This window comes from Etheostoma spectabile, unplaced genomic scaffold (genome assembly GCF_008692095.1).
Source record: "Etheostoma spectabile isolate EspeVRDwgs_2016 unplaced genomic scaffold, UIUC_Espe_1.0 scaffold00001427, whole genome shotgun sequence".
NCBI lineage: Eukaryota > Metazoa > Chordata > Actinopteri > Perciformes > Percidae > Etheostoma > Etheostoma spectabile.
Window position 1 is genome coordinate 12,229 of NW_022602751.1, and position 114,841 is coordinate 127,069.

The 114,841-nt window shown below is 40.8% G+C and overlaps 5 protein-coding genes, 17 non-coding genes and 1 pseudogene across 22 annotated transcripts; 12 read left to right on the plus strand and 11 right to left on the minus strand.

Annotated features, from left to right (window-relative positions):
• Nucleotides 1-12,682: 12,682 nt before the first annotated feature.
• Nucleotides 12,683-14,459, minus strand: LOC116675036 (uncharacterized). The gene is made up of 4 exons (XM_032507151.1): nucleotides 14,264-14,459; nucleotides 13,865-14,065; nucleotides 13,594-13,783; nucleotides 12,683-13,333 (listed from the first exon to the last, which is right to left on the minus strand). The coding sequence occupies exons 1-4, from the start codon at nucleotides 14,453-14,455 to the stop codon at nucleotides 13,026-13,028; spliced, it is 891 nt and encodes a 296-aa protein (XP_032363042.1). The 5' UTR covers nucleotides 14,456-14,459; the 3' UTR covers nucleotides 12,683-13,025.
• Nucleotides 14,458-17,293, minus strand: LOC116675029 (uncharacterized). Its single transcript, XM_032507145.1, has 7 exons — nucleotides 16,757-17,293; nucleotides 16,502-16,562; nucleotides 16,173-16,268; nucleotides 15,353-15,491; nucleotides 15,034-15,126; nucleotides 14,578-14,870; nucleotides 14,458-14,462 (listed from the first exon to the last, which is right to left on the minus strand). Exons 1-7 carry the CDS (start codon nucleotides 16,781-16,783, stop codon nucleotides 14,458-14,460), a joined length of 714 nt encoding a protein of 237 aa, XP_032363036.1. The 5' UTR covers nucleotides 16,784-17,293.
• Nucleotides 17,294-32,983: 15,690 nt separating this feature from the next.
• LOC116675041 (U5 spliceosomal RNA) lies at nucleotides 32,984-33,100 on the plus strand. Its single transcript, XR_004328280.1, has one exon. It is a non-coding gene; the product is annotated as a U5 spliceosomal RNA (small nuclear RNA).
• A 635-nt stretch (nucleotides 33,101-33,735) lies between these two features.
• trnak-uuu (transfer RNA lysine (anticodon UUU)) lies at nucleotides 33,736-33,808 on the plus strand. Its single transcript has one exon. It is a non-coding gene; the product is annotated as a tRNA-Lys (tRNA).
• Nucleotides 33,809-35,814: 2,006 nt separating this feature from the next.
• LOC116675040 (U5 spliceosomal RNA) lies at nucleotides 35,815-35,927 on the minus strand. The gene has a single exon (XR_004328279.1). It is a non-coding gene; the product is annotated as a U5 spliceosomal RNA (small nuclear RNA).
• A 345-nt stretch (nucleotides 35,928-36,272) lies between these two features.
• Nucleotides 36,273-36,344, plus strand: trnam-cau (transfer RNA methionine (anticodon CAU)). The gene has a single exon. It is a non-coding gene; the product is annotated as a tRNA-Met (tRNA).
• A 3,774-nt stretch (nucleotides 36,345-40,118) lies between these two features.
• trnag-ucc (transfer RNA glycine (anticodon UCC)) lies at nucleotides 40,119-40,190 on the minus strand. Its single transcript has one exon. It is a non-coding gene; the product is annotated as a tRNA-Gly (tRNA).
• Nucleotides 40,191-40,884: 694 nt separating this feature from the next.
• On the plus strand, nucleotides 40,885-40,956 carry trnan-guu (transfer RNA asparagine (anticodon GUU)). The gene has a single exon. It is a non-coding gene; the product is annotated as a tRNA-Asn (tRNA).
• Nucleotides 40,957-42,941: 1,985 nt separating this feature from the next.
• Nucleotides 42,942-43,013, minus strand: trnae-uuc (transfer RNA glutamic acid (anticodon UUC)). The gene has a single exon. It is a non-coding gene; the product is annotated as a tRNA-Glu (tRNA).
• Nucleotides 43,014-46,824: 3,811 nt separating this feature from the next.
• On the minus strand, nucleotides 46,825-47,029 carry LOC116675039 (uncharacterized; annotated as a pseudogene).
• Nucleotides 47,030-49,936: 2,907 nt separating this feature from the next.
• On the plus strand, nucleotides 49,937-50,008 carry trnac-gca (transfer RNA cysteine (anticodon GCA)). Its single transcript has one exon. It is a non-coding gene; the product is annotated as a tRNA-Cys (tRNA).
• A 3,273-nt stretch (nucleotides 50,009-53,281) lies between these two features.
• On the plus strand, nucleotides 53,282-53,364 carry trnal-cag (transfer RNA leucine (anticodon CAG)). Its single transcript has one exon. It is a non-coding gene; the product is annotated as a tRNA-Leu (tRNA).
• Nucleotides 53,365-54,300: 936 nt separating this feature from the next.
• Nucleotides 54,301-54,372, plus strand: trnae-uuc (transfer RNA glutamic acid (anticodon UUC)). The gene has a single exon. It is a non-coding gene; the product is annotated as a tRNA-Glu (tRNA).
• Nucleotides 54,373-55,768: 1,396 nt separating this feature from the next.
• On the plus strand, nucleotides 55,769-55,840 carry trnae-uuc (transfer RNA glutamic acid (anticodon UUC)). Its single transcript has one exon. It is a non-coding gene; the product is annotated as a tRNA-Glu (tRNA).
• A 3,055-nt stretch (nucleotides 55,841-58,895) lies between these two features.
• LOC116675038 (U5 spliceosomal RNA) lies at nucleotides 58,896-59,007 on the plus strand. Its single transcript, XR_004328278.1, has one exon. It is a non-coding gene; the product is annotated as a U5 spliceosomal RNA (small nuclear RNA).
• A 7,593-nt stretch (nucleotides 59,008-66,600) lies between these two features.
• On the minus strand, nucleotides 66,601-66,672 carry trnae-uuc (transfer RNA glutamic acid (anticodon UUC)). Its single transcript has one exon. It is a non-coding gene; the product is annotated as a tRNA-Glu (tRNA).
• A 1,944-nt stretch (nucleotides 66,673-68,616) lies between these two features.
• Nucleotides 68,617-68,688, plus strand: trnaq-uug (transfer RNA glutamine (anticodon UUG)). The gene has a single exon. It is a non-coding gene; the product is annotated as a tRNA-Gln (tRNA).
• A 3,133-nt stretch (nucleotides 68,689-71,821) lies between these two features.
• trnat-cgu (transfer RNA threonine (anticodon CGU)) lies at nucleotides 71,822-71,893 on the minus strand. The gene has a single exon. It is a non-coding gene; the product is annotated as a tRNA-Thr (tRNA).
• Nucleotides 71,894-73,916: 2,023 nt separating this feature from the next.
• Nucleotides 73,917-79,688, plus strand: LOC116675035 (uncharacterized). The gene is given in 11 exon segments (XM_032507150.1): nucleotides 73,917-73,959; nucleotides 76,430-76,528; nucleotides 76,885-77,019; nucleotides 77,095-77,237; nucleotides 77,324-77,460; nucleotides 77,546-77,639; nucleotides 77,763-78,101; nucleotides 78,188-78,371; nucleotides 78,607-78,731; nucleotides 78,958-78,991; nucleotides 78,994-79,688. Coding segments are annotated over 10 exon segments (1,590 nt in total). The 5' UTR covers nucleotides 73,917-73,959; nucleotides 76,430-76,434; the 3' UTR covers nucleotides 79,299-79,688.
• An 11-nt stretch (nucleotides 79,689-79,699) lies between these two features.
• LOC116675031 (uncharacterized) lies at nucleotides 79,700-82,035 on the plus strand. Its single transcript, XM_032507146.1, has 3 exons — nucleotides 79,700-79,792; nucleotides 79,844-81,639; nucleotides 81,982-82,035. The coding sequence occupies exons 2-3, from the start codon at nucleotides 80,053-80,055 to the stop codon at nucleotides 82,033-82,035; spliced, it is 1,641 nt and encodes a 546-aa protein (XP_032363037.1). The 5' UTR covers nucleotides 79,700-79,792; nucleotides 79,844-80,052.
• A 4,418-nt stretch (nucleotides 82,036-86,453) lies between these two features.
• Nucleotides 86,454-86,535, minus strand: trnas-aga (transfer RNA serine (anticodon AGA)). The gene has a single exon. It is a non-coding gene; the product is annotated as a tRNA-Ser (tRNA).
• A 1,227-nt stretch (nucleotides 86,536-87,762) lies between these two features.
• On the minus strand, nucleotides 87,763-87,834 carry trnae-cuc (transfer RNA glutamic acid (anticodon CUC)). The gene has a single exon. It is a non-coding gene; the product is annotated as a tRNA-Glu (tRNA).
• Nucleotides 87,835-103,802: 15,968 nt separating this feature from the next.
• On the minus strand, nucleotides 103,803-106,769 carry LOC116675032 (uncharacterized). The gene is given in 3 exon segments (XM_032507147.1): nucleotides 103,803-104,483; nucleotides 104,669-106,390; nucleotides 106,392-106,769. Coding segments are annotated over 3 exon segments (2,781 nt in total).
• Nucleotides 106,770-114,841: the final 8,072 nt, after the last annotated feature.

Genomic DNA, 114,841 nt, shown 5'->3' on the forward strand with positions numbered 1-114,841 from the left:
AAGAATCTCAATTTCCGTTTAAGCCCCTCATGTTAAATATCTATGCACACTAGCATGTAACTGTACTTTATTGATTATCTAGGAGAATACACATGAATCAACAACAGTCCATTGTTCTTTATTGTAACTGTAAGTTAGTTAAATGAGCTTATTTCTGCTAACATTAGCTCTTAACAGCATGTCAAGGTTAAATACACCAACTATAGACTGACGGGGCAAACAGTTGCACGACATTATTGGTGCATTATGGTTATTACAGTTAGCTAAACGTTATAAGAAACTTGGTTATACATGTGCTAATAGTTAGCGTTAAATAGTGATAAGCATTACCAATCACCGTTTCGCATTTCGCTGACACTACGTCAGTACATAGCTAGCTAAGTGGCAAGCTAACGTTACAGACAATTTAAATGGTAACTTCAGACACATTTACTTTACAATGTGACTCTTCTTATTTGTACTAACTATGGGATAAAGATATACTTAAAACCTAGCAAAGCTACATCTTACCTTTAATTATGTAGGCTAGCTTTCAGCAGCAGTTGCATCCACATTGGCAGTGAAAGTGGTTAGCTAAGGTAACGGTAGAGCAGCGTTGCTAACTCTCAGCTAACGTCAGTCAGATCCCGCCCATAGACTCTATATCCCGCCCACCGGTCTGTGGCTCTTCTCTTACTCCGCCCTCTCGTCTAAAATCATCACATCCACAACCAGGATGGCTGCACCCCTAAACGCAAACTCGACTCATATCAGATCTCCACGAACCAATGGGTGACGTCACACATGCTCTGTCCATTAATATTAACGGTCTATGGTTAGTCATGACGGTTACGGAAACATTCAAAATTAGACATTCACGTAAAAATAAATATCAGTGTGATACTGCAGCGTGTCTGACTCTCTGTCAAACAGAGAGGAAACATGAAACAACACGTCAGGATCCTCTTATTGGGGCAGCGTAAGTCATTGGCCCTGAAAGCTGGAACGTATATCACGAGTTAAAAGACTAGCAACCAGCTGCTGGAGCTCGGTTACTCCTGCTGGTTTGTAGTTAGTTCACTGTCTCAGGGAAATAAGAGAAAGGGATGCATTTTTTGCACTAATTGTATGTTTTTTTAACGTTAACGTAATTAATTACTACAGAGAAGTTACGTTAGTAAACCTGTTATTGTTGTTTTGTCGTCTAATCTGCTGCCATCTACTGAAAGCAGCTTTACACGATATACAACGGTAAAGTTACTTATGTATTCTGTGATTTAAAACGTTTAGCTGAGTTAAAGCGCATAGACGTGCTAGCTGACTGTTAACCGGATAGTAGCTAGCTGTCATGAAGTAGCTAACGTTAGTAGGCTACTATAGGTTAAGGAGCGTTGCCAACACGTGCACACAAAATACATGAAAACGTGTACAATCTGCAAAAAACTGTGCAAAATTCCTCATAGACTTTAATGGGAAATCTTCGGGAAATCACTCAACATCGCTCAAAACAACACCTCCATGCTGCATCGCCATACTTTAACGAAGAAATATAATTACAAGTTTATTTAAACCAAAGAAAAGACTTTGGTGTTTATTGGGCTGAATGGGTGTTCAGATATCAAGCACGGTTTCTCTCAAATCACTTTTCAACCATCACTACTCTAGTGTTGGTAGAAATCAACACACGCTTTACCGATTTCCACGTGAACATATGTTGGCTTCGTACAAGTTAAAAGTTCTGTTTTTTAAATGGAGTCTGGTTGGTTTAATGCTAGGTACATCATAGCTGTTTCTGGGAAACAGAAAGGTCTTAAATAGGTTATAAATAGGTCTTTCTCTGAAGGGATAAGACACTTAAAACTTCACCATTAAAACTAAAATTAAAATTTTTGCAAAACTGGGTTTTATTTATATACAGTCTGTTGAGGCTCACATCGCTAAACCCACCAGACTCCATGTAAATAAACACTAATTTTAGCATTGTATTACACACTTCATTCAAACTGGAAAGAAACCAAATAAAACTATGAAAAACTGTTTTTGGTCTTCTCTACACTTTTTCTAACCATCACAACTTTAGTGTTGGTAGAAATCAACACATACGTTACTCATTTACATGTTAACATATGTTGGATGTATGTCAGACATTTAAAGATGAAATGCCGACGATACACATGCTTGCTCTGCAGATTGTTTATGAATCAACATGTATGCATTTGGCTTTCCGTCTGCCTACAGCAGAGCTCTTCTGCAGCCCGTCATGGCGTTCATAATTTGTGCGATTAGAGTGTGACGTCACTTCCAAAGGGTCTATACACATAGTGCAGTTTGATATATTTTAGCTGTTTATTTTTAAATGAGTGAGATATACCAAAAAAAAAAAAAAGGTTACCAAAAATAATCTGTTATATCAAATTGATTTTATCTACACTGGAAGGGAAACATATTATTACATATTTTGAATGTAAAGATAGATTTATATGCAATATTGTGAATCTTTTTACTTCATTAGGTAAGTTTCATATACATAAATCTAAATTTTCCAATTCAAGACCTTGCTTTAAATTATTTCAAATTTAATTTGACATATATTTTGAGTCTCTTAAATTAGTAACAAATAAAAAAGCTATAACCATATCTGATACATACTCCAATCATTTTAGTTAAAAACACCTGTTGCCACAATATATTACAAATCTGACACATTAATTTCCTTTATATTTCTTTTTATTACTACACTGTCTACCTCATGGTTTTGTTTACATTGTTTTTTTTTACCGTTGATACCTGATCTTATGTTATATAATGTTGCAATTTCCCTTACTAGAACTTCATGTTTTGAATTTCAATGTCTGAATGGTTGTAATTGTATTTGTTAATAAATATAAAAATAAAAAAAAAGGCTGAGTGTTAGTATTTTCTCTAAGAAAAAGGTTTTTAGTTAATTTGAAACACAGTATGATGCTAGGTTTGGGAAACCTCAACTTCAATTAAAACTACCATGTGAAACTCATTATCAATAAAACCTTTATTTAAAAAAAAAAGTGAAAAAAGAAAAGTGTAAAAGAAATGACAGAAAAAAAACAAGTAGTTGTCCACCAACATCACTCCTCACCCTCCTCTCCTTCCTCTGCCTCCATTGCTGCATCTGCAAAAAAAATCAATATAAAAGTATGCTTTGTGTATCAAAATAATCTTCTAATAACCCTATTAACAAAACCTATTTCACACACTAAATGTGCTAAATTGTCGGTGAGTTTCCGATCCTGTATAGTGGTGTTTATAATGTCCGTTCCTGGACGGTAAATGTCTGTATTGCTGCTAGAAACATTTGTTAAGTTGATTTTGAGAAACATATCATAATAGCCTATCCTTTTAAAAGATTAACAACCATGTAACATGAGCTATCACTTGAGAAAATGCAGGAAAATGCATGTTTATTTATGAATTACAGACCACAATGCACATGTACTGTACGCTGACTCTTACTACAGTATAGTATGTCACTAGTGATTCATGTTTATTCTGTTATTACTTTATAACTTTTAAATTTCCATTAACTTCCTTGTTATAATACCAAATTAATCTCTACTTTATTTGTAATCTGTAATATTGGATTTTATTGTATGTGAAACAATATGTTGTCTTGTACGCTCATATTTTACTTGGCCAGGTTGCCATTGCAGATGAGAATCAGTTCTCAGTGGTCTACCTGATTAAATAAAAAAGTATTATAATACTTTACATATTATTATTTTGATGTGTGTGATTTTGTTTTGAGCAACTGTAACAAGGGATGTTTTCCCAGTGTGGTATTAATGGTCTATTTTATCTTATTTTTTTGTTATTGGTCTGGCCACCCACTTACATTACTCTAGTTTTTTTTTTTAACAGATAGTACTGTAAACCCATACTATCACAGTCGTAGCTGTGACAATATGCAGCGCAACTAAAAACTTACCATCTCTATTGAACGCTGCGGTGAGGTGCAACAACTCAAGCTCCTGCTGGAGTTGTTGCACCTTTGTTTCCGCTTTGATCTTGTCCCTTTGGAGGCTCTCCAGCCTCCTACGCAGCCATTTCTACTGGCTTTCTGCTGCCTTCCTTTGCCGGTGTTCCCAGCACACCACTGTCATGACCCCAGTTGGGGCCTCCATCAACTGGGGGAACAGGGAGAACCGGGGAACAGGGTGTGCCGGGGAACAGCCGGGTCGTTGCATGCGTACTGCAATTCCAAAAAAAAAGATTGTCATACAACTGCATGGTCTAGCACTTTATACATTTAAGATTGACACATGGAACAATTTATTGAATTAATTATATTTTTCATTGTTGGATGTGTTTATATTTTGTTTGTTTTATGGTTTAATCAGATTTATTATCTTTATATTTCATTATCAAAGTACTGATGTTAAAAAAATAAGGGGATACATCCTTCCTCTTATTCTTTAAGCTTAAAATATTTTTGCTATATTGAGGCTTACTTGTAATTATGTTATGTCCTATTTTTTTAATTGTAAATTAACTTTTAGAGACCTGGTGAGATAACTCTATACATAGCCATATTCTACTGCTCTTCATACTATTTAGCCTGCACATACTTACTAGTCTTATTTATGTTATATATATATATTATTCTTATTATTACCAGTATATATCACTGCTACTACATTGCACATAACTTACTATATGCCCCTTGTTTAGACATGCAAAAATGCATTTATATAAGTGATTATATTTGTATTGTTATTTAAAATGTTATAATAATTGAGTTATGATAATTAAGATGTGTGGTTTACGTCAGGCTGCTGTGTACCTGTGTTATTACATTATCTGTGTTACATGACAGCAATATAAGTTAAAGATGGGATTCAATTAAACTTTTATATTTCGTGAAAAAGTACTAAATAAATTGACTGAAAGAGACTATTACGTCAATTGCAATTATTTGTGAAACTTTTCACTGTACTGCAAATTTTGGAATTGTTGCTATTTCTAGAATGCATGTGTCACGCAGGACGTGTACAAGCTCTTCACATGGGAGCCGAAATAAAACGGTCACGCAGCTGACATGCTCATGACATGCAGACATTATTAAGAATCAAAGCACACTAAAACCATTCAACCTACCGCGCACAGCTGCAGGGCCTGCCGCGCCGTCTCAATATCAGGGTCCTGGACGGACGGAAGCTTCATTGGAGAAGCCATCTGAACAAATGGAGCAAAAAAGAAAAATCATACATTTCAGCATGCAACATTTACACTAATATTTAGCCAAATCAAGGCACATCACACTTAGAACCAGAACGGCATCCAAGCTAGTCACTAAATTGCCTACTTTCAAAGCAATTATGCTAACCTGCCATGTGCTTTTTGGATTAGCTAGCTAAGTAACTAACCTTGATGTATAAAAATATCTATATAGGCCTATAGGCTATCTATAATGGTCTGTCTGAAAGTCTGCAATTATACTAGCAAATGCTAAGCCATATGTTTAACACCACAAAGAAAAAAAAATACCATTTGTTAAAAATGTAATACCTAGACAACCTTACTTACTGCTGTTCGGTCCACCAGTCCAAATGAAAGAATGGAGTAATTCAATCTTTCTCCACAAAAGGGATTTTGGGGGCGCTGTCTCCCAATCACAGTAAAGAATTAACTTCTCTTTTTCTCTTCTTTTAAGGTGCCAGGTGATGACAGCATCAGCAGAAAAATGCACAGAATAATAATAAATAAATAAATAATTAAAATTTAAAGAAGATACAATATTATATTATTGGCCATTAATAAAAAATGAATTCATAATTAAGTAATCTTCTGTGTTTTCCTGTCAGGCGAAATAATGCTCGCACCCCCTCCGTGATTGGTTGAATTGAATATTCAAGGCGTGTAGCATGAATGCCCGTGGATGTGGTTAAACCGTGCTTTATGCTTAAACTGTGAGTGCTTTCCCATGCTCAGGGAGAGAATAAGGTTCCAGAGAGAGAGAGAGAGACTTCTTGCCCGCACTAACAGTACATTTGTTTGCCAGCTGATTGACGTTGTTAGCATGCTAACGTATTTTCTTTGCAACACAACATGAATGTATGTAGCTAACGTATATTTATAATTTGCTCAGCAAATAACAAAGTCAACTGAGCTTTGACTGACACGGAGTGCGTTACCTCTTGTTGTTATGTAGTTAACGTCAAGTTAGTTAGCTAAGGCTACTACTGTTTCTTGGCTAGCTAACATTACCCAGAGTTTAGCAGCGGGGCTAATAGAGCTGACGTGGCTAACTTAAGTAGGTAGCTATCTAATCTAAGTCTGTTGTAACCAAAGATGGGAAGTAACGAAGTACAAATACTTCGTTACTGTACTCAAGTAGATTTTTCTGATATTTTTACTTTACTATTTATTTTTAACTTTTTACTTCTACTCCTTACATTTTTGTGGCAACTTTTTACTTCTACTCCTTACATTTTAACACATATCTGCTCTTTCTACTCCTTACATTTTAACACATATCTGCTCTTTCTACTACTTACATTTTACAAAATTGGCTCGTTACTTTAGTTTTTTACAAGAGGTTTTCATGTTGGAGAATAGTGCGGACACGCGCCTCACACCACGAGTGGGTGCACGGAGAAAAAAGTGGGAAAAAAGAAAAAGAGCTGTTTGGAGGATAATCAGCTGAGATTGTGTGTGTGCCTCTTTGAGAACTGTAAGTCGTATAACTCATGTTGTCAGTTCACTTAAGCCTGTTAGTCTACAGTTCTTGCACATTTAAAGTAAGTTAGCTAGTGGTTTTGGTGTTTTCTTCACCTGTTTGCTAGGTTGCACGTTGATCTTAATGAAGCATCAACACTTTCACAGCTTTATTTACATGAGTTTTTTTTTTTTTTTACCGAACTTCACATACTGTAATTCAATTGACAAGTGGATGGAAACTTGGGTAGAGAGAAGTTGTCTCCGTCTGTTTTAACAGACACACCTGGGGCCAAGTTGGGAACCAGAATCAGCTTTAATCCAGTCCTAATCTAGTCCTCAACTTCCACATCATTTCACTGGAGTAGGGCTGGGTATCAATCAAAAATTTTCGATACCGGTACCAATACCGATACCTTTACTTCGATATCGGTTCCTGAACGATACCTTTTTCAATACTAGTTTTATAATATCAATTCTGAGAAAAAGAAAATCACACACATCAGAGTCAGAGGCCACTGTGAGGAGAATATAAAAATAACAGTGAAGATAAGGTTAGCTGTTTAACCAGCTGACCCAATGGATAAGCATTTTTTACAAACATGGACAAAGTATTGTCTGTAAATGTTAGCTTTTGATTTAGCTAGCTACGCAGCAATAAAATAAGGCTACAAGCTAACTCAGCACGATGCACGTGTTAAGTTGCAGTAACGCTAATAAACATAAACTTGCCTGTTGAAATCCCAGACACAGTGCCGTCCTCGGTACTCTTTGATGAGGCGGAGTCCGGTGGTGGATATTTTGAATCACTCGGAGTCGGCTCTGGTTTTGCATTGCCCACGGGCGGCTGAGAGGAGGAGGGCTGCGCTGGCTGCGGTCCGCTCTTCTTGCAGTCAAACAATGTGTAACTTTCCGCTCTTAAATTGATCCCGTGCACATCAGGTGCTTCATCAAATTAGTCGTGTTGCCAGCCTTAGCAACAATGTCTTTTTTGCATATATTGCATTTCGCACTGTTGGCATCAATCTTAATAAAGTGAAGCCACACTTTTGATCTAGATGGCATTTTTAAGCGGTACAACGATGCTCGCAACCACTTCACAACAGATACACGTGAACCCCGTCTGTCGGCGTAACCACGTATGTATTTTTCCTGGGTGACGCAATCACGTTTAACGTTACAGCCAATCACCGAAACTTGGTACCGAAAGACGAGGCATAATTTGATACTGTGTAAAACCGAAACATTTCGGTCGGTACCATAAAAAAACCGAAGTTCGGTACCCAGCCCTACACTGGAGTTATCGTTATTATTGTTTACGTCATCAATACCATATTCAATCTAAATGAATGGGAATATATTTACTGTACGTTCCATTTGCCGCACGACTAAGACAACTCAACAGATTTGGCATTCTGCATTAATTCACAGCACAATATTGCGGCTTGATGGCGTTAATGTTAGCACATAATGAATAATTATGTCTGTTTAGTATTTCATATTTTAATCTTTTATTTTCTTTCAAGAAGCCATATTTGAGCACACACACTGCACAGGTTTTCCAAATTGTCTAACAGATAATATGCAAAATTATTTCTCATCTCAAGAGGACACATACACACCTTTAAAGAGGAGACACACACCTGATTCTGCTACCAGTGTGCAGGCAATCTTCCTCCTCATATTGGTGATTGCAGCCTGATCCGTGGCAAAATTCAGCACCTCACCTCTCAGGAGAAGCTGTGCAAACTACATATGGCAAAGTGCAATCAGTAGAAGCCATCCATTAGCTGTATCAGATGAAGTCAGATTCACTCATACCTTGCAGACAAATGCCCCACATGATGTAGCATCTGGCTGCCGGGGATGGTCAACAGTGCTACAGGACCATCTGGAAAAAGTGACATTGTCTTTGCCTCATGAAAGATCTTTGGAATAGAAATTCATTGTTGCAATTTGGAGTCGAAAAGGGTCTATGGCATCACTATTAACCTCCATCTCACCTTGTGACATCCTGGCATTTTTTAATGCCATCAGGGGTATCACCCAATAGATCCAGGATACAGGGCCCGTGTTTCCTTGGGATATATGACCTTCACAGTAATGAAAAGGGACTGATCAACAAATCATTCTTAAATAAGTTCCAAACTCTTACACATACCTCTCTTAGAGCAATGCCAGTGTATAGGTACTGCTAACCATAAGTGTCCAGTGGTGTCGGTCACATACAGAGCCAGTGAGGACATCATAGGTCCTGATGTCAAGCTGAAAAGACGAGCATACACACATGAGAACCCGTGCATTGCATTAACCTTTTTAACCCATTTAATGTAACAATTGTTGACAATAATTACCTTGTTTAGTCTATGGGGCGCCGTTTGTAAAGCGGCTCACGCTGAAAATAACAGCAACATTTTGTCACATTTAGCTTTAAAAAATGTTTAAAAAACTGGTATGAAATTTTGAGGGTCACTTTCTTGCACATTTACAACAATATTTGTCAACTTGGAAATATTTTAAATAGTTAAATCTAAATATTAAATGTTACACCTAAATGTTAAATGTTAAATCTAAATGCTAAATCTAAATCTAAATGTTAAATCTAAATCTAAATGTTAAATCTAAATCTAAATGTTAAATCTAAATCTAAATCTTAAATCTAAATCTAAATCTAAATGTTAAATCTAAATATTAAATGTAAATCTAAATGTTAAATCTAAATCTAAATCTAAATGTTAAATCTAAATATTAAATCTAAATCTAAATCTAAATGTTAAATCTAAATCTAAATCTAAATGTTAAATCTAAATATTAAATCTAAATCTAAATGTTAAATCTAAATATTAAATCTAAATCTAAATGTTAAATCTAAATCTAAATCTAAATGTTAAATCTAAATATTAAATCTAAATCTAAATGTTAAATCTAAATCTAAATGTTAAATCTAAATATTAAATCTAAATCTAAATGTTAAATCTAAATATTAAATCTAAATCTAAATGTTAAATCTAAATCTAAATCTAAATGTTAAATCTAAATGTTTCGGGTGAAACTAAATATTTAGCTAATATGCAAATGAAATGCCGGTAACCGGAAGTAACAAAATAAAAGCTCGAGGAGGTCAGTGTATGTTTATAGTGTCAAATAACGAATAAAAATCATCTCATCCGGAGATATGGACTGTTGAACTTGGACAAACGTGATAATAACTACCTAAAATAATAAACACAGTTGGAGAAACTGTGTTCGAAGAGTACTTTGAGTTTTTAGTGTCACTTTTATGGATGGTGCCGGACTTATGACTATAACCAGCCACGAGGGGGAGCTCACTTTGACTGGTCTGTCACGTTCGCTTGCAGTAAGGTCAGCTAGAGCCTATCCCCGCCGCCCCCGACAAGGCACGGTACTGTCGGCCATGGTCACACTCCGAAATGTCAAATGACTCAGTGTTAGCCGAGAACATCGGCAGAGCCGTCCTGGTGGCTATACAAACTTATTCAACAGCGACAGCAGCAGCCTCGGGGCCACCGCAGGCCACCTCGGTAAGCATGTTTTCCAAAACACGTAGCTAGCATTGTATTGTTGTCAAGGCTAACTGAACTTAACTAGCTAACGGTAGCTAGCCAGTAGAGATTTGCTGCTAGCACCAATGCACCTTTGCACATTTGTTTCTATAAACTGTAAAACTCACGCCGGTAAGTGACGCATTGGGATGACTTCATGAGCTGAAAAACAAGGTGTGTAAATGTGTGTTTAATTATGTGAAGCTGTTCACAGCAGTAAAGCATAAATTATATAATTTAGCGTTACAGCTAACGGACGCTACTTGTCACCTCTCTGGCCTTTACTCACAAGATAAAAACCGTTCTCTGCTTGGCTAGAGAGAGAGTAATGCTGAGGGAGGACAGAGGCAGTCACAATGATAAAGACATTTAATTTTATTTAATGTAATGTACCAGAGTGCATAGTGTAAAAAAGCATTACATTTAATGTCTCTTCAGGCTCCCACCACCTACAATAACACTCCGGGGCCAGCCACACCCACCACCTCCACTGGGACGTCGTACCGCTCGGTATACTATCATACTCATTTATCTTAGCTGGCTGTTTGTTTTTTATTGTGTGGTGTAATGTTTTGGCATTAGTTCCAATCATGGTGGCATATTTTACACAACACTAACATGTGACAATATTTGGTATTTTGTTTATATTTTAAACTCCAGCACCAGCGCTACCATACCTGTACCAGCAACAGACTTCGATCCAGTGACCTGTCAGTAAGTATTTATTAATATTCATGTTCATATTTGTTTGATTTACCTCTCAGTAACCTCATCTTTTGATTTTCCATTTTATTTCAACATTCCTTAAATAAATGTACAGTACAATCTATAATTCACTTCAGTCAGAAAGATAAGTGGATGTGAATGCTCATCTGTTACGTCTATAAATCTATCTTGAATAACCCTTGTTTGTTATAGAAACATGCCAAATGTCATATTCTTTGCTGTGTTCTAGAATGACTACCAAGGAAGACATCAGATTTCCAAAGAGGAGCTTGAACATGTTCTTTCACTGAAAACCACTTTTACAGAAGCGGCATCTATTCTTTCAATCTCAAGGCCAACTTTCTATAAGTTACTGCAAGACTATAATATCCCAACATCAAAATTTAAGAGCATCAGTGATCAACAGTTGGATCTTGAAGTGTCTCAAATAAAAACTGAACACCCAAATGTTGGAGAAGTGATGCTTATGGGGCATCTCCGCTCCAAAAACATTGTGGTTCAAAGACAACGTGTAAGAGATTCACTGCGAAGGATGGACCCAATTGGTGTCCTAGCCAGGAGAAGAACAGCTGTAGCTCGCCGAGTGTATTCTGTCCCACATCCAAATTTCATATGGCATATAGACGGAAATCATAAGTTGATTAGGTGGAAATTGGTTGTACATGGTGCCATAGACGGCTACAGTAGGATGTTGATGTTTCTTCAATGCTCCAACAATAATCGTGCTGAAACTGTAAGAGACCTTTTTACTGCAGCTGTTGGACAGTATGGCAGACCACTGCACATCAGGACAGATCACGGAGGAGAGAACGTTCAGATTTGGGAGGACATGCATTCGAGCAGGGGGGAAGGCTCTGTCTTAACAGGAAGTTCTGTACACAACCAGAGGATTGAGCGTTTTAACCGAGACTTGAACAAAAACTGCAGCCAAGTTTATGCACCCATTTTCTATGAACTGGAATCCCTGGGTATCCTAGACATAGACAATGCAACAGACTTATTTTGTCTCCATTATGTCTTTCTACCAAGAATCAACCGCACTTTGGAGGAATTCAAAGCTGGATTTAACAATCACTCAGTGTCATCTGAAGGAAATAGAACACCTGTTCAGCTTTTTACTCTGGACAATGATTTGCCTCATCTTCACAACCCAGAACTCTCAACAGCAGGGGTAGTTTTTCGTTCCTCACCTAACTCTCAAAGAGGATTTTCCCCATTGAATGACTGGGATTTGCAAGAACTGAATGAGACCATTAACCCTCTTCAAAATGACAACAACAATGGCAAAACATTGTTTCAGAGAACACAACAGTTTATTTTTGATAAACTTGTAAATGTGTGATCTTAGCATAACAGACAATTGGGTAACATTATCCTTATTGTAGTTTCAGAAACCACATGGAAACCAGAGCCAATAGCTCTATTAATCCTTTTATACCAGTATGTATAGCCAAACCGTTGTCCTTAAACTACATTAAACTCAAAAGGGCTACAGTTGCATACTATTGTTTAAGTACAGCTAGTGAAATTTTTTATTTTTCATTAGGCTATACTGATTGCATATGGCTGGCTGTTATAGAAATCAGGAAGTGATGTGTTCACATAGTGTGTAAATCAAAATGTTGCATATTTATTGCTCTTAACAGAAGATTTGACAAAATTAAAAAATGGCAAATAACGGTGGGTTTTTCAATGTTTTTTTTCAGCCTACTTATGTACTGCAAATGAAATCACTGCTTTATAATATGGACAAACTATGTCCTCTATGAAACACACTTAGACATGGACACAATCAACCACCGGGCTGTAGTGTGTAGTTTTAGGGTTGTTACCATGAAGGGGGCTGAGGGTACACAGAACACCACAGCAGCCTGGTTTGACAAACATGGGGAGCCCTACACTAAACAGTGGTGTATTTCACTGCAGGGGTTCTTTTACAAATGAACTCATTTAAGCAAATTAGTAGATTTACAGTAAAAATCAAAATTAGGACATTACACTTATGCTCCAGTTGTGCTTGCAAAAAATAACCCTTGTACTTTAAATGGTAGCTGTTAAATGTCTCGTTTAAATGAAGCTGAATAAAGATCCATTCATTAGTGCTACTAGGAAGCTGTAGTTAAATTCATCATCATCAGCCATTGTTTTTGCATTCACAAAAAGGTGAAGCTCATTAGCACAAGTGTGCGCAATGGGAAGATGTTTGTTTTCATCATGAATAAATATTAACTTAGGAGTTGGATGAAAACCAATGGCTGGGACTTTGCTGCTCCCTGTAGCAAATGCCAGGATGTGACCAGGGCTCAAAGTCTTCAGGAATGCCTCCTCATCGTTTGTTAGAGTCCTGTCCCCATATGTGTCTCTCAGCTCTTTACCTAAAAGTAAAGGGAAACCACTGTTGACTTGGAGACTGGAAAATACTCAACAAATAATGACTAAGTGAGTGACTAATGGATTACTGTATAGGTATTTTGGTGAATAAGCAATTTTATTATGACAAGCAAACGGATAACTGTATTCTTGTTTGTGGTACATAACCCTTAGGCACAGCTTTATGAGTAAAGAATAAAATTAATCTGTAAATTTCCTGGATTGTCTTATTGAATAATATACTGAATAACAAATACATACTTACTTTCAACACATTGTAGAAACTCCCTAAATTTGACCACCATCAACTCCTCTTTAGCTCTTCTGTTGCTCCCCAGTACAGAGTAGCTTGGTTTGAGAATACCAGCTACAAAATCAGCTTCTTGACCTTTGTCCTCTCCTGGTATGTCAAGCAGCACACGCAAGCTGGGGTTCTCTCTCAAGAGTGATAAAACCTGTAGGGAAATTCAACTCCATAAATGAAAGATAAATGAAAGATAACTAAAGATGATACAGAACTGTAAGGTAAATCTTACTCCATAGTGGGACAAGCCATCAATTAGTTGATCAAGACAGCTCTGCCGTTGCACAACAGTATGATAGAGAACTGCATTTTTCACAAACACATCTCTGTTGGCCATGGTGACTACGAGTGGAAGACCCTCAACTTGATATCGCCATGAGTCACAGCAGCTGACTGCTTTCTCCAAATCATCCTGCAAGGTTGCATGTTGAACCTAAATATTACAGATCAAATGTTATTTTCTCAAATTACTGCATTTAATCAACAGAATTTTTAGTTGTTTATTTGGTAATATGAAACCAAAATTATTTTGATAATGCATTCCACCAAAATAAAAGTACTGTACTGCTGTGGAATAGTCAAAAGCAAAGGCTTACTACAATAGTTTTCAGATCCGAACATTGAGCATTACCTTATTGAGGTTCTCCCTTAAATCAGGGTCACCTATATCATCAGGTGTCACGTGAGCTTGAAGGATGTCCCCAGACACAATGTAGTCCACCACACTCGGGGACAGGAATGCAGGTGGTTCACCCCCTTGCACTATTATTGTAGACATCATCCTGCCAATGGTTCGATACACTCCATTTTGCAAGTGGAGCATGTTCAGTCTTAAATAAATTAAATTAAAACAGCACATTCTATATATTTCACTCACACACACACACACACACACACACACACACACACACACACACACACACACACACACACACACACACACACCTTCAAAAGCGCCACTGTCCTGGAAGATAGCCTTCACCAGTAAGCGGAAAAACTCTCGTCTGGGACCCCCAACGTCAGCAGCATCTTCCCCAGCATCATGCTCATCGCTTGCAAATGTAACATAGAGCCTGTCACAGCTTTCTGCAAAACCAGGTCTCTTAAACACACGTAAGGCTGTGGTCCAAACATTGGCTCGACTGATATAGATCTGTCTTGTTCCCAATGTAATAACTCTCTCACTGTGAGCTTGTAGAAGGCCTGCAATTTCTTCTTTGCTCAGCATTTCAGATGACCTATGTTAAAAAAGACAAAGATAAACAGACCTTTGGCTATCTGTGCATTTACTCCACTAGCACCTTCAGTGCACAATGATATAACTGTTTGATGCTGTTTGTGATGTTTACACTGATGTAAACAATATATTTACAGTAATAAAAAAATACTTGTAACTCTTACTTTAAAGTATTAACAGCAGGTCTATCACACTCTTCTAGTAGACTACGCTGTATTGCCTCTTCAAGAGCCTCATCTTCCTCCAGATAAACAGGGCTGGCAAACAGAGATAAACAGGGACAGCAGAAAGCCGAGAGAGAGAAAGAGACAAAGACAGAGAGAAAGAGAGAAGGAGAGAGCGACATAGAGAGAGAGAGAGAGAGAGAGAGAGAGAGAGAGAGAGAGAGAGAGAGAGAGAGAGAAACCTATATCAGAGGTTCAAATTGTAAACAGACCAACATCTACACTGCTGCATTTCCATGAAGCCCAAACAATATCTTACACAAATTCTGCCACATTATAAGGAAACACTTGTCTCAGTTCCCCTGCCTGGCCCTGACTTTCACTCTCTTGATTGCTGCTCTCTGTCTCCTGACATCTGGCCTCACTTTCCCTCGGTGATGAAGGCACTGTACTCCGCACTGCATAAAGAACAGGAGGTCAAAAAGAAATAATTTTAATTGCAACTTAACCCTAATTCCATCTTTAAGTGTCTTTCCTTTAAAAAAGGCAGCCTTTAAGGATTTAGGGTGAAGGAAAACTGAATGAGATGAGCTAGGTTTAAGAGTTGCCTCTCCCTTTCAGTACAAATGAAATGAATTGTGCTACTAAGCTCAGTCTACACCTCTTATAGTGACTTGTAGACAGATGAATCAAGACATCCAATCCCAATACAGTTTGGTCCACACTACCTTTGAGTTTGTTTATTGCTATTGTCAAGTGGAAAATCAGGGCTACAATCCTAAAGTATGAACTTAACTTTGCATAAAATAAAGCAGTTGTCAAGGACAAGGGTATACTTTATTAATTACAAATACAATTTAAAGTAAAACTTGTCCTCTGCATTTAATCCATCCCAGGGGCAGGTACAACCATAACACAGTGCCTATAAACCAACTCCAGATTCTGAGCCAATGCCTTGGTCAAGGGCACTGACTGGATAATTAACCTAAATGTGCCCATTTTTGATGGTGCAGGAAACTCACACAAACACTGGAGAACATGCAAACTTCACACAGAAAGGACCGAGACTGGACCAGGGTTTAAACTAATATACCATACAGCCCATAGCAAACACAATATAAACAAGTGCTTTAACCTACTTCTTCTTTGACGCGATGGACTTTCTTGCAGTCTGTCATTTTCACTCCCTTGACTGATGAGCTCACTTTCACTTGTGGAAGGTGACACTGTATGACCTAAATGACATGTTATGGACAAAAGGTAATGAATAAATATATATATGTATAAGTAATTGGAAACACAGTACTTAACATTTTTAATTGAATTACCCATATCTGAATTTTGGGATGAGCAGAATTAGAACAGATAACCTTTTTTTATAAATAAATTATAAACCCATTGCTATGAGAAAAAAACTGCTGACTGTACCTACAACCTGTTGAGAAACATATCAAATTCTCAGACCCACCTCTCCTTCTCCAGCCCACAGGACTTTCAAAGTCACTATCAGAGAGTTCCTCAGGTTCCTCCTGGAGAAAAAAAGTATTATGTGTGATATATAATGCATCAAGCCAGTGGCAATGCAGAAGTATTTTATACTAAGTTAACCTAAAAAAGGCTATGTTATTTAGGTAAAGAAGCAGAATAAGCAACATACATATTTTTACTTCTAATATTTTGTTGCCCATAACTTGAAATTTGTACTGACATATAAACTGTTTACCTGTACAGGTTTGCGTATTAATGCCATTATATAGAGACAAGTGGCTGAACTAATCGAGGCAACTTATTTTCCACCCCACAGAAAATTGCTCGAGACGTTTGGTTTCATTAGTCTTTTGCATCCCTTGACTGTACTCAAATACTCAAATGGGAATGACTGGCCCATAGACAATGAAAACGTTCTTCTGAAAATGGCAGTCATTTCTTCTTTAAGTTGGGCTTCAGACCAGTCAGATGTAAAGGAGATCTTCCCAATAAGGCCATCTTGTGCTAAATTTGCTCTTGTGTCTCCCCTTGGAATGCGGATTGTTGATGCTGAAGAAAAAGGCAAGCACACAACATCTCTTGTATAGTGTTTGCAGGCTTTGTTTTTACTGACAAAACGTGAGTGTGTAGCAGGCCTTTGAAGAACTGATGGAAAGGGAACCTGAAATCAATGACAACACAGACACATGTGCATTACAAGAGAGAAATACGTTTTTAGTTCATTGTGAATGCAAACTGTAGATACAAACCAACTGATAGTATCATCAACCCATCATGGAGTCTCTATACAATTAATCAATTGCCAGGTGGTTTCATTAACCTTTTTTTGTCAGTCAGCATTTTACTACATAAAAATACTGTTTTTTGTGTAAAATATGCCACCAAGATTGGAACTAATGCCAAAACATTACACCACACAATAAAAAACAAACAGCCAGCTAAGATAAATGAGTATGATAGTATACCGAGCGGTACGACGTCCCAGTGGAGGTGGTGGGTGTGGCTGGCCCCGGAGTGTTATTGTAGGTGGTGGGAGCCTGAAGAGACATTAAATGTAATGCTTTTTTACACTATGCACTCTGGTACATTACATTAAATAAAATTAAATGTCTTTATCATTGTGACTGCCTCTGTCCTCCCTCAGCATTACTCTCTCTCTAGCCAAGCAGAGAACGGTTTTTATCTTGTGAGTAAAGGCCAGAGAGGTGACAAGTAGCGTCCGTTAGCTGTAACGCTAAATTATATAATTTATGCTTTACTGCTGTGAACAGCTTCACATAATTAAACACACATTTACACACCTTGTTTTTCAGCTCATGAAGTCATCCCAATGCGTCACTTACCGGCGTGAGTTTTACAGTTTATAGAAACAAATGTGCAAAGGTGCATTGGTGCTAGCAGCAAATCTCTACTGGCTAGCTACCGTTAGCTAGTTAAGTTCAGTTAGCCTTGACAACAATACAATGCTAGCTACGTGTTTTGGAAAACATGCTTACCGAGGTGGCCTGCGGTGGCCCCGAGGCTGCTGCTGTCGCTGTTGAATAAGTTTGTATAGCCACCAGGACGGCTCTGCCGATGTTCTCGGCTAACACTGAGTCATTTGACATTTCGGAGTGTGACCATGGCCGACAGTACCGTGCCTTGTCGGGGGCGGCGGGGATAGGCTCTAGCTGACCTTACTGCAAGCGAACGTGACAGACCAGTCAAAGTGAGCTCCCCCTCGTGGCTGGTTATAGTCATAAGTCCGGCACCATCCATAAAAGTGACACTAAAAACTCAAAGTACTCTTCGAACACAGTTTCTCCAACTGTGTTTATTATTTTAGGTAGTTATTATCACGTTTGTCCAAGTTCAACAGTCCATATCTCCGGATGAGATGATTTTTATTCGTTATTTGACACTATAAACATACACTGACCTCCTCGAGCTTTTATTTTGTTACTTCCGGTTACCGGCATTTCATTTGCATATTAGCTAAATATTTAGTTTCACCCGAAACATTTAGATTTAACATTTAGATTTAGATTTAGATTTAACATTTAGATTTAGATTTAATATTTAGATTTAACATTTAGATTTAGATTTAATATTTAGATTTAACATTTAGATTTAGATTTAATATTTAGATTTAACATTTAGATTTAGATTTAGATTTAACATTTAGATTTAGATTTAGATTTAGATTTAGATTTAATATTTAGATTTAACATTTAGATTTAGATTTAGATTTAACATTTAGATTTAGATTTAATATTTAGATTTAACATTTAGATTTAGATTTAATATTTAGATTTAACATTTAGATTTAGATTTAACATTTAGATTTAGATTTAGATTTAATATTTAGATTTAACATTTAGATTTAGATTTAGATTTAACATTTAGATTTACATTTAATATTTAGATATAACATTTAGATTTAGATTTAGATTTAAGATTTAGATTTAGATTTAACATTTAGATTTAGATTTAACATTTAGATTTAGAATTTAGATTTAACATTTAACATTTAGGTGTAACATTTAATATTTAGATTTAACTATTTAAAATATTTCCAAGTTGACAAATATTGTTGTAAATGTGCAAGAAAGTGACCCTCAAAATTTCATACCAGTTTTTTAAACATTTTTTAAAGCTAAATGTGACAAAATGTTGCTGTTATTTTCAGCGTGAGCCGCTTTACAAACGGCGCCCCATATTAGTCCCCTGTATGAGCCTTGCCATATTGAGGTCATCCGGAATGAGTCCACATAAAACAGCTGCTTCTCTAGTTGCCCTCTCACTTTTTCCAAAGTGCAACGGATAAAAGCATTTATCACCTTGAAGACCACAGGTGTAGAATTTTTGCAGAGGCAATACGCATCCATTAAACCATTTTACACATGCATTCAAGACGATTTGACACTTTCATTTACCTCAATTTCAACCTCTTTTTCTGGGGCCAGATTTTCCAGATCTCTGGAAAATAACTTATAAGGCCCCACCTTGCTCCACAGTACACCTTGCCGTTTTCCTGACCAAATCTCATCTATCACTGAAATAAAAGAAGGGGTTATGCATTTGGCATAGAGAAATAACACAAATTAGAGTACAACTAATACTTACATTCCTCTGGGGAGACCCTGAGGGCTGAGGGGAACTGAGGAACAGCAGATGGGGAGTTCATGGTGATGGAGTCAGGCTGAGGACTGGCAGATTAGAGGGACTGAGGCCTGGTGGATGGGGGGGATGGGGTCAGGCTGAAGACTGACAGACGGGAGGGAATGGGGACTCGAGACCCACTGTCAGGGGATCCGTGGCTGGGGCTCAATTAACTTCTTCAGTTGGTCCAGATTAATTTTTTTTATTGTCTTCTCGTTGGCGGCCAGCAGGTCAACACTTTTGCCCTCTATTTTTATGATAGTGTACGGCCCCAGGAGCTCCCTCTCCATCTTCCCTCCCTTACGCTGCTCTCTCCTGATGTTCTTACGGAGGACTTTGTCCCCAACCTCAAAATGGTCATTCATGCCCAGAGACCATTTCCTCTTCCTCACCTTCTCTTGGGCAGCCTTAATGTTTTCTCTCACCTTGGGATACACCTCCCTTTGCACAGCTGCAATATGAGGGCATGGCTTTTCTTCAGTGGCTAATGCCTCCACTTTGTCTTGGCTTATCTGCAAAAGTTGGAGAAAGAAACTTGTTACTGCAGTTGCCAAATCTATTCCAAGTGCTAGAAGGAAAAAAAGAAGAAAAAAAAAACATAAAGACAGCGGGCCTCCCTCCTATAAAGCAAATAAAAAGGGGTGTATTTAGTTGTGGATTGCTTTTTCGTGCGTAGACCAAAAACAGTTGGCTTGATGTACAAGTCCCAATTGGTTGGATGGTCCTGCACCATTTTCCTCAAGACCCTGAAATACAAAACAATCATCTATAAAATTCACACATTATATGACATGATATCAAATTAAATAAGTCTATAGTCACCCTTGAATGGTTCCATTCACCTTCTCCACCAAGCCATTTGTTTGTTTGTTATACTTCAACCCATTTTGACATAAAGTCAATCATCACACACATGTAGGTATGTTCCCGAGGTGTTACTGCCAGCTTCCCCAAAAGGTCCATACCCACGAGCTCAAAAGCTTCAGAAACCTGAAATGTAAAGCCCAACAGATCGTTAAATTTCATGTAATAGAAAATTGCTTATGCCTATTAAAGGGGATGCAAGCATTCACCTCTATGGGGTCGTACTGGGTTTTGTCGTTAATAGTACAGGCCATCTTCAGCTGACATTTCTCACACTGGGAAACCTAACAAAGAAATGTAGTCAGTCACATAGTCTTCTTTTTTAGTTCTACACATTTGTGGAGAGTTAGCCAGAGTGGCTAAGATTGTGGTAGGTGGGCAGACTCAAACATTGCACATTTTCAAAGGTGATTAGTTTATTTCCATGGTCTGCAGTACACGGATAATTAACCCATCAAACTTAAAGACAGTGGCACATTAAACTAATAGCAGCAATAACAGGCACATGTTCCTGGCAGCACAGTACAATAACCAAAAACAACCAAAATAAACATTCCTATACAAAAGGAAACCCTCTACTTGGTTTGGCCCGGTGATGTCATCAATGACCACCCTATTCCTATAAAACAGGAAATACTTAGGCCTGCCCCTCCCCAACCAATTGTCTTGCATGGTGGAACTGAACAAAGGAACAAACACTTGTAAGTATCAATACAGGGAAAACCATGTTTCAACTTGCAACCTAATAAAATGGAACTGAAACTAACGTGACTGTGTGTCTACTTTACTAATGGCCTGTTTGGGACAAGTGGTGAGCAAACCCACTTCGTCACACACCCTCCCTCTTAAATAGAAAGTCAGCAATGACATTCTTCTTTCCTGGTCTGTACCGGACCTGAAAACGATACGGCTTGTAATGGGAAAATTACATTTAACCAATGATGTTCATATTATTTATTCATAATAAGATCTCTAATGCCTCTCAGAATATATGACTTCTGTATCTGTCATATATGTGTTTCTCCTTGATGGGAGACAACTGGGTTTGTTATGACTCCACACCATTTCCACCAAGAATAGATGACGTGGAGCCTGACAGAAACTGTTGTCTAAAGCTATATTTATCATAGCAGGTCCCAGGTCGAGACCAGAGCCTATCCAAGAGACAAGATGTCCTTTTTCAGCTAAGATAGAATGACCGGTCAAGAAACTTGGACACACGAGGGACAGATTCAGAAATACATAAGAGCTCCAACTGTCTGCCTGAGGTCCACTGATTGTTATGTCTGAGATTAAACTTTTTTCCTAACAAGGGTTGGTTTTCCTCTGGGGGCACTGGATATAAAGAATTGTATGACGGCTTGTATTCACCAGAACTTTTGTCACTCTGTAACTTTGTGCATTGTGAAAGCTGTTCTTGTCATTTTGATTGTTCTCTGCAGAAAACAATTAAACCCTTCCACCAAATACCTAGACCTTTAATATCAATTAGCTCCAATCGACTGCATATATTTCCTAATTCATTTGTTTTTGTCTTTGGGGGGCCATCTATCCATACTTTCATCTATTACTGTATTAATAAAGTATTGACATTTTTCAATAAAGTATTGTCTTTTTCCTTGCAAAAGTTTTGTTCGAATAACATTTACCATGGACACGAGACAACACCTCTGATTCATAGTTGAATCATTTAATAACCATAAAAGATAGAAAATTACCGATTATTGCGGCTGAAAGCTAACAAGTTAACGGTTGCGGAGGTCTCTTCGGGGTCTTTCTAGCCTCTACAGGTGATTTTCTATCCAGCCTGGAACTTGTGCCCTTTTTCAGGGACGTTGAGCATTAAATCCACTCTGTTACATCCAAGATTTATCCACTTTATGTCCATAATTCATTTCTGCTGTTAGCTCCGGGCTCCATGTCCCCCCTGTGTGTGTCGGAAGTGTAGGCAAGCAGCATGCCCATATATGGGAGACAACATAACCAAAGAGTTCAGTGGGAAAGATAGTGATCCGGGATTCCCCCCAGTAAAACTAGTCTAGCTTGTGAGCAAAGATACGTAGTGGACAACATAGATAGCATGCGAGAGGTAGCGGGATCAATGCCCGCATTCTCCAGAGGACTTTAGATTCTTCTTGTTTTACAACAACAACTATAAATTTGGACTTTTTACGACATACTATACTACGACTTTTTAGGAATATTTCGACATACTATACTATGACTTTTTATGACATTTTATGAATATTTTGTCATACTATACTATTACTTTTATGAATTTTTTTGACATATTATACTATGAATTTCTTTGAATATTTTGTCATACTATACCTTTTATGAATCTTTTGACATAATATGCTATGAATTTTTATTTTTTTTACATACTATATTATGACTTTTATGAATATTTTAACATACTAAACTATGACTTTTATGACTTTTTATGAATTTTTTGACATACTATGACTTTTTATGACTTTTTGTGAATTTGTGACGTACTATACTATGACATTTTTTGAAAAGGGGAATTAGCTCAAATGGTAGAGTGCTTGCTTAGCATGCGAGAGGTAGCGGGATCAATGTCCGCATTCTCCAGAGGACTTTAGATTCTTCTTGTTTTACAACAAGAACTATAAATCTGGACCTTTTACGACATACTATACTATGACTTTTTATGACATTTTATGAATATTTTGTCACACTACACTACGACTTTTTAGGAATATTTCGGGATACTATACTGTGACTTTTTATGAAATTTTTGACAACTATACTATGAATTTTTATAAATATTTCGACATACTACAGTGTGACATTTTTTTTTTTTTGACATACTAAACAATGACTTATGAATATTTCGACGTACTATGACTTTTTACAACTATTTTTAATAATTCTTTGACATGCTATACTATGACTTTTTATGACATTTTATGAATATTTTGTCAAACTATACTATAACTTTTACAAATTTTTGACATATTATACTAAGACTTTTCAGAATTTTTTGACACACTAAACTATGACTTTTTATGATTTTTTGTCATGCTAAACTGACTTTTTCTGAAATTTCGACATGTTATACTATGACTCTTTTTGAAAAGGGGAATTAGCTCAGATGGTAGAGCGCTTGCTTAGCATGTGAGAGGTAGTGGGATCGATACCCTTATTCTCCAGGGAACTTCAGGTTCTTCTTGTTTTACAACAAGAACTATTCATCTGGACTTGTTACGACATACTATACTAGGACTTTTTATGAATTTTTTGACATCTATACTATGAATTTCTATACATATTTCGACATACTACAGTATGACTTTTTATGTTTTTTTCGACATACTAAACAATGACTTTTATGAATATTTCAACATACTATGACTACGACTTTTTAAGAATTTTTTGACATAGTATGACTTTTTATGACTTTTTATGAATTTCTGACATAGTATACTATGACTTATGAATTTTTCTACATACTACGCTATGATTCTTTACGAAGAGGGGAATTAGCTCAAATGGTAGAGTGCTTGCTTAGCATGCTAGAGGTAGCGGGATCAATGCCCGCATTCTCCAGAGGACTTTAGATTCGTCTGGTTTTACAACAAGAACTATAAATTTGGACTTGTTACGACATACTATACTACGACTTTTTAGAAATATTTCGACATACTATACTATTACTTTTTATGTAGTTCATGTTTATTGTCCCCATAGGGAAATTAGGTTGCAGATCACATCACATGGTATTCAACATTAACACAGATAAGGCAAGGAGGAAAAACAAAACATATGTACACCACCACTCGTACCATAAACCAGAATAATATGAAGGGGGGGGGGGTAGAGTTCCAGACCAGCTGGGAGAAAGAAGAGAATAAAATAGATACACAAAATATATATATCATTGGACGGGACCTTCATTATTAAGGAGTTTAATGGCCTATGGAACAAAGGAGAGCTTGGATCTGTTTTTTTTAAACAAAGGAGCACAGTATCGTCGTCCTGAGGGCAGCAGTTCAAATGAGGAGGAAAGGGGGTGCTTCTGGTTGCCCACAATGCTATTTGCCTTTCTCCGTATCCTATTTTTGTATAAACTTTCCATACTTGGAAATGGAATACCCGAAAGTTTGCTGGAAGTTATTATTATTTTCCTAATGTACTTTTTTGTGCTTCAGTGGCGTTGCCAAACCAACAGATGATACCAAATGAAAGAACACTTTCAATGAAAGCACAGTAGAACATCTGAAGTACGTTGCTGCTGACATTAAAAGACAACAGTTTCCTTAAGAAGAACATTCTTTGTTGGGACTTAGTATTTAATCTGTCAGACCAACTGTCCCATTTAAGTTTGTGGTCAAGCACCATGCCAAGGTATTTATACTCTGTGACTGTTTCTAAAGGAATTCCATTTATACAGGTGGGTTTAAGGGACTGTGCTTTCCTAAAATCAATTAGCATCTCCTTTGTTTTAGAGGTATTCAAGATAAGGTTTGACTTCTCACACCAATCAGTAAAAAAGTAAAAAAGTTAAGAACTGGCCCATGCTCCTCTTCCTGGTCGTATAGGAGACTAACCAGGGCGGTATCATCCGCATACTTGATAAAATGCCTGTTAGGGAAAGCGCTGGTGCAGGAGTTTGTATACAGGATGAACAACAGGGAAGATAAAACACATCCCTGGGGGGAGCCTGTGCAGGTGGTCATATTGTCAGAGAATGACGTACCAACTCTGACTCGCTGTACTCTACAGCTAAGAAAATCAACAATCCATGAGACCACATCATCTTCAATAAAAAATTCATCTGTTAAAATATTTGCTAAAATACTCGACTTAATAGTGTTGAAAGCAGAAGAAAAATCAGCAAAAATGATTTTGGCATGGGCCTTTGGCTTCTCTAAATGAACGTGCATAAGATGCAATAGAGTTGCAACAGCATCTTCAACTCCTCTGGATGCTTGATACGCAAATTGCATAGGATCTAGAAGGTGCTGCGTTTTGGAGATGATGTAGCTCTTAACTAGGCGCTCAAAGCACTTCATTACCAGTGAAGTTAGTGCTATGGGCCTGAAGTCGTTAGACTCTTTAGGCCTGGGGATTTTTGGCACTGGTACAATTGTGGAAGTTTTCCATAGAGTGGGGACTTTTTTCAGGTTGAGAGAGGACTTAAAAATCCCTGTAAATACAGGTGTGAGCTGCTCCGCACAGTATTTAAGAACATCTCCTCCAATATGGTCAGGGCCAGGGCTTTTTCTAATATTACAGCCTTTAAATAATTGGAGTACTTCTGTCTCTTCTATGCTTATGCTGGAGGGAAGTGCAGTCATGGTAAAGGCCTCAGCACTTGTGCTGCTCTCAAAACGGCAGAAGAATGAATTCAATTGGTTTGCCATTTCCTTTCCATCAGAACCACCATTCAGGGTACAGGAGGGCTTACCCCTGCCCTTGTGTGGGATGGATGTCATGTTTTTAATTCCTTTCCAAGCCTCTCTGGAATTGCCAGAGACCAGAGAGGCTTCTAACTTCTGTTTATAGCTGAACTTATCCAGCTGTATTTGCCTTTTTATTTCTCTCTGTATGTCCCTCCTTGCAGACTCATCCTGATTTTGATAAGATTTTTTTTTCTTTTTAATGAGTTTTTTTAAGTTGCCAGATACCCAGGGCTTATCATTTGAATATACTTTGTATGTCTTTGTGGGTATTACAGAGTCTACGCAGAAGCAGATATAATCAGACACAGCCACAACCTGATCATTGATGTCTTGAGCATCAAATACCTCCCATTGTGTGCACTCAAAACATCCTTGCAAGGCCAAAATGCTATCACTACTCCACAACTTAACAGTCCTTACTTGAGGTTTTTCCCTCTCAAAAAGTCTCTTATAAACTGGACGGAGATATACCACATTGTGGTCAGATGCTCCCAGTGGAGGAAGCAGGGAGGCAGTATATGCATCCTTAACAGTTCCATAGCACATATCTAGAGTCGGATTCTTCCTTGTGTGACAGTCAACATACTGGTAAAAGGTGCGTAGGGACTTTTTCATAGAGCACCTGTTAAAATCTCCAAGAATACATTTTGGAGCATCTGGAGATAGAGACTCAAGTTTCTGTGATATATTAAATATAATTTCAGTAGCTTTTTTAAAATCAGCTTTGGGATGTATATAGACCACGGTGAAAAAGATTTGAGGAAACTCCCTCAGGAGATGGTAGGGTCGGAGAGAAAGACACAACATCTCTATGTCAGGGGTGCACAGCTGCTCCCTCACCGTCACTGCCCCACACCACTCGTCTCTGATCAGAAGGCAGACTCCGCCCCCCCGACTCTTCGCTGTGATGTCCGGGTCTCGGTCGGTTCTAAACCACGAGAAACCCGTGGGCTCCATTGCACTTGACTCAATATTCTTGTCCAGCCAGGTCTCAGTGATCGCTAAGACACAGGTGCTCCTGTACTCGTGCAGGTATCGGGTGACAGCTCGTCTGTCTTTGCTCTCAGGGACTGGGCGTTGATTAGCAGGACCGAAGGCAGAGGAAGTTTATTCTTCAGCTTCTTCAGCCGGTGACGAACGCCGCCTTTGGATCCACGTTTCCGCTTTTTCCGTACAGAATTCCTGCTAGAGTTCTTCTTAAGATAGTCAGGTATTAACTCATCAACATTTGAGAAATCCGTTGGTAGGTGATTCCGCAGTAGCAGCAGAGTTTCTCTGCTATAGTTAAACTCACGAGCAACGCCGCCAGCAGCGTTGTGGTTGAGTCCATAGCTCCAATAGCTGTTTAAGATCAAGATTTTATGACTTTTTATGAATTTTTTGGAAAACTATACTATGAATTTTTATAAATATTTTGACATACTATGACTTTTTATGAATTTTTTGACATACTATGACTTTTTATGACTTTTTGTGAATTTTTGGCGTACTATACTATGAAATCATTTGAAAAGGGGAATTAGCTCAAATGGTAGAGTGCTTGCTTAGCATGCGAGAGGTAGTGGGATCAATACCCGTATTCTCCAGAGGACTTTAGATTCTTCTTGTTTTACAACAGCAACTATAAATTTGGACTTTTTACGACATACTATTCTACGATTTTTTAGGAATATTTAGACATACTATACTATGACTTTTTATGACATTTTATGAATATTTTGTCACACTATACTATGACTTTTATGAATTTTTTGACACATTATACTATGAATTTCTTTGAATATTTTGTCATACTATACCTTTTATGAATTTTTTGACATAATATGCTATGAATTTTTATTTTTTTTACATACTATACTAAGACTTTTATGAATATTTCAACATACTAAACTATGACTTTTTATGACTTTTTATGATTTTTTGACATACTATGACTTTTTATGAATTTTTTGACATACTATGACTTTTTATGACTTTTTGTGAATTTGTGACGTACTAGACTATGACATTTTTTGAAAAGGGGAATTAGCTCAAATGGTAGAGTGCTTGCTTAGCATGCGAGAGGTAGCGGGATCAATGCCCGCATTCTCCAGAGGACTTTAGATTCTTCTTGTTTTACAACAAGAACTATAAATCTGGACCTTTTACGACATACTATACTACAACTTTTTAGGAATATTTTGACATACTATACTATTACTTTTTATGACTTTTTATGAATTTTTTGGAAAACTATACTATGAATTTTTATAAATATTTCGACATACTACAGTCTGACTTTTTATGTTTTTTTCGACATACTATACTATGACTTTTTAATGACATTTAATGAATCTTTATCATACTAAACTATGACTTTTATGAATTTTTTCAACATACTATGATTCTTTTTGAGAAGGGGAATTAGCTCAAATGGTAGAGCGCTTGCTTAGCATGTGAGAGGTAGCGGGTTCAGTGCCCACATTCTCCAGAGGACTTTAGATTCTTCTTGTTTTACAACAGGAACTATAAATTTGGACTTTTTACGACATACTACACTATGACTTTTTAGGAATATTTAGACATAAATATAGACATTTTATGAATATTTTGTCATACTATACTATGACTTTTATGAATTTTTATGAACATTTTGACATATACTATGATTTTATGAATTTTTTGTCTTACTAAACTATGACTTTTTATGAATTTTTTGTCATACTATACTATGACTTTTTATGACTTTCATGAATTTTGGACAAATTATACTATGACTTTTTATGACATTTTATGATTTTTGTCATACTATACTATGACTTTTATGAATTTTTTGACATATTCTAAAATGAATTTTTACGACATTTTATGAATTTTTGTCATACTATACTATGACTTTATAGGAATTTTTCGACATATTATACTATGACTTTTTATGTTTTTGTCGACATACTATCCTATGACTTTTATCACTTTTTTGAGATACTATACTATGACTTTCATGATTTTTTTGTCATACTAAACTACGACTTTTTATAAATATTTTGACATACTCTACTATGCCTTTTCTATGAATTTTTTGTTATACTAAACCCTGACTTTTAATGACATTTTATGAATTTTTGTCATACTAAACTATGACGTTTATGAATTTTCGACACGTTATACTATGACTTTTTATGACTTTTTGACATACTATACTATGTGTTTTTAGGAATATTTCGAGATACCATATGATGACTTTTTATGAATATTTTGACGTACTATACTATGAGTTACTACAAGGTTTTGAAGACTAAAATTAATTTGTGGATGAAAATATATTTCAAATTTTTTGACACACACACACACAAGCACACGCACACACACAAGCACACGCACACGCAAACACACACACTTTATGAATAAATCTCAGACAGTTCAACCTGTTTTATTAGGAAGTTGTTTTATACTCTTTCAAAATAAAACATTCATGCAACAAAACTTAAATAAGGTGCTCGGGTTTTAAAACGGACGCAAACAGAAAAATAAAAACAAAACTGAGTTCTTCTGTTCTCCAACAAGAAATAAGGACGAATAAATGGATCTGTCTCTGTCTTTGTGATATCGGGTTGGTCTGATCTGTTCCCGTCTTCTCCTGACGGATCTGTCCCCATCATGTCCTGGAAGCCTCTGTGTGTTGGTCCTTTGATCTGTCCCCGTCTTCTCCCTCTGATCTGTCCCCGTCTTCTCCCTCTGATCTGTCCCCGTCTTCTCCCTCTGATCTGTCCCCGTCTTCTCCCTCTGATCTGTCCCCGTCTTCTCCCTCTGATATGTCCCCGTCTTCTCCCTCTGATCTGTCCCCGTCTTCTCCCTCTGATCTGTCCCCGTCTTCTCCCTCTGATCTGTCCCTGTCTTCTCCCTCTGATATGTCTCTGTCTTTTCCCTCTGAAATGTCCCGGTCTTCTCCCTCTGAAACGTCCCTGTCTTCTTCCACGGATCTGTCCCTGTCTTCTCCCTCTGATCTGTCCCCATCTCCTCCCAGAGATCTGTCCCCGTCTTCTCCCTCTGATGTTCCTTCTTAAATCTTTGTGGGGTTTTCCCAACATTTTTAAAGCTTTTTTTTTTATGCACTTCACTTTTCACATTTGTTGACATTTTTGTCTCTTTTTTACACTTAAAAAAAATTCTTTTACCAAATTGTTTTCTCCAAATGCTATAAAATTGACTAAAAACTCCCAAATCCAATGAAAGTGTAAAGACCTCAGAACTGGAGTGATGTGATCCAGTCTCTTGGTCTTGGTCTCAGCATTCTGAACGTACAGTAGTACAAGTCTACTGAAGATGAAATAATGGACAAGTTTTTCCAAATCCTGTTGACACATAAGTACTTTTGATTTAATTCAATTCAATTCAATTTTATTTATAGTATCAATTCATAACAAGAGTTATCTCAAGACACTTTACAGATAGACCACACTCCAGAATTTACAAGGACCCAACAGTTCTAGTAGTTTCCTCCAGAGCAAGCAACAGTGGTGAGGAAAAACTTCCTTTTAGGCAGAAACCTCGGTCAGACCCAGGCTCTTGGTAGGCGGTGTCTGACGGGCCGGTTGGGGTTAATGAAGAGTGGCAATAACAAAAATAGAAAAAATTAGTAGTTTGTAGCAGTTCTTTGTAGTAGTTCATGGCATAGCAGGACGCTGTGCGGCATTACAAGGCACAGCAGGACGTAGCAGGACGTAGCAGGGCAACGCAGTGTAGCAGTTGAACATGGCATCACAGAACGTGTAGCGGGACCATGGCGATAGCTGCTACCTTGATTTCGGAGCCTCTCTGATCCAAGGGAACATGCTGGGGAAAAAAGAACATAAGGACTCCGGGGAATGACTCCCCAGAACTATGTTAGTAACAAGCATTTCTGGGACATGGATGCACATAAATGAAAAGATGGAAAGATAGAGGAGAGAGGAGCTCAGTGTATCAAAACAAGTCCCCAGCTGTCTAAAACTATTACAGCAAAACCAAGAGAGACGAGGTAAAGAGAGCTCCAGCCCGGCCGGGCCAGAACTCTCCCCAACCGGATCGGGCTGTATGCCAAGTCTCCCTTTAGTTCTACTATATTCTTGATTATATGTTAGATAAATCTGAAAACTATGTGACTAACTACTACTCCCTAACAATATTCAATTCTATGCCCTAACTAGTGTATCAAAACAAGTCCCCAGCTGTCTAAAACTATTATAACTAAACCAAGAGAGACGAGGTAAAGAGAGCTCCAGCCCGGCCGGGCTAGAACTCCCCCCAACCGGATCGGGCTGTATGCCAAGTCTCCCTTTAGTTCTATTATATTCTTGATTATATGTTAGATAAATCTGAAAACTATGTGACTAACTACTTCTCCCTAACAATATTCGATTCTATGCCCTAACTAGTGTATCAAAATAAGTCCCCAGCTGTCTAAAACTATTATTACAACAAAACCAAGAGAGACAAGGTAAAGAGAGCTCCAGCCCGGCCGGGCCAGAACTCCCCCCAACCGGATCGGGCTGTATGCCAAGTCTCCCTTTAGTTATATTATATGAAACTATGTGACTAACTACTACTCCCTAACAATATTCGATTCTATGCCCTAACTATAAGCTTTATCAAAAAGGAAAGTCTTAAGCCTACTCTTAAATGTGGAGACGGTGTCTGCCTCCCGGACCCAAACTGGAACCTGGTTCCACAGGAGAGGAGCCTGATAGCTGAACGCTCTGGCTCCCGTTCTACTTTTAGAGACTCTAGGAACCACCAGTAACCCTGCATTCTGGGAGCGTAGTTCTCTCCCAGGGTTGTAAGGTACTATAAGCTCTTTAAGATAAGATGGAGCCTGACCATGAAGAGCTTTATAGGTGAGAAGAAGGATTTTAAATTCTATTCTAAATTTTACAGGAAGCCAATGCAGAGAAGCTAAAACAGGAGAAACATGATCTCTTTTCCTGATTCCCGTCAGAACACGTGCCGCAGCATTCTGGATCAGCTGTAGAGTCTTTATGGATTTTTTCGAGCAGCCTGATAGTAAAGAATTGCAGTAATCCAACCTAGAAGTAACAAATGCACGGACTAGTTTTTCTGCATCATTTTTAGACAGGATATTCCTGATTTTTGCAATATTACGTAGGTGAAAAAAGGCGATCCTTGAAATTTGCTTTAAGTGGGAATTAAAGGACATGTCCTGATCAAAGATGACTCCAAGATTCTTCACTGTGGTGCTGGAGGCCAGGGTGATGCCATCCAGAGTAACTATATCTTTGGATAGTGCGTCACGGAGGTGCTTGGGTCCGAGAGCAATAACTTCAGTTTTATCTGAGTTTAACATTAGAAAATTACAGGTCATCCAGGTTTTAATATCTTGAAGGCACGTTTGAAGTTTAACTAACTGATTAGTTTCATCCGGCTTGATTGATAGATATAATTGAGTATCATCTGCATAACAATGAAAGTTTATGGAGTGTTTCCTAATAATACTGCCTAAAGGAAGCATATATAAAGTGAACAGGATTGGACCGAGCACAGATCCTTGTGGGACTCCATGACTAACCTTGGCGTGCACAGAGGATTCATCGTTAACATTAACAAACTGAGATCGATCTGATAAATAAGACTTAAACCAGCTTAGAGCAGTCCCTTTAATGCCAATTAAATGTTCCAATCTCTGTAATAAGATATGATGGTCAATGGTATCAAATGCAGCGCTAAGATCTAATAACACAAGTACAGAGATAAGTCCTTTGTCTGAAGCAATTAGGAGGTCATTAGTAATTTTCACAAGTGCTGTCTCTGTGCTATGATGAACTCTAAATCCTGACTGAAAATCCTAAAATAAGCTGTTGCTATGCAGAAAGTCGCACAGCTGTTTGGCGACTGCTTTCTCAAGAATCTTAGAGTGAAATGGAAGGTTGGATATAGGTATATATAGATATAAGTTGCCTCTTATCATTTTAGTTTGGACACCCAGTGAGGCTTACCGTGATGGTTTGGACTGGGTCGACTAGGGTTTTCTGCTGCTCTCAAGCAGACGGCTGTACTCACTCTGGTTTCTCTTCAGAACACACAAGTCTTTTGCCTTTTACTAAAGACTTCCTTGGAGGTGAACGCCGATGAGTTGAAACTATTTTTGGTGGGCTTTGGTGTTAGGCTGAGCCTTTTGTACTTGTGAAAAACAAATATGCTGTCCTTAACTAGACTCAGATTATTAACAGCAGCTAAATAATAGAAGCAAGACCCTTGCCAATTTTCATGGGCCGTGGACAGCGACTGAGACGACAGGACTCCCCCTGGCTGAAAAATGGCTAGAATCTCTCTTCTGGGTGGGATACTTGTCAATTGATCTACGAGTTTATGTGAATGTTTTTGTTTCCCTCCAGGGCATACTTCATTAGCCCCCTTCGATAGCTCAGTTGATAGAGTGGAGGACTGTAGAAGCAAGAAGCTGAAATCCTTAGGTCGCTGGTTCAAATCCGGCTCGAAGGAGCAGTCTTTTCCAGAGTTTCCCTTTGGGGATCTATAAAGTATTTCTGATTCTGATGTAGAGATGGACAGACCACCCAAAAGCATAATACTTCTTGCCGAGACATAACAAGAAAAAAAAAAAGAGGTGGGGGATGTAGAGTTATTTTCAGTAGGACCTGTCTCTGGGTCCTGAAAATTGGGTCAACAATTTGCAATTATCTTTAAAGTTATGATATATAACTTCTATAACAAAGGTTTGGACACAGTGACCACTTACTTCATTTTGTAGTTCAGGAGATTGTTTTTTCCACAGGTGGCAGGTTTAGAAGCCTGGGTGGCTCAGTTGGTAGAGCATCAGACTTTTATTCTGAGGGTCCAGGGTTCAAGTCCCTGTTCAGGCGTAAAGTTGCACATTCTGCTGCATGCCTGAACACTTCAGACACAGTCATATCATGTGTGTTCCATGCACAATTCTTTAAAAAGAATTGTGGCTGTTTTTCAAGCAGGTTTGTATCATAACAAGGTTGCTGGTAAGTCTAAATGAACAATGGGCAACCTACATCCATCTTGCTAGCACCCAAATCTCTGTACTCATCTCCCTGCTTGGATAGAAGGTCATCTGGTGCATTTTTCCTGTCACGAGGGCTAAGTGTTGTGGTCTGCTGCATTCCCCAACCTGTGTCGTGTCTTCCCTTTCTTCTGTGTGTCTTGTCTGTCTTGCCGTGAGGGCGTTCCAAGGGATCTAGAGGCTAGGCTTTCCATCTACGTTCCATCATCCACTCAGCTGTTCCTCATCACTCATCACCCACTGCAATACATAAACCCGGGCTGACCGCCTCTTCAGCGCCAGATCATTACATGCACTATTGTGGTAACTTGGCTCCTAGTCATTTGCGCTCGTGTTGTTGTTTCTTGTTGTATTCTAGTAATAACTTTGTTTTTGGTTCTTATTTTATTTTTTCTAATTCCACACCAGGTATGTGTGTGTGTATGTGTGTGTGTGTGTGTGTGTGTGAGTAAGAGAGAGACAGAGAGAGAGAGAAAGAAAGAGAGAGAGAGAGAGAGGGGGGGGGCGGGGGGCTGGGGGGGCAGCTGACTGTCAAAAAATCTGTCTGCCATCTCTCCGATGGCAGAGATGCAACGGGAGTCGCATTTAAACCAAGCAGCATGTCTGAAACCCACGTTCACCAGAAATCTACTGGTTACTATGTATGTAAGTACTACAAACCGAAGTTAAAAACAAACCTGAAGCTGAAGAAACCTATAGTCAGAAAGCTCAATCTGGCAGTGGAGCCATAAAAACACCACATGCCAAACAAACTACTTAACAATTGCCTTTCGAGTCACTGACTGATCACATTGACTTGATAGAAAATTTCTATTTTAATGTTTTTACGTGATTCGTTGGTCTAGGGGTATGATTCTCGCTTTGGGTGTGAGAGGTCCCGGGTTCAGCTCCCGGGCGAGCCCTGAAGGCAGCATCTGTTACTTTCGTAATCTGAAATTTAAAATCAAGTTTAATGTTAAATTAACCCAGATTAGGAACAATTAAAAATTGTAGTAGAGCATGCTGGCAATTTTTCATGTCCTGCTTCAACTGCACGCAACAGAAAAAAACAAAGAGGAACAATGAGCAGGACATGGCTCTCCTTTTTCATACATCGCGTCTCTGCCTGTCAGAGATTTTTATTTTTATTTTCTAATTTATTCAATCTATTTGATCCGAAGAACACAGCCCCCCCCCCGCCTCTGATCAACCCATATCAATTGCATGCTTAAAATAACATACCGGTTAAAGCCCCGCCCATTTCAAGACGACCTGACCCATTTCCGGATTAATTGCTGTCCACTTCCGGGTTAGGCCCCGCCCAGTCCGAGCACAGAAACAGATACAGATAGAGATACAGATAATGCTGTACTCGCTCATCCCTACCAGGTACTTTAAGATCAGAGGGTAAGGTCTTCAATCTTCTGAGGTATGAATCCATCCAGAACCGTGCCATAGCTGCATTCTTAGGATTTCTGGATGGGGCCGTGGCTGCTGTTATGTGTGTAGCTGTAAATCTGCTCCCTAAAAACAATAACAGGTCCGACACTCCTTACCCTCCTTTCTCCTTTGGCTTCTTCATTACTCTTCTTTGCACTTGTTCCCACTTGGACCTCCACAGGAAATAAAAGATGGCTCATTCCAGGTCCAAAATCTCTTTTCTGGGTGGGATAAAAACAGAAGATTAAAACCGTTGCTTCTAGTGTTAGTCCTCTAAGTCTCCAGTAGCCTAGTCCCTGCCCAACTTTCCCTAACGTGTCTGGCCAATTTGTTTTCCCATCCCCCTGCCAATTGAATTTTACCCCAAGTATTTTTTGGTCGGTCCGGGTCACAGTTAGGGGGAGTCCTGTCGGCCAGGCATGGCCAAACAGCAAAGCCCACCAAAAATAGTTTCAACGCATCGTTGTTCCCCTCCAAGGAAGTCTTTAGTAAAAGGCGAAAGACTTGTGCATTATGAAGAGAAACCAGAGTGAGTACAGCTGTCTGCTCGAGAGCAGCAGAAAACCCTAGTCGACCCAGTCCAAACCATCGCTGTAAGCCTCACTGGGTGTCCAAACTGAAATGATAAGAGGCAACTTGGTAGACTCCTTACTGATGTTTATATCTGTACTCACAATGCCCTTTTTTAAAACGCCAGCCAATCACAAGTGTTACATGTGAATAATCAATGTGTGAGTAATCAGGAAGCTCACATAAAAGATAGTGGCAAGGTATACAAAATGTTTAACTTTACAACCTGTAAGCTGTTGGAACCTTGGTTGCCACCTTCCATCAAAATGTGAATGACAGATTTTCCAAGGCCTGGTTAGATGCTGCAGAGCAGAGTGGCGCAGCGGAAGCGTGCTGGGCCCATAACCCAGAGGTCGATGGATCGAAACCATCCTCTGCTAATTCATATAGGGGAGACCAGGGACAGTTGTAACACTTTTTGCAATTTTTAGCAATACCTCAAAAACCATTTACACTGGAATAACCAATTTGTTATATTATAAACCTCAATCTGTCAACTGCTGAAACCATTTATTTAATTGGTTTTATGAAATATGTACATGTTGCAAAATAGATTTTAATACAGTCTCTCCACTGTTACAACCGTCCCAGTGTACAGGGACAGTTGTAACACATGTCAGGGACAGTTGTAACACATGTCTAAAATATAAATAATGAATCAATCATATACTCAACATGGAAAACATCATGTATCAGTCATGTTATTGTGACTTTTTATTTCATATTTTTAAGAAATGATTACCTTTTTTCATACTACATGACAAAAAATAAAGAGTCATTCGATTATAATGCAACAGAATGATGGGTAGAACACCTAAAAAAACGTTTTAACATGAACTCAAACATTCTCAACAACAGAGAGAGAGGGGGGGTGGGGGGCTCTGTAGGCCTAGTCGGAGTCACAGTTGTGGCAAGTGTAGAACTCCCTTCCATCTGTGCAGTCCTTGTGTGCCCAGCCTTTACAGGACCAGCACTGGAGCCAGACCTCCCTTGACCTGGAGAAGCTCTTCAAGCACACAATGCAAAATTCACTTTCATCATCGGACGAGTCCGGAATCTTCTGCTTCTTCGGTTTGGATTTTTTGTTGTTGCCGAAATTCATTTTTCTTTTAGCTGCAGACTTGCTTTCTTCAGCCTCCAGTTGTTTTTTTACAGGAGTATCTGTAAGGACAGCGGTTTCCCTTCTTTTCCTGCCCTTTGTCGTCTGCTTTCTTGGGCCAGCTTTTGGGTGTGGACGGATGGACACAGGTGAAAAAGTTGTGTCCATGGCAGAGGAGGATGGCTCAGGCTCGGACACCACACATGTGACAGGGGATGATGCATTAAGTGGCATGGAGGATACCACCGTTACCACATCGGGTGGTGGAGTTGTAGAGGAAGATGGAACCTCTGGTGTCACTGCTGGCAGTGGGCGGTCTGTGACTAAGGATGGTGCAAAGTCACTGTCACTGAAAATATTCCTATTAAAAGGCCAAATTCCAGTGCACACAAACCCTGCCTGAATATTTGCCGGTGAAGCAGCACGGGGAAGAGCACTCTTCACAATGCCTGGCAGATCGTAAATGGTCATTGTGGCTCCTGGATGCGCTTTCATCCAGCTGTCACAGCAGTTGTAAACCAGCCTTTTCAGTGGCCCATATACACTGCGATCCAAGGGCTGCAGCTTATGGGAACAGTGTGGGGGGAATGAGAGGAGGACAATGCCATGGCTCCTGCAAAAATTAATCCCCTCCACAGAAAGGTGGGAAGTGTGGTTGTCCAGAATTAGCAGCACTTTTGACTCCAGTGTGGACTTGGTGTGAGTCTGGAAGTGCTTGAGGAAGACCAAAAAGTCTTCCCCTTGCATCCACCCAGATCCATTTGCTGTCCCGATACAGCCAGGAGGGCCATTACTGGTAAAGGAGGGATGGATTTTCTTCCGGGGGAAGATGAACATTGGTGGGATGGAATTCCCCAATGCATTCACTGCACAGGCAAGCGTAACTAGTGTCCCCCGTTCTGCAGAGGTCACTGCACCTACTTGCTTGACTCCCTTTCTGGCCACAATTTTTTCCGGATTCTGTACTGTGGTGATTCCTGTATAGAAAAACTTTGTTTTATTTAGTGCTTTTATTCTGTAATGCTTGTATTGTGTGAGGCTGTGAGCCTCTGGAAGGTGTGTCTGAGGGAGATATAGATCATTTCCACCACACCTGTTTCATCCATGTTCCAGATGTCCTGTGCAGCAAATCTGTGTTTTTCCAGCACAGAAAACAAGTTGTCAAAAAACGTATTGACATTTGTCTCATTGAAACTTGTAGCCCGTGAGAGGCTTGTAGCCTGAGGGCTTCTTATGGAGAGAGTGGGGTGCCTCTTCAAGAACGCTGTGAACCAGTCGGCTCCAGCCATCCCTTTCTCTGCCCAGGTTTCTGGGTACCTACAACTGTAGGTCTTTGCCAATTCATAAGCAAACTTCCGGACCTAAATAATATTAATTGTTAATTAGTTGTAAAATTAGTTAATATACAGAACAAATGCTTAGCATAGCCTACTCTAACTTACTACATATCTAGCCTACCTCCTTTGGACTCAGTCCATAGTATAAATCAGCTGCCTGCATCAGGTAGTCAATTAAGAGGAGCTCCTGCTCCACTGAGAAAACCTTTTTCGGAGTCCAATATCCAACTTTGGGAAGTGTCTTTGATCCCTGGCTTCTCTTCTTGTGGAATCGGTGCAGGGTCACATGGCAAATGCCATATGATTTGGCCACTCCCCTGACTGACTTTCCCTGTCTGATTTCATCAGAAGCCCTTTCCAGCACAGGAAATGGGACTCCCCTGTCTGTCTTCCTCTTTCTGATATTTGGCATGCTGTAAGCAATCACATGTTTCCACTGACTATCTTTATATAATAGTATAAATAATAATTACATTACATAAGCTGATGCTTTTGTATGCTCTGGAACACAGTGGTTGATGTACCACAGTGGGAATTGAACCCAGATCTCCCACACCAAAGACATTTCATAAAATGGCTGGTGATACTGGGACAGTTGTAACGGGGCGTTACAACTGTCCCAGTATCACCAGCCATGTTTTCATCTCATGTCAGCTAGCTTAAATACTAGTTTGACACTTGTTAGCCATTTCTATTTTTAGCTTACAAAACAGTGATTCTAATAATACTTGTTTGAATTCATAGACATTTGATCTTATAACGGCATCCAAAAAAGTAAATCACAAAGAAAAGTAACTTTTTTACCTCAAAAACAATCTTTTGTTGATAACTCCTTCAGGAAGTTTCAAATGTAGCACCCTTGTTGGGAGAATGGAGGGAAACGAGCTGAGCACGAGCACAGTGAGTGTCATCACTCTAGAGTGTTTCTGATTGGAGGAATTCAAGGTGTTACAACCGTCCCCTGTTACAACTGTCCCTGGTCTCCCCTACTTTGTATCATCAGTAAGGCTATTTCCAGTCTGTTGATATTTAACAAAGTATCTGTTGCTGCTACTGTCTGAAGTGAAGTCTCTACAATGCTCATACCTGCCGCAACACTCATAAAAACTGGAGCATAATACAAGAAACAAAAACATAAACGTACAAGCACATAAATACAGTAAAATAGAAACTGTAAAACATGTACTGTTAAAGTGCTTGTTGTGCTGATATAAATCATGGTCAAAAACTGGCACACCTGTTGCATTTCTGCTGGACAACACAACGTTCACTGCAAATCTTGTAACACATTGGATGAAAAAGGTTGCTTCCAGAACTTGAGATAACACAATATTGTTCATGAAGGCACAACTGTGATGTGTCATGGGTTTGCTACCACTTTTAAAGAATGCTTTTTGTTATCAGCAGGGTTCAAACCTGCTCAGGGAGACCCCAATGGATCTCAAGTCCATCACCTTAACCACTTGGTCACAACAATCTGAATAGCTGTGCCATATCTGTTTGCACAAATGTTCATAAACTTTTCAATTGGTTAGTAGTAGTTAACAGGCAAAGTGCTGCCTGTGTCTGTGGATCCTCGTGGAAGCAGCTTGATTGATTGATATGCTCCCTTATTTGTACCATAACAGAGATCTAATATTTTATCAAATTGGGTTGGGCGAGTAACCTTTCTGGCTAATCTTCACAAATAAAGCAAGTAACCACACAATGAAAACTACTGCGATGGCTGGGAATCGAACCCAGGTCAACTGCTTGGAAGGCAGCTATGCTCACCACTATACCACCATCACTGGACAATACAATACTCACTGAAAATCTTGTAACACATCTGGGCATTGACACTCAAAATGTGCTCTATCACTGAGCTACAGCCCGTGAAGATTTTCTGATTTTTTTGAATTTTGTGAGATCACGGAATTAGAGAAGAAACCTGGGTGGAATATGTAATGTTAATGTTGTGTATGGCTTCAAAAGCTGGTGTTGGCTGAAAATCAAACCTGGGCAAAATGCTTGCACTGCTATTGTATAAATCAAAGTTAAAAAGTAATATCACTTTTCTGAATAAGAGCTCTTCTAGCTGCCAAGCAAACACTAGCAACACTTTGAAAGGTTCCGTGGTGTAATGGTTAGCACTCTGGGCTCTGAATCCAGCGATCTGAGTTCAAATCTCAGTGGAACCTGTTTTTAAGCCACAGCAAAGGTGAAAAAGATCAACCTTTCAACTTTCCACATCTAGTTTAAAGTGAGCTTACAGGTTCAAAATGGAGCTGAACACGGAGGAGGATTCCTCCCTAACGGCCGCTCTGCTCTGCTCTGCTCCGGGCCCGCTGTCCGGTAATAGTTAAAGCAGATAAAAACCTAAAGAACACTCAAAAGCTTCAAGATAAAACTTACATAAGAAGCTTCTTCACGTTCAAGAGAAGGCCTGTTTCCAGCCAGACTATGAAGTGATTCATGATATCCTTGTTGTTAACATGTAGCCAGTCCCATATGGTCTAGCGGTTAGGATTCCTGGTTGTTACCCAGGTGGCCCGGGTTCAACTCCCGGTATGGAAATTGTCATCAAGCCGATGAAGGTCTGCAGCAAGATCTGTAAGATTTATTAATGAGAGTTGTATGTACCCTATGCCCCGATATGCATTTCCCCATACCTAGCTCATATAATGATAATAAATAGACATAATATATGTCTCACTGATCAAACATTGTAAAACTTTAACCAGACATGGTGGTGGAGAATAGGTGAAATCCTGAATGCCAGACCGCACTTCTCTCTGTGTTTTATCAACAAGTGATGTATGTATTTATGTGCCCTGTTCCTGGCATATCTATGGATGTATTCATAAAATCCCTGTTATTATTCAACGTGTCAGTCCCATATGGTCTAGCAGTCTGGATTCTGCCTTAATAACCTTTACACACATTCTTAAGGAGTCCTCTGGAGACTACAATCAGTAGATCTTTCAGTTAGTTTGATTTTACATTCATCTGGCCTAAGTGGTGTCCAAAAGGTCTTGTTTGCTGCTCTTAAAGACTTCTAATAGTAAGGAAAACCCTGGTTTTCACCCAGGTGGCCCTGGTTCAACTCCCGGTATGGGAATTGGTATTTAGCTGGTGAAAGTCTGCAGAAAGATCTGTACAATCTCAGACATTGGTCCGGTATTAAATCAGAGCTGTAGTTACTGTAGTTGTGGGTTTGTGGTGTTGTGCGTATTTTTTAGTTTTACACACATGAGTGCCTTTTATGTGTGTGACATGTTAGTTATGGTTCTAATAGTAGATACTGGTTCTGTAACATAATTTTATGTAATGTTTTTGCCTGTTATGTTCGATTTATCAGCAATAAAGACAGATTTTTGTTAACAAAATGTTTTTGTGAACATCAATGACATTCAAAACGGTGATAACTAAAACAGATATACAACACACCATGCAGACATGTGTATACAGATTGCAAACAGACCTAAGTACTACACAGATAAGAACATCTGCCTTTGCACCACCAAAGTGAACCTAAAATAACTATAAAATATATAAATATATACATGCATATGCCACTGTTGTCCAAACCACACAATCAACAGACAGAGACGGCATCTTGGAAGTTTGTGATTAATACTGAATGGTGATTTAACCAAGTGGTGTCCCATTTCAAAGGAGTATGTTTTCACCCCTACCCCTTACCCCTTGGTTTCAAGGGCCAAGGGGTTGGGGTAAGACAAAGAAATGGGATTCAGCCTAAATCCTGTCCACTTCCGGGTTTGGCCCCACCAGATACAGATACAGATAATTCATATGGTTAACAGATACAGATACAGCTGTACTTGCTCATCTTCATTAAACACTTCTTGAGTTAATCTTCCACTTTTTTGCCTTTTTACGTACGTAACTACAGCTCTGATTTAATACCGGACCAATGTCAGAGATCGTACAGATCTTTCTGCAGACTTTCACCAGCTAAATACCAATTCCCATACCGGGAGTTGAACCAGGGCCACCTGGGTGAGAACCAGGGTTTTCCTTACTATTAGAAGTCTTTAAGAGCAGAAACCAAGACCTTTTGGACACCACTTAGGCCAAATGAATGTAAAATCAAACTAACTGAAAGCTTTCTCAGATCTACTGATTGTAGTTTACAGAGGACTCCTTAAGAATGTGTTTAAAGGTTATTTAGGCAGAATCCAGAATGCTAGACCATATGGGACTGACACGTTGAATAATAACAGTGATTTTATGAAAACATAGATATGCCAAGAACAGGGCACATAAATATATACAGGGCACATAAATACATACATCACTTGTTGATTAAACACTGCAAGAAGTGCGGTTTGGCAGTCAGGATTCAGGTTTTCACCTATTCTCCACCACCATGTCTAGTTAAAGTTTTACAGTGTTTGATCATTGAGACATATATTATGTCTATTGAGTATCATTACATGAGTTAGGTTGGGGGATATGCCTATCAGGGCATAGGGTTAACACAGCTCTCATTTAGATCTTACAGGTCTTGCTGCAGACTTTCGTCGGCTTGATAACAATTCCCATACCGGGAGTTGAACACGGGTCACCTGAGTGAAAACCAGGAATCCTAACCGCTAGACCATATGGGACTGGCATGTTAATATCAGTGATTTCATGACTCAATTCATAGTCTGGCTGGAAACAGGCCTTCTCTTGAACATGAAGAAGCTTCTTAAAAAAGTTTTATCTTGAAGCTTTTGAGTGATCTTTAGGTTTTTATCTGCTTTAACTATTACCGGACAGCGGGGGCACGGAGCAGAGCAGAGCGGCCGTTAGGGAGGAATCCTCCTCCGTGATCAGCTCCATTTTGAACCTAAGCTTACTTTAAACTAGATGTGGAAAGTTGAAAGGTTGATCTTTTTCACCTGTGCTGTGGCTTAAAAACAGGTTCCACTGACATTCGAACTCAGATTGCTGGATTCAGAGTCCAGAGCGCTAACCATTACACCATGGAACCTTTCAAAGTGTTGCTAGTGTTTGCTTGCCAGTTTCTTTCATAATAGCCACATGTGTGATATTGAAGGCACACAAAAATCACAACAGATCAGAGAGTATTTTGGGGATGTAGCTCAGTGGTAGAGCGCATGCTTTTGCATGTATGAGGCCCCGGGTTCAATCCCTGGCATCTCCAACAAATGTTGTCCTGACTAGCAAAGAGCCAGAAGAGCTCTTATTCTGAAAATGGAAATAATGCAGCAGGAATTACAAAACAATAAAGTGGATGTTTAATTTAACAAGTGTCTACCAACTCTGCACTTTACCCATGTCCTGCTTTACTCAACAATTGAGAAGGATTTGAGCATTTTTGTATAGCACAGTGTTGTGGGTTGTAGTGACCTCCTTGTGTTTATGGTAATTAATGCAAAAATCAGTCTCAATGACCAGATGTGTTGCAAGATTTGCAGTCAACATTGCATTGTCCAGGGATGGTGGTATAGTGGTGAGCATAGCTGCCATTCCAAGCAGTTGACCTGGGTTTTATTCCCAGCCATCGCAGTAGTTTTCATTGTGTGGTTACTTGCTTTATTTGTCAAGATTAGCCAGAAAGGTTACTCGCCCAACCGGATTTGATGGCACAAATAAGGGACCAAATCAATGTTACAAGCTGCCTCCATGAGGATCCACAGACACAGGCAGGGAACAAGGATTTGCCCTTTGCCCGTGTCTGGTAACCACTACCAACCAATTGAAAAGTTTATGAACAGAGCAGAAAGCAGCAGAAAGGCAACAGGTGTGTTACTTTTCAACTATGATTTATATCGTAGCAGTTCAATCATTTTGCCCAGGTTTGAGTTCCAGCCACAGCAGTTCCATTTACAGGTTTTGAAGCCATGTACAACATTAACATTACATATTTTACCCAGGTTTCTTCCTTTATTCAGTGATATTACAATATCCTTGTGGGAGTCATCCCAAAAGCATTAATAAAGATAAGTGTAAGTCGATCTCAGAAAACAGTCAAAAAAATCTGAAAACCTCCACACCTCAGTGAAGAGGAGTCGCTTTTTGCTTGCAGGTTTTGTCTATCGAGTTCCACCTCCATCTTCTGAATGTTTTCTTGTGTCTGACTCCTCCCTCGGTCAGTCTGCCTCTTTCTCTGTTCCTCCAACAATGCTTTCTTAAGTTTCTGTTTCCCTTTTACCGGCTCAGTCAGGACGATCCTTTGAAAAACACCAAAAGAAATCCATCGCTACCTTGTTAGCAAGACCTGATCACGCTACACTTCCTGACGCTGAGTCGGCATGCTGACTGAGGGGGGGGGTTTCAGCTCACAGGTGCTCACTGTCGCTGGGGGGGAGCGAGACAACCACCATTCAACTCATTCCAATGACTCCGAAGCTGTTCTGTTGGGTAAATTAAGCTAAAAATAAATGCATAGTTGTATAAGTTCTGATGTTTATTTCTTCCCAGTGTGACTCCCAGGACATATGAGAAGGGTTTTAGAGGAGACTGGCTCAGCTCGTACTGTTCTGTGTGTGATATCAATACATATCTGGAAGATTCATGTTCCCCTTAAGGTCCTACAACCATTTTTAACATTCAAGTGATCTCAGTGCAGCACAAGTATTCTAATGCCCAGTTTGTTCAGAAAGAAAGGATGTTGATATCTTGACTGGAGACACCAGGGTTGATGTTTTACAAGCTTTTATAGAAAATAGAAGCAGACGGACAATGAGCTATAAAAATGACCTTAAGTCTCAGAGGGTTAAATAATAGGAAGTTGCTGAACACACACACAGTTACTGGAGTTAGAGGAAATGACATCCCAAACGGTGCATACTTGTGTGTACTGCTCTTGTGCAAAGACATCCATTTTTTTTTTTGTTGATTAGATTAGATTCAACTTTATTGTTATTGTGCAGAGTACAAGTACAAAGACAACGAAATGCAGTTTGTGTCAAACCAGAAAAGTGCAATGTGATATGCAAAGTACAGACAGGTGGTGCATAGGCAGGACAAGAAATATATATTAGTTCTATTTTTAGTTTTTTTTACTGTTTATTAGCATTTTTTCAAGAACAATGTTCAGTCCGATTGTGCGTTGGCCCGGCCGTTGGCTAGTTAGCTAACGGTAGCTTCCATGCTACATAAATAAGCCAGACAGAGTTGTCCCTCATCTGGTGATAGAACCCTGATTCCCCCCCGTCCTGTTGGCTCAGAGCTCCACAGACTCAGTCCACAGGTACTAATTAGTTTGAGAGGTTGTCATCACTGAGTTGTGGTTGTGATGGAAAATGAACCAGAATTTTAAATAAAGTACACGAGTAAATGTTGCACTACACGCTTACAGCTGTCATTCTGTTCATGGAAATATCAATCTACACATTGTGAATATTTTTTCTGGGACTTCACATTCAGAATATTCTGTGACTATTTTCTACAAGTGCAAATTACAAATTCAGATTTTTTTTACAAGCTCTCGTGTTTTTTTCCCCCATTGTGTGACATCAAATTAAGATCACACGTGTGTGAATATTTTTGCAAGTGCAAATATAGTTTTTTACAAGTGCAAATTTAAACATATAAGTTCAGATTTTTTTGTTCTGCAAGCTCTCACCTTTTGCCCCATGTTTCCCTTCATATGAGTCAGAGCCAGCAGCACTAAGGAAGAGCAGCCTCTCCTACGGCGAGTGGTGGCGACCCACGGGGAAACGTTGGTTTCCCAGTCAGTTCCAGTAGTACAGGTGAGAAAGTGGTGGATAAAACGAGGACTGTGTGTCGGCGTTGTTGGTACGTGAGTGGAAATACATCCAGCATGCTAACGCATTATCCAACGCCATCACCCAGACATGCCAATCACTGGAACGAGACAAAAAAAAAACTGTCCAACGTCTCCTCCCTACAGTGGTTAGCCAGCCTTTAGATCAAAATACAAATAGGGCCAAAAATCACTGAATCAATCAGGATTTCCACATCACCTTCAATGCCCCGTATCCACTCATAGAGTAACCTGGCTTCAAGTATTTGCTGTATGTACTCAAACCTCGTTACAACATGCCATCCCGTCCACCGGGACTTCAGCGTACCGTTCCACCCCTTAATACATGTCAATCAAGCTGAGCCTGTAAAGGCCACACAGTCTGATTAGTCAAGTGGAAACACCTGTGGGAGTGGAACATGGATGTGTAGAGATGGGCTTTAAAACAATACACCTTTTTGACATGTCAAAGTAGTAAAAGCAAAGGTAGAAATAGAAATGAATTATGGCTTATCTCAGTTTATATTTTTACACTGGACATAAGGTATTACAAAGTCAAGAAAGTAGGTGTTAACCCTTTCAAGTAACTTTGTCCACCATGGACTAAGCATACTTCAAGACTGATTGTAACTTCAGTTAATAAAAAAGCTCAGCATGTTTTATTAGCTTAACTCATATTAGTTTTATACATATCTGCTACTACCACTACTACCCTCAATGCTTCTTAAAGAAGTAAAGAACAATCATCAATGACAGAGAGCATATGAAGTGAATCATTACTCTCTGTCAGCTTCTCATTCAGAAAGGAATATCACAACTCATCATCATGGTCAGCGAGACCAAACACTTTAGAAACACATTCCTCAAGTCAGAAACTCTAGAAATGATCCCTGAAAGTATAGTCTTGGTTAGACTGGGGGGGAAACAGCATCTCATTCACTGCAGAGTGATTGTCACTCAGGGTTCAGAGGGACAGAAGCTAATCGTTACGTGCTCCAGATGACTCTGAGGTGAGAAAATCTATTTAGATCTTTAAGAAGACCGATATGTAGATTGAATTAGATTTTCAGTCACTGTTGTCTCAATACTTCAGTGTCAGCCTACTTATTCTCTACAATAAATGCTCAAGTCCTTTCTTTGCATTAATACTGGTTCTTAACATGCTTCCACTGGCTCAGATTATGGAAAACAACAAAATAAGTTACCATAGTTATGCGGAAAACACACTAATTTACCTAACCTTATTGCCAGGGGACTATAGTCCAATACAACAACTGACTAAGGGCATTGAACAAATTAACGGCTGGATGTGCCAGAACTTTCTGAAATTAAATGAAGGAAAAACTGAGGTGGTTGTTTTTGGAGCAAAAGAGGAACGATTAAAAGTCTGCACTCAGCTTCAAAACAACAATGTTAAAAACAACAGACAAAGCCAGAAATCTTGGTGTAGTCATGGACTCAGACCTGAATTTTAACAGCCACATTAAGACAATTACAAAGTCAGCCTATTATCACCTTAAGAATATATCAAGGATTAAAGGACTTATGTGTCAACAGGATTCGAAAAGTCCTCACTAAGACCAAGAGACTGGATCACATCACTCCAGTTCTGAAGTCTTTACACTGGCTTCCTGTGTCTCAAAGAGTTGATTTCAAAGTACTTTTGCTAGTTTATAAATCACTCAATGGTTTAGGTCCAAAAATACATTTCAATTCAATTCAATTCAATTCAATTAAGTTTTATTTATAGTATGAATTCATAACAAGAGTTATCTCAAGACACTATACAGATAGACCACACTCCAGAATTTACAAGAACCCAACAGTTCTAGTAGTTTCCTCCAGAGCAAGCAACGGTGCGACAGTGGCGAGGAAAAACTTCCTTTAGGCAGAAACCTCGGTCAGACCCAGGCTCTTGGTAGGCGGTGTCTGACGGGCCGGTTGGGGTTAGAGTGAAGAGTGGCAATAACAAAAATAGAAAAAATTAGTAGTTTGTAGCAGTTCTTTGTAGTAGTTCATGGCATAGCAGGGCGCTGTGCGGCATTACAAGGCACAGCAGGACGTAGCAGGACATAGCAGGACGTAGCAGGACGTAGCAGGACGTAGCAGGACGTAACAGGACGTAGCAGGACGTAGCAGGATGTAGCAGGACGTTGCAGGACGTAGCAGGACGTAGCAGGGCACTGCAGTGTAGCAGTTGAACATGGCATCACAGAACATGGAGCGGGACCATGGCGACAGCTGCTACCCTGATTTTGGAGCCTCTCTGATCCAAGGGAACATGCTGGGGAAAAAAGAACATAAGGACTCCGGGGAATGACTCCCCAGAACTATGTTAGTAACAAGCATTTCTGGGACATGGATGCACATAAATGAAAAGATGGAAAGATAGAGGAGAGAGGAGCTCAGTGTATCAAAATAAATCCCCAGCTGTCTAAAATTATTACAGCAAAACCAAGAGAGACAGGGTAAAGAGAGGAGCCTGGTCGGGCTAGAACTCTCCCCAACCGGATCGGGCTGTATGCCAAGTCTCCCTTTAGTTCTATTATATTCTTGATTATATGATAGATAAATCTGAAAACTATGTGACTAACTACTACTCCCTAACAATATTCGATTCTATGCCCTAACTAGTGTATCAAAATAAGTCCCAAGCTGTCTAAAACTATTATTACAACAAACCAAGATAGACAAGGTAAAGAGAGCTCCAGCCCGGCCGGGCCAGAACTCCCCCCAACCGGATCGGGCTGTATGCCAAGTCTCCCTTTAGTTATATTATATGATAGATAAATCTGAAAACTATGTGACTAACTACTACTCCCTAACAATATTCGATTCTATGCCCTAACTATAAGCTTTATCAAAAAGGAAAGTCTTAAGCCTACTCTTAAATGTGGAGACGGTGTCTGCCACCCGGACCCAAACTGGAACCTGGTTCCACAGGAGAGGAGCCTGATAGCTGAACGCTCTGGCTCCCGTTCTACTTTTAGAGACTCTAGGAACCACCAGTAACCCTGCATTCTGGGAGCGTAGTTCTCTCCTAGGGTTGTAAGGTACTATAAGCTCTTTAAGATAAGATGGAGCCTGACCATGAAGAGCTTTGTAGGTGAGAAGAAGGATTTTAAATTCTATTCTGGATTTTACAGGAAGCCAGAATAGAATTTAAAACTACTACTGCTACTATTATTATTAATAGTTCTATTACCTTTACCGCTGCCATAATTACCACCGGCCATCTTTTCATTCCATTCTCTGTCTGTCTGTCAGTCTCTCTCTCTCTCTCACCCTCTCCCCCAACTGGTTGTGTCAGATGACTGCCCACCATGAGCCAGTTTTAGTCTGAGGTTTCTGCCTGTTAAAAAGACATTTTTCCTAATATATGTAACAACAAATGCATGCTCTTTTGGGATTTGTTGGGTTTCTGTCATTTACACAGTGTGGTCTAGATCTTCACTATATGGAAACTGCCCTGAGATAACTTCAGTTAGGATTTCACTGTCTGGTATGGAGTTTGTGTAGTTGAGCAAAATTGAACTAGGGCAGAAACATGGTCCACATAATTACAAGTACGCAGACACTTTGAGCAATGCAGGATCCTTGTGTGGACCACGTTTCTGTGCTTAGTGACGACATCTATTGTAATTAACATAAATTCAGTTGGGCCTTTATAGAAGATTACACTGTTTCTTTCTTTTAACTCTCTTTCATACAATAGATGAGATTTGGATACTTTCTCAGACTGTGAAGGTAACCACATGGTGGAGGCCCAGCCATTGTTTTGCTGCACCGTAAGCATATTCAACATAGAGTATGTGGGGTATAGTTCAGTGGTAGAGCATTTGACTGCAGATCAAGAGGTCCCCAGTTCAAATCTGGGTGCCCCCTGCAAGGATGTGTGTAGGCTATCATTTTTCTCTCTCACCCTCTCCCCCAACTGGGAGAGAATCATACCCCTGGACCAACGAGCCATGTAAAAACAATATAATAGAAATTTCCATCAAGTAAATGTGATCAGTCAGTGACTCGAAAGGCAATTGTTAAGTATTTTGTTTGGCATGTAGTGTTTTTATGGCTCCACTGCCAGATTGAGCTTTCTGACTATAGGTTTCTTCAGCTTCAGGTTTGTTTTTAACTTCGGTTTGTAGTACTTACATACTTAGTAACCAGTAGGTTTCTGGTGAATGTGGGTTTCAGACATGCTGCTTGGTTTAAATGCAACTCCTGTTGCATCTCTGCCATCGGAGATTTTTTTTTTTTGACAGTCAGCTGCCCCCCCAGCCCCCCACCCCTCTCTTTCTTTCTCTCTCTCTCTGTCTCTCTCTTACTCACACACACACACACTCCCACACACACACACACACACACACACACACACACACACACACACACAATCACACATACCAGGGGCCTGTTGCACGAAAGTAGAATAAAGATATCCAGGATAAGTGAAAAAGCGCAGCTTGACTTAGTCTGATCTGCTCATCGCGGCTTAATCGGTTGCACGTTTGCCGAGCCAGGATGAACAGGTGAAGCTATGTCAAGCCAGGTGTAGATAGCTGGGATAAGTGCACGTTCACGGCTTTCTCAAATAGACCACGTTATCGATCACAGATTTACTGATGCAGAGATGAGAAGACGCATGCGCCAAATGTTTCACCCAATGAGCAGCAGCTTCTAATGGACAGTAACGAGGAGGGGAAGAATATGCAAAAAGGGAAATACGGCTCTTATCAAACGGAGAAAAAAAGCCCAACATAGCGGACCCTACTGAATGTGTGGGGGTTTAAAAATATCTACTTTGCCTCAAAAGAGAGCAGAGGGAACTAATGTTCCTCGGGAAATGGACCCTACGGACTTTAGGCTTAATTTCAAACCCTTATTCACAACGTGAGAAGATGTTTTACAACCATGCACAAATCTATATAAGCTATATCTAATTCTTTGTACAATTAATGTTCATACAGAACAATCAGAAAGGGACAACAACTAGGAAAAAAAAGTAAATGACTTCAATACACGCTGTGAACATATATGTAAAACAATATTCATGTTTTTTTATTCTTCTGACAAGTGACCGCACCAAAATAAAAAGATTAAGAAGCATTGTGGTGTTCCCAGTGTGATGAATGTAAACTACACTACACACGTGCTGTATATAGGCCACGTTATTAGTCCGGTGATGTGAGACTTATTGAGAAGGTTATGAAACCAATGTAAGCTATAACAAAAAACAATAGGCCCACATATTAAGGAGTAACACAAACTACCCTTCATTAGAGAAGGACAAGCAACAAGAAAATGAAATCATGAATGTATTGGTCTCTGACCAGTCTGCCATTATTATCATCTGGGAATATCGCTACATTAATATCATCACACTTAATCTCCGGAGCGCGTCCTGTAGAAACCTGAGGCTGAGACCACGGACGCTGCGCTGCTCATCTCTACTTTTACAGAGAGAGTGGACACTGACGCGACTCGCAAGTCTGCTGGCAGGCAATAGCCACCGGCCACCGGGCAGCACGGGCAGCAGCCACCGGGCACCGGGCACCGGGCACCGGGCAGCAGCCACCGGGCAGCGGCCGCACGCCAGGCAGCCTCGACATAGTACCGTCCCACCGGGAAAAGTCCCACTCCGCATCAGGGTGCCAGTGCAACCATTTCTAACATCTAAACAACTGTAGTAGGGTTTAAATCAAACTCGCGAAAACAAAAGTGACAAGTAGGCTAATGCATGTTAATAAAAATAAAGCAGAACACATGCAGAAGACAACGCAATAACTGTTAAACACGTTTATTTCGGATCAGAGCAGCAGCTGATTTGACACATGAGACTCCAGGATTAATCTTAGCCTGGCTGTTAGCCTGCTCTGGACCAGGCTAGCCGCAAAGAATAAATCTCCATGGTAACTTGGCTGGGCTTAATTCAATCTGGTTTCGTGCAACCGAGTCCAAGCTAAATTCATCCAGGATAACTTGAATATCCCGGCTTAATCCCTTATCCTAGTTTCGTGCAACAGGCCCCTGGTGTGGAATTAGAAAAAATAAAATAAGAACCAAAAACAAAGTTATTACTAGAATACACCAAGAAACAACAACACGAGCGCAAATGACTAGGAGCCAAGTTACCACAATAGTGCATGTAATGATCTGGCGCTGAAGAGGCGGTCAGCCCGGGTTTATGTATTGCCGTGGGTGATGAGTGATGAAGAACAGCTGAGTGGATGACGGAACGTAGATGGAAAGCCACGCCTCTAGATCCCCTGGATCGCCCTCACGGCAAGACAGACAAGACACAGAAGAAAGGGAAGACACGACACAGGTTGGGGAATGCAGCAGACCACAACACTTAGCCCTCGTGAGAGGAAAAATGCACCAGATGACCTTCTATCCAAGCAGGGAGATGAGTACAGAGATTTGGGTGCTAGCAAGATGGATGTAGGTTGCCCATTGTTCATTTAGACTTACCAGCAACATTGTTATGATACAAACCTGCTTGAAAAACAGCCACAATTTTTTTTAGAGAATTACACATGGAACACAAGTGATTGGGAAGTTTTTGAAGCATTCAGGCATGCCAAATGGACAACTCATCTAGCAGAATGTGCAACTTTACACCTGAACAGGGACTTGAACCCTGGACCCTCAGATTAAAAGTCTGATGCTCTACGACTGAGCTGCCCAGGCTTCTAAAACTGCCACCTGTGGAAAAAACAGTCTCCTGAACTACAAAATGAAGTAAGTGGTCACTGTGTCCAAACCCTTGTTATAGAAGTTATATATCATAACTTTAAAGATAATTGCAAATTGTTGACCCAATTTTCAGTTTATATCCCATCTGGCAGGGACATTTCTGGATTCAGGTGGACATTGTGGACAGAAACATTGGTGGATCTTGATTCCCACCATAGGATTTGACCTGTATTGCACATTCCCTTCACATCCCGTGCAATGTATTGCCATTGTCAAGCACATTGCCCCCCTGGTGACTTTCTTCCATGTCTCCATGAACACCCATATATTTGAGAAACAGTCAGACAGTTGAGAAACCTTCCCTTGTTAACTATGACATGGATGACTGAGAAACTATATCATGACATGTTTAATTTAATATATTATATTTTTTAAACAGGTCCTACTGAAACATCTGTTGGCTCAGTCAGGATGGCCGAGCGGTCCAAGGCGCTGCGTTCAGGTCGCAGTCTCCACTGGAGGCGTGGGTTCAAATCCCACTTCTGACAACAATTGTTTTTTTTTTGGGAACTAATGTCTGAGATTGATATTTTTTTACACAGAAAGGTTTGGACACACATGTAAAGTTACTGACTGTGATTTAACTGAGGGATTTGGTGAAGTTATCTTTTGTTTTGTAAAACAATGGGTTGTGTACAAAACAGGAGAAAAGGGTTCTTTGTTGCATCCAGGTTGTTATGTATAACAGATAAAAAGCGCAAATTGACATCATTCCATCCAATACGGGCCAGACGGGGTTGACAGATAGATTTTTAAATCCTCACAGATAAACAGTCATCGTAGCTGTTTGCAGGATTTCCGCAAAGTTTACCGAGATTAACCTGGGCCGTATAGTGGCGATAATACAAAAAGAGAGAAGTACTTCCACTTGTTGTTACCTGTCGTTGCTATGGGTAACAAGCGTTCACAGTCCCATGTGTCCTTAGGGGCCCGTAGTGAATGAAATGGTAAAACATTTGGCCCTGGATGCACAGCCATATGAATGCCTGCCATATTGAACGACAAAATGTCCTGAAAAAAAGTTCTTTAACTCTATCTCCCCAACTCTTTTTTTTGTTTCTTGTTATATCTCGGCAAGAAGTATCATGATTTTGGGTCGTCTGTCCATCTCTACATCAGAATCAGATATTCTTTATTGATCCCTAAAGGGAAACACTGGAAAAGACCGTTCATTCGAGCAGGATTTGAACCAGCGACCTAACGATTTCAGCTTTACGCCTCTACAGTCCTCCGCTCTACCAAGTGAGCTATCGAAGGGAGCTACCACATACACACACACACTTTCCATTCTTGTGAATGTGATAACACAGGATCCCTGGAGGGAATTTCTGAATCATCAGGGGCTGTAGCTCAATGATAGAGTGCACTTCCAGTCTCAACGCCCAGATGTATTACAAGATTTGAAGTAAAGATTGTATTGCCCAGCGATGGTGGTATAGTGGTGAGCATAGCTGCCTTTCAAGCAGTTGACCTGGGTTCGATTCCCAGCCATCGCAGTAGCTTTCTTTGAGTGATGTTACTTTCTTTTTTTTTACAAGAAGTCAGCAGAAGGGTTACTTGCGCCAACCTGGTTTGATAAAACATTAGATCTCTTTGGGCTGCGTGATTATGACCAAAATGATTGATCAATATGGAGATCACGATTAATTATCACAATTATTTGTTGATTTTCTACTCTACGTCGTTTAGCTTTGGAACCCCCCTTTCTCCACAGCTTTCAACTGACAGATATGGGTGGGGGAGTGGTCACTGTGTCCAACCCTTTCTGTGTGATTCAGGTGGACATTGTGGACAGAAACATTGGTGGATCTTGATTCCCACCATAGGATTTGACCTGTATTGCACATTCCCTTCATATCCCGTGCAATGTATTGCCATTGTCAAGCACATTGCCACCCTGGTGACTTTCTTCCATGTCTCCATGTCTCCATATATTTGGGCTGACAGTTGAGAAACCTTCCCTTGTTAACTATGACATGGATGACTGAGAACCTCCTATATCATGACACGTTTGATTTACTTTATTATAATTTTTGAGATGGGTCCTACGAAGCATTTATTATATCAGTCAGGATGGCCGAGCGTTCCAAGGCGCTGCGTTCAGGTGGCAGTCTCCACTGGAGGCGTGGGTTCAAATCCTATTTCTGATAGCTACTCTTTTTCTGAGACATGATATTTCCTATGATATTGGGAATAAAGAACTTAGCAGTTCTTTGTATTTAAGTATTTAACAGCGTTTTGTGAGCATCTTTATTGTCAACACATGTAAAGTTACCACGTGTTTGTACACAGTAGACATATCTACTGCTGTATTCACTGTCAATGGCGAGTCCTTTAAAACCTGTTCTTGACTTGCTTTTTCCCACATCCTCTGAATGCTTTGCTTACTAAATGACTTAAGTTGGCCTATAATTGTTGCTTTTTCATCTTTGTTGTGATTGTTGTGTGCCTTTAACATCACGCATGTGGATATTATGAAAGAAACTGACTAGCAAACCCTTGCAACACTTCAAAAGGTTCCATGGTGTAATGGTTAGCACTCTGGACTCTGAATCCAGCAATCTGAGTTCAAATCTCGGTGGAACCTGTTTTTAAGCCACAGCACAGGTGAAAAAGATCAACCTTTCAACTTTCCACATCTAGTTTAAAGTGAGCTTACAGGTTCAAAATGGAGCTGAACACGGAGGAGGATTCCTCCCTAACGGCCGTTCTGCTCTGCTCCGTGCCCCCGCTGTCCGGTAATAGTTAAAGCAGATAAAAACCTAAAGAACACTCAAAAGCTTCAAGATAAAACTTACTTAAGAAGCTTCTTCATTCAGGTTCAAGCGAAGGCCTGTTTCCAGCCAGACTATGAATTGATTCATGTAATCCTTGTTATTGATGTGTAGTCAGTCCCATATGGTCTAGCGGTCAGGATTCCTGGTTTTCACCCAGGTGGCCCGGGTTCAACTCCCGGTATGGGAATCGGTATCTAGCTGATGAAGGTCTGCAGCAAGATCTGTGTCATTGGTTCTGTATTAAATGAGATCTGTATTAACCCAATACCCTGATATGCATTTCCCCAAACCTAACTCATGTAATGACAATAAATAGTCATAATGTATATCTCTATGGTGAAACTTTAACTAGACATGGTGGTGGAGAAAAGGTGAAAACTTGAATTCTGACTACCAGACTTCTTGCAGTGTTTTATCAACAAGTGATGTATGTATTTATGTGCCCTGTTCCTGGCATATCTATGGATGTATTCATAAAATCACTGTTATTAATTAACGTGTCAGTCCTATATGGTCTAGCAGTCTGGATTCTGCCTAAATAACCTTTACAGACATTCTTAAGGAGTCCTCTGGAGACTACAATCAGTACATCTGAGAAAGCTTTCAGTTAGTTTGATTTTACATTCATTTGGCCTAAGTGGTGCCCAAAAGGTCTTGGTTGCTGCTCTTAAAGACTTCTAATAGTAAGGAAAACCCTGGTTTTCACCCAGGTGGCCCTGGTTCAACTCCCGGTATGGGAATTGGTATTTAGCTGGTGAAAGTCTGCAGAAAGATCTGTACGATCTCTGACATTGGTCCTGTATTAAATCAGAGCTGTAGTTATGTACGTAAAAAGGCAAAAATGTGGAAGATTAACTCAGGAAGTGTTTAATAAAGATGAGCAAGTACAGCTGTATCTGTATCTGTTAACCATATGAATTATCTGTATCTGTATCTGGCGGGGCCAAACCCGGAAGTGGACAGGATTTAGGCTGAATCCCATTTCTTTGTCTTACCCATACCCCTTGCCCCTTGCCCCTACCCCTTGGCCCTTAAAACCAAGGGGTAAGGGGTAGGGGTGAAAACATACCCCTATGAAATGGGACACCACTTGGTTACATCACCATGCAGTATTGATCACAAACTTCCAAGATGGCGTCTCTGTCTGTTGGTTGTGTGGGTTTTGACAACAGTGTCATATGCATGTATATATTTATATTTTATAGTTATTTTAAGTTCACTTGGTGGTGCAGAGGCAGATGTTCATATCTGTGTAGTACTTAGGTCTGTTTGCAATCTGTATACACATTTCATTTATACATCCATATACACCCTGTCTACAGGGTGTGTTGTATATCGGTTTCAGTTATCACCGTTTTGAATGTCATTGATGTTCACAAAAACATTTTGTTGACAAAAATCTGTCTTTATTGCTGATAAATTGAACATAACCGGCAAAAACATTACATAAAATTATGTTACAGAACCATTATCAACTATTAGAACCATAACTAACATGTCACACACATAAAAAGGCACTCATGTGTGTAAAACTAAAAAAATACACAAAAGACCACAAACAAACAAATTTACTACAGCTGTTCTGATATTCCAGACCAGTCTGATGCCTGTTGTCCAGTACCCCCCCCTCACATATCATCAGTGACCCATATCAAAACCAACAACTATATACAAGTGCATGAACAAGAATTAATTACAAATTATTACAATAACACAGTACCAATGCAATAATGAATGGGTACAACATGAACACAGGATTTAAGAAACTTCTGCTCGTTTTCAGCCCCAAAGTGGATCAGCTGCTGTTTCCTCCTGCTTCAAGTAAGCTTGCGTCCTCCCTTGATTTTGTATTTCACTGTCTATGGTTCCAAGGGCCATACACCCCTTTTCCCTTGTTCCAAAAGAGTAATGGGACAGCACTAGGTTTCACGTGAACGCGCAAAACCAAGGGGAAGGGGTAAGATAGAGAAATGAGATTCAGCCCAAGACCTCCTGGAACACAAACTAAGTGGTATGCCCCCTTTTTAATACCTCAGAAAATCAGACAACACAATAAGCACTTCAAATGTACATGATTTACAGTTTCTACTTTACTATTTATCTATTTACAGTATTGTACTGTAGTATATTTATTGTTTTGTGTTTATGCTGCAGTTTTTATGGGTGTTAGATCAGGTTTGAGTGCTGTAATTTCATTTTTTATGGATGAAATAACCTAACATACCATTATGGACAACCAATGCATCTCTCAGCATTTATTTTCAGTTTGTGTTACAACATTTGCAGTGATCGTTGTATTGTCAAGCAGAAAGGCAACAGTAGTGTGTTACTTTTCATCTATAATTTATACCATAGGTTTTGAAGCCATATACAACATTCCCAATACATGTTTTACCACAGTTTCTTCTTTTATTCAGTGATATTTATATCTCCTTGCGGGAGTCATCCCAAAAGGATTAATAAAGATGAGTCTAAGTATATCTCAGAAAACAATCCAAAAAAAACGGAAAATCTTTCGGGGATGTAGCTCAGTGGTCTTTTATACCTCAGACTATCAGACAGCCCAACAAGCTCTTTAAATGTACATGTTTTACAGTTTCACTGTATTTATCTACTTGTACTGTAGTATATGACATCACACTCCAGTTTGTTATGTACCTGTACTGTAGTGCAGTATATTTATTTTGTAATGCTCCAGTTTTTATGGGTGTAACAGCAGGTATGAGTACTGCAGTTTCCATATTTATGGATGGAAATCAACTTGTCATGCAATTAAGTTTACTCTTCAGCAGGTGGAGACATTTCACTTCAGACACTTTGTTAAACAAGGAAATAGACTTCATGACGATACAAAGCATACGAAATAGAAGAGGATGGTTTCAATCCATCGACCTCTGGGTTATGGGCCCAGCACGCTTCTGCTGCGCCACTCTGCTGTGGTAATGTGAGTCAACCAAGGTTCCAACAGTTTACGGGTTGCAAAGTTACACATTTGGTAGACCTTGCCACTATCATTTATGTGAGCTTCCTGATTACTCACACATTGAATATTGACATGTAACACCCGTGATTGGCTGGTGTTTTAAAAACAGGGCATTGTGAGTACAGATATAAACATCAGTAAGTAGTCTACCAAGTTGCCTCTTATCATTTTAGTTTGGAAAGCGGCACACCAAGTCAGTTTTACCGCGACGGTTTGGACTGGGTCGACTAGGGTTTTGCTCTCGAGCAGACGGCTGTACTCACTCTGTTTTCTCTTCATAACACACGTCTTTTGCCTTTTACTAAAGAACTTCCTTGGAGGGGAACACAGATGAGCTAAAACTTATTTAGGTGGGCTATGCTGTATGGCCGAGCCTTTTGTACTTGTGAAAAACAAATACGCTGTCCTTAACTAGACTCAGATTATTAACTAGACTCAGTCCTCACAGCACAGCTAGTGCTATACGGGGCGAGGCCAAAGAAACAGATACCAGGATGTGACTTTGCAAATCAGTGGCTCACCCTGGCCACCATCAAAGATGCCATTTGGACCTCCAGAAACTTGCTGGTAAGAAAGCACATGCAGATCCTCCCCCGTGTCTGTGATCAGGATGGCTGCAGTGTCTAAGTAGTATGTGTTTCATGTTTGCACTTTTGTTTTTGAATGGTAAATGAACAACTGTGCTGGAATTTGTAATCAAAAACATGACTTTTCAAAAAATTGACAAACTGTTTTGAACACTTGAGGTATTTCAGTGAAGTCTTTGGTCTTGGACAGTTACCTTGCAATCTAAAACTGTATATCCTATTGTCTCTGGAACAATAGTTGGCAGTTGGAGAAGTAATGGCTCTTTACAGTGAATATGCAAAATAAGATGTTCATAAGATGCTCAGCCCATATTCACACAGACCTAAACCTACTTATTTAATGCTGGTTACAATATTCTAAAATCAACAATGCCAGAGAAAAATGACAAAGAGCGATAACATTTTTAGTATGTAAGTATTGGCTTTTCCCTTGCAAACGTTTTGTTCCAATAACGTAAACAAGCATACCGTTAGTTACGTTCCTTGTGTTTGTCACGATTTGGGGATGTACTATTTGCAGGTAGTGTGGCCGAGTGGTCCAAGGTGCTCCAGTCTCTCTGGAGGCGTGGGTTCAATTCCCACCACTGCCATTTGCAAATGTTACATACATTGGCACACTCCTTGCTGAGGATTGACTAAACCCTCCTTTCCAGCACCTTGGAGTAGAGTTTACCAAGGAGGCTGAGCATGGTGATACTCCTGTAATGGGTAGATGCCATTCTTCTTGAAGAGGGGAACCACCACCCTGGTCGGCCACTCCTTAGGCACTGCCACAGACCTCCACGCAATGTTGAAGAGGTGTGTCAACCAAGACAGCCTCTCCTTACAATATTTCTCAACGAATTTAATCAATCCCTGGGGCTTTGCCACTGTGGAGTTCTTTAAACAGTAAAACCAAGGATATTTTTAAAACTGTAAAACTAAGTTACAGTAAGGGTATTATACTGTAAAAAAAACATGTACAGTTATGATACTGTAATCAGGAAGTTACAGCACGTTGCCAGTAAGTTAACGCAAATTTACAATAAAAAGTCTAACAGTGTTCAGACAAACCTCATTGACTTTCTTTCTTGTAAAAAACACAACTTCCTGGACTTTCTTCACAATATCGTCTATAAATGTCCCTTGCTTCCAAATTCCCATTTTTCTTTGGCTGAATCTCAACTAGCACTGACTCTGCAGAGAGAGCCAATCAGAGCTGATCAGAAACAGCTGTGCTACCTGCATGATGGTTTTAACCTGGCATGTAGCACAGGAACCAGTTTCTCTTGGTGACTGGAGCGATGGCAGCTGTTTGGGTCTTTGTTGTTTGTGTGCTGACTGTTTGGATTAACAAAGGTTGTTACATTTCTTCTGTTTGAAGCTTGTATTCAAATGTGTAGTGGAGTATAGCAAATGTTAAGAATTGGGTAAATTTCTCAATTACTGAAATGAAATTTAGCTAGAACAAGTTCATGATGTGTGGCATTAAACAGCAGAAACATTTGATTAACAGTAATTGCATTGTCCTTAGGCTTGAGTTTGCCAGTTGGCGGCACAAATGAAAGACATGATGATGAGCTGCAGAGGAGAATGATTAGAGGTAAGAACGTTAGTGACAGAATCTTTCAAGAGCTACTTACGGACACTAACTGAATTTATTTTGTGCTGCAGATGTGTCTCCCAATGATATCTCCATGAAGAGGGCCTTCGCACTTCTCCAGTCAATGGAGTCCAAGTTGATCCAAGCTGCTAAAGAAGGTGAGCAGGTTCTATGAAATCAAATTGGGAAAATGCTGCAAATTTGTTTACAGCTGAGGTTCTTTGTGGCACAATGTAGAAAATAAAGGTTAAATTGTCTGGCTTTTGGAATGGCAATTCCAACCCGTGTTTAATTTAAGCTATTTTGCCCATACAATGTGGGTATACAGCTGGCTTCTCAAATTATTCAGACATTTATATATTTAAAGAATACAACAATTGGTTCTTACGGATCTCGGCCTATCACTCTCACCGTATTGTCTAATATTAAAAATGTCCAGTTACATGAAAAATAACTTAAAATTGAACTTATTTTATGTGGCAATTTGCTCTCAAAAGCAACAGAACAGTGAAGATAGCTCTGTAGTGATCGTGGAATTTCCCAAACCAAGTAAATGCAGCACATCAACACAACTGCTGTTCTAGCTTAATCTCCTTACAGATTCTTCCATGTTGTAAACAAACTCCACTGGCCTAATTACAATGAAGTATTTTGGGGCTATCAAGTCTTAAAAAGACGTCTTAATACTTCATTTACTTAAAAAAAACAACAAAGAAGCCTTAATGGTAAATTCTTTACAGTATTAACATCAAGGATAGCTGGAACTTAACAATTTCTACGTATTTTTCAGCACAACTGGAAACCAATGAAGTGGAAGCTGAGAAAGCTGTTCAAAAACTTGCAGATGTTCCCCTGAATGGACCCAATCGGCTCCAAACCTGCCTGACGCTGGGCGACCAGGCTGCCAACCAGACGCTGGGCGACCAGGCTGCCAACCAGACGCTGGGCGACCAGGCTGCCAACCAGACGCTGGGCGACCAGGCTGCCAACCAGCGCTGGGCGACCAGGCTGCCAACCAGACGCTGGCGACCAGGCTGCCACCAGACGCTGGGCGACCAGGCTGCCAACCAGACGCTGGGCGACCAGGCTGCCAACCAGACGCTGGGCGACCAGGCTGCCAACCAGACGCTGGGCGACCAGGCTGCCAACCAGACGCTGGGCGACCAGGCTGCCAACCAGACGCTGGGCGACCAGGCTGCCAACCAGACGCTGGGCGACCAGGCTGCCAACCAGACGCTGGGCGACCAGGCTGCCAACCAGACGCTGGGCGACCAGGCTGCCAACCAGACGCTGGGCGACCAGGCTGCCAACCAGACGCTGGGCGACCAGGCTGCCAACCAGACGCTGGGCGACCAGGCTGCCAACCAGACGCTGGGCGACCAGGCTGCCACCAGACGCTGGCGACCAGGCTGCCAACCAGACGCTGGGCGACCAGGCCGCCAACCAGACGCGCCTTTGACATGTTTCTGCATGTACCTACTTATATCTGTGCCGATATTAAACTGAACTGATTTTACCATACTTCTCTGATAATTTCTATGCAATGAATGATTACATCTGCTAGGAAGCACAATGGTTTCCCTTTGCCATTACTTTAAGCATTCCTCCAAACAAAAACAATTGCAAGAAAAGGTTATCACTTTGGGATCAACACTGTTGCTGTTGAGATTAACTAAAACAGTCAGCATGGCAAGTACCCACTAGTAGGCTTGAGTCTATTAGTTTTAAAACTCGTTTTCACTTAGTGTTTGGGTCAAATTTGACTTAGGATAAGTTTCTTTATCAGAAATGAGTTTCTATTAACCAAAAATAACATGGGTGGTTATCAATGATCTTTGCTAGTAAAATTACTGATTTCATTGAATTTTAGGGTTTTAAATGCATAGTATTTGGTTTTCCTAGGTCAATTTTGACCTGGTGGTCTAATGGAGCACTATTGTGCTTTACAGCAGATGAGCACATGTAAAGACCAACTAAAACACCTGCACACATACAAGGCCCCCCACAAACGCACAATCGTACAACCAGCAGCTGCAAATTACCTCAATGTTGACGTTGTGCAGTCCAACACATGGAAATGCACAGTACCAGAGACCTGCAAAAGATCACATTGTGCTCTCAAGCATAAACATGCGCACACACACACATGGGTCACAAATTGTACTTTTCAGCAGACGGACACATCAGTTCCTCCAGAATGTTGTGGTCTTTTTTTGAGAGTATTGCAGCCCAAAATTCTTGATTTTTGCAGGCGATTTTGTAAAAAGCTAATCTTGTCTTGCGTTAAAAGTAACAATATCTTGTATTGCAATATGTTTTTTTTATGTTTAAAAATAAGGAAACTTGAGGAAAATAAAATTACTCTAGGCCTCTAAGTTTTCCTAGTAACTTTCCCAATAAGACTTGGGATGCTGTAAAGGTTGGTATAATATGAAACTGGCTGGCGGATTTAAGGCAATATGTTGAATGAATCAAATTTGAACATGTATCAGTGGCTTGTTTTTACATTAATTCCTCACCTGGCCTCGGACACATTCCTATGGTTTAATAAAATATTTTTTGGTCTTTAACATATCATTGCACTTACAATGAGCGTAGCTGTTCTCAATATAGGTCATCCTATACGTCTCATCTCCAGTTTTTCCTGCATCCACCATGTGTGTCACATACTGAGACAAAGTCTGGCACGTGGGACTGCTGGGATTAGATGAAGTTGCGGGAGACTCCAGTTATTGGTCAAATTTACGGAAAAGTTGCAGTGATTGGTCAAAATTGGGGGTCGCACCAAAGTCACGGTGATTGGTTGAATTTGTGTGAATTGTACCATTACGACATTGCGAAATACTGGAGGGACTGACACACGTACAGTTGTGTTCAGAATAATAGCAGTGTGTAGTAAAAATGAAACATGCTCAAAATCATCCATAGAATAGCTTTTAATTCCATAACATAAATACAATGGGAAGGCTGCACATTCAATTCCAAATCACACTTATGACCTCAATAGTGTATATTAGTGAGTGAGACTGTATGTGTGTGTGTTTGTCTGTGTGTGTATGCGTCTGTGTGTCTTTGTGAGAGTGTATGTGTGTATATATGTTTCTGTGTGTGTGTACGTGAGAATGTATGTGGGTGTGATTGTGTGTGTGTGTGTGAGTGTATGTGAGAGTGTATGTGAGTGTGTGTGTATGTGAGAGTGTATGTGAGAGTGTGTGTGAGTGTGTGTGTATGTGAGAGTGTATGTGAGAGTGTGTGTGTAACATGGTCGCCAGGAAGTCCTCCTGGTGTTCTGATTCTGTCGAGACAAGCCTCTTTAAACCATATTATTCTGCTTTTTACCCTGCTGCCTTGTGGATCAAGTTCCAAAAGAAGAGCTCCAATAAGCTGCGGTTCTCTTCTAATGATGGCTGTATATATATATGATGTGTACATATTTATATATACGTGTATGTGTGGGTCTCTTCTACTGACGGCTGGTGTCTTCTACTCAGGAAACCCAGGTAGTGTAGTGCAGGTGTCCAGCAGGAGTTATTCCATGCTCTGCTTTACTGAGGAATCTGATGTAGAAATCAGCTTCTACAATCATATCAGCACCATGGCAACAGCTGTGTGATCTCTACGGAGCTTGGACATCCCGCCTTAGGTTGTTACCCCCAGGCAGCGAGAATTATGAAGACACACAGACACACACACACACACAGATACACATACACAAACAGACAGACACACACACACACACACACAGACAGAGAGCTGATGCTGCAAAGTTTCTCTGATGATGAGCTGAGTGGTGTCAGTGGTAGACTTTATGTCTAGTGCCGATGTTTAACAAAGCCTCTGCTGCTGCAACTGTCTGACGTGAAATGTCTCCACCTGCTGAATGGTAGACCCTTAATGGCATGTAGTGAGGAAATACCTGTTGCAGCTCTTTTAAAGACTCTACCATAATACCTGCTGGAGATGCCAGGTCCTCATACATGGAAAGCATGAGCTCTACCACTGAACTACATCTCCTCAAGATTTCAGAGAGAAGCATTGGTGGAGACGGGTGGGAAATTATACTCTCAACAAGTAGACTTCCAAGAGATTTGCAAACAAAAAACCACAACTGATGCTGAAAATACAGTGACTTTCAGATGGTCAACCAGTGGCTCAAGCACATGAATGGAAGTTGTGATTTTATTGTTATTTCTGAGATCAACAATCTCAGGCATGTGTTTTATAATCAGTAGTGATAAAGGGGAACGCATAACAGGGAACGTCTTAATAAGTAGACTTCCAGAGTATTCGCATAACAAAGACACAAGCATGGACGCTGTGATAAGATGGTGATATAATTAACCACGTTTAAACACACCTTACACCTTACACTTTGAAACTAAATAAACAGACACATAGTTAACAGAGATCTGAGTGATGTGTGGTTATTGTAAATAGGTAATGTTTGTGAAGTATGGGATGGTTTTAAACAGAATGATGGATTGATGAATGTAGCAGTAGCATGTAAATCACCGTAGTTTGATCTTAAAATGTGCGCACAAGAAAGCTACGGGATTACTGTGGGGAAATGGAGAATGGCTAGGTTAACTGATGATTTCAAACATTGTGAAAATTAACAAGACATATGAACACGTTAAACATATACGGGCAGTTAACATATACCTACAGTCTCAGTCTTTGGATGGTATAGGTACCGTATCGCTACCGTGACGGCCGACATGCACCCCGTCACAGTCACCGACAATTTTGGCAATGAATGAGTATTTCACATTGAACACTTACGATTGGGTGGTCATTAACAACAGGGCATTGCCGGTACAGATATAAACAGGAGAGTCAGAAAGGAGTCTAAAGATTATTATGTACATGGTTTGCGGAACTGCACCTTCTGATAGACATAAGGCCACTTGGGTTATCTTTGGGCTGCTCTATGGTCTTCTGTAGAAGGATAAATCCCAGAGTTGGCTCACTCCAGGTTATTTAAGCATCAATCGTCCCTGGGTGGACTTGAACCACCATCCTTTCAGTTAACAGCCGACTGCGCTGACCTATTGCGCCACAGAGACTGCACCTGGGTGATGTTTTATGAGCGGGAGCTCGATCTTTAAGCAACTCAAGGTCGGTTCCACAAGTTGTTAAGTTGTGGGTTAAATTTGTGGAATGAGAATTTTCAGCTGGCAAAGACGAACTCTTGTCCTGCATGAATAAAAACTGTCCTTCTCTACTTCATCTCAATGCAGGTTCTCCCAGCAAACAACCTGCTCTAACTCCATGTTATCTGCCAATGGTCCAGGGTTTTCCTTACTATTAGAAGTCTTTAGGAGAAGGACCAAAGAAATTTTGGGCACCACTTAAGCCATATGGATGTAAAATCAAACTAACTGAAAGCTTTCTCAGATCTACTGATTGTAGTCTCCAGAGGACTCCTTAAGAATGTGAGTGAAGGTTATTTAGGCAGAATCCAGACTACTAGACCATATGGGACTGACACGTTGAATAATAACAGTGATTTTATGATTGCATCCACAGATATGCCAGGAACAGGGCACATAAATACATACATCACTTGTTGATAAAACACAGCAAGAAGTCAAGTCTGGCATTCAGGATTCAAGTTTTTCACCACCAACATGTCTAGTTATTGTTTTTATAATGACTTATTATATAGACATATATCGTGTCTAAATTAAACAGTTTTTCAGACAAGAATATCAGGGCACGGGGTACATACGTAACAACGTACATTGACAATGATTGTACAGATCTTTCTTAGACCTTCACCAGTTAAATACCAACTCCCATACCGGGTGTTGAACCCTGGCCACCTGGATGAAAACCAGGAATCCTAACCGCTAGACTATATGGGACTGGCTACTGATTAAAAACAGGGATTTCATGAATCAATTCATAGTCTGGCTGGAAACAGGCCTTCTCTTGAACATGAAGAAGCTTCTTAAGAAAGTTTTATCTTGAAGCTTTTGAGTGTTCATTAGGTTTTTATCTGCTTTAACTATTACCGGACAGCGGGGGCACGGAGCAGAGCAGAGCGGCCGTTACGGAGGAATCTTCCTCCGTGTTCAGCTCCATTTTGAACTGGTGGTAAAAAACTTAGGGTCGGAACTTTATGATGAATAGAAATGTTGACAGGTTGATTTCTGTTAATAACACAACTATAGTCAATAGAAAAAGAAAATATATATATTAAAAGCCATCTTGGTTCATCTTTCCACTGTTCCTCCAATCACCACTCTGGTCTGGTTGGAAACTAAAGGATCTAAACTAAAAGGATGTTCCTCTTTAACTAAAAGGTCTATCTCTGTAGGGATCCATCCCATAATGTTGTCACACACTTAGAATAATAATCTGAGTCTGTCAGCAGCAACAACACAACCTTTAGTGGACGCTGACTTTACCTTTAAATTAGGAGTTTAAACAGAGACACAACAGGAAGAATAAATCCATCAAATCAAGTCCCCAATAATCAGCATGTGGCCTTGTTTTATTTCAGGTAGTCAGCATGGAGCTGTTCCACATTCCCAGACATTTAAAACAAGTCAATCATTGGCGTTATTCTACGAGTCAGATGAATAAATCAGCTGTTTGCTATTTGAGCTGCTCTGTTTCCTGCTGCTCCGTCATTCTTTAGTGTCCTCTGGAAACAGGTTGCTGTCCTTTATGTTTCTTTTGGATGACATCATCAGTGTCTTTGCTTTAGTCTGAAGAAACTCCAACAGATTTAAAACCACATGCAGTCACAGAAAATACAAACAGGGAATAGAAAATATCAGACAAAGAATGTGAAATGAAAAGTCCCCAAAGTAGGAAAATATAATGTTAATCTACCAAACAACAATAACTGGAGAGCATCCAATTAAACATGGCCGACTCCAGTATGTCGGTGATGAAGAGAGGAATGTTTGGACAGATTACGATTAATTTTTTTTTTTTAACCTTTATTTAACCAGGAACAATCCCATTGAGCTACAGTAACTCTTCTTCCAGGGAGTCCTGCCAAGACAGGCGGCAATAAGTTTCATAATACATAAAAGACAGGACAATGGTTCCATACTACACCACAAATCTCTATAGATACTACAACACAAACAAGACATCACACTTAACTTAAGCTAATGCATATATACAAACTTAAAACCAGGTTCCACCGAGATTTGAACTCAGATCACTGGATTCAGAGCCCAGAGTGCTAACCATTACACCATAGAACCTTTAGAAGTTTTGCAAGAGTTTGCTTGGCAGTTTCTTTCATAATATCCACATGTATGATCTTAAAGGCAAACAACAATCACAACGCAGATTAAAAAGCAAAAATTACAGGCCAACTTAAGTCATTTAGTTAGCTAAGCGTTCAGAGGATGTGGGACTTGCCACAGACAGTGAATGCAGCAGTAGATATGTCTACTGTGTACAAACACATGGGAACTTTACATGTGTTGACAATAAAGATGCTCACAAAACACTTTACTTGCAATTGTGTTTCTTTCCCAACTTCATGTCCTCTTAAATTCAAAGAACTGCTAAGTTCTTTATTACCAATTTTATGTCTCAGACAATTGTTCCAGATGAACACACTAGTTGTCAGAAGTGGGATTTGAACCCACGCCTCCAACGGAGACTGCAATCTGAACACAGCGCCTTGGACCGATTGGCCATCCTGACTGATACATCAAATGTAATGCTTAGCTTACTAAATGACTTAAGTTAACCAGTAATTTTTGTGTGCCTTCAATAGCATAAGTGTTAATATTATGGAAGAAGCTGCCCGGCAAATCAATGTTGCCATTCAAAACAGTGGTTCCATGGTGTAATGGTAAGCACTCTGGACTTTGAATCCAGTGATCCGAGTTCAAGTCTCGGTGGAACCTGGATTTAAGCCGGAGTACTGGTGGAATAAAAAAATCAACCTCTACACTGTCCACATCTAGGCTAACGGGTAAAATATTCTTGGCTGTTTGACTGAAAACAGTATGTTGGTGGTGGCATGTACTTCATGTTAACTTGAAGGAGCTCCATATTTAGACTAAGTTGAACATATTGTAGACATACTATACTATGACTTTTATGAATTTTTCAACATACTATGACACTTTCTGAAAAGGTGGGAATTAGCTCAAATGATAGAGCGCTTGCTTAGCATGCGAGAGGTAGCGGGATCAATGCCCGCATTCTCCAGAGGACTTTAGATTCTTCTTGTTTTACAACAAGAACTATAAATTTGGACTTGTTACGACATACTACACTACGACTTTTTAGGAATATTTTGAAATACTTTTAAGGAAGTGACTATGACTTTTTATGTTTTTGTTGACATACTAACCCATGACTTTTTATGAAATTTTTCGACATACTATACTATGACTTTTCATGACTTTTTATGAATTTTTGACATACTCTACTATGAATTTTTTCAACATACTGTGATTCTTTTTGAAAAGGGGAATTAGCTCAAATGGTAGAGCGCTTGCTTAGCATGCGAGAAGTAGCGGGATCAACGCCCGCATTCTCCAGAGGACTTTGGATTCTTGTTTTACAGCAAGAACTATAAATCTGGACTTGTTACGACATACTACACTACGACTTTTTATGAATATTTTGTCATACTATACTGTGACTTTTATGAAATTTTGACAGATTATACTATGACTTTTTTTTTTAATTTGACATACTATACTATGACTTTTTATGAATATTTTGACATATTATACTATGACTTTTATGAATTTTTTGTCTTACTAAACTCTGACTTTCATGATTTTTTTGTCTTACTATACTATGACTTTTTATAAATATTTCGACATACTATAGTATGACTTTTTATGAATTTTTCGACATACTATACCATGACTTTTTATGACTTTCATGAATTTTTAACATATTATACTATGACTTTTTATGTGTTTGTTGACATACTATCCTATGACTTTTATGACTTTTTGAGATACTATACCATGACTTTCATGATTTTTTCGTCATACTAAACTATGACTTTTTATAAATATTTCGACATACTATACTATGACTTTTTATGATTTTTTTGTTATACTAAACTCTGACTTTTTATGACATTTTTTGAATTTTTGTCATACTAAAATATTACTTTTATGAATTTTTGACATGTTATACTACGACTTTTTATGAATTTTTGACACTACTCTGACTTTTTATGACATTTTATGAATATTTTGTCATACTATAGTATGACTTTATGAATTTTTAAAATAAATCCAGACGGAAATGAAACTTTAAAAATTGCCTCAGGGCCCCAAGGGTTAATACCGTTTTCCTATAACAACGCATATCTGTTGTTATATTTAGGCCACGTATCCACACTACTCCAGCATTTCTGCAACACCTACACAAAGACATCTGGAAACGTTACTCACCCAGCTTAGGTTTGAAAAAGGGTTGAGTTGTAGTCTGTACAGACAGACGGGTAGTTTTGCTGACCTCCCTATAGAAATGTTTAAAAAGAATATTCTCCCTTGTTACTGGTTGAACAATGCTGAAATGTTTTCTAAGTCATTCTTATTACCCTAACTTTAGCATTGACTTGACTGTTGAATTCAGTAAGTGCTACTTGTTGGGGCAGTTGAACATGACAATGCTACAGACTAACTGAAGATGGATGTCATTGTAATCACATTCAGATCACCTCAAATGGAGACACTGATGATTATTGGGTTCATAAGTGTTTCTCTTTGGGGTCGTCTTGGTTATGAGTTCATCATCAGACATAGCTCTGAACAAATGCAGAAACAAGTAGGAAGTAACCAGAAAGGTTATTTGCCCAACCGGATTTGATAAAACATTAGATCTCTGTTACAAAATAGCTCTTGTACAAATAAGGGAGCATATCAATCAATCAAACTTCATCCACAACTATCCACAGACTATGATTGGCACTTTGTCCATGTCTGGTATTACTAACCAATTGAAATGTTTATGAACATTCATGCAAACAGGTATGGGCTGTGTTTCAGGTTGTCGTGGCCGAGTGGTTAAGGCGATGGACTAGAAATCCATTGGGGTCTCCCCGCGCAGGTTTGAATCCTGCCGACAATGAGAGGCATTCTTTAAGAGTGGTAGAAAAACCAATGACAAATTGCAGATGTGACTTCATGAACAATGTTGGTTTGAATCCTGCTGACAATAAGGTGTTCTTTAATGGTGGTAGCAAATTAATGACTCATTGCAATATAAGAAATTGCAGAAATGCCTTCAACAATGAAATTTTATTATCTCATGTCTGTCTGGCTCCACCAATGTATCTCTTAGCATTTATTTTCAGTCTCAATGCCAAGATTTGCAGTGAACGTTGTATTGTCCAGCAGAAAGGCAACAGATGTGGTACTTTTTGACTGGGATTTATATCATAGCAGTGCAAGTATTTTGCCCAGGTTTGATTTCCAGTCACCTCAGTTGTATTTACAGGTTTTGAAGCCATATACAACATTACCATTACAAGTTTTACCCAGGTTTCTTCTTTTATTCAGTGATATTTCAATTTCCTTGCGGGAGTCTTCCCAAAAGGATTAATAAAGATAAGTCTAAGTCTATCTCAGAAAAAAGTAAAAAAAAACTCTGAAAATCTTCAGGGGATGTAGCTCAGTGGTAGAGCTCATGCTTTACCTGTATGAGGACCTGGCATCTCCAGCAGGTATTATGGTAGAGTCTTTAAAAGAGCTGCAGAAGATATTACCTCCTGTGGTAATCTGTCTGGTAGACAGCACAACAAGCACTTTAAACCTACATGTTTCTATTTACAGTATTTATTAACTGTAGTGTAATGTATTTATTGTTTTATGCTCCAGTTTGTATGGGTGTAACAGCAGGTATGAGCACTGTAGTTTCTATTTTTATGGATGAAATGAACTTGACAAACTATTAAGTTCACTCTTCAGCCGTCGGAGACATTTCACTTCAGACACTAGCAGCAACAGACGCTATGTTAAACATCAGACTGGAAACATATTTACTGCTGGTACAAAGTATAGCAATTAGCAGAGGATGGTTTGGATCCATCGACCTCTGGGTTACGGGCCCAGCACGCTTCCGCTGCGCCACTCTGCTCTGCTGTCCGTGCTCAGGGGCTGGACAAATAAGCTGAAATATGTCGGTCAAAGGCAGAAAGGAACTGTTCACTTGTGGCCATTAACGACAAAAAGACAAACTTGAAGAATAAAAAAAAATTATCATGCATTGTCATGTTTCCTGTATTGAGTATCATTGTCAAACATAACACCATACCTTTTGACAGCAATAAGGACCCCACTAACACAGAACGTTTAGAGAACGTTAGTTTTTGGTTCTCTAAAGGTTAGTTCGAACCAAACCAAAAACTAACGTTTAGGGAACATTCCCTCCTCGTTATAACGGTCCCTAAACGTTAAGAGAACCAACCACCTGTGACGTTCCCCTGCGGTTGCGCCGTACCTTCACACAACTTTCCCGTTTGGTTGGTTTTGGTTCTTAATAAAGTATTGGCCGTTTTTAATAAAGTATTGGCTTTTTCCTTGCAAAGGTTTTTTTTTACAATAACATTAACAAGCATATCATTAGTTACGGTGCCTGTGTTTGTCCCGATGTGGAGAGCTGACACTTACAGGTAGTGTGGCAGAGTGGTCTATGCCCAACAGTTAGTGGCAGTAATGCAACAAGTTGTTATGCCAAACGCCAATATGACAGAAAAGAGGAACACACATCTGTTCACTCCCTATCTCACTCCCTATTAAGCCCCTTTGTACCAATCCGGAAGTTTCCCGAGACTAGGAGTTCTCCCTTATTAGACATTTGCTGGCAGTCAGAAAAACAATGTTATGATGGGGGCGGTCCCTGATATTCCCAGGTGGCACGAACGCACCAAAAGGACACCCACAGAGTCCTGGGGTGTGGTCTAATCAGCCAGATTAACTAGAAACACCTGTGTGGGTGTTCATCAACAGAAAGGAAACAGGTGTGTGTATGTTTCTCTAGACGGTTTATTAACTCGGCTTTGAACTAGTCCACTCAGAGCCGATAACCGGACTCCTAATAGCTACTAAAGAACAACCTGTTGCGATCATGCTGTTTGTCTGGGTTTGCGTTTTTGTTTCTGCTTTCACCGGCCGCTTTGTAACTGGACAATCTCCTCCTCCTCTGCCTCCCGGTAGCCCACAAGAAGTCCCGGTGAACCGCACTGATGTTTTAGAAGCGGCGCAGTTTGCTGTGGTTGAATTCAACAAAGCCAACACAGAAGACATGTTTAATTACGCAATTCTGGACATTACATCGGCTAAAGTTCAGGTAACGTTAAACTTTATTTTTCTACTATGGAAGAGGATTAGGGCCAATGTCAAACTTGTTACTTAATCTCTGAACTCATGCGTTTTTTTCTTTTTGACATTGGCCTTAATCCTTACATATTCAATGACTTGCGTTGTCTTATTGGTGCTCACATGTCTGAGTCCTGTTTACTGTAACTTTAGGTTGTCCAAGGTTTGAACTACTTCCTGGAAATGCTCCTGGAACGTACAACGTGCAAGACCGGCAACACTGCTGCTATTAAAGGCAACGCTGCTGCTAGCGACTGTGATTCCAACTCTGAACCCAAGGCAAGTGTAAGACTTCAGGTTGTGTTTGAAACTCAGGGAAAAACACACCTTAAAGCCCAACACAGGTCTGCCCCAGTGCATCAATGTCAATGTTAAACAAGATGCACTAATTGTTTGCTTTTTATATTTCAGGAACTTAAATGCACCTTCTCCGTTAATGTAATCCTTTGGGAAGATTCACGAGTCCTTTTTCAAAAGGAATGTAAAGTCAACCACTGATTCTGACTGACGTTGTGAATAAACTTATTGAACTGGGTTTCTGTGCCAATATTTATTAAAATGGGCCACTATAAACCAGGGCTGTCATTAGCTCACAGATATGCCACTTCTGACTTGAGTCACACATTCCAGTAAGTGACTAGGCAAGCTTGTCTGTGCTGTAACTGCTGCTAAATGGAGACGAGACTACACCGCCACAGTTCTAGGGGCTCTGTTAATCAACTCCGCAGAGACGTAATTAAGCTCCGCCCATGCATTTCACTTCAACGGTTGGAGACAGAGGGGACAAGCCGGCGCCATTTTCTACCTCCCACGCAGTAATACACGGTAAGTCTAATTACCTCAAACTTACTGAAACAATTATCAATTGCTGCTAAGAATTTTAGTATGAACAATGAAACTTCTACAGAGAACATGTGCCTTACAAAACCGTGTTTGTTGCCAGAACTGAACAGCAAATTTGTCCTGGTGATTAGCTAGCTAGCAGTGTATGGTAAGATAGCTAACAGTTTGTTACCTAAACCATCTCCAACTTTATCAATGATGATTTAACAAAGGAAAAGCAAAGCGTTATGTGTTTTTACTGCATAAAATCTAGTTCGAGGCTGGAGCTAACGTCTTTTTCCCCCTTCACTTTGAACATCAAAGGGGCCGCAAAAAAACATGTCCCAACACGCAGACGGTGTTTCACATGGTTAACTTAGTTGTCTGTGTGACCAGCATACCACTGTATTTGAGTGTACCTGCAGTGTTGGAAAAAGTACTTATTTACTTGTAAGTAAAAGTATGTATTACCAGTTAATTGTACTGAAATTACTAAATTAAAGCTAAAGTACAAAATTAGCATAAAATCACCGGGCTGTGACTCAGGGTGGGCGCGGGTCCTTAAAGTCTTAAATCACGTTTCCTAAAATTAAGGCCTTAAAAAGCATTAAATTGTCTTAAATTCAGATCGGGTAGGTCTTAAATATGTTTGTCATGTCACGGCGAAAATGCAGGCAATCTGTTGTTGAATATTTTTTTCCGGTAGGCCTTGCGCTGCGTTGTCGCGGTAACATAACCCCATTTGTACAGGTCCTATCCCCTGACCAATCGGCTATCCTAAGCTTAACCACTCCAACCAATCAAGCTGCTTCGTGGGCGGGTGTTGACGTGGCCGTAGTCAGTGAGATTTGTTATTTCGCGGGATTCGTAATTTCGCAGCATGCAGGTGATACAGCAATTGTTGATAGCCGTCTAGAAACATGGGGAAATGCAAGTTCAGTGACAAGTGGCTTGAAAACGAGTATCCTTGGTTAAGGTCGGTGCCTGAAAATGCTTATGAAGCGAACTGCGTTATGTGGCGGAAGATTTTCAAACTTGGGCCAATGGGGATCAGAGTGGTGGAATCGCATGTACAAAGCAAAAAACACAGACTAGCCTACGTAAAGGCACGCCAGCACCCCGCCATCGCTAGTTTCTTCTCCACCGCTAGCAACGATGTCAACGCTAGATGTTATGCGGGAAATCTACAGCAACAACGCCAGTTAACCTACGAGCAGTTTGTGGCTCTACGCCAACACTCCGGGCTGAGGACCGTGACAAGACACAATTCATACAGGTCAAATGACGGGACTGAAGAAGTGTTCCAAGCAATGCTTCCAGATTCAAGGCTTGTACAGTCATTTACCTCTGGAAAAGACAAGACCAGATACGTGGCTAAATTTGGATTGGCGCCATATATAAAAAAGGACCTCATCACAGAAGTCCAAAAATGCGGTGCGTTGTAATTATGTTCGAGACACTGAGCCAGACAACCAAAAGCAAACAGCTGGACTTGTCTGTGCGTGTATTGTTATAAATTGGTAAGGACACTCTTTTGGGAAGGCTTTCTCAAGTGCAAAGTCACTGTTTTGTTTATTATAGTAGATTAATTATTTTCCAAGTATATTCACAAAAGCTCAGGAATAGACATCAAAACTTGAACAAAAATTGGTCACATGGAGACCTGAAAACACACATATAGATACACACACACACACACACACACATTCCCACACCGCAAAACACTCATACACACTGCTGTCTACTCTCTCTCCATGATGAGTCCTCCACAAACTGCAACCCATCCATCTGAGTCTCTCTCTCTTTCTCTCTCTCTGTCTGTTAGGCACAAATCATATATGAGTCTTTGCATTTTAAAAGCAGCTGGAAATTGGCATTTAATTATTTGTTTTGTTCAAAAGGAACAGTGTTTTTTTTTTTTAAATATTCACTTGATGTTATTTCACTTGATGTTATAACCATTTTTTCAAGGGACCCAAATGTTCTGAAAATATTGTAATATAAATTAGGACAGCAATTACATTTTTGTGTTATGCTTTTAGATTACACACATTAACTCAATGTTCTTAAACTCAACAGATTATTGTTATTTTACCATACTGTTAATTTTGTGTTTACTTGGAAAGATTACTGTATATTTCCACTTTGTATTTTCATCGTAAATTTGGTCTTAAATTTCATTTAGAATTGGTATTAAAAAGTCTTAAATTTAACTTGTTAATACCTGTAGCCACCCTGGTGACTGATATTAACATGTATTAAACATTTAAGTGCATCATTAAATACTGATGAGACAACGCATAAGCAGCCTTATAATATCTCAGTCACAGCCCCATTTTCACTGCAGGTCACAGAATCTGATGGGTCACCAAAAATGGTGTAACACTGTCAACTTAGCTTTATTTTTATTTATTTTTTTACTGTTTTTCCTAAAATGTTAATTTACTTTGTCAAGCTTCCTTGCATGTCTCAGTAAAAATGCTGGTCCAGGTGAAGTACAGCCAACAGCAGAAATATGTGAAGCTGGATGAGGATGAAGGACCGTTTGACTTTATGCAATTCCATGAAAAAGGTTAGCATGGCTTAGGAAAACGGATTTAAACCACATCCATTTCTTTACATGCCTTTGTCAAACTGTTTTGTATTGTAAATGGGGTTCAATTTCTAAACATTTTCAGTTCTGTAATTTGTGCTTCATAGAGTGTAAAGTAAATATACACCAAAACAGTCAATAAAAAAGCCATTCATCAATTTTTTTATTTGGATTTAAGAGGGAATGGATTATGTGAGGGGAAAAGTGCTCTACATCTATTCAAGGATTATACAGTAATGGATGTATGTATTTAGCGTGCACAGTTATTGGCTATGAGAAAAGAACCGGTGCTTACATCAAAGGCACATTCAGTTTGACCTTACTATCTTTTCCAGTCATTGAGAGATTTTGCCTGCCACCTGATGCAAAAGTTATATACAAGGATGCAACAGGGACAGAAGTTGATGCAGAAATATTCAGCGACCTCGTTGGACAAGGAAATGTGGTGCTGACAGTTTTCTCAGATCAGGGTGAGATATCAAGGCAGGTATAATAAAGCACTCTACGCCTCACATTATTTATTTTAATTTTTTCTATTCCTGTAGAATTCTCTGATTTCTCCTTGTCTTCTGCTTCTGAGACGTCTGACTCAAGCTTCAGCTCAAGTGCATCAACTATAATCCTAGATGAAGTCCCTAGGAAGAGACAAAGAATTGAGGATACATGTGATGCTGTGTCTGCTAAACAGGTTTCTTAATACTTTCACATTTTTTCACTCTGAGAAAAGCTGTTTATTACCATGTTTGGTATTCTAATGTTCATGTTTTTTATTAGTTGATTGAAGCTGTGCTAAGAGGCAAGTCTAGGGGTGAAGAAGTACTACAGGAGTACCAAACAACAGAAACTCTAACAGATGCTGCAAGAAGAAAAATGGTTAACATCCTGGTGGCTGACATGATTGACAAACATGGGTAGGTTTGTTTTACTTTATATTTATTTTTGCCAAATATCTGCATGGCCATTGTATAAATGTACTGATTTAATATCTCCTCTCAGGTACCACCCCACTAAAGCAATCAGAGAAGATTATGCACGTGGGATAGTGATGTTGTTCCCTTCCCTCAAGGATCCATACTCCAAGAAGGGCTATGTAATAGGCATTTTTATTGTTAACACTTTCATGTCATGTTGTGACACAAAACTGTGGACAATATTGATATTTGAATTCTGTGAGATTTCTCATAATGCATTTCTTTTCTTTTTTTCATTTCAGGAACACTTCTATGATGCTGCAAGCAGCACAGGATACATTTCTTGGCGTCTGAAAACAGTCCAGAGGAAGAATCGTCAAGGATCTGCATTGCCCCCAAATAGCCCAATTGACTTTTCTCCAGGGGGGCCAAATTTCCAAAGGACTGTTAATGTTGAAAGGCAGCTTGATGGTGATGCTTGCCAAGAGGCCATGTCTTTGCTCAACCATACCACAGACAATTCCTTGGTTTTCCAGAAGATGAGGGAGACCTTTCAGCACCGTCAGAAGCTTGTTAATGACCCAGGCAGAAGTGTTGATATCCTTTCCAGCTTCCCAAGATTCCTGGATACACAAGGATTGGTACGTTTGGGATGAGATGTTTATAAAGGCCTGAAAATTGAAAGTATTTCCTAAAGTAGTAGTAGTTTATATCTTCTTTCTTAAAGGTGGACCAAGACTTCACTCTCCTATTTGATGACGAAACATCCTCCAGGCTGCTTCAGAAATGGGATTTGTTCTTCAAGCCAAAGGTCATGAAAGAGGCTAAGCGGCTCACCTCAACACCAGAGTTGCGACGCTTGGTGCAGTCAGCAGAAAGTCCCCCAGGAAGTGATCTTGATGATGCAACAAGTAAGTTATTTAATTTTAATAAATCTGGTATAATTGCAGTTAAACTATAACTGCAATAATATTTCATTTCTTTATTTGCTGCATCTCTGAACGTTGATCTGATTTTTGGGATAAATGTGACTAATAGATGGATAACGGTTTACAACATTCTCGTGATGCCTCCCTGTACTCATTCAAACTTAAAGTATTCCATTTGAAGAGTTTTCATTTAATTCTTGTGACGCTTTGTCCTCAGCCTATGACCAAGACATGGCTTCCCTGTTGTTGCTGTTACATATGCTTCCACCACCTCCAGGGGGACTGAAGTCTCCAAAAATTAGTGCATGTGATGCAGTTGAGAGACTTGTTGTCTTTCATAAGGTAATTATATAATTAAGATGATGATGATAATTTCTCATGTCACCTTCTTAGCCACAAATGTAAATGAGGGTTGTTAAAAAGTGGATGGAATTGTAATGAAGTCATCATTCCCATCTAGCACTAGCCAATGAAAAGATGTTTGAATAATCTATTCTATAATGTAGTTTTCTCTTTGGCTGCACAATTTTCTTTTGTCTAATTTTCAGTTTTCTGATCTCAACCCTAGTCATGCTGCAGTTTGGAAGAGCATCTCCGCAACCAGCGGGTCAGCAGCCGTACCTCCTCGCTGTTGGGCGACAGAAGAGCAAGATCGACAGGTTCTACATCACCATGGATAAGCGTCTCATCCCATGCAAGGCAAACCGCTCCCTTGGGGCATTTGATGAACTTTTCAAAGCACATTTTGTGTTTAATTTGTCTTACGATGTGGCACTTGTGAATTTTTACACATTCCTGCAGACAACAGTGTATAACATTGATGTGGGGAAAATGAAGGAGTCACCCAGAGTTAAAGACTTGAGAGCAAGACTGCTTAACCAGCCAGTAGCACTCTCACCCTGTGAGTAAGACGCTATAAAATGTTGACCTGTTTCATGTGTCAGAAAAATTATCCCAGCAGTCAGCAGTTGATTTCACATTTAAGAGTTGAACATGGTTACTATCCTGGACCCAAGTTCAAATTGTTTTGTTCTCAGCAAGGCTGTAGGCATCAGTTCCTAACATATACAGGTTTTCGGAAGCACCTTAATAGTGTTCATAGCAATGTTCAGCAAATTGCTCAAACTTCAACTGCTGCATGTTCATCTAGTGAGCCAGTTGCAACTTCATCTCAGGCACATGCTTTGGAGGACAAATTTAATCCACAAAATCAATGTAGCTCTTCCAGTGTTTCTTCTGAGAGTAATGATTCAGGACTTACTAAAGATCCAACTAAAGAAATGTGTGCATCCATCGTGGCCAAATACAGGGGAGTGGGATTTCCAACAGTTTGGTATCCTCAATTGTAGGAGATTTGGAAGAACTAACAAGTGAGATTCGCTCACAAGCAAAGCATACAGCTATTTCTGCTTTACCTATAACTGACCCCAACATATCTAGTATAAATGAATCTTTTGAAGATTATGAAAACCCGTTTACAAATCTAAATACAGAATGGAAACGAAATAAATACTTCCACCAAAAATGGGGAGTTGTCGAGCCATTAGAAATAACACTGGGAGTGAGATATGACAACAGGCGAAATCAGAAATCTGGTACTTATGATCAAGTACCTGTGAAAGATACTTTTATATATGTGCCGATTTTAGAAACATTGAAGTTCATGTGCAGAAATCCAGACATTTGTGTTTTGCTAAAGAGAGATTGTAGATCAGAGCCTGACACTTACACTGACTTTTTTGATGGAAGTTATTTTAAAACCCACCATTTTTTTACAGCTAATAGACATGCATTACAAATCCAACTATACTATGATGATTTTGAAACAGCCAATCCCCTTGGCTCCAAACGTGGAATTCACAAAATTGGCTGTCTTTATTTTGTTGTAAGAAACTTGCCCCCTAAATTTAATTCGGTTTTGATGAACATCCATTTGGTAACACTTTTTCATACACAAGATCTGCACAAGTATGGTTTTGATGTTATACTACAACCGTTGATAAGTGATTTGAAAAAACTAGAAAGCCAAGGGCTAAGTCTTCCATTTTCAGATGAGAAGGTATATGGTACAATCTGTCAGATCACTGGAGATAATCTAGGGATGCACACAATTCTTGGTTTTAATGAGTCATTCAGTAGCCGTCATTTCTGTCGCCTTTGTTTGATTGAGAAGAATGATTGTCAAACGGTATACAGTGAGGATGATCCAAAGGTGATCCTTCGTGGAAAAGATATGTTTGAAATGCACTGCCAGTCTCTCCAGGAAAACCCACAATTGAAGTCACTTTATGGTTTAAAAAAAAGGTCTACACTTAATTCATTGAAGTATTTTCATGTTTGTAATAACTATTCATTTGATATCATGCATGATCTTCTTGAGGGTGTTGTTCAGTATGAGATCAAATTGCTTTTTGGATATCTCACACAACACTTTATATCAGAACAGGATTTGCTTTCCAGGATTTATGGTTTTGATTATGGATTTTTAGAACGAAAAAATCGTCCTACAAAGATTATTTTGGAGAGTGCTGGCAATGGCATTGGTTTGAATTCTATTCAGACATTGTGTCTTGTGAAGAACATCCCACTGTTGTTTGGTGACATTATTCCTGCAGGAAACAAAAACTGGAATTTGTTACTGTTGTTACTTCAAATAATGAACATAGTTTTTTCACCTTCTCTCACTCTAGGTATGACAATATATTTAAAGCATTTGATTGTTGACCACCACAAACTATTTAAGCACTTGTATCCACATAGAAACTTGATACCTAAGCATCATTTTATGATCCATTACCCATCTTCTATAAGGAAAATTGGTCCCTTATTATATACGTGGTGTATGAGGTTTGAGGCCAAACACAAGCTGTTTAAAGATTGTTTTAAAAATTTCAAAAACGTAACCAAATCACTTGCTAAAAGGCATCAGATGGCCATTGCTTATCACTGGGAAACGTTAACCCTCAAGCAAAATGAGTATGGGCCAATTAAACCTTTTTTCTTCAGAGATGAGAATGTGATCAACAATGAAATGTTTGAAACGATCTTGTCAAAGGATGTTTTCTCGACTAGTTGGGTTAAAGTTGATGGTGTAGTGTATAAAGCTGGACTAGTTATTTGCAGTGCAATGGAAGAAGACATGCCAGTCTTTTGTCAAATAAGTGATGTACTTCTGGTTGAAGATCAAATTTTCTTTTTGACAAACAAGCTGTTTACAGAAAATTTTGATGACCACCATCATGCATTCAGAGTATTACAACGTGCGGAAAGATGTCTACTTAAAATGTCTGAGGTTAAATTTCATAAACCGTTTGATATTCAAAGCTCATACAATCTTTCAGATGAATATATGTACATCATACCTTCATTCACAATGTTTTAGTTCACTTGACTGCAAGGGACAAATGTTTATGAAAATAATTGTTTATTGTGATTACTTCTTATTAATATAAGTATATATTTAATACATTTTACAATAAATTTTAACATTTTTTCAGAGTAAATAATTGACACTTTAGGGAGTGAAATTAACCCTACCCAAAAAGTTAAAAAGAAATTAACTCTGAGCAGTGTTACTTGTCTAATCCCTCAGTGTTACTATAACTCTGTTTCACGAGTTAAAAAAGGAACTCTGGCCGAGTGTTAATTGTTTAACTATTTTGAAAGTGTTAATTTAACTCTGGAGAGTGTGGACCTATATAAACCCTCAAAAAGTGTTGAAATCAACTCTGTGGGAGTTAATTCAACACTGGACTTTTTGCTGTGCAGGATGAGAAGGTGAACTATGTCGAGCCAGGTGTAGATAGCTGGGATAAGTGCACGTTCACGGCTTTCTCAAATAGACCACGGTATCGATCACAGATTTACTGATGCAAAATTGAGAAGACGCATGCACCATATATTTCACCCACTGAGCAGCAGCTTCTAATGGAAAGTAACGAGGAGGGCAAGAATATGTGGTTAAGGCGTTGGACTTGAAATCCAATGGGGTCTCCCTGCGCAGGTTCAAACACTGCTCACAGCGATTACTAACTACAGAATAAATAATAATTCAGTGAGATATAGGGGAGGAAGATATTTTGAGAAATTACAGTTTATTGGTGGTGCAGATCCCTACGAGTCGGCTCCCTCTTCTTAGATCCATGATGACACAGTGATTCTTCTTTCAGTTGCATATCGCGATATAGTCAACTAGTATCAAATAATCAATGTATTAATTTTCATTCCAGCAGCACTGAAGACGTTAAAATCAGGCAGTCAGTGCCCAAAGTGCCAGTGCTAGTGTTTGCTTGGCAGTTTCTTTTAATAATATCCCCATGTATTCTTGTTACCACTGCGGTCGTATTAGTTTGTTTTGCCGTGCGTATGTCCTTTTGTTTTTCTTTTTTGTATGCAAATAGCGCTGTGCCGGTGCTTGCGGATGACTGGTGGAGGCAGCCCACACCCAACTCATGATTGGCTGCAGCTGTTGAGTATGGGATATTTAAAGAAGCAAGATGGAGGACGTCAGGGGGGGGAGAGGCCAGCAGGCATTCCTCATCCTCCTCGCCTCCCAACCAGCCGGCCACACGTTGTCTTATTAAGTTGATGTTGGTTCAGTACTTTTCAGTTTCCTATGTGTAAGGGTGGACCTCTAGAAGTGTTTGGTTTTTCTTCTGTTTTTCTCAGTTTATCGGCACGGCGCCACAGCACGAAGGCGTAGGCAGACACGTCGAGGATGTAGTGGAACACGTCGAGGGGCCAGCGCGCCGTCTTCCTGCGGCAGCTGTACGGGCCCACAAGCTTGTCCCCTGTGTGCGTGTCCAAACAAGAACATGGAACATGGAACGAGATGGAAGAAAAAATGTAAAAACTACACACACACACACACATACAAAGACAATTGTACGGCAATGGCAAACAAAAAAACAAAACAAAATAACAACAAAGCAATACAACACCTCGGCGGGACCGGGTGTTGAAGAGGAAGTGATGCAGCGGCGCCTAGAAGCTGAGGAGACAGGCTTAATTGCGGGTGGTGGAACATTTCTATGTCTGGGGATCCTCATGGAGGCAGCTTGATTGATTGTTATGCTCCCTTATTTGTGCGATATAACCAAGATCTAATTTTTTATCAAACCGGGTTGGGTAAGTAACCTTTCTGGTTACTTTTTGACAAACAAAGCAAGTAACGTTACTCAAAGAAAGTTACTGGCTGGGAATCAAAGCCATATCAACTGCTTGGAAAGAAGCTATGCTCACCACTATAACACCATTGCTGGACAATATAACGTTCACTGCAAATCTTGCAACACATCTGGTTATTGAGACTCAAACATAAATGCTCAGAGATGCATCGGTGGCTTCCAGTACCTATGAGATATTACAATATTGTCCATGACGGCACATCTGCCATTTGTTATAAAGGGATGTGTGACCACTAGGGATGAGCCGAATACTCGGCTGAAACGAGTATCCGGTACGGATAAAGCACTTTTGCCGAGTACAAGTATCATACGAGTAATGTGAGTCAATATCCGTGCTCGGATTCAGTGAAAGTCTCCACTGACTGTGTCTCCGGTCTGTGATAGGCTAGTCACAGTGCCAGTCACAACGCCTCTCCCTTACACTATTCTATGATTGGCTAGTCCCAGCGCCCCTCCCCTACACTATTCTGTGATAGGCTAGTTCCAGCGCCCCTCCCCTACACTATTCTGTGATAGGCTAGTCCCAGCACCCCTCCCTACACAGACAGACTCCTGTTGCTGTTGTGTCCCACCGGCTGTTCTCACACGCACTCAGGGTGCGGAGAAGTGAACAGCTCTCTACCCTTCAGGTCCGCGGGCTTTCCCGTTAACATTTAGGGTTTCTTCAGCTTCAGGTTTGTTTTATACTTCGGTTTGAACTAGTACCTAGTAACCAGGAGACTTCTGGTAACGTGGAGTTTGTTTAGACATGGTGTTGGTAGAATGCTACTGGCGTTGCATCTCTGCCGTCGGAGTTTTTTTTTTTTTTTTTAAACTGCCTGCTGCTCTTACCAGTTTTTTTGAATGTCTAAAACTTTCTTGCTGTGTTTTATAAAAAAAAATAAAAGGCAGTTGCGGTATAAATGAATAATATTACAAATTAAGATACACACACAAACACATTCCAACCACCCGCCCCCCGTCTCTCTTTGTTTCTCTCTCTCTCTCTGTATCTTTTACTCACTCACAGACACACACACTCACAATTGAGTGTGTGTGTCTGTGAGTGTGAAAATAAAAAAGAACCAAAAATAAATAAATCATCACACTGATCATAGAAAAATTAAAAGTTAAAAAATAAAGTTATATTATTGAGTATGAAAACTCTTGTTCATTACATTTTACTTAATAATTGCAACCACATTGTTGTATTTATTGTTGCAAAACTTGTTATATACTGTAGGACTATATAGTTTGTTACCAGGACAACACCAATGACACTCAATGCTGATGCTGTCATGTAAATAGTTTTCTAATCAGCAATAAATATAACAATTTCTTATCAACCCATATCAATTGCATGCTTAAAATAACATACCGGTTAAAGCCCCCCCCCCCCCCCCCCATTTCAAGACAACCCGACCCACTTCCGGGTTAAATCTGACCACTTCCGGTTTAGGCCCCGCCCAGTCCGAGTACGGATCCGGATACAGATAATTCATGTGGTAAACAGATACAGATACAGATAATGCTGTACTCGCTCATCCCTAGTGACCACCATTAAATTATGTGTTGTTTGCGTTGTGTGAAGGTACGGCGCAACCGCAGGGGAACGTTACAGTTGGTTGGTTCTCTTAACGTTTAGGGAACGTTATAACCAGGAGGGAACGTTCCCTAAACGTTAGTTTTTGGTTTGGTTCGAACTAACCTTTAGAGAACCAAAAACTAACGTTCTCTAAACGTTCTGTGTTAGTGGGGTACTTATCGCTGTCAAAAGGTCTGGTGTTATGTTTGACAATGATGCTCAATACAGGAAACATGACAATGCATAATATTTTTTTTTATTCTTCAAGTTTGTCTTTTTGTCGTTAATGGCCACAAGTGAACAGTTCCTTTCTGCCTTTGACCGACATATTTCGGCTTGTTTTTCCAGCCCCTGAGCATGAACAGTAGAGCAGAGTGGCGCAGCGGAAGCGTGCTGGGCCCATAACCCAGAGCTCGATGGATCGAAACCATCCTCTGCTAATTCTGATCTTTGTACCAACAGTAAATATATTTTCCAATCCAGTCTGTTGATGTTTAACAAAGCATATGAATAGCTAGACATCAAATCTAGTGTCTGAAGTGAAATCTCTCTGACGGCTGAAGAGTAAGTTTAATAGTTTGTCAAATTCATTTCATCCATAAAAATAGAAACTACTGTGCTCATACCTGCTGTAACACCCATTAAAAATGGAGCATAAAACAATAAATACATTACACTACAGTTAATAAATACTGTAAATAGAAACTTGTAGGTTTAAAGTGCTTGTTGTGCTGTCTACCAGTCAGATTACCACAAGAGGTAATGTGTTTTGCAGCTCTTTTAAAGACTCTACCATAATACCTGCTGGAGATGCCAGGTCCTCATACATGTAAAGCATGAGCTCTACCACTGAGCTACATCTCCTGAAGATTTTCAGATTTTTGGGACTTTTTTCTGAGATAGACATAGACTTATCTTTATTAATCCTTTTGGGAAGACTCCCGCAAGGAAATTGAAATATCACTGAATAAAAGAAGAAACCTGGGTAAAACATGTAATGTTAATGTTGTATATGGCTTCAAAACCTGTAAATACAACTGTGGTGGCTGGTAATCAAACCTGGGAAAAATGCTTGCACTGCTATGGTATAATACATAGTCAAAAAGTAACATATCTGTTGCCTTTCTGCTGGACAATACAACGTTTACTGCAAATCTTGTAACAGACTGAAAATAAATGCTAAGAAATACATTGGTGGAGGCTGGTGGCTTCCAGTAGTTATGAGATAACACAATATTATTCATGAAGGTACATCTGCAATTTGGTGTAGTGTCACATGTTGTTGGTTTTCTACCGCTCTTAAAGAATGCCTCTCGTTGTCGGCAGGATTCGAACCTGCGCGGGGAGACCCCAATGGATTTCTAGTCCATCGCCTTAACCACTCGGCCACGACAACCTGAAACACAGTCCTATACCTGTTTGCATGAATGTTCATAAACATTTCAATTGGTTAGTAATGTCAGACATGGACAAAGTGCCAATCATAGTCTGTGGATAGTTGTGGATGAAGTTTGATTGATTGATATGCTCCCTTATTTGTACAAGAGCTATTTTGTAACAGAGATCTAATGTTTTAACAAATCCGGTTGGGCAAATAACCTTTCTGCTTACTTCCTACTTGTTTCTGCATTTGTTCAGAGCTATGTCTGATGATGAACTCACTACCGGGACAACCCCAAAGAGAAGCACTTATGAACCAAATAATCATCAGTGTCTCCATTTGAGGTGATCTGAATGTGATTACAATGACATCCATCTTCAGTTCGTCTGTAGCATTGTCACGTTCAACTGCCCCAACAAGTAGCACTTACTGAATTCAACAGTCAAGTCAATGCTAAAGTTACAGTAATAGGAATGACTTAGAAAACATTTCAGCATTGTTCAACCAGTAACAAGGGAGAATATTCTTTTAAACATTTCTATAGGGAGGTCAGCAAAACTACCCGTCTGTCTGTACAGACTACAACTCAACCCTTTTTCAAACCTAAGCTTTGTGAGTAACGTTTCCAGATGTCTTTGTGTAGGTGTTGCAGAAATGCTGGAGTAGTGTGGGTACGTGGCCTAAATACAACAGCAGATATGCTTGTTATAGGAAAACGGTATTAAATGATATATAGTCCAAGAAAGACAAAACTTTTACGTAAGCATTGAGCATGTTCCTGCTGTCAAAAAGAGCTTTATCGTGACGTAGGATCACCTACCTCAGGATCCAGGAATCCACAGAAACAACAAATGAGGCTAAAGAGTTATATAAACATTGTAGTTAAAACATGTATGTGCATGAGTGAAGAAAATGAAAGCTGTACTCTTTTTCTATCTATGTTGTTTCTTCTTGCTGACATAGTGCCAAATGTTGTCCGGCTCACTGATGACTCGACTGAACCATTTAATTGTCTCACTCAGTGTTCAAAATTAAATAAAAAACAAACATGTTTTCTGCCCGGTTTCCAATCCGGGACCAGTTTCAGCAGAGCCTGATTTAAATGAAATGGTACTCTTTAAAAGTGTTGGGGTTCTAGCATTAAACTAATGAGGAAGAATCTGACAAATCTAAATTAACCAAAAATAAGTCCAGGAACTTATTCTTTCAACTGTTACACCTGTATCGGTCAAGTCCTGACCATTCCCTGACCGGGAATTGAACCCGGGCCGCGGCGGTGAGAGCGCCGAATCCTAGCCACTAGACCATCAGGGAGTCACATCTATCCAATTAATCTTTGTAGATGTGAGTTTCCTTGTGAAAATGTGACAAGTGATGTGTGAAAAAAAAAGGTTTACAAATGTTGGGAAAAACCCACGAAGATTTAAGAAGGAAAATCAGAGGGAGAAGACGGGGATAGATCTGTGGGAGAAGACAGGGACAGATCAGAGGGAGAAGACGGGGACATATCAGAGGGAGAAGATGGGGACAGATCAGAGGGAGAAGACTGGGACATATCAGAGGGAGAAGACTGGGACATATCAGAGGGAGAAGACTGGGACATATCAGAGGGAAAAGGCGGGGACATATCAGAGGGAGAAGACGGGGATAGATCAGAGGGAGGAGACAGGGACAGATCAGAGGGAGAAGACGGAGACAGATCAGAGGGAGAATACGAGGGAGAATAATAAAACATCTGCGGAGGACCTTTTACCAAGTCCAGTTGCCCTCGGCCTAGTTGTGGACTTTTGGGGTAATAGCATGGATCAGGAACCAAAACGGACACATCTGGACTCAATGTGGACATTGTACGGCAATATTTGACACGTTTAGACCATGAAGACAGTTATCAGTTTAGTTCCCATCTGGCAGGTATATTTGTGGACTCAGTTGGACATTTTGAAGATAATTGCACAATGTTGACCCAATTGTCAGTCTATTTCCCATCTGTTAGGGATCTAATGTTAGGGACATTTCTGGATTCAAGTGGACATTGTGGACAGAAACGTTGGTGGATCTTGATTCCCACCATAGGATTTAGCCTGTATTGCACATTGCCTTCACATCCCGCATAATGTATTGCCATTGTCAAGCACATTGCCACCCTGGTGACTTTCTTCCTTGTCTCCATATATTTGGGCTGACAGTTGAGAAACCTTCCCTTGTTAACTATGATATGGATGACTGAGAACCTCCTATATCATGACATGTTTAATTCACTATATTATAATTTTTGAGAAAGGTCCTACTGAACATCTGTTGGATCATTCAGGATGGCCGAGCGGTCCAAGGCGCTGCGTTCAGGTCGTAGTCTCCACTAGAGGCGTGGGTTCAAATCCCACTTCTGACAGCTAGCATTCTTATCTGGAACTAATGTCTGAGACATATTAGGAATAAAGAACTTAGCAGTTCTTTGTATTCAAGATGTCATGAATTTGCGCAAGAAACACAATTGCAAGTAATGCGTTTTTTGAGCATCTTTATTGTCAACAGATGTAGAGTTACCATGTGTTTGTACACAGTAGACATATCTACGGCTGTATTCACTGTCTGTGGCAAGTCCTTTAAAACCTGTTGTTGACTTGCTTTTCCCACATCCTCTGAAAGCTTAGCTAACTAAAGGACTTAAGTTAGCCTATAATTGTTGCTTTTTCATCTTCGTTGTGATTGTTGTGTGCCTTCAATAGCACACATGTGGCTATTATGATAGAAATTGTCTAGCAAGACTCTCAAAGGTTCCATGGTGTAATGGTTAGCACTCTGGACTCTGAATCCAGCGATCTGAGTTCAAGTCTTGGTGGAACCTGTTTTTAAGCCACAGCACAGGTGAAAAAGATCAACCTTTCAACTTTCCACATCTAGTTTAAAGTAAGCTTACAGGTTTAATGTCCTTCATTGTTTAGACTGTAAACCTTCCCTTGTTAACTGTGACATGGATGACTGAGAACCTACTATATCATGATGTGTTTATAATAATATATAATAATATTATTTTTTAAACAGGTCCTACTGAAAATTCTGTTGGATCAGTCAGGATGGCCGAGCGGTCCAAGGTGCTGCGTTCAGGTTGCAGTCTCCACTGGAGGCGTGGGTTCAAATCCCACTTCTGACAACTAGTGTTTTCATCTCAAACTAATGTCTGAGACATGATATTGGATATAAGAGGACATGAAAGTGCACGAGAAACGCAATTGCAACTGCAGCGTTTCGTGAGCCTCTTCATTGTCAACACATGTAAAGTTACTGCTGTGATTTAACTGAGGGATTCGGTGAAAGTTATCTTTTGTTTTGTAAAACTTTGGGTTGTGTACAAAACAGGAGAAAAGGGTTCTTTGTTGCATCCAGGTTGTTATGTATAACAGATAAAAAGCGCAAATTGACATCATTCCATCCAAAACGGGCAAGACAGGGTTGACATCATTACAGATAAACAGTCATCGTAGCTGTTTGCAGGATTTCCGCAAAGTTTACCGAGATTAAACTGGGCCGTATAGTGGCGATTATACAAAAAGGGAGAAGTACTTCCACTCGTTGTTACCTGTCGTTGCTATGGGTAACAAGAGTTCACAGTCACACTTTTCCTTAGGGGCCCGTAGTGGATGAAATGGTAAAACATTTGGCCCTGGATGCATAGACTGCCTGCCATATTGAGAGACAAAATGTGGGTGTCCTGAAAAAAGGTTCTTTAACTCTATCTCCCCCACCTCTTTTTTTTGTTTCTTTTTATGTCTTGGCAAGAAGTATTATGCTTTTGGGTCGTCTGTCCATCTCTACATCAGAATCAGAAATTCTTTATTGATCCCTGAAGTATGACTCTGGAAAAGAGTGCTCCTTCAAACCAGATTTGAACCAGTTACCTAAAGATTTCAGCTTTATTCCTCTACAGTCCTCCGCTCTACCAACTGAGCTATCAAAGGGAGCTAGCACATACACACACACTTCCCATTCTTGTGAATGTGATAACACAGGACCCCCTGGAGGGACTTTCTGTGATAGAGCGCACTTCCAGTCTCAATGCCCAGATGTATTACAAGATTTGAAGTGAACATTGTACTGTCCAGTGATGGTGGTATAGTGGTGAGCATAGCTGCCTTCCAAGCAGTTGACCTGGGTTTGATTCCCAGCCATAGCAGTAGTTTTCATTGAGTGATGTTACTTGCTTTATTTTACAAGAAGTCAGCAGAAAGGTTACTTGCCCAACCTGGTTTAATAAAACATTAGATCTCTTTGGGCTGCACGATTATGGCCAAAATTATAATCATGAATATGTTGATCACGATTATTTGTTGACTTTCTACTCCAAATTGCTGGAAAGGAAGGTTTCACCAATAATTGAACCTCAGGTTAACAAGGAACAATCTCAGCAAGGTGACTGATGGATGATTCTAGTTACTTCACTTTATCATGCAAATGGCAGTGGTAGGATTTGAACCTACGCCTCCAGAGAGACTGGAGACTTAATCCACCGCTTTAAACCACTCACCTGCAAATGTCAGCTCTCCACATCGTGACAAACACTGGCATCGTAACTAACGGTATGCTTGTTAATGTTATTAGGAAAAAAAACCTTTGCAAGGAAAAAGCCAATACTTTATTAAAAACTGCCAATATTTTATTAAAAAATGTTATCACACTTTGTCATTTTTCTCTGGCATTTTTTCATAACTGTTTATACTTTTCTTTTGCCTGTATCTATCTTTTATTGTCTGTAAAGCGACCTTGAGTGCTTAGAAAGGCGCTGTTAAATAAAATGTTTTATTATTATTATTAACATTTTTCAATAAAGTATTGTTTTTTGCCTTGCGAAAGTTTTGTTCCAATAACATTAGCATATCGTCAGTTACGGTCCCTCTGCGTGTCACAATGCAGAGAAAAGTCCCAGCCATCGCAGTATCTTTTGTTGTGTGGTTACTTGCTTTTTTTGTCAAGAAGTAACCAGAAAGGTTACTTGCCCAACCCGATTTGATAAAATATTAGATCTCTGTTATGGTACAAATAAGGGAGAACATCAATCAATCAAGCTGCCTCCACAAGGATCCACAGACACAAGCAGAACACTACGATTTGCAATTTGCCCGTGTCTGGTAACTCCTAGTAACCAATTGAAAAGTTCATGAACGTTTGTGCAAACAGGTATAGCACTGCTTTTCCGGTCGTCGTGGCCGAGTGGTTAAGGCGATGGACTAGAAATCCATTGGGGTCTCACCGCGCAGGTTTGACTCCTGCCGACAACGAGAGAAGTACTTTAAGAGCCACCAGTCTCCACCAATGTGTTTCTTCTCAGTCTGTTTTACAAGATTTGCAGTGAACGTTGTAGAGCAGGGCAATCATTTTGCCCTGGTTTGATTTCCAGCCATTTACAGGTTTTAAAGCCATACACAACATATTTCAATTTCGTTGCAAGAGTAATCCCAAAAGGATTAATAAAGATACATCTAAGTCTATCTCAGAAAAAAAGTCTAAAAAAATCTGAAAATCTTCAGGGGATGTAGCTCAGTGGTAGAGCGCATGCTTTACATGTATGAGGACCTGGCATCTCCAGCAGGTATTATGGTAGAGTCTTTAAAAGAGCTGCTAAACACATTACCTCCTGTGGTAATCTGACTGGTAGACAGCACAACAAGCATTTTAAACATACATGGTACTATTTACAGTATTTATTAACTGCAGTGTAATGTATTTAACGTTTTATGCTCCAGTTTTTATGGGTGTTACAGCAGGTATGAGCACTGTAGTTTCTATTTTTATGGATGAAAAAAACTTCACATGCTATGAAGTTAAACCTTTAGCAGGTGCAGACATTTCACTTGAGACACTTGCAGCAACAGTTGCTTAGTTAAACATCAACAGACTAGAAATAAACTTACTACAGATACAATGCCTAGGACATAGCAGAGGATGGTTTCGATCCATCGACCTCTGGGTTATGGGCCCAGCACTGTTCCCTGCACCACTCTGCTCTGCTGCTCAAGGTTAGGGGCTAGAAATACAAGCCTAAATATGTCGGTCAAAGGCAGAAAGGAACTGTTCACTTGTGGCCACTAACGACAATTTAAAAGACAAACTTGAAAAATAAAAACAAATATTATGCATTGTCATGTTTCCTGTATTGAGCATCATTGCCAAACATAACACCATACCTTTTAAAAGCGAGAAGTAATATCCTGTCTCCTTCGTATAGCTCCCAGTTGGGGCAGTGCTGGACACTGCTCTCTGGGCAAATCCCTTTTAGGAAGAAACCTCTGATAGATGGCCGGTTGGGTTTAAAATGAAGACTGGCAATAACAGTCACAGTAAAAGATAATGGAACAGTGACTAGAAATAGTAGTTTGTAGTAGTTCATGACATAGCAGGGCACTTCACAGTATCACAAGGCACCGCAGCGTAGCAGGATGTAACAGGGCATTGCATGATTCGTAGCAGGACCACGGCAACAGCTGCAAGCATGATTTTGAAACCTCCCTTATCCAAGGAAACATGCTGGGGGAAAAAGAACAAAAGACCCTGGGGAATGACACGCCAGAGCTAGGTTGGTAACAAGCACTTCTGGGACATGGATGCACACAAATGGAAAGATAAAGGAGAGAGGAGCTCAGTGTGTCAAAGGAAGTCCTCCGGCAGTCTAAAACTATTACAGCGTAACTAAGAGAGACAGGGTAAAGAGAGGAGCCTGGTCGGGCTAGAACTCTCCCCTGCTGGATCGAGCTGTACTGCACCACCTTCCTCTAGTTTTATTATACTATTGATTATATGGTAAATTAATCTGACGACTCTGAAGAGAAGCAGAGAAGAGAAGGAGTGCCATGTCTGCGGCTATACACCTTCCCCCGCCGATCTAGGCGATCACTGCGACTCCTCACTCCCTGACTATAAGCTTTATCAAAAAGGAGACTTTTATGTTTACTCTTAAATGTGATGACAGTGTCTGCGTAAACTTGCGTACACGAGGTCAGACCAGACATGAGATTTTTTCGCAGCCTACGCTCACGTTCAAAATGATAAATGCCGAACTTTGCGTAGAAATCGCCGTACGCCCGTCTTAACCTGTTTTAGGTAGTAGGCATGTTTCATAAATGAGTGCCAATGTGAGCACGATAAAGACTTCTTGAAAAAATTTGTCCTTTATAGTTCTTCTGGTCACACTTGGCACTATTTCACATCTTTTGTCTGTAGTTCTCTATTCTCTCATGGCTTGACTCTGTCTCCCCCACCTCTTTTTTCTCTCTTGTTATGTCTCAGCGCCAGCTGTTGCTAGAAGTATTATGCTTTTGGTTTGTCCGACCATCTCTACATACGAATGCACTTCCCAGTCTTGTGAATGTTATAACACAGGACCCCTGGAGGGACTTTCTTCAAAATCAATTGATGAGATTTTGGAGGTCAAAGGTTCAATGTCAAAGTGACTGTGTCCTCATGTCTGTCCATCCGATTCTTGTGAATGCAATATCTCTGAACGCCTAGAGGGAATCACTTTAAATCTGGCATACATAATCATTTTGCAGATGAACTGATTTCGTTTTCGGAGAACAAAGGTCAAGGTTACTGTTTCATTATGGCTCGAGAACTGTACATGTATTTCTCCTGAACTGGTGAAACTGGTGCATGTAAATCACCAGTGGCCTGATGGATAAGGCACTGGCCTCCTAAGTTTGGGATTGTGGGTTTGAGTCCCATCTGGGGTGAATTTCAGCAGAATGGAGCAGAAGAGTCCTGGGTACATAACCCAGAGATTGATGGATTTAAACCATCCTCTGCTAGCTCTGTTTGGCTGCTGACACAATGGAAGACACTTCAAAAGGATGATGCATCAAGAGATTATGACCATCAACCTGATTTCCATGGTGAGATGAATCATGATATAACTGCTGGAAAAGTCGTTGACAGCACCATGAAAAGTAATGTTCTCGAGGAAAATCATGTTCTGGCGGTTAACTGTCCATTTTCACATATACACATCCACTACCCTATCAGAATCCTGTAGTAATGCTGACTTTCCAGTGATGGGGTTGGGCTGTATACAGGTTTTGATCATATCCATCGGTTGCATGGACGGGACTTCAATACCCCGGTTCCACCGCCTGATTGCTGTCTTGTCTTTGTCGTTCAACGACTATTTGGGCTCAAACCTAAACACACCCGAAGTATCTCAGCCGAAAATCACACTGCACCTCAAAAGTGCTCTCAAGCACTCCAGCTGTGCTTTTGCAGAAGAGCGCCTTGATTTCTTTTGTCTTGGAAAAGGCTTTAGCTTATGACAAAGTAAACAAATTTCACCATAGTGCCACCCATTAATGTGTCCACTTCAGTTATGTATTGAAGCACATCCTTAGAGCTAATGGCCCTCATTTATCAACCTAACGTAGAAACCAGCGCAGATATGAGCGCAGAAATCCTCTTATGACAGGCTTCCCGTGAGATTCATGAAACTTTTATATCACACCAATCAGAGCGTAAGAATGATCGTACATTGATAAATGCAGCGGCTGGAAACGATCGTAATTTAAATATCACGTCCCAATATATTCTCGGTTTTGAGGCCTCGCCCATTCAATTAATGACAAGGCGAGACGTAATCCGGCTAAGAAGCGGCACTTTTCAGAGGTGGAGATTGAAACTGTTATTATTTAATCTGCTATAGATAGAGGGTATAGAAAGAAGGACGAAGGGAAGAAAAGAAACACAAACCGTGTAAATGTGTGAAGGTATGTATGTATGCATCTGTGTCTATGATGTGTAATAAGTAAAGCATAAGATTTTCTATTTACTAAAGGATAAACATAGAGAAAGGGGGTCGGACTTGATAAGTTGTTTATGAACTTCTTCCTACTTCTTTTTGAACATGGGAGTTGTTTTGTTTGATTGACTTTCAATTTTGGAAGATTGTGCTGAGAAGTACATGGCCTTATTTATCTGTCATTTTAATTATATATATGTATGCATGAATGTATGTAAATATATTTTTTTATTTTAATATTTTACATGTTCAAATAAACTACTACCACAAACAAATTTGCAGTAACTTGTGTCCTATTTGGCAGCCTAAAAAATGCATTAGGCCGTTGGAAGAATGTGGAATGGAAAGAGATCATTGATGCTGTCACGATAAGTCAAAACAGGAACCCAGAAGCAGATCAGGACAAGGTGTTCATGAATAATAAGGTGAGTATTTATTGAAAAAAAGCAGTGTAGCAACGGGTCAGTCCGGAAGGTAGGCAGTGGATAGAATGGGTGGTAGGAGGACAGTGCAGGTCCAGGAATGTAGTTGAAGCTGACGGATGAAATGATTACGCTAACGATCTGGCAGGGAATGGTTGTCAGGTCATGGTTTAAATGGAGCAGAGGTGGTGATCAGGACCAGGTGTGCAGACTGCAGGTGACAGCAGGTGTGTGTAGTAGAGAATCAGCTGTGATACCCAGAACACCGGCAACACCAAGTCATGACGCTGGAGTCATGATAGTACCTCCCCTCCGACGAATGCCACCGGGCGGACTGCCAGGAGCACCAGGATGGAGCCTATAGAAGTCCCGGAGTAGGTCCGCGTCCAGGATCTGACGCCAAGGTATCCAGCACCTCTCCTCAGGACCGTCAGCCTCCCAGTCCATGAGGTTCTGGAAGCCCCGCCCGTGACGTCTAGAGTCCATGATGCGGCAAATAGTGTAGACCATGTAATGGGGAAAAAAAATCTTCTCTAGGGGAAACAGGATATAAGACGGGGATGCTACTGTTTTAATTTTGCAAGAGGTTGTCACACTGTTACTGCGTTAACTCTGTGAAAACTGTCTTCCCACTTGGTTATTCTCTACAGGGAATAATTAAATCTCACCATATTCTAAACCTTGACTCAGTTGCACAGCTGTCGTTATTTTGTCTCAACAAAGTCTCACTCTCCAAAACAATTCCTCTCCTGCTGTACAGAAACTTTAACAACATTCTCTATTCTGTCAGGGCTTAACCCCACCTCTTTTTTTGTCTCTAGTTAGTTTTGTCTTGCCGCCAGCCGTGGCCAGAAGTATTATGCTTTAGGGTCGTCCGTCCATTTCCACATACGTACACACTTCCCATTCTTGTCAACGTGATAACACAGGAGCGAGGAAGGAATTTCTGGAGGGAATTTCTTCAAATTTATCAATTGATATTTTGGAGGTCAAAGGTTTAAGGTGACTGTGTCCTCATGTCTGTCCATCCGATTCTTGTGAATGCAATATCTCTGAACTCCTAGAGGGAATCACTTTAAATCTGGCATACACAACCACTTAGAGTCATGGCTGAACTGATTTAGATTTTGCATTTTCAGAAGAGCACCTTGTTTTCTTTTAGCTGAGAAAAAGGCTTACACTCATAAAAGGTAAACAAATTGCACTTTATTGCCCTTATTAAACGTTTAGGCAATTTTAGCAGTACAATACAAACATAAACCTACACGCAGACTCTCTCTCAAGGAGAGGTTAAAGGTCCCATGGCATGAAAATGTCACTTCACGAGGTCTTTTACATGAGTTCCCCCAGCCTGCCTATGGTCCCCCAGTGGTTAGAAATGGTGTTACATGTAAAACAAGCCCTGGGTATCCTGCTCTGCCTTTGAGAAAATGAAAGCTCAAATGGACCAATCTGGAATCCTCCCTTTATGATGTCATGAGGACCAAGGCTACCTCTCCTTTCTTTGTTTTGCCTGCCCAGAGAGTTTGTTGCGTGCATGAGAAAGAGAGAGACATCATGTCTTGCAAACAAGCAAAGCATGGCAGTTGGTCTGAACAGACCTCAACGGATTTAAAACCACATTTAGTTACAGTAAATATGAAACGTCAAAGATTATTAAATGAAATTCCACAAAGTAGGAAAACATGACGTTGAACTACAAAACAACAACGCGTACAATTAAAAATGGCCAACTTCTAGTGTGTTGGTAATGATGAGAGGACTGTTTGAACCAATTTACATTATAAGGGTGACAAAAATGTATTCCTAAAATGAAAAAAAGTTTCAAACATGTCTTTAAACGACTTAATGTTTCTCCTTTGGGCCTTCTCCTTCCCACGGTGGGAACATTGTGGTTAGGGTTGGGTACCGAAACCCGGTGCTAGTACGGCACCGGTGCCTTAACACCCGGTCGGACCGAATAGTAACGGGGATTTTGGGGCCTCATTTCGGTGCTACTGAAACACCAGCGCTGCCTTTTTCCATCTAGTGGTTGTTTTTGTCATTTAGCAGCAATTTACTGGATTATTATTACATTTTTTTACATTTAATTTGGACCATATAGAAATAAACAAGCCGTTCTTAAATGTTGCTTACTGTCTTTTTGTGCTCCCTTTTTTTTTTTTTTTAAACATATACATTTAAAAGATATATTTTTAAAATTATGGATTCAGGCACCGATTCTGGTGCCTAAATGGTAGAGGGTTCTGAGGAAAGGCAGAAAACAGTCCAGCTGATCCACAATAACATACATGCTGCTCAGAAGATGAAGTTACTGCTGGTCAGCCTTCAATGTGGAGAGAAGATCAGAATATAACAACACAGCTATCAGGGCATGAGGAGGAGGAAACAGCTTGGCTCTGAAACATGTTCGACAACGAGGCAGTGTGAATGCGTTGGTGTCTTTTAAGGTTACTGCTACGAGAAAAGGTTTCCCCACATTGTTCACACCAGTATGGCTTCTCTCCAGTGTGAATACGCTGGTGAGTTTTAAGGTGTCCCCTCTGAGAAAAGGTTTCCCCACATTGTTCACAGCTGTACGGCTTCTCTCCAGTGTGAATACGCTGGTGAGTTTTAAGGTGTCCCCTCTGAGAAAAGGTTTCCCCACATTGTTCACAGCTGTACGGCTTCTCTCCAGTGTGAATACGCTGGTGAGTTTTAAGGTGTCCCCTCTGAGAAAAGGTTTCCCCACATTGTTCACAGCTGTACGGCTTCTCTCCAGTGTGAATACGCTGGTGAGTTTTAAGGTGTCCCCTCTGAGAAAAGGTTTCCCCACATTGTTCACAGCTGTACGGCTTCTCTCCAGTGTGAATACGCTGGTGAGTTTTAAGGTGTCCCCTCTGAGAAAAGGTTTCCCCACATTGTTCACAGCTGTACGGCTTCTCTCCAGTGTGAATGCGCTGGTGAGTTTTAAGGCTACCACTACGGGAAAATGTTTCCCCACATTGATCACAGCTGTACGGCTTCTCTCCAGTGTGAACTCTCTGATGAATCTTTAAATATCCTGATGATGTGAAGGATTTGTCACAGTGCTGACAGCGGTGACGTTTGACTCCTCTTCCTCTCCGTTTCTATCAACAGAGAAAAACCAAGAGAGTGAGTTAGTGAGGTGCCATGCTGTAGAGCTCTATCTTAAACTAGAAACAACATTTAGAGCATGTCTATGGAACATTGTTTGACTGACGCAATACTTTTCTTAACCCTTGTGTTGTCTTCCCGTTAAAATTGAAAATTAACACTTTTGTTGAGGCTTTGTATGAATGTTTTAAATTTTTCTTCAGTTTTTGTCACTTTTTTGACGTTTAACAATACATTACACCAACTTATTAACTTTTACTTTTTTACAGTTATTTTTGGAATTTATGGTCAATAAACCTCATGTATAGGAAATTATACCTAATGTTTGAGTGAGAAAAGCATAAATTAGGAATTATTTAGAATAAACTTAAAGGAATGGATGTTGATGATAATCACAGACTATTTCAACTTTTACTCAAAACTATTTAAAAAACACTTCAACGTTTTCTCCAAATGCTATTTAATTGAATAATACACCCCAAAATTAATGAAAGTAGAGATTTGTACTTGGCAAAGAGCGTTGTGTGGAATCAATCATGTTATTTTGGGTAATTAAAAAGAACACTGATGTAGGACAACGGGTCATTTTGACCCGAGGACGACATGAGGGTTAATTATCTGCCAACATCACTATTATGGAGTTGCATTATGGGAATCCATGCATCCATTGTTGGTTAGTTTGTGATAAATAAACTACTTTTGATCAATTTATGTGTGGCCTCCATTTTGTTGCCAGCCTTTAGCCAGCCGGTAACAAATGGGGGATCATCCAGGATTTTAGTGCCGGGAAAGTTGTAAATGTAACATATTCCCACAGATTTTTAGCTTTCACTGGTATCTGTAGGGGTTACTGTGTTGTCTTCATGTTGCTGGAACAGCTCTACTCCAGTAAAGTAAATTGGAACCATTGTTCATGATAGGCATTAGCAATGAGGGGCACCAGTTGACCTTTTGTTTTAGGTTGTTTTTGCTAAATCAAACTTCTATAGCCAGCAGTATTGTGTAAGTAAGTAATATGGTAGTGTAATGTGGTATTGTCCACACAAGCTACATTTCCTCAAGCATTTCTGCTCTGGAATAAAACTGCTGAGCATCACTGACGCCTCAACAAACTGACAAACCCAGGCGCATATGTCGTGGTCATGGATGTTTAAAAAATAGCTTTGATGTACAGTACATTTTGTACACACACTGAAAATACTCAGCAAAATGGCTCGTTCCAGACATTGCTCTGAGGAACAGAGGACTTTGATTAAAAAGTTGATATGAGAGGGGAAAACATATAAAGAAGTGCAGAAGATTATAAGCTGCTCTGCCAAAATCATTTCAAATGTCCTCCGACCCCCCTGCACTGAAATCAAGCCCCAGTCCACTGTGAAGACAGTAAAGCATGCTGGTTATGGGATGTTTCTCATACTGTGGTGTTGGGCCTGTTTCTCACATACCAGGGATCACGGATCAGTTCCAATACATCAGAATACTTGAAGAGGTCATGTTGCCTTATGCTGAAGAGGAGATGCCTTTGAAACGGGTCTTTCAACAAGACAAGGACCCAAACACACCAGGAAGGACCAAAGTCTTGGTTCCAGATGAACCAGATGGATGTTATGGAGCGGCCAGCCCGATCCCCAGACCTCAATCCCAGAGAACACTTGTAGGGTGACATCATAAATGTTGTTTCTGAGGCAAAACCCAGTAATGCAGAGGAATTATGGGATGTAGTTTAATGGTCCTGGGCTGGAATACCTGATCACAGGTGACTCCATGCAACACAGATTTGAAGCAGTTCTCAGAAATAATGGTTATGCAACTAAATATCAGTGCAGGGATTCAAACCCTGACACATTTTTCAGTTTATACAGTAAACATTTGAGTTTGTAAAGAAAAATGCAAATACTGCTAATATTCCCTTTTCTTCATTTCCTGTAAAGGTGGAACACAGAGTTGATCCATGTTGGTAATGTTCTGATTTGGAAATGAATGGGCAGTGTTCCCAATGCATTGGTATTATGGAATTAAAAGCTATTCTAAGGATTTGGAGCATTATTCACTTCTTAAAAAACTGTGATTATTCAGAACACAACTGTATGTAAAGGTTTTTCATACAAAGATGTAATGATTGGTGGAAATGGGGGTGGCCTAATACAACCCTCCCCCCCCCCAACATTACATGCATGTCCATTGATCCGCGTTTGTGTATCAACAGACAGAGTGAGTGAGATAGTAAGGTGCCATGGTGGAGCAAACTAAGTAAAACCAGAAGCATTGTTCACAGCATGTTTGTGTCCAAGTTCCACAGCTGCATTACCTTGGTTACGCTGTATGTGTGTGTGTGTGTGTGCGTTTAAAAAAAGTTTGGATTGATATATCTGCGTGGCCTTTTTGTTGGCGGCCTTGAGCCAGGCGGTAACAACCGGGGGACGGTCTGGGATTGGTAGTGCTGGAAACCTTTCTTTATGGGAGTGTTTGACTCATAGTTGAACTTGATCTAGTATCTGTAGGGGTCATCAGCCTCTCAGACTCAGGGGATTGGTTGGCACTCTTTGTTTCTTAATCTGTTAAGTTAAATTGGTAGAAATGTACATTACGATAAACGTGACTCCACATTATATGAAAGGCACCGAGAAGATTATCCACACTGATTTTCCCGGCCTTTATTTATCCGTGTTGCCCCCCCGGCCACTATCAGAGGGCCGCAGTTTAATTGACTACCGGTTTGTCTTTGGAAAGACATTTGTGAAACCCTTTGTGTGCATTCATTAATATTGAGATTAGATTTCTGGGACTGTTCAGTCTGGAGTACCCTCTTTCCTTCACTCACCTCCTTCTCCCTGACACCTTTCCTCTTGCCCTCCTTCTTCTTCTTCTTCTTCTTCTTCTTCTCCTCCTCCGTCTCCTTGTGTTTCTGGCTGTACTCGGTGATAAGGTCCAGGTCCAGGTTTTCTTGCGGCTCCCATGTGTTATCCTCACTGGAAAGGTGAGTGCAGACAGAAGAACATCTCCTCACACTTTGTTTTTAGACAATCCATTCTCACGCTAATTATCATTCCTATTATTCCTTTTTTCTATTGCCATCTTAGGTTATTTAAGGTTATTTGTGGGTCTGCACTTTAGTGTCAAAATACCAAACCTTCAACTTTTTTGCAATACGTAAATATATTATATATCTCAGGACCAAGAACACCAAGCATTAATATAATAGACTCATACTTACTCTGAGAACCCCTTCCATTTCAGCAGAAACTCTACTCTTCCCTCCACCACTCTGCGGTCCAAAACCTTCTCCACCACATACTCCTCTTCTTCCTCTTCCACCTCCTCCTCCTTCTTGCCCTTCTTTCCTGCTCTGGTCGCCAGCTTGCCATCTGCTGAAGGTGCCTTTAGTAGAAGGAGGGGGGGGGGGGGGGAACATGCAGAGATAATGACACAAGGGTTAGAAGAACTAATGGGAGGTGTGAGTGAATCCTAGTTGACCATGTTTTACTAGATTAAAATCTTCTGTTTGAATGGAGAAAATGCAAGGGCTGATGAGGGGACCAATCCATAGGACTCCAGAGGTTCAAGTATCTCTTGCATTCAAACTGAAAGAACTACTCAAATGTAAGCCCCAAAAGTCATTAACTGGAGCTACAAGCTACATGCACAGTAGCCTGGACCAACCACACTTCATTTAGCAGAACATCTCCAGATCAGGGTGGCTACAGGTATTAACAAGTTAAATTTAAGACTTTTTAAGACTTTTTAATACCAATTCTAAATGAAATTTAAGACCAAATTTTCGATGGAAATACAAAGTGGAAATATACAGTAATCTTTCCAAGTAAACACAAAATTAACAGTATGGTAAAATGAAAATAATCTGTTGAGTTTAAAAACATTGACTTAATGTGTGTAATCTGAAAGCATAACACAAAAATGTAACTGCTGTCCTAAATTATATTATTACAATATTTTCAGAACATTTGGGTCCCTTGAACAAATAGTTATAACATCAAGTGAAATAACATCAAGTGAATATTAAAAAAACACTGTTCCTTTTGAACAAAAAAAATAATTAAATGCCAATTCCAGCTGCTTTTAAAATGCAAAGACTCGTATATGATTTGTGCCTAACAGAGAGAGAGAGAGAGAGAGAGAGAGAGAGAGAGAGAGAGAGAGAGAGAGAGAGACTCAGATGGATGGGTTGCAGTTTGTGGAGGACTCATCATGGAGAGAAAGTAGACAGCAGTGTGTATGAGTGTTTTGCGGTGTGGGAATGTATGTGTGTGTGTGTGTGTGTGTGTGTGTGTGTGTGTGTGTGTGTGTGTGTGTGTGTGTGTGTGTGTTTTCAGGTCTCTAAGTGACCAATTTTTGTTCAGGTTTTGATGTCTACTCCTGAGCTTTTGTGAATATACTTGGAAAACAATTCATATTCTATAATAAACAAAACTTTAGGTTACTTGCGTAACCCCGGTTCTCAGAGTAGCATGAGTGAGATGTCTCACTATGGGATACGCCTCCCTGCGTATTCCTCAGAAGCATTTATCTCATTACGCCAATCCTGATTGGCTGGTGATCGAGTGTCCGCGTCACGTGGGTCCATCCCCCTTAAATAGCTTACGCTACGACGCGGACACCATTCAAAATAAGCACCTCTTCTCGCTTCGCCCCAGCAAGAAGGGTTGTCTGGTGAGACATCTCACTCATGCTACTCTGAGAACCGGGGTTACGCAAGTAACCTAAAGTTCTCATTCATAGCATTCGTTTCGATGTCTCACTATGGGATATGGAGACTCCCGTATTGCCAGACAAGCTTATCTCAGGAACCACCGGCACTCAGGTAGCAATGCTCCGCTCCAGCGATGGCCCAGTGCCCAGTACTGCACGTGCCACGCTCGGCGCAGAGACGTCCAGTCTATAAAACCGAACAAAAGTGAGAGGTGAAGACCAGCATGCTGCTGCACAAATATCCTGGATTGAAACGCCTCTAATTAAGGCCCAGGAGGCAGCAAGGCCGCGAGTTGAGTGAGCACGCAGGCCAGAGCAATGGATTCCACAACCCAATGAGACAGCCGTTGCTTTGTCACAGGCTTGCCCCTGTGGGGGCTAGCCCAGGACACAAATAGCTGGTCACTCCGTCGAAAACCTGCAGTCCTGTCCATGTAAAAGTGCAGAGCACGAACTGGACACAGCGCGTGCAACCGCCGTTCCTCTGAGGAAGAGAAAGGCGGGGAACAGAGCGCCAAAAGGTCAATGGGAGAGCATGAGCCAACCACCTTGGGCACAAAGGCAGGATTAGGTTTCAATAACACCCTGACACGCCCCGGGGCAAACTGAGTGCATGACGGATGCACAGAAAGCGCATGAATGTCGCCAACCCGTTTTGCAGACGCCAAGGCCAGCAGCAGCACTGTCTTCAAAGACAGATGCTTCAGGTCAACCTCCCCCAATGGTTCAAAAGGAGGGCTAGCAAGCCCATCCAACACCACCGCCAGGTCCCATGGGGGAGTCAACGGCTTGGAAACAGGGAGCAGCCGTCGTGCACCCTTCATAAAACGGCAAACCAAAGGATGTTGGCCAGCTGTTTTACCATCAAACCCCACATGACAAGCTGCAATGGCAGCCAGGTACACCTTTATGGTGGAGAAGGCTTTATGTTTGTCAATCAAGTCCTGCAAGAATGACAAAATTGCGCCAACAGGGCACTGAAAAGAGACATGTCCCTCCCTGAGACACCACTCCTCAAACACCCTCCACTTACAGTCATACAGTGATCTGGTGGAGGAAGCCCTGGCACTCTGAATAGTGTTAATCACGCTCTGTGGGAGCCCGACTGTGTTTAAATTGCACCACTCACGGGCCAAGCCCATAGCGCCAGACGCTCTGGGTGCGGGTGAAAAATTGTCCCCCCCGCCTGGGACAGCATGTCCCTGCGTAGTGGGAGTTGCCACGGCTGTCCGCAAAGGAGCAGATAAATCTCCGCCAGCCAGTGCATCGCTGGCCAGTGTGGAGCTATAAGAATCATCCTGCACTGGTGCTCTCTCACCCTGGATAGAGTTGGGGGTATCAGAGCCAGAGGAGGGAAAGCGTAGAGGAGAGCTGACGGCCACGCGTGCGCGAGCGCGTCCACGCCGAGAGGCGCGTCTGGATCGCGTATTGAGAAAAACAGCGGACACTGCGCATTGTCTTTCGATGCAAACAGGTCCACTTCGGCCCGGCCAAAGCGCGTCCACACCTGCCCCACAATGGCTGGGTGCAGAGTCCAGTTGCCGTACAGCGGCGCGCCCCTGGACAGCAAATCTGCACCGTGGTTCAGAGCCCCGGGGACATGTGTCGCTCTCAGAGACAGCAGGTGCCTGCTGCTCCACAGTATCAGTCTGCGTGCCAGCGTGTGTAACTGACGGGAACGCAAGCCCCCCTGACGGTTTATATAGGCTACCGTTGTCGTGTTGTCCGTTCTCACCAGAACATGGTGTCCGTTGAGAAGCGGCAGGAAACGCCTCAGGGCGAGAAACACCGCCAGGAGCTCGAGGTAATTTATGTGACAGCGCCGGAGACTCTCGCTCCAAACGCCTCTCACAAAACGGCCCTCCTGAGTTCCCCCCCAGCCCGAAAGGCTCGCGTCCGTGGTGACCACCTTCCGAGCCAGGACGGTGCCCAAGGCTACTCCCTGCACCAAGAAAGCCGGATGCCTCCAGCGGCGCAGCGCCATTCCGCACTCCACAGTAACCGTTACCCTCCGTGCGCCATGACGCACAGGATCCAGCCTGAGGGAGGTAACCCAACGCTGGAAATCCCTCATAAACAGGCGGCCCAGTGGGATCACCAGAATAGCCGCCGCCATAAGTCCCAGTAACCTCAGACATATCCTGAAAGCAACGGACCCGCGTAGTCGAAAATGCGCGAGACAAGCCCTGATAACCTTCACTCTCTCCGCCGACAGGCGGGCTGTGAAGGACACCGAGTCCAGAGATAGCCCCAGAAATATTATATTTTGCACTGGGGAAAGCACACTCTTCTCTGTGTTTATTATAAAACCCAGATTGGTCAGATGGTGGATGAGGATGCGCGTTTGCGTCACAGACTCCTGCTCTGACTGTGCCAAAAGGAGCCAATCGTCCAGATATGTAGCCAGACGGAGACCCTGCCGCCTTAACGGGGCTACAGCTGCTTCGGTACACCTCACGAACACCCTCGGGCTCAGAGACAGACCGAAGGGAAGCACTCTGTACTCGTAACAGACACCCTGAAAAGCGAACCTCAGATATTTCCTGTGCGGAGGATAGATCGCAATATGGAAATACGCGTCTTTCAGATCGACAGATGTGAACCAGTCGCCCCGGCGCACCAGACGGAGCAGTGACGCATGAGTGAGCATCCTGAATTTGTATTTTCGGAGGTATTTGTTCAGAGCCCGCAGGTCCAGGATAGGGCGAATTCCGTTCCCTCCCCGTTTTGGGACCAGAAAATACCTGGAGTAAAAGCCGCTCCGACTCAGCTCGGGGGGCACTACACATATCGCTCTCCTTTCTAACAGCGAGATAATTTCCTCCTGTAGAACGCGAGCTGACCCCCCCCCCGGCCTGTGTACAGAGTATGCCCGAGAAGCGAGGGGGGGTAACAGCAAATTGAAGCCTGTAGCCCCGAGATATTGTTCTCAGTACCCAGGCTGAATTTGTGATAGCTGTCCACCTCTCTCTCTGATAAGAGAGAGTAGTGGAAGCCCCCAACGTGTCCCTTACACTCTGTGCCCTCATTAACTGAGCTATGAGGCCATCTAGTGGCGGGACTCGGGAACGACCCGTGGTCGGCAATGCGCATGCGCGAAGTGTTAGTGCACTGACGGGGTCGTTGGCATCCCGCATCCCGAGAGGAGCCGTGGCTCCTCTCTGGAGCGGCGAAGCCACTGAGCCGCTTATTGCTTTTTTGTTCATTTTTTCGAACTGCGCCCTCGACATTATGTCTGGATGCGACAGTGAAACATGCTTTAATTCTGTTGAACAGAGTGAGTGTGTGCTTAGGTGACTTGGGTGGGGGGCAGGGCCTGCCATCGCCGCAACAAAGTCTCCGCTTCCCTTGGAGGGGACGCGCCCGTCTGGCAGCGCGCGCCACAACGGGGAGCGTGGGGGCATCACACTTACGAACAGAAAACGTGGGGCTGGTGAACGGGGAACTTCCAGCCCCGACGCAGGTGGAGAGAGGTCGGTTGTCAAACCGCCCTCTTCTTCTTTTTCACCTGCTGAAAAGCGGCCTGGGCTGGCTGTCCCGGGGGGGCAGTCGTCTGCGCAGGGGCTTTCCTGGGCCAGCTCCCTCTCGCCTTCTGCTGGGGTGGGGCAGCTGGGGCGGGCTGGGGATCTGGCCGCTTGGGGATTTTGAACTGAGCAGACCGCGAGACAGCTTGAGAGAAAGACTGGCGCGTGGCTGGAGGCGGGGGGGGCTCGGCTTTCCGAGGGAGGCAAAGTTGAAGAGCTTCGTCCTCCTTCTTCTTCGCCTCACACCTCTGCTGCATTGAGGCCAGAGCGGTGCCGAAGACTCCGTCAGGGACGACGGGCATGTCTAAAATGTCCTCTTTTTCCCTGTCGGACAGGTTCGTCAGGTTGAGCCATCTAGCCCTTTCCTGTAGAACCATTAGCCCCATAGATTTACCTGTGGCCTGGACTGCACAGCGCTGCACGCGGAGGCAGATGTCCGTGATCACAGTTATCTCTTCCCACACAGCAGGCTCTGGTTTGGTGACCATGTCCTCACACAGCTCCGCTTGGTACGCTGTGAGCATGGAGGAGACATTCAGAGCTCTTACCGCTAAAGCTGCCGCTTTATACGCCCTCTCGGTCAAGGCAGACTGGAAACGGTCCGCCTTCGACGGCAGTGTGGGGGTCCGTGAGGTTGCCGCAGTCACCCGCGGGTGGAGGTGGGCTGCAACCAACGGCTCCATCGGGGGCATGCGGGACATTCCAAGCTTCTCCATGCCCTCAAACTCCAGGGAGGAAGCTCCCTGAATCGGGGTCTTACCGCTGAAAGGGAGGTGTTTCCACGAAGAGGATACCTCTTCCAGCAGTTCAGGAAAAACTGGAAGTAGCTGTTTTGCCGACCTCTTGGTCAGGGGCAATTTCTTCCCCTCATAGCGTGATCTGGTGGGCTCCACCACGACCGCGGGCCAAGGGATGTTCAGCCTGGACGCAGCGCGTTTACACACGTCCTGCATGTCCATACTGGGAGCGGGGGAAGCTGGTACACTTACGTCCTCGTCTCCGAAGGCAGACACAGCATCAGGCTTGACAGCCTGGGCGGAGGGGATGAACAGTTCAAACTCGTCCTCGTCATCCTCTGATATGAGGAGCTCCGAGGAGTCCTCGTCCTCGTAGTCCAGCTCGAGTACGTCCTCCGCGAGCGGGGCCGCCGCGCCCAGCTCCAGCTGTGAGCCCCAGCTGGGACCGGCGCACGGTACGGCATCCGCGCCAGACACCTCATTGCCGGCCGGCAAATTGGTGTTGGGCAGGTATGGGTCCTTCCCCGACAAGCTAGCTTGGCGCGCTAGCCGTCGGCGAAGGCTCTTCATGGTAAAGCAGGCACAATGCCTGCATGAACCAGGGGCTTCAACGGCCAGGCGGGCGTGTTCCAGCCCGAGGCAACACGAGCAGACCTGGTGTGTGTCCCTGCTCGAAATTTTGTTACCACAATGGCAAAGTCGAGCCCCTGAGTCTTCGTGTCCTCTGGTGTGAGGGACGTCAGAAGACATCTTCGTTAGCAGGAGTGCTAAACGCGAAGATACTGAGCAGTAGCTGGTGTGCTAACGCGCAGAAATAGCCTTACCGTGAAACGGCTAGGCGGATAACGCTCCAGTCTGTGGTGAGACCGAAGAGTCGTGTCGAAGGCAGCTAGCGCCCGGCGACGGAGAAGTTAGCTAGGATGGCTCCGGTCTGTGGACAGTTTAGCTAGCTAGCCTGCACGACTGAGATATGCTTCGAAGCGAGAAGAGGTTTTAGAAAGAATGGTGTCCGCGTCGTAGCGTAAGCTATTTAAGGGGGATGGACCCACGTGACGCGGACACTCGATCACCAGCCAATCAGGATTGGCGTAATGAGATAAATGCTTCTGAGGAATACGCAGGGAGGCGTATCCCATAGTGAGACATCGAAACGAATGCTATGAATGAGAACAGTGACTTTGCACTTGACAAAGCCTTCCCAAATGAGTGTATCACCAATATTATTACGATACAAGCACATGCAAGTCCAGCTGTTTGCTTTTGGTTTTCTGGTTCAGTGTCTCGTCGAACATAATTACAAATGCACCGCATTTTTGGACTTCTGTGACGAGGTCTTTTTTATATATGGCGCCAATCCAAATTTAGCCACGTATCTGGTCTTGTCTTTTCCAGAGGTAAATGACTGTACAAGCCTTGAATCTGGAAGCATAGCTTGGAACACTTCTTCAGTCCCGTCATTTGACCTGTATGAATTGTGTCTTGTCCCGGTCCTCAGCTCGGAGTGTTGGCGTAGAGCCACAAACTGCTCGTAGGTCAGCTGGCGTTGTTGCTGTAGATTTCCTGCATAACGTCTAGTGTTGTAGCGTTGACATTGTTGCTAGCGGTGGAGCAGAAACTAGCGATGGCGGGTTGCTGGCGTGCCTTTACGTAGTCTCTGTTTTTTGCTTTATACGTGCGATTCCACCACTCTGATCCCCATTGTCCCAAGTTTGAAAATCTTCCGACATATAACGCAGTTTGCTTCATAAGCATTTTCAGGCACCGACCTTAACCAAGGATACTCGTTGTTTTCAAGCCACTGGTCACTGAACTTACATTTCCCCATGTTTCTAGACGGCTATCAACAATTACTGTATCACCTGCATGCTGCTAAATTACGAATCCCGCGAAATTACAAATCTCACCGACTACAGCCACGCCAACACCCGCCCACAAAGCAGCTTGATTGGTTGGAGTGGTTAAGGTTAGGATAGCTGATTGGTCAGGGGATAGGACATGTACAAATGGGCTTATGTTACCGCGACAAGGCAGCGCAAAGCCTACCGGGAAAAAATATTCAACAACAGATTGCCTGCATTTTTGCCGGGACATTACACAAACATATTTAGGACCTACCCAATCTGAATTTAAGACAATTTAATGCTTTTTAAGGCCTTAATTTTAGGAAACGCGATTTAAGACTTTTTAAGGACCCGCGGCCACCTTGTTTACTAGATAAAAATCTTCTGTTTGAATGGAGAAAATGAAAGGGCTGATGAGGGGACCAATCCATAGGACTCCAGAGTGTCAAGTATCTCCTGCATTCAAACTGAAAGAACTACTAAAATGTCAGGCCCAAAAGTCATTAACTGGAGCTACACGCTACATGCACAGTAGTCTGGACCAACCACACTTCATTTAGCAGAACATCTCCAGATGTTCCTGTGTGAAAATGGAAAGTTCAGAAAGACGTTTTGATGGGGCAACAAGGCCTGGTTGCTTCTTTAAGGGCATACAGTGGGGTTCGAAGGTTTTGGGCCAGTTTGAGGTGCATTGGTCTCAAGGTTTACGCAAACATAAGGTAAACGCAACATTTTGTGCCGTCTGTGTTATTCAGAGAACAGCAGTGACCGGTGCTAGTTAAATATGAGTAACAGCGTGTGAGACGGAGCCTGCTGGACCCATTCATAAGTACGCCCACCCCCCGCCATTCACACTGGGTCAACCGTCTGTGAGTATGTCCACCACCTACCTAGCTCTTTTAATCAGTTATTGTTGAAAACAAGTGAAGGAGCTTTCACAGAGATACTTTTTTATTTTAAATATATCCTAGGCAATTTATTTCAGATAATTTTCATTTACATGTGTTGCAGCTGTATGTCTATTCAACATAAGAAGAGTGTAGCATAATATGGCTGTGAAAGCAACAACCTATGTGACTATAAAAGGTGTGTGGTTTAAACCAACAAATAATCGTGATGACAATATTGATAAAAATAATCGTTTTGGCCATAAACGTGCAGCCCTAACTCAGAGTTCTGCATTCATAACGGACTGGAGGGAAACGTAGTATTGGTTGAATGTACTTATAGATACTATAGATGGACAGATACTTTAGATAAATATTATATATTTATTCACACATATACACATAGTTCACTCTCTAGAAATATTACAACTTCTTTAGACCTTTTTATATTACTGTACTTTATTAGTAATTTTTTTCCAGTTTCTCGTAAAATTTGGACTATTTCAGGATGTTTTGAAAAATTGAATTACTGAGAAGTGAATTTCACAGTAAAGAATTAATGCTTTAAAAACAAGCACCATGGACTGCTAATTATCCTGTTAGCTTCTGCCAGAGGCTGCTAGCATATAAAACTCCTCTCAAACTGACTAAAACCACGGAAAATTTACGTTAAATCAAACAACACAACACACATTAGAAGAGAGCTGAGACTTTAACGCTAGCAGTTAGCCACGAAGCTAATAGCGTAGCTAGTAGTTAGCCACGAAGCTAAAAGCCGAGCTAGACGTTAGCTTCGTGGCTAACAGCGGCGCTAGAAGCTAGCCACGAAGGTAAGTGCGGAGCTAGCGGAGGAGCTAGCAGTTAGCCATGAAGCTAATAGCGGAGCTAGCAGTTAGCCACGAAACTAATTGCGGAGCTAACAACGTAGCTAGCCCGGTGTGTTAACGCATGCGCCGCTCGGGCTTCTATTCGCTTATTGTTCGCACGCACTCTGGCTGCCGTGTAAATGAGCAGTTATTAAGATATTTACCTGAACACGTGCGGGTTCACCTGGAGCTCTGTCTCCGAAAAAACTCACATAGGAACTCAGCAGCAAACAAAACACACAGATAACCCGCCGTCAGCTCCAAACTTCCGGTTTACTTTAAATCGGGGCTTTTCAGATTAAAAGTCTTAAAGACAGAAGGCCGCCGCCTGCAGGTCATGTAAATAATCACTACTTTTAGTGTGTATATAGCAGCATATCTCCACCAGACTCCATGTAAATAATCACTACTTTTAGTGTGTAGAGCAGCATATCTCCACCAGACACCATGTAAATAATCACTACTTTTAGTGTGGGATCCTTGCTGAAAGTGTACTACACCCAAAAGCCAAAAATATATCAGATTTATAAAACCGTGCGCATGCACATCTGTATGTAATCCGTTTGTAAATCACACATTACCTACAAGTGTGCATATGTGAAGCAGCCTCTTATCCCTCCCTGTACACGCCCATTTTAAATGTTAATAATATGTTGATATTTAAAGCATAACTTGTGTATATTTCAACCTGGACTCCATCCCCCCGTGGTTGTGTGTATGCAGTAGCATTTAGAAATACATTCTTTGAGGGGCAGGAAAACAGAGTAAAGACCTCCGAACTGGAGTGATGTGAACATTGAGTTAATATATACATTTATCATTACTTAAACCATAATTTAATACAATCGTAACTCAAGAAATGTACTCACGATATTAACACATATACACACACACAGACACACACACACACACACTTACTTTCTACATTTTCTGGATTTTAAAAACTAAAATAATGTTTATGAAAAGAAAAGTTCAGTTATTGTTATTGTTATTACTACACACGTCAGGTTGATTTAATTATGTATACTCTATATTACATATTATTTTGTAGTTTTTCCGTTGTTGTTTCTTGTAACCGTTAAATAATTTATTTTGAATGTGTTCAGTGTTACAGTAAAAATACAGTTTTTTAAAATCTGTTGACCTACTTTAATTCTATTGGTTGCTGTTAACTTCCCGTCCAATCAGCTGTCGATGTGAGGGAAGAGGGGCGGGCCTTCGGCGGTGACGAGGAGAACGACCGTTATCCGTGATGATGAAAGAGAATCCGTTATCTTTACCGCACGGCTCAACCGCAAGCTGCACTTACTGAACCGGACAGAAGGTAAACATTCATTCATTTCCATATGTAACATACATACATATGTGTGTGTGTGTGTGTGTTAAAATCGTTTTACATCCATACAGTTTGTAAAAATTATGATACCAACGGCTGTTAGCATCGTTAGCCCGAAAGTATCGTTAGCATCGTTAGCAGTTAGTGTAGCGCAAGCTAAAGTCCTTGTGGAGGGTGACCAGACGTCCCCGGTTTCCGGAAACAGTCCCCGGTTTTGGTGATCTGTCCCCGGAAATGTCCCCGGTGTTCACTGTGACTGACAGACCTGAAATAGGAATGAAAGAAAGAAAACACTGACCCAACTGACCTAACTGGCTCTATTAGCCTACAAGCTAGCACTAGCTTGTAGGCTAATAGAGCCAGTTAGTAGTTGTTTAAAGTGAGTGAGTGAAACCATAGACAGTTAAAGAAGTGGACCAACAGGTCCCGTTGTTCTGGACGGAGACCAGTGAAGTCTATTAGAAGCTCTTTCCCGGTGATGCTGAGCGTTACTGCGCAGTCTCCAACTGAGCTTGACGACGTAAATGTGACGTGAGCAACCTGTCTGAAAGTTGTAACGGCATAGACATTTATAGAGTAGACGCCGCATCGACCGCTACTGCCTATTGGCGCTGACGAGACGTGGGGCCGCCATCTTGGACCGGTCACCCGCTCCACTCAGTGGAATGTGTTTGGCAGGTGCAATGAGCTGTCAGCGCGTTTAATTAATCAATCTCACTGAATACCAAACTGATTTTCATGTTTTTATTTGCTACAAAGGTCAGACATGTAGCTATGGTACTGGACACATGATTAGGCGTATTTTAATATTCATAGTGTGCTTAACAGTAATAGAATATTCTGATATGATATAAATTCACCAGACGTCAAAACTGGGACATAATCCCTGAAAAGGGAGAAAAACGGGGACATTTTCAGTTTGACTATAAATCTGATTGAAAAACCTAATGTTGTGTCTTTAACAGAGATGGCAAAAGTACTCACTTTCCGTACTTAAGTAGAAGTACAGATACTTGTGTTAAAAAATACTCCGGTAAAAGTGGAAGTACTGATTAAACTTCTTTACTCAAGTAAAAGTAACAAAGTACAGGCTTGGAAATTTACTTAAAGTATAAAAGTAAAAGTAGCCTTGCGAAAGCTTCTTGGAGCACACAAATGTTACTGGAGAGACGCTGAGGAACTTCAGTGGACATGGAGGACATGTCTTTATATGGCAATGGCTACATTTTAAATGGCTGTCTGCCAATAGGCCTTAAACATCACATATATGATTATTATGACAGAAACTGGGACTCCAGCCTACTGTCTCAACTCCAGACTCCAGCCTACTGTCTCAAACATCTCTCTCAGATAAGGCTGAGGATGATGGGAATGTCTTGCTGCTTGTCTGCCGGATCTCTGTTATCTTCATTTTCAATCGTGTCGCCCTCCATACTACTATGTGCTAACGTTAGCGCCATCAAACCGGAATGATTTGCTGTGAATTAATGCAGAATGCCGAATCTGTTGGGTTGTCTTAGTCGTGCGGCAAATGCAACGTACAGTAGATATATTCCCATTCATTTAGATTGAATATGGTATTGACGACGTAAACAATAATAAAGATAACTCCAGTGAAATGATGTGGAAGTTGAGAACTAAATTAGGACTGTATTAAAGCTGATACTGGTTTCCAACTTCACCCCAGGTGTGTCTGTTAAAACACGGATGGAGACAACTTCTCTCTAGCTAAGTTTCCCTCCACTTGTCAATTGAATTACAGAATCTGAAGTTTGGTAAAAAAAAAAACTCATGTGAATAAAGCTGGTGAAACTGTTGATGCTTCATTAAGATCAACGTGCAACCTAGCTAAGACAACCAAAACCACTAGCTAACTTACTTTAAATGTGCAAGAACTGTAGATTAACAGGCTTAAGTGAACTGACAACATGAGTTATACGACTTACAGTTCTCAAAGAGGCACACACACAATCTCAGCTGATTATCCTCCGGACAGCTCTTTTTCTTCTCTCACTTTTTTCTCCGTGTGGCGCGCTCGCGTTGTGAGGCGCGTGTCCGCGCTATTCTCCTAAACCTCTTGTTAAAAACTAAAGTAACAAGCCAATTTTGTA

What these genes read in the sequence shown, in the direction of transcription:
- LOC116675036 (XM_032507151.1), bottom strand. Translation starts at nt 14,455, where the DNA reads ATGCTCCACTTGCAAAATGGAGTGTATCGAACCATTGGCAGGATGATG. An exon ending in TAAGGGAGAACCTCAATAAG is followed by an intron (nt 14,066 to 14,263) that starts GTAATGCTCAAT and finishes TGTAATATTTAG; the next exon opens with GTTCAACATGCAACCTTGCA. An exon ending in GTTTCTACAATGTGTTGAAA is followed by an intron (nt 13,334 to 13,593) that starts GTAAGTATGTAT and finishes CTTTACTTTTAG; the next exon opens with GTAAAGAGCTGAGAGACACA.
- LOC116675029 (XM_032507145.1), bottom strand. Translation starts at nt 16,783, where the DNA reads ATGGCATTAATACGCAAACCTGTACAG. An exon ending in TGTGGGCTGGAGAAGGAGAG is followed by an intron (nt 16,269 to 16,501) that starts GTGGGTCTGAGA and finishes CATGTCATTTAG; the next exon opens with GTCATACAGTGTCACCTTCC. An exon ending in TATAATGTGGCAGAATTTGT is followed by an intron (nt 15,127 to 15,352) that starts GTAAGATATTGT and finishes TCTGTTTGCCAG; the next exon opens with CCCTGTTTATCTGGAGGAAG.
- LOC116675031 (XM_032507146.1), top strand. Translation starts at nt 80,053, where the DNA reads ATGTGCAGAAATCCAGACATTTGTGTTTTGCTAAAGAGAGATTGTAGA. An exon ending in ACCACCATCATGCATTCAGA is followed by an intron (nt 81,640 to 81,981) that starts GTATTACAACGT and finishes CTAATCCCTCAG; the next exon opens with TGTTACTATAACTCTGTTTC.